General features: G+C 37.7%; 10 protein-coding genes and 3 long non-coding RNA genes across 23 annotated transcripts in view; 7 read left to right on the forward strand and 6 right to left on the reverse strand.

Annotated features, from left to right (window-relative positions):
* The window catches only part of LOC141901898 (dnaJ homolog subfamily A member 2-like), a 6,594-nt gene extending 3,317 nt beyond the window's left edge, over positions 1-3,277 (reverse strand). The window contains exons 1-7 of the mRNA XM_074789461.1: positions 3,180-3,277; positions 2,519-2,690; positions 2,324-2,438; positions 2,146-2,226; positions 1,651-1,784; positions 1,141-1,283; positions 618-816 (exon numbers count right to left, since the gene is read on the reverse strand). Of these exons, the coding sequence (XP_074645562.1) occupies positions 618-816; positions 1,141-1,283; positions 1,651-1,784; positions 2,146-2,226; positions 2,324-2,438; positions 2,519-2,690; positions 3,180-3,248 (913 nt within the window). The 5' untranslated portion in view covers positions 3,249-3,277. The remainder of the gene's footprint in view (positions 1-617; positions 817-1,140; positions 1,284-1,650; positions 1,785-2,145; positions 2,227-2,323; positions 2,439-2,518; positions 2,691-3,179) is intronic.
* A 454-nt stretch (positions 3,278-3,731) lies between these two features.
* Positions 3,732-8,571, reverse strand: LOC141901440 (putative arginine--tRNA ligase, mitochondrial). Of its 2 annotated transcripts, XM_074788665.1 has the most exons (17): positions 8,487-8,571; positions 7,776-7,898; positions 7,531-7,702; positions 6,946-7,216; positions 6,672-6,748; positions 6,492-6,594; positions 6,345-6,418; positions 5,985-6,091; positions 5,803-5,901; positions 5,668-5,728; positions 5,510-5,586; positions 5,302-5,432; positions 4,931-5,108; positions 4,445-4,540; positions 4,295-4,369; positions 3,944-4,007; positions 3,732-3,866 (listed from the first exon to the last, which is right to left on the reverse strand). In XM_074788665.1, the coding sequence occupies exons 2-17, from the start codon at positions 7,799-7,801 to the stop codon at positions 3,780-3,782; spliced, it is 1,698 nt and encodes a 565-aa protein (XP_074644766.1). In that variant the 5' UTR covers positions 7,802-7,898; positions 8,487-8,571; the 3' UTR covers positions 3,732-3,779. The 2 variants fall into 2 exon arrangements, with proteins under 2 accessions (XP_074644766.1, XP_074644764.1); XM_074788663.1 differs by lacking the exon at positions 8,487-8,571 and having other exon boundaries at positions 7,776-8,164.
* A 437-nt stretch (positions 8,572-9,008) lies between these two features.
* LOC141901439 (uncharacterized) lies at positions 9,009-13,780 on the forward strand. Its single transcript, XM_074788662.1, has 16 exons — positions 9,009-9,147; positions 9,414-9,588; positions 9,669-9,810; positions 9,888-9,988; positions 10,255-10,380; positions 10,465-10,658; positions 10,972-11,089; positions 11,171-11,277; positions 11,357-11,473; positions 11,554-11,977; positions 12,064-12,260; positions 12,550-12,663; positions 12,746-12,941; positions 13,204-13,383; positions 13,464-13,560; positions 13,643-13,780. Exons 2-16 carry the CDS (start codon positions 9,480-9,482, stop codon positions 13,743-13,745), a joined length of 2,325 nt encoding a protein of 774 aa, XP_074644763.1. The 5' UTR covers positions 9,009-9,147; positions 9,414-9,479; the 3' UTR covers positions 13,746-13,780.
* A 110-nt stretch (positions 13,781-13,890) lies between these two features.
* LOC141901441 (ras-related protein Rab-34-like) lies at positions 13,891-16,988 on the reverse strand. Its single transcript, XM_074788666.1, has 9 exons — positions 16,855-16,988; positions 16,645-16,736; positions 16,350-16,415; positions 15,775-15,876; positions 15,630-15,694; positions 15,004-15,131; positions 14,837-14,927; positions 14,556-14,675; positions 13,891-14,395 (listed from the first exon to the last, which is right to left on the reverse strand). Exons 1-9 carry the CDS (start codon positions 16,915-16,917, stop codon positions 14,316-14,318), a joined length of 807 nt encoding a protein of 268 aa, XP_074644767.1. The 5' UTR covers positions 16,918-16,988; the 3' UTR covers positions 13,891-14,315.
* Positions 16,989-17,058: 70 nt separating this feature from the next.
* Positions 17,059-20,313, forward strand: LOC141902798 (uncharacterized). Its single transcript, XR_012618944.1, has 3 exons — positions 17,059-17,183; positions 19,776-19,833; positions 19,907-20,313. It is a non-coding gene; the product is annotated as an uncharacterized LOC141902798 (long non-coding RNA).
* Positions 20,314-37,071: 16,758 nt separating this feature from the next.
* LOC141902914 (uncharacterized) lies at positions 37,072-40,087 on the forward strand. The gene is made up of 3 exons (XR_012618977.1): positions 37,072-37,155; positions 37,404-37,515; positions 39,861-40,087. It is a non-coding gene; the product is annotated as an uncharacterized LOC141902914 (long non-coding RNA).
* Positions 40,088-63,005: 22,918 nt separating this feature from the next.
* On the forward strand, positions 63,006-67,393 carry LOC141902264 (protein CBFA2T1-like). The gene is made up of 10 exons (XM_074789911.1): positions 63,006-63,087; positions 63,197-63,334; positions 63,455-63,681; positions 63,773-63,862; positions 64,006-64,187; positions 64,467-64,711; positions 65,017-65,084; positions 65,180-65,396; positions 65,774-65,964; positions 66,051-67,393. Exons 1-10 carry the CDS (start codon positions 63,006-63,008, stop codon positions 66,369-66,371), a joined length of 1,761 nt encoding a protein of 586 aa, XP_074646012.1. The 3' UTR covers positions 66,372-67,393.
* A 3,498-nt stretch (positions 67,394-70,891) lies between these two features.
* Positions 70,892-80,308, forward strand: LOC141902537 (ankyrin repeat domain-containing protein 27-like). 2 transcript variants are annotated; one of them, XM_074790313.1, is made up of 23 exons: positions 70,892-71,183; positions 71,642-71,755; positions 71,851-71,970; positions 72,100-72,159; positions 72,247-72,415; positions 72,503-72,597; positions 72,678-72,737; positions 73,179-73,235; positions 73,404-73,546; positions 74,312-74,521; positions 74,892-75,045; positions 75,451-75,736; positions 75,811-75,950; positions 76,186-76,278; positions 76,371-76,473; positions 76,559-76,728; positions 77,123-77,296; positions 77,441-77,566; positions 77,657-77,854; positions 78,331-78,450; positions 78,530-78,688; positions 78,772-78,901; positions 79,306-80,308. In XM_074790313.1, exons 2-23 carry the CDS (start codon positions 71,651-71,653, stop codon positions 80,004-80,006), a joined length of 3,573 nt encoding a protein of 1,190 aa, XP_074646414.1. In that variant the 5' UTR covers positions 70,892-71,183; positions 71,642-71,650; the 3' UTR covers positions 80,007-80,308. The 2 variants fall into 2 exon arrangements, with proteins under 2 accessions (XP_074646414.1, XP_074646412.1); XM_074790311.1 differs by having other exon boundaries at positions 70,892-71,162.
* Positions 80,309-80,423: 115 nt separating this feature from the next.
* On the reverse strand, positions 80,424-82,764 carry LOC141901860 (COMM domain-containing protein 7-like). Its single transcript, XM_074789384.1, has 9 exons — positions 82,648-82,764; positions 82,484-82,537; positions 82,284-82,386; positions 82,139-82,195; positions 82,018-82,055; positions 81,704-81,794; positions 81,569-81,618; positions 81,153-81,201; positions 80,424-80,689 (listed from the first exon to the last, which is right to left on the reverse strand). Exons 1-9 carry the CDS (start codon positions 82,729-82,731, stop codon positions 80,613-80,615), a joined length of 603 nt encoding a protein of 200 aa, XP_074645485.1. The 5' UTR covers positions 82,732-82,764; the 3' UTR covers positions 80,424-80,612.
* Positions 82,765-82,784: 20 nt separating this feature from the next.
* LOC141901861 (TOX high mobility group box family member 3-like) lies at positions 82,785-107,035 on the forward strand. Of its 8 annotated transcripts, XM_074789389.1 has the most exons (10): positions 82,785-82,859; positions 83,696-83,797; positions 97,893-97,955; positions 101,781-102,206; positions 103,339-103,439; positions 103,849-103,984; positions 104,189-104,269; positions 104,967-105,185; positions 105,594-105,745; positions 106,395-107,035. In XM_074789389.1, exons 2-10 carry the CDS (start codon positions 83,714-83,716, stop codon positions 106,459-106,461), a joined length of 1,329 nt encoding a protein of 442 aa, XP_074645490.1. In that variant the 5' UTR covers positions 82,785-82,859; positions 83,696-83,713; the 3' UTR covers positions 106,462-107,035. The 8 variants fall into 8 exon arrangements, with proteins under 8 accessions (XP_074645490.1, XP_074645492.1, XP_074645491.1 ...); XM_074789391.1 differs by lacking the exon at positions 97,893-97,955; XM_074789392.1 differs by lacking the exons at positions 82,785-82,859; positions 83,696-83,797 and adding an exon at positions 88,624-88,637.
* Positions 107,036-107,653: 618 nt separating this feature from the next.
* Positions 107,654-111,176, reverse strand: LOC141901986 (GPI alpha-1,4-mannosyltransferase I, catalytic subunit-like). Of its 2 annotated transcripts, none has more exons than XM_074789598.1 (5): positions 110,781-110,864; positions 109,770-110,299; positions 108,829-109,087; positions 108,011-108,112; positions 107,654-107,926 (listed from the first exon to the last, which is right to left on the reverse strand). In XM_074789598.1, exons 1-5 carry the CDS (start codon positions 110,859-110,861, stop codon positions 107,702-107,704), a joined length of 1,197 nt encoding a protein of 398 aa, XP_074645699.1. In that variant the 5' UTR covers positions 110,862-110,864; the 3' UTR covers positions 107,654-107,701. The 2 variants fall into 2 exon arrangements, with proteins under 2 accessions (XP_074645699.1, XP_074645698.1); XM_074789597.1 differs by lacking the exon at positions 110,781-110,864 and adding an exon at positions 110,931-111,176 and having other exon boundaries at positions 107,657-107,926.
* Positions 111,177-113,822: 2,646 nt separating this feature from the next.
* LOC141902004 (uncharacterized) lies at positions 113,823-118,072 on the forward strand. The gene is made up of 9 exons (XM_074789629.1): positions 113,823-114,130; positions 114,587-114,712; positions 114,792-114,943; positions 115,903-115,979; positions 116,055-116,131; positions 116,215-116,295; positions 116,385-116,478; positions 116,559-116,635; positions 117,156-118,072. Exons 1-9 carry the CDS (start codon positions 113,927-113,929, stop codon positions 117,291-117,293), a joined length of 1,026 nt encoding a protein of 341 aa, XP_074645730.1. The 5' UTR covers positions 113,823-113,926; the 3' UTR covers positions 117,294-118,072.
* Positions 118,073-119,619: 1,547 nt separating this feature from the next.
* On the reverse strand, positions 119,620-120,864 carry LOC141902749 (uncharacterized). Its single transcript, XR_012618936.1, has 4 exons — positions 120,602-120,864; positions 120,225-120,345; positions 120,031-120,134; positions 119,620-119,805 (listed from the first exon to the last, which is right to left on the reverse strand). It is a non-coding gene; the product is annotated as an uncharacterized LOC141902749 (long non-coding RNA).
* Between the last annotated feature and the right edge of the window lie 1,032 nt (positions 120,865-121,896).

Here is a 121,896-nt window from a genome sequence, read left to right on the forward strand (position 1 = left end):
ATTTTCAATAATTCGAAATTTTTTAAGAATCATGGCAGTTTTCAGAGGTTCCTTAGATGTGAAATCTTCATTAAGAATCAGTACATCATAAATATCCATCATTTTTCACCATGTGACCCACCCCCAGCCCAACATTAGATTGTAGTTGATAGATTTTAAAGAATTCTATCAATTTAAATATTTCACAAGAATCATGGCAGTTTTCAGAGGTTCCTTAGATGTAAATTCATCAGTTAGAATCAGTACATCAAAATTATCCATCATTTCTACCAATTGCCCCACCCCACTTCAGTTTTTATAACATAAATATTCATAAATTTTCAATAATTCGAAATTTTTTAAGAATCATGGCAGTTTTCAGAGGTTCCTTAGATGTGAAATCTTCATTAAGAATCAGTACATCAAAATTATCCATCTTTTTTCACCATGTGACCCACCCCCAGCCCAACATTAGATTGTAGATGATAGATTTTAAAGAATTCTATCAATTTAAAAGTTTTACAAGAATCATGGCAGTTTTCAGAGGTTCCTTAGATGTAAATTCATCAGTTAGAATCAGTACATCAAAATTATCCATCATTTCTACCATTTCTATCATCTCTATAAAGTGAACTAACCTGGTTCTATTACATCTCCTGGAGGTGATTTAATAACTAGATCTCGTCCGTCAAGATGTTTGATCACAAATTGGAATCCGCATAAAGCCTCGGTGAGACCTAGATTATATGTACATGAAAGATCGCAACCATTTCTTGTGTAAGTATCATTTTCTTTCTGTTGTAAAACGATGATTACGTCACCAGCTTCCATCCCAGGCTAGAAATATAACAAGTACATGATTTATTTACCGATCTGCAGGTAATCTGGAATCCCCTGGAAATTCATCAGGGTGGTCACTTATATTTGAATTGCTTTTTCCTTAAATTTTCCCTCACGTTGTTTCCCTGACTTGGTCTACTAAGAATCCAATCAATGAACGCAGCCAAATATGTGAAACATAGACCGAAACTAATTGATTTTACGCCATTCTAGCGATCTCAACATATATGACAGACTGCAAGAAAATTCTTTGATTTCCCTGAACCACACTAAGGAACATACAAGTGGTCGCTCGACTGATTGAGATGCGGTAGTATTTACCTGCTGATCACCCTCCCCGGGGAATGGTATCTTCTGTCCATCTCTCATTCCTTTGTCAACGTGAACCTCCAATATTTTTGTTTCCTGCGTAACTTTAGCTCCTTTGCATTCTTTGCATTTGTCTTTTTCGTTGATTACCTCTCCTACAAAACAGTGAATTATAGATCAGTCTATAGTGTGTGTGTGGGTACACAACACTAAACAGACTTCATTTCATGAAGATGATTGTGGATTTCTGGAAATTTTACAAATTTCACTTCATTACAATTAACTTTTTTCCATATATTTCACGTCAAGGAACGATTACATAAGCAGTTCACTGATCACAATCTGGACAGATTCAAATAAAATTTCTTAAACTTTTAACACAACATGAAATTCTGAGCTCTGTAGAATACGCCATAAAAAGGGGATCGAAATATTTATTAGACAGTTTTCTTGACATTTTTCACACATTTCCAAGTTTTTTTTTTCGAAATCCTTTTCATTCAGTGGAATGGAGATACTTACGTTCACCGTGACACTGAGAACAAACAGATTGCACCTGTTGAACTAAACCACCTCCTAACTGACGAAATGAAACTTTGATTCCACGACCGTTACAAGCTCTACACGAGTGATTAGACCCTGCTTTACCACCAATTCTACCAAACAAAAAAATAAACAACCGTTTTTATGATTTGCATTTAAAATGAACAATATCTTAATCTTATCCCAATGTTCTCTATTTAGAGGGGCAGCAACCAGTCATTCATTCAAACAGTTAAGAATGAAAATCCTTTCTGTGGCTTCTTTTTGTCTCCGATATCTATCAATATAACTCATTACTGTATAAAGCTATTGTCAGCGTAAATATTGATAGAATATTGACATCAACTCAAGGGGCATTAGATATTCTAACAGGTTGACTTTCAGAGGGGAAGGTGTTTAATTGAAAGGGCTGGCGAAACCTCTGGTGGAGACCACTGTAAAACAGTCAAAGCCAATTTGTAATACACAACTTACCCATTACACTTTTTACAAATAACAGTTTTCTTTAATTGTAACTTTGCAGTTTTTCCGTTATAAAGATCTTCTAGCGTGACCCTGTAATTCAGTATCACATTTAGTTAGTTACACAGTGCATCAGGCGCTGAGTTTTAACTGATGATAATCCACGACCTGTTGTGGAAATATTCTATACCTCAGAGGGTGATATGTATCTTCACCTTTACGTTGACGCGATCCACGCCTTCCACCTCCACCCATTCCACCGAAAAATCCACCGAATAAATCAAATATATCCGCACCAAATCCTCCTAAAAAAACAAACACAATTCGATTTAACAAGCCATTCATGAATAGGTATTCAACGTGTAAATTGTTTAAAATCACGTACCTGCTCCACCCCCTCCTGCTCTCTCTTTTAAACCTTCCATGCCATACATGTCATAAGTCTCACGTTTCTCGGGATTCGATAGGACCTCATATGCGAAGCTGATTTCCTTGAATTTTTCTCCGGCCGATGGGTTTTTATCGGGATGATATTCCTTTGCCAATTTGTAATAAGCCTGAAAGTTTAGAAAATCATGAAATAATAATCGATAAAAAACCAAATTGGTAAATATAGATCTCAACCAGTGGATATTATTGATGCCACAAACTCCAATGATATCCAATGACTCCTGTGGACATGGAATGCAGTGAGTGGCGTGAGCTTTTTTAATCCTGACCGCTGGGCTTAACCCTTTATTTCTCAGTTCATTTATAGTAGGTCACTTGATCTTGTCACACATATTCAATTTAAAATATTCCATCTTAAAAGTCAGTAAATTTTGCAAGAGCATGTGCTACGGTTATAAAATCTAAATGTGATACTAAAGTACAGGTTAATTGACATGAAGAATAGTCAGTTAAAAAATCGTTCAAAATTTCGGACACAGCATCGGTTTTCAGATGCAATTTCTGAATGAATGAACCGGTAAATATACAGGTATCCAACTCTAATTACACTAGATATATATAAACATTCGAAATAACGATTTAAGAAATAACTGAACCTTTTTAATTTCGCTGTCCGATGAATTTTTGGTCACGTTCAAAACGTCGTAAAGCCTTGTGTCGTCCATGATGATGAGAAATGAAAGAATGACGTCACGGACGATAACAACGACATCTAGTAACCAAAGCAAACATTAATCCCTTAATTCCTTATCCTCGCCTGCCATATGTTAAATCAATTTCACCTTTTTTCTTAGAATGACTAATTAGTACTTTATCGGTAAGATAAATGTGTTGTATTTGAATCAATAATGACCCGCTTCTACCACACAATCGGGTCGGTGCCAGACACCCCTACAAACGTAAATGTTTCTTTTCGGTCAGTTCTAAGACTCTGGCATGCGAGTAATAAGATAGTTCGCGCTTTCACCGCTACTGTTATATATAGGGGCAGCACCGGACGGTACACTAGAGATATCCACCAAAATTCATCTGCCAAATCTCAATATACCAATCTAATGACCATCGAATCGAATTTGAAATACCAATTGATCTGACTGAGCCGTAAAAACGCCTTTAAAAAGAACTGACAATAGATTTCATTTCATTACCTTTAATTATAAATCTTAATTAAACAAACAAATTATCATTTACAAACATCACATAGATTTCAATGGTTTCAATCCCAACAACTTCATTCCATTTGACAGAATAATTCTAGCACACACGAACAGAAATAAACGATCCTACAAACAGAAAATATAAAATCCATAATATTGATTTTTACAATCTTTCAAATGATTCTGTCCACATTCGTGCTTACCTCAGCAACAGTTTTAGGGGATCCTTTAACGGACAAACCATGTATTGCTGCATTTGATAAATGCCTAAAATCAATAGAAAATGGTTCAACAACTAAAGCATAGTTTTTTGTATCAAAAAGTTAAATATTTCAGAAAAATAGCATATTGAATAGTATATCTGGTTAAACATATCATAGTTTTATATATCTGTTTTATGTTCAATATACTATCATCCTATGTATTTGTCCAATGTTTCATATCTATAATTTGTAAAGTCTTTTTGAGATATTTTACATAACAGACTGTAAAAAGATATATCATAATCATAAATCATAATTATTATTATAATTATCAAATGCCATTGAACTTACACTAATTTGAATAAATAGGTGACAAGAGAATGAGCTTCTAATGTACTGTAACATTCATTGACTATTTCATCAAATCTGTAATGAAAATATAACAGTGATCAATTCAGATGCTTTCTGAGGATTTTTGATGTTTGTATCTGAATAATTTACTTTGCTAAATGTAAAGTCAATCTGATCGCTTCAGCTTCAGTCAAACTTTCTAATGCGCTACATAAATTCATTTCTATCCCGCAATTTTTCTCTATACTGAAAAAATAGAAAAGAGGAGTGAGTTTTGTAGAGGAGACGAGTTTAACCTGATGTCAAATCAATAAACAGGAAAACAGTTACTATTGTCTTGTGTAGGGAAACTCGAGTTTATGAGAAGTAGAAGTACAAGTTTTCACTACTAGTGTATTGAGTAGCTTCATTGGGTAGCTTTACTCATTTACCCGATGATGCTACTATGATAGTGAAGCTACTGATGAAGCTTCTCAATGCACTAATAACGAAAGCTCATCCTCAGATTTCTAATTGAGAAAAAGTTTAACTACCAAATACTAACTACCTGTCTTCATATTTACTAGAAAAATCAACGAATGAATATCGAGGGCATAAATAAGACTGAAAAACTGGATGGATATTTCAATAATTCACCTGTAAAGTCTAGCATGGTTATACTGTAATGAAACACCAGTATCTCCGCGATTATCTAACATTCGATCCCAGTCAAAATCGTAATCCCGATTTTTACGCTGTTTTAAATCCTGCACGATCACTGCACTCATACCCAGAATATCAGCCGTTTCTTCTACACTTTCAGCAGCTTTAGTACCTTAAAAATCAATATGACAACATCATAGATATTTGTGCTGGTATATATGAAATATTTGAGTGAAGATGCCTACAGTCTCCCCCATTGATTTGACAAGTTCAAACTAAGCAAATACAGATTGCCTCCGTCCTGAGAAACAACCTGGCATTTAGATTGCAGGGGTGGCTGTTTATTGGGGCTTGTCCATACATACTTTGTTTAGAAGACATAATTTTCAGCATTCTCAATTTTGCTTCATCTAAGATGTCAGATAGAAACACAACATTTCCCTGTCTGGTGCTCATACCCTGTACACGACCGAACCCTATGTGTAAATTATCACAGCTGAAATTGAATACAGTTACAGAATTTCAAATTTCAGGCCTCTCTATAGATTAACATTGAATGCATCAACAACCTACTTATTGATCCATTGGTGGCCGAGTTTTTGCAGGATTGCAACCATTTGTTTAAAATGGAGATTCTGCCCTTGTTCAACCTACAAAAAAAATTCAAACGACTCAAGTAGAATCTACCCCTTTTTTTTCTATAAACGAATTACTCAATAATAATTACTTACAACGTAATGAATTCTATTGAACTGGTATTTTCTATACCGGTCTAGAATAGCAGCCAAATCTCTGTAAGATATAACAGAAAATATTTTACCGCATAATATGTTTAAAACGACAGAATTGAAGTAAAACGCTCAAACCTTGTGATATACAGCGTGGATCCATCACTTTTCAGCAGATTAGCAGATACTGATTGACCACCGAATGATTCACTGAGATCAATGAATTTTATTCCTTTACTGAAAAATTCATCAAACAAATTATTTTTTCAGACAAAAATGAATGGAAGATCCCCGAGATGATTGGATGATGTGTGGTCTACCTGTTCGTACTTAGTATTCCAGCTAATTCAGCTTCATTTAAAACATCATGAGCCGATTTATAATACATAGATTCACCGTGATATTCATCGAAATGAATTCCTAATCTCTGAAATTACAACCATCTACAATAAACTCCTACTACAATAACTAGAATCAATTGGGACCAGTGATTTTTGTTCGACAAAGTGAGATAATGAAATGAATTCACATTCTGTTGTTCAATGGTTCTATAGGGTGGCCACTTTCATACAACCCTGTGGTTTTAAGATTTGTGTTCAAGTATGATAAACCGACTTAGAGTTAAGTGGAGTTGATTGTATGAATGTATTAACAAATCTTAGAGAAAGAGAAGCACAAACCTTGTATACAGCTGAATAACTATCAATACTTGAATCACGAAATAACTTCCATTCATCGTGAAGATCACCATCATCTGAATATATTATGAAGATTGATTGTAAAACTAAAAACAGAAAATATATCTTTCAAACCTGGTTTTTACTCACCAGTTTCCATGCGTGTTAAATGTTGAAGAGCTAGTTGACGAGTTTTAGAGACACCGGAATCTTTTTCTTCCGATTCCACATCTTTATTGACAGCGACATAAACCTTAAATTGACAATTGACAATTTAAAATCGCAGAAGTGGATGTAGTTGAAGTGGAGAAATCAGAAACATGTCCTTACTTCGAATAAGTGTTTCATTGCGTCAGATTTTAATCGATTGTGACATCCATATTTCTTAAACCCAACAGACAAAATACCTAGTATGATAATCAATAAGAATTAGATATATCAGGATATATCAGAATATTTCTAACACTTCAATATTTAAATAGAATCACTACAGTAGATTGTGTTTACCCCAGAGTTCAAATCCTCCGATTATCGCGTGCCGCACCCAGCTTAGACTAACGGTACCCCAGAATTTACTGGTCCCGATAGATCCGAGTCTACTCACCAAATTGAGTTCCCCAATCTCCAAGGTAATTAATTCGCGTTACATTGTTGTTTAAAGCTTCGTTGATATTGGCGACAAAGTTTCCAATGATTGTCGATCGGAGATGACCGGCGTGAAATGGTTTAGCTATATTCGGTGAACTGAATTCAACTATGACGTTTTCTGGAATCACTCTAGCAACGAGCTGTCCTCCATTCTTCTTATAAAATCGATGTAACTGACTGTTTAAACCGGCCCTACTATTCTCACTGATGATTTCTTTTAGCACCTTCTACAATAAGAAATGATTCATGAAATAAGATACTTATTGCTTAGATTGAAGATAAATCAGTCTTTGGGATGGAACTAGGATATCAAAAGGGGCTGGTTTCACTGCAATGAGAAGGGCAACCTTCCAAATCAAGCATCGTAGGTATGAAGCAGTATAAATGAGGGTGTAAGCAGTGTCAAGTCAAAATATCTCGCGATATATCCCAATCAACTTGTCTGGTTATCATCAGAGATTTTTGAAAGGTCACTCAGCCAATAAAGACAGGGTTCCTGGATCCACCATTGAGTTATGAAATGATAGTTTTGATGAAATACCTTAGTAAAATACTTGGAATCATATTTAATCGCGATCTCTTTCTTTCCGCGTATGAATTCTAAATCTTCATGATTTTCTGTAGCAGCAGCAGCAGGTGAAACGCTTGAGTCAATGTGAATTCCATTCTTTTTCATCACAGTCTCTGATATCTTCATATTTGGTTTATCAATGCTATAGAAATAAAAAGAGCATTGATTCATCTGCAAACAGTAATTCTCCGAAGTCTCATGATTTGTCGACTTACCATGATTTTTTAGATACATCATTCATTTGTATCGAACAGGCAACTTTATCCAAAAACTGGTCAGTAAATTCAGTGCGGCCTTTCTGATTGCAAACTGATAACAGTTTCTTCGCGACGTGTCTCCTGATTTGATATGCCATCTTATTCAATCAATTAATTTGGATTTGAGTTGATTTGTAATTTTGTGGAAATAAAATGCCGTATTTCACTATGTTCTAAAACTAGTTTAACCTGTAATCTTGTAAATACATTGTATTGATCGGATTATTAACTTTTCCAAATGGGGGATTTATCATTCATTCGCTCATTGGGATATTAGAGACACTTTTAGAGATGTTTTATTTCAATCAACCGGTCGAATCGATCAGTGCGCCATCTAGAATGCGGAAGTGATTTTAGGGAAAACCCAACTTCAATTCAAAGTCACCCGACTTTATTGTCAAGATTTCAATGTCACCTGTAAATGTGTTATTTAGCCCGATTTCGTCAATACGGTAAACGCACAACTCAAGTAGCAGTAAAATTATTACGTTATTAATGCTAATGTTTTATTTTTTCTTACTTAGAAATCTCTTAATTGTAACTACCGCTCGTTAAATCTGTGAATACCGATACTGAATAAATCAATCTTCATGATGGTCATCTCTTATAGGGACTGAAGACTATGGAACTGCATGTAAGCATTACAGAGACTCCAGATAGTTCACCTACCGATAATATCACTGATGACATCGCCTGGAGACAGTGGGGACCATATTTACCGGAACGTCAATGGGGCACTATTCGTGAACAGAAGTTTCAACCATTTACTGACGTGTAAGTGAAAGTGAAAGTCTCGTTGTTAGTATTTTATTTATTGTGTTATTATCTGATAGATGAAACATTGTGAAAATCTAACACAATGAATAAAAATATAGTCCGAAAAGATTTTAATTGAGCGATGAGTTTTTTCATTGGCTTAATCTGGGGCTATAGCAAAAGTTGGTAAAAGATAACCAGCGGATAGATACCACAGTACTCAAGAACTTTTAATTGTCACTATATCAACTATGCACTGGTTAACTCTAATCAACTTTTAATGCGCAACTAACCTCAGATTGTCATCTTCAGGAATACTCTATTTTACTCTCCAATCTTTTACTCTCACTCAATTGCTCATTCTCAATTTGGGAATTTTTATCATCTGTTGTTTATTGTTTGTAGTTGGACATCGTTTACATTTCATGACAGTAAACACAAAGTTTACGATTGGAGTGAAGATGGATTATTAGGAATATGTGATGAAGAAGGTTATTTATGCTTAGCTGTCGCATTGTGGAATGAAAGAGATCCGATATTAAAGGAAAGACTGTTCGGTCTTATTCCATATGAGGTACTGCATTACTGATTTTATCATATAACATATCCATATCGGTCCTAAGTGCAGTGCAGCAGGATCTCTTCAACTCACTGAGGAAAATTCAGAGCATTATTGTCAACAAGTGCAAGATTTCTTTTTTCCTGATTAAGGGATGACAGGGTTGTGAAACACCTTCGATTTAAAAGACTTAACTGCCTTGATGAGGGACCACCAGTTAGTAATGGTTACTCCAATTTTATAATGGAATCGCTGATCATTTTAATACGTTGTTATTTCAGGGAAATCATGGAGAAGATGTAAAAGAGAATTAGTATTACACGATTAATACACCTGATCATTCTTATATGAAATCGTTGTATAAATATCCGCAAACTGAATTCCCTTATAAACAACTCATCAAACACAATCAAAACAGAAGGAAAAACCAACCTGAATATGAGATAAATGATACAGGTAACAAATATTTCATTTTCTCTAAATGTTCTCCCAAGATTTTTACGCTGAGATGTTAAGTAAATATTGTATTTTTCTAGGTGTGTTTGATGAGAGTAAATATTGGGATATCGATGTAGAATTTGTGAAAGTGAAACCCAGACATATTCTATGCCGATACACCGTGCACAATAGAGGTTTAGATACAGAATCAATACATGTTTTACCTACGATCTGGTTCAGGTACGGAAACTGATATTCTAATGAACGAATGTTGATTAGATATAGAATTTTAGTTTATACAATCTCTATTATTTTAGAAACACTTGGAACTTTGAAAAGTCAAGTAAATCATTTGTGGAGAAACCTACATTGGAAAAGATTAGTGATCATGAAGTGAAAGCATCGCACGCCAAACTGGGTTAGTGTGACATGTAACTTCACTATGAATTACAGTTCCATCCACAGTTCTGGGCTGAATTTGATTCAAGATTTAAAACATAAATAATGAATGAATCCTTAAAGCTAACTCAGTACTCGATCCTGGACCCAGTTCCACAGTTCTGAGTTAAGATTTGACTCATTGAAAATGAAATGATTTTAACTTAGATTTAACTCTGACTCACAACTGTGGAACTCGATCCTGAAGAAATATCAGGGCTCATGTATTAATCTGTTTTTTTTTAGGTAGTTATACGTGGAAAGTTGATGCATATGACAGTAGTAATCCTGCACTAATATTCACTGAGAATGAATCTCGTCATGAAGATAATTTTCTATCCAAAGATGCTTTTCATGATTTTCTCATTAAAGGTCAGTAAATAACACTTCGAATTCATAGTTTTCTGTCTAATTCCCTTCTGATCTATTTGTGTTTTAATGTTTTGATATATTCAGGCGATGAAACGGCAGTATTATCGGACCAGGGAACGAAATGCGCCGCTCATTATAAACTGACATTAGATCCCGGTTCTAAAGCCGTCATTAATTATCAACTGTTTCATGAAGATGAAACTGAAGAGATTCCTTTCGCCGAATTTCAGCGAATATTTACCCAAAAAGAAGCGAATGCTGCTCAATTTTACAACCAGGTGCGACAGTTTTTACAATCAGGGTTCTTACAGATCAGGCAAATCAGGGAATTCTGACTCTGTTCTTGAAAATCAGATTGAAGTCAGGGAATTGGTGGAATTTTTGGTGTCTTGCTGATGACAAGTGGCACAAGGAACCTCTTGAGAAGAAACAGCCTCCACTGAGGATATCTCATAATTCTATCAAGATATTTTCGGTCTAGGGTCAAGAAAATATCAGGGTTTTTTGAATTCCCTGATCTGTAAGAACCCTGTTCAATGATGAATTGGACAGCAATTTATATATGTAGTTATATTTCTGTATTTTGTATAGAATTTACCGAGTGAAATGCCGTATCAAATGAAGAATGTATGTATTCAAGCTTATGCCGGATTATTATGGAATAAAATGTTTTATCATTATCCCGTGAAAGACTGGATGAATCACTCGGGTAGGTTTACTAGACACGTATGATGATACATTCATTGAATTTATGGGGGTGTTTTAATACGTGTCTTCATTTTGTTTTTAGAGACTAGAAATGAAAAAGTTCAGAAAACATTTGGAGTTAATTCTCGTTGGACACATCTGGAATGTTGCGATGTTTTATCTGTACCTGATAAGTGGGAATTTCCTTGGGTATGTCGGTGTCAGCGTGTCGATTTATTTTGTAATAATTAGTTTATTTTCTAACTAGGCGTTTTACAATCTCTTACAGTTTGCTGTATGGGATCTTGCTTTTCATATGATTCCAATGGCTGAAATTGATATCGATTTTGCCAAAAATCAACTGCTTTTATTTCTAAGTCATCGCTATCTGAGCATGGATGGTAAAGTAAGTATTCACTGTGTCTGCAATTTACTTACGTTTCGTTGAATTTCTGATTTAAATGATTTGTTTGTTTTCCTACGTAGCTTCCGGCATATGATATGAATCTAAGCGATCAGAATCCACCGGTACACGCCTGGGCTTGCTGGAATATCTATCAGAGAACCATAGATCGAGGAGAACCGGATGATGAATTTTTAGAGAAAGCTTTTCTCGGATTATTGCCGAATTATACGAACTGGGTCGGTCAGTCTATCGATAATAGTGGTCTTTACGCCGGTGGATTCCTAGGATTTGATAACATAAGCGCGGTTAACAGGTCTTCACCCGGTGTTCATAGAATCTATCAGGCTGATGGAACTGGATGGGTCGCTTTCTTTAGTATTCACATGTTGAAGATTGCATTGATATTGTGCAAGAAGAACCACAACTACGAGGAGTACGCAATCAAATTTCTCAAACATTTCTTTTCAATCAAGAATGCTATTAATGAATCGAGTGATATTTCTGGTAAGGAATCCATGATCGAGTAAAGTAAGTAAAGTAAGATTGAAATTATCTGAAAGATTCAGGAAATTTTGTTTGGCTTATTTCAGTCGGTTTATGGAATGAAGATGATCGGTTTTATTACGATAAAATACAGCGTCAATACGGAGACAATATTGAAACATTACGAGTGAGATCTTTAGTTGGAATTGTGCCGTTGTTTGCTCAATGCATTCTCTATAAAACTGATATAGAAGAATTTCCATGGCTTAAAGAAATACTTTCTGATAATTTCAGCAGCTGTGAGGTGAGTGTCATTCAGTGAAGAAAACCATTACAATAAACTCCACTCGTGTAAGATCTCTTTGGACCATGAAAATATGTAAATCTTGAGTGATATTCGAGACAGATGGTATATTAGATTGATTTAACGGATTGCAAAATATTTCAACAAACTATCAAATTACAAGGTTATCTCCGAGTTAAACGCCTATCTCTGAGATTCAATGGTTCTAGGCTGAGTTGATCAATCTGACCCGAGTGGAGTCTACTGTAATTAGAATACATTGTTTGAGATATTGTAAATTCCTATATAGGAAGAGTCGTTGTTGTTAAGTTTGGTGAATGAAGATAAATTAAGAAATATCCTGCGATATCTACTTGATGAAACAGAGTTTTTATCTCCGTATGGAATACGATCATTGTCCAAGGTATTTATTTATCCATCGTTTTATAAATGAGTTTTGATTCATGGTATCCACAGGTGAGTAAAGATATATGTATTTGTTTCAGTTTCATGATGATAATAGCTATATCCTGAAAGGTGCTGAATCATTGAGTCAATGGTTTAATTTGCTGTGGTGGCTGTTAGGGTTAACACCGCCTCATTCTCAAACTGGTCGCTCTGTTAAATATGCTGCTGGTAATGCAAGGTCTGATGATTGTTATGGAGGAAACAGTAACTGGAGAGGTCCAATCTGGATTTGTAGTAAGTTTACTATATCTTATTAGAAATGTAATTGAAAGGTTAAAAATGAAAATGAAATATTATACTGTAGTCAAATTTGTCATAGCTGGTGGTATGATCGTTATGTTGACAACTTATCTAAATGACAACTTACACTTAGTAAATTGAATTGGAAATAGAACTTCAGACTAAAAATCAAGAGATGACTTCCGTAATGAGATGAATTATCCAAATAATGAGTTAACCAAGTTTAACTGGTGAATATTTACTTGTCTTTTTGCAGTCAATTATCTGATCATTGAAACATTAGAAACGCTGTATCTTTACTACGGTGACACGATGAAATTAGAGTGTCCAGTTGGTTCGAATGTGTTCATGAATCTAGATGAAGTATCTCAGGAATTGATAAAACGAGTCACCAGTATATTTCTACTCGATCAGTCAGGTTTTCGCCCCTGTCACGGTCAGTATTTCCTGCTTCCTTCGATGAAATTGAGAGATTTTAGATGATTTTCACTTTGAAGTGATGTGTAATAATTTCAGGAACTGATTCGCTTTATGAAACCGATCCAACTTGGTCGAGTTTGTTATTGTTTCATGAATTTTTCAACGCTGAAACTGGTGAAGGACTCGGAGCTAGGTCAGTTCTGTTTCACGTATCAAAAGACGACTTATTACTCCCTTAGATCTTTAATTAACAATAATTTATTGAATTATTTCAGTCATCAGACTGGTTGGACTGCTCTGATTACTACGCTCATCAGAAAACTTGTTCAACATTGGACGAGCGATCCTGGAAAACCTGCCGATGAAATCAACAAATAGATTGTGATTGACATTCATTTTTTATCAAAATGAAACAAAATCCCGTTTACATAATTCAGAAATATGTAATTTTATATGAAACACTCATGGCTGGATTGTTAACTGGCAATTTTGTGGTGGTACAAGAAAATATTGTATATTTAATATATAAATCATTCAGAATGACAAAAATTACAGTTTTTGTAGTATAATGAATCTATCGTACAGTAGACTGTGTTTGCCTCGGATCTCGTGCGACCAATAGATTTTCTCTTAGACAGTGAGTAAATTCCGGGGCACCTGGAGTAGAGATAGGGTCTTATCATGTGAATTAGAGTTGGAAAATTGAAAACCTTACATCCTTGCGGGGCACGCGATAATCCAAGGCAGTGTGCAGTCTACACTGTATGTTGTTTCGTTTCAATCTCATTTGGTTATGGACGGAATATGGATATTTTTGTGTAAAGCTTTAGATGCAGATCTGGATTTGGTCTTTTCTTCACTGATTTACAGAATAAAAGGCCACGTACAAAGCACATTATGTATATAATCCACGCAGACTTGATCGAACAACTTTAGAAGGTTTATACACTATCCACAGTTTATGCAGCCAACTTTAGTCGGTTTACGTTGATCTCGCATGAATAAATCCTCATTTTGACGGTCGATTTCTAAAAACAGAAATAAGTAAAATCAGTATTGAGTATCTTTCTGAGGGTTGAACTGATCAATGATGATGGTACTCGTTGAGTATTTGGAGGGTTGGACTGATGATACTGAAAGTGATGGTACTCGTTGAGTATTTGTGTAACTGATTAAACCGGTACTCACTGACTAAATCTGCTCCAATAGTTCGACTCGGAGCATTCTCCGATCTCTCCAGCTCTCTTAAAACTGCCGATTCAAAAGTCAACGTCGCCAAACGAAAGAAAAAATCTTTCACGTACTCACCTAGAATTTAGAACGGATATTATCAACATACACCTTCAGGGACCATTCATGAATTACATACACTTTCATAGGAGAGACAGGTGAAGGTAATACTTGGAATTGTATACTCGGTGATGGCCCCCTTATTGAGTTTAAGGAAGATCAATGATTTCGAGACTTACTATCTTTAGAAGAACAAACCCACAGCTCTGCATTGAGTTGTTTACTGATCTCTTTAGCTCTTTCAATCGTTTCTTCAAATACTTGACCACACTATATAAAGACATGATGAACTGATCATGAATGAACATCGATTGAAATAACCGATGCGTGATTACTGTTTACTTACGACTAAATCTTTCTTTGTTCCAACCAGAAATTTAAGCGGGTCCGTTGTATTCTCACAAGCGTCGTTCATCCATTTTATAGAATTCTCCAGCGAGAATCGGTTATTCAGTTCAAATACAGACACTACAACTATATACAATATCGAACTCATTAACTCAGAAAAGAGTAAGCAGGGGCGGATCTACGGTCTGATTCGGGGTATATCATAATCATAAGGGCCGAGTACTGCGTAAGGAGGAGTTTATAATATAGTTTCTTTAGTTGGACAAAGATTGTCATTAATAATAATAATAATAATAAAATTTATATAGCGCGATAATTCCATGCGATAAAGCAAAGTTCAAATGCGCTCCCCCAGGGTAACATCAAGGTATGCATGGAATAGTTGAGTTTTGATCATGGATTTGAATTCATTCAGCGTCAAGTTGAGAACAGTGGGTGTAGAGATCATGGCGTTCCAGGTTTGCGGTGCTTGTCTCGAAAAAGCTCGATTAGCGAGGTTGAAGGAGGGTTCAACCAGTCTGAATCTTTCGGAGGATCGAAGAGAACGTGTTGGTTTGTAGTACTGAAATAGCTCGCTAATATAAAATGTCATGAAGTGCAGATTAGAGATATTTTTCTATATACCTTGAGCACCGCGATAATAAGAAGCAGCGATACATTTAAATCGTTCCTGTCCAGCAGTATCCCATCTGAAACCATGAATTTAAAGAGATAGATAAAACTGTGAGACTCGCGCATCCCTTCATGACGTTGTTGTTTTATTACTTACATTTGTAAATGAAAAGGAATCGTTAAAACACTGAATTTCTCAACTTCGAAATCGACACCAATCGTTGCTTTATAATCGCGATCGAATTTATCATGAATGAATCTGAAATATTTTAGCAAATAAATGACGTTAAAACAAATCTCAATCTTCTGTCCTGACCCCTCCTCATTCACATAATTCTCACTGCGTAGTGTGGATGATCAGATCTTGAAAGTGCACAGATAAAATGTCTGATGTTTGTAGTTCAATTATAATATTCTAATCAAAAATGGCTCCGATGAAATTCTGAACACATATGAAGAATGGATGATCAGATATTTGAAAAATGGCGATAAAATGTCTAATGTTCAACAGGGTCCAAGCTGAGAGGGTATGGGGTCCAAGCTGAGAAGGTATGGGGTCCAAGCTGAGAAGGTATAGGGTCCAAGCTGAGAAGGTATAGGGTCCAAGCTGAGAGGGTACAGGGTCCAAGCTGAGAAGGTATAGGGCCCAAGCTGAGAAGGTATAGGGTTGAGGTAGAGAGGGGGTGTGAGGAAAAGCCAATGTTATTAAGTCATACAATAAAGCATCTATACCTGTTTACAAGACTTGTTTTACCTACAGCTATATCACCAACTACGACTATCTTCGATATCTTCAATCTAAATTCAAAAATCAGATTTTCAGTTTTTCATGTCGAACTCACAAACAGGAAGAGAGATACTAGTGACTCAATGCTGCAGTTATTAAACAAAAAGGGTCCAGTTCTAAAGTTCATGAGTTAAAATTTTACTCTGAGTTAATAATTCATTGAAAATGAACTAACTTTAACTCACAGAGTTAAGTCTAACTCACAACTGTGGAACTGAGTCCTGGTTAAAGAACATTTACCCAACAGCACCAGTTTTATCTTGAGAACACGCAGAACGGACTTTCGGGTGAAAGTTTAATCGTGGATATGGAGTAGCATCGGAATAGAGTGGCTTTATAGAGAAAAACAAGACATCAGCAATATCACTGATCAGTCAATCAAATAGACTTTCTTACTTGATTTTATTTTGTTGCTGACCACAATCATTTGACACATGATAAAAGGGTTACCTGTGGATATTTTGAAATTATTCTATCGCTTGCAATAACAGAACTCATTAATTTTGAAGTCATATTTATATTTACGATATTATTAGAAATATGCAGCGGATCAACGACCTTGAGCGCGGATAGCGAACCGGACGTATACGGGCGACGAACCGGAATGAGTTACAGCGACGACGCAACAAAATAAACCACAGATTGTCACACTAGTCACGTGTTCGCCCCGGTTGGGTTGAGTGGGCGCGGGAGTCACGCTTGGCACGTGCCGGGACACAATGAGCCGCGTGACTGACTGACCCCGAGACCTTCATTGTATTGTCACTGATTGTTATCAGGTAAGAATAATGACAAAATCCCACAAACCAAATCCGCCGTTACAACAGTCAACACGCCGGGCACGGGTCGTAAAACACTAATTAATTACCTCCTCTGCAACCCAAGGAAAATAAGTGATATTAATTGTCATCATGCCAGCATCAAACAATGAATACATTTCACTCAGCTCAACAAACATTAATTAGTTCTTATTGAAACAAATATCTATTCTGATAATTAATTCTCATCTAACGCGACTCGGATAGTGTCACCTGTAGACTGTAGTCTATAGGTCACCTATAGTCTTTAGGGCTTAATGCAACCAGACACCAATAATGGGCCTTTACTAGGCTTAACCATGTGATAGTGATGGTCAGAGTGCTCGCAAGAAACCTGTTCAGATCCCTGACAATACCGGGTAACTTTTTTTACCCCTTGTCATCATATAGGGTGCTGTGTGTGTCAGGTACCTGTGCTAACAAATTTACTGTAAACTGTAATTTATTATTGATTTTAAGATAGTCATTAGTTAATCCAGCCCTAATGCTTACCTAATTTTAATAGAATTGAGTTCCAACTCAATTTCTCTTGAGTCTTTTTGTAAATTTTGTCGTATAAAATGTTTTATTTTGGTGCGGCACCAAAACTGAATTTGATCTCAACAGCTGACTGAATGGTCACCAGTTAAACGATGACCACACTGACCAGACAATCTTTGTCAATTGCTGTGACTTACTGGACCAGTGGTTAGGATATTGCACTGGCAAGTGATAGACCCAGGGGCCAGTTGCTCAGTCCAAAAGTGGTCTTAAGTTGTTAGATTGGCTATAGAACTAAGTTTGTCTTAGACTGGTCTCTGCCATGACCCAGGGGCCAGTTGCTCAGTCGTGACTTAAGTCCAAAAGTGGTCTTAAATCTTAAGACTGGCTTAAGTTGTTAGATTGGCTATAGAACTAAGTTGGTCTTAGACTGGTCTTATGCAACCGGCCCCAGGTTCCTGATGGCTATAGTTAGTCTTAAGGTTGTTGAATTTTTTGTTCTGTTTTTGCTATAAGAGCTCACTCCCTTCCTCTTAACGACGATGAGATGGTGTTTTTAAATGGTATATAGTTTATATATAACCGAGGAGCTGAATCCCTGCGCTGCAGTTTTCTCTTCTCTCTTTGATTTTCAACATGATGTTGGATGTTGATCAATGCTTTTATTCTACTGATGCGAAGTTGTTCTGATGTTTTTTCATTCATTGCTCACTCAATTTCCGCGACTGCCGCGCGTCTCTAAGTGCTGAGCATTGTGGAAACATAACCTTATGTTTATCGGATATTTGTGTGGTTTGTGAGAATAAGGCGGTCTTACGCAGCTGTAGTCGTCCTCGTCGATGGGCATCTCAGGTATCAAGAATCTTGCCATAAGATTTTTCAATAATTCGCCCATGTAGCAGACTCTAAATCTATTAATGAGGGAAAAACACTTTTTCAACAGATGTAAAAATGTCCATATCAATTTACAAACATGACACTGGATAGATTTATTAGGAATCTTCGTCCGGTGTTTAGTCGCGAGGCGATCGAACTTTGCTGGTTGATGGAAGACGCGATATTTGCGATAATGGCATAACATCGAGGGGGGGATAAAAAAATGATTTCTCCGTGCGCGCATGACTGATGAATTCGAAATCATGTATAAGAATATTCGACGGAAAGTAATAATACCGGTACTGGGAAACGGAATAAAAACTGCATAAAACAAATAATTAATTATTTATATAAAACGAGTTGTAGTGAATTTGAAATCCATGCTGAAGATTATTGTTTATAAAAGAGAATGACTGTCTCTGGTTCTCGTTGTTCTGTTAGTTTTATTAGTTTTGCGTGAGTTATAGTGAAATCTCTACGTCGTATTGAGTTACTAGTCTGCGGTGACAAGCATGCATTTATCTTGCAGAACTTTGAGGACACTTGATGAAATTTTTATCAGTGAACTTTTCCATCGTCGAGCAGCTGTACGCGAAATAATTATTGAATTCATCTCAATTAATGATCATCGGATATTAGTGCAATACCTCGCTAACTCACTCGCGTCCAGTTTCACTGAAATCATTCAAATAAGATTTTTCTTGATATAATATTTTATCAAAAGACCCCTGATAGCTTCCCTGATCATAACCTCGCACCCTCTTGAATGCTTACCCAAAAACATTCGTCATGAACCCGATTATTGAAAGACTCTAAAACAAAGTTTATCTAAGTGCCTTTGGATATCAAATCAGTGAAAATTGTCACTTTATAAATAGTATTTCATCATGTTGAAGAATTGTATAGAAAATTCTCGAATTCAGAAAGAAAAATGAAAATATTTCCTTCGATTAATGGTTTATATTTCGATGTTTCTGACTAAATCAGAAATAGTTGAGATTGCAACAAAACTATGAGATTCCAAGATTATGAGAAATTATGAGAACCTTTTCGGACTTTTTGGGATTTTGTTTATTATCGACTGATTAGTTTCTCTCCCCTCCACCAGGTATGAATTTCAGTATTATATACAGTCAGCTTATTTTTTGCCCAAACACCCGAAATAGTTAGAAATGAAAGTAAAAAGTTGTATTTCAGTGCGACCACACAACCGCCCGACGCTTCATTCGAGAAATTCATGGGAAATTCTGCGCTTGTAAGTGAATGTTTCCACTCTTGTTTTATTCATGATGTATTGGTGGTCCAATTAGTGCTATGAGAAATATTAGATTGATTGTGGCTGGAAGACGCTGGGCGTGAGAACAGAAGTTTCACAGAAAATCTGCGAGCTGTTTGTCTGCTAAACTTTGTCGTTGTATCAGATATAATATGGACAATTGATAAGCAGTTCGATACTGAAGATTTACACAGATATCTGAACACTAGCGCAGATGGTTTGTTTACCGGTTAATACAGTTTCAACATCTTGTATTTGCAGTTCAGTTTTACTAAGTGTAAGTCGTCATTTGTATAAATCATCACATTACTGAAAGTTGTCTAGTTTTACGTTCTGAATTTATATTTACAATTCATTTTACTAAGCGGAAAACATTATTTGGATAAGTCGTCACATTATTGAAGTAGTCTCTCGTATTTTTGAGTCCTGATTTGTATTTCTAATTCAATTTACTCAGCGTAAGTCGTATCAACTTAATGATCGTCCAAACAAATTTGAGATACATAAAATGAATTTCATCATCTGATGTAATATTTCAGTTGAGTTCAGTTTATTTCTCATGTTTTCCAATGATATTTAATTTTCAGTTTCTTTCTGTTATCGCTGCTGCTGCTGCTGCTGCTGCTGATGCGTTTGTGGTATTTTCTAGCAATGTGGACTTGATAATTAAACCAGTTACACCTGCCACAACACCTGTACATCTGTACACAGTGATTACATTGATTTTTTTCTACTAATCTCTCTGATAAATACATTGCAGTACTTGCCCCGGCAAACAGGTGATAAATAAATCCTAATCAGTTTTTTGTATGTCGTTTATTGCAGGACTATTTCCACTGTCCGCCTCACTCCCTTTCCTCACTCCCTCCCTCCCTCGCTCTTCCCTTCATCCCTCCCTTCTCATTCCCCTTTCTCTCTCCTGCCTCTCCCTCACTCGAGCTTACCACTCCATCAATCTCTCTTCTCTCCCTCCTCTCCGTCTCTCTCACTCTCCCTGGCCTTCTCACTCCCTCTCCTCACTTTCTCCCCTTCTCTCTCACTCTCCCTGGCCCTCACTCCCTCTCCTCTCCTCACTCTCTCCCTTTCTATCTCTCTGATCTGAGTTTTTCTTACAAATTCGATTTTGAACTGAATTGATTTTTCTCAGCAAATATTCTTATGCAACACGAGGATGCAGGCTGTAGGATGATGAAAGGAAGGAGGATAGGAGGAGGAGGAGAAGGCGATTAAATTTTTCGAAGTTACTGTGAGAATGGCCAGCTGTATTAGCCTATTGGTGTGAATGAGATTAGCAGTCCAGCTTCATGCTTGGTTACTCATCCGATCGGTTGTGTTAATATGAAGCAATGAGAACGTGACATGTGGGGGAATTTAACTGGAAATATTTAAACTATTTTAGCGGTTTGCTGCAGTGATACGTGATTGAGACACAATCCAGCACTCACTCACTCACTCGGTCTATTTTCAAGGAATGAAAAAGAACTCATGAAAAGTGATGTTGATTCCCACAAAAATGAGAAGCCAATTGAATAAATGTGACAATTAGGCTTCTGTCGTTTGTGTCCAGTTGCACAGTTAAGAATGGTCCAAAGTCAAAGTCGGCTGTGGTACTATATATGATCTCGTCAAAAATTTCGTACCACTGGACACTGGACATGATTTTCAGGCCTGGTTCTGTAGTTCTTAAAGTGGTCTTAGATCAACTGATATGAGCTTAGACTGGTCTCAAGTTATTAGATTAGTTATAGAACCAAAATGAGCTTAGACTGGTCTTAAGTTTTGAGATCATTTATAGAACCAAAATGAGCTTAGATTGGTCTCAAGTTGTTAGATTAGTTATAGAACCAAAATGAGCTTAAACTGGTCTCAAGTTGTTAGATTATTTATAGAACAAAAATGAGTTTAGACTGGTCTTAAGTTGTTAGATTGGTTATAGAACTAAAATGAGCTTAGACTGGTCTTAAGTTGTTGGATTGGTTATTGTACCAAAATGAACATAGACTGGTCTTAAATTGTTAGATTGGTTATAGAACCAAGATGAGCTTAGACTGGTCTTAAGTTGTTAGATTGGTTATAGAACGAATTGGTCTTCAGTGATGATTTTGGAGCCGTCCTCCAGAAGTTTGCACTCATTAATCAGACGCCGAATCAATGAATTCTATGAATTCAATGAATTTAATTATCGGTTCTCGTTGTAGAATTAAGATCCGTCGCTTTCAAACGAAAATAGACAGAAAAAAGTAATTATCACAAAAATGAAATTGTGCCTCGTAGAGGAGTTCTCGAGCTTATAGCAATGACTAAGCTTTAGCCTATGATCGGCGTGCATTTTCTAGATAAACAGTAAAACGTTAGTGAATTGTGGATCTGTAGTCGTCAGATAGCTGTTTGATTGTAGGTGAAATCACCTCAGATTAACGCAGCAGCCGCAGCCGCAGTCCGTCTCTCCGGTTATGGCTTCCTTCTTTCTCGTGTCTTGTCACCGATGGTTACAGTAAATCAAGCGCGACCTAATGACAGGTTTTGTCTTCTGCGATATGTTTTTTGAAAGACGTCATATTTTAAAAATGTTTTCCCCCTCGGAGCGGGATGTGTACAGTTTACAAGGGCGTATCTACGATCTTATGAAGGGGAGACCTGAAAATTGAACTGGGTACTTAATTTGAAAAGGGCAGATTTGGAAATGTGGCTTTTATGGACTTTTGGACTTACTTGAATTCATTTTTCATATTTCATTTTCTTTGCAAAAAAAATATCTTGACTTTTTTGGAAGGCAAGAATTATGATGAGGCGGACCAGTCCACCCGGTCCACCCCCTAATTCCACCCTTGGTATACAAGAAAGATACTTGTAGTGAAATATTAAGATCATGCCAATTATGGAAAAAGTATCGCACAATTTTAAAGTTTTTTCCTAGTTTTATTTCTGAAGATATTTTCAAACTATTGATCACCGGATAATAACGCTCGTAAGTCCTCGACGCATAAAACAGTAGTAAAACCGTAATTACCTAGGTGGCGCTGGTGTAGTCGTGTTAACTACGTGGTATAAGACGTTATAATGTTATTAGCTCGCATATGTTACCGTACTGATAACAGGCTTAGTAAAGTCAGGCTTACAATAAGAAGATTACGGCATCGTTCATAAATAAACCCATCTGTCTGTCTTAGCGAGAACCGGTCGCTCGAGAACCGTCCATTTTCTATAAGCTTCATATCGACAACTGACAAGATGATATTACGTGTTTTATGTCCACACTAAACAACAAGCGCCTGAAATTCAGAATTGTTTCATTTCAACCGAGAAATTGTCACCCCCTGAATCCACCCATTTTTATGTTCCATTTTTTTGTTAAACTGATAAATACCGTAGTAACAGTGAACTTTCAATCGTCGCTATATTTGAACTATCCACTGGTTAACTCCAACCATGGACATATAAACTAGTTTATACGACCACGATCTAACCAACTTTTGATCGAAAGCAGCCCCCGGGACTAGTATATAAATGACTGTATTTATTTCCAATGTTTACGGGTAACCGGCGGATAAACTGTTGTTACGATAAAATTTTTAATCGTCACTATATGTCAACTATCCCCTGGTAAAAACTCAGACCAACTTTTCAGCAATTGCAGGCCCAGTTCTGTGCTTAGAAGTTTACACCCAGTTCTATTAGACTCATGATAATTTCACAGTTTCCAGATGCTGCTGCCATCTTCAACTCGATACAGATATTACTGCATTGTGGTTCTCAATCAAAACCGTAACACCCTCTTAATCCCCTTCACCACTAAATATTAATTGCGATCAGAGAATTGTTTGTCGTGTCAAATACTTCCATGATATTTAATTTTCTTGGACATTTATTGGAAATATTCAATAATAATAATTCGTAAAGGTTACTCGGTGAAGAAACCTTAATCTGTTTGTTCTTATTAGAAATACTAGTTCATATGAAATACAATTAAAGAATTGTGAAGATACATGTATGTATGTGATATGAGAAAGTCAGTGAAGTGTAACTGGTTGACGTGTATTTTTCAGTGTTGTATTTTTGTGATAAGTTGTATCTTGTTGCGTCCAGCTCGGTTTAAGGTGAGACCGGGGACTGGGTGTGCGTTTTATCAGTCTATAGCACGAGCCGACTGGGGAACGCCGCGTAACGTTTACCATCGAAAACAATTAGTTTTTTCACTAGTAGTCGACCAATTTGCTGTGTCTGAGTCGGAGTGATACTGCGGTAGATTCATTGGTGTGAATCGCGGCTACAACCTCGGGGATACTGCTGGATCGTGTATGATTAGAGATCTAATATACCCGCTGCAACCATCCAGCATCACCCGGGATTTACATCCCATTAAGTTCATGTCATACACAGGTATTTTACGGAACTGATAACGCGACATTAGAATTATCACTCACCGTGTCACTGCCTTCATTCAAAAGTTCAACGTCTTTTTAGGTCGATTTTAAAACAAAAATTAAAACTGTTCGATATCTCGATTTCAGATATCTAAGTACGTACCCGTAATTAAAATCATTGTTGCTGATTTTTTCGTGAAATTTTATTCATAATTTATTCAGCTTTTTAGTTTAGTTTGTTTAGCTGACTACTTCAACGTGTATGTATTACATACAGCGTATGAATACAACTCCGCTACGTTGAAGTCATTGTCTCGAAAATAGTCGGTGATATTTTTGGGCGATGATTTTTTCGTTGAATTTATTCCAGTAATTTGTCAAGTTGCATGTGTGCGTATGATATGGATGTGTGACTGATAGAAACAGAAGCACCTGCCCCGCCTCGTAGGACTTTCTTCTATCACCTGGTACCAGCTTTCGAGCTTCCGTTTTCAATCACATTCCCGGACGAAACTACGAGATGTTTTAGAGGAAATAGAATATGAGTGTAATAATAATAAAGCAGCAAGTTTTCATGAAATAGATGTGGAATAACTGGTCTATTTAAGGGTATGAATTAGAATTTGATATACATAGCTGAATGGAACCTCAGTCGAACTAACTTCAGGAGAAATCTGTTCATTATAACTGATAGCTTAAAAGTTAGTTGAAGCATGGACTCTTTATTTTAGAGTCCATGGTTAAAGATAACCAGTAGATAGATTCCACAGTAACAATGAACTGTAAATTGTCACTATGTAAACTATCCACTTTTGAGCAACTGCAGCCCCTGAACATTATAATAATGATCCCTTGCTTTAAAGATGTTTACATTTTAAAAAAAATCATTCCTTTGGAGAAATGATTGATTCATATGAATATCAATTCCCTTTGTGGATCATTATCTGAATGTTCATTGCTTCATCAAACTCTTTAATTGACTTATTGGCATTCATTATTAGTTCAGTAATTCCCGATGATCCCAAATCACCCCCCCTCAGGCTGTGGTGCTGTGATACAAAACTGTGCAGTACTCGGTAAACTGAAGCTGGATTCACCCCTGATATATCGGAATAAAAAGTTGCTTAATTCATTCGCGATATCGTGCATGCCCTTATAAAGACACCTGCTGATGACTAGTGAGTGTCCTAGTGTACCCATACATCACACACATTCACCTGTCCGATGACGACCGATGCTGTCTATAAATGAATACATCAATCTATGTCAAACTGTGTGCGTGTTAAACTGTACGAGACATTCCATCAAATACTTCATTAGTTACGCCGATCAAATTCTAAATCCAGACTCATGAATTTACGAATCATTTTTTGATGTAAAGTTTCTTTAGAACGGAAGATATTGAAAATATTTTCAAAGTCACATTCACTGTGTGGATTGTGATCTAATTAGAGCAAAACTAATGCTTATATAACTAAAGCGCCCTTTTAAGTTCCTGTCATTATTTCGGAACCAATTCTACAATAATATCTGTCAGTGACATCTGCAATTACAACTGCAGTCTATATGACATTTCACCGAGCGTATTGGGCCTGATGCGGTCACCTGTCAGAGGCCGTAAAAAGTGCCCTGAATAGAATATCAAGGGCCCTTCTAAATATGGAACATAGTTGAAAATAGTTCCTAAATCTGACCCAAGTTGATTATGGATCCAGTTCTTCATTTTCTAGAAGTTTCTCTCCTTCTTTTTCTCGGTGATAATTAACTATATAGATGACATTCCGTCGGTGTATTCCCATCCGGAAATTACCGATATTGACGGAAAAGGGTTAATCCATCATTTTGGATGATTGAATGCAGCATCTTCCATTTATCCGTTGTATCATCAACTGCTGCTTCTCTGTAGATTAATCAAGATAGATTAATTCCAATGAAATCCCGGGTTTATGTTTAATCAGCTGTCTGATATTCACCATCACTATCAGTCTCAATCAGTCCACCTCGTATTATAAACCTTGACAACGGCGTTTCGATATTTTTTCCGTAGATTTTCAATTATTTCGTCTTCAATTGACTGAGACTCTCGACGAGCTGTCGTATCTATTTTCGTGAAGAGACTATAGCCGCGATCACACGTGCATTTTTGGCCCGGAACAACTGTTCACACGGGTGCCAAATGGGCCCGAGCCTGTTTGGCCCGACCAAAAACGTCGGACCAGGCCCGAGCACAAGACAAATGATTGCGTTTGAATTGCAACTGGCACCGGAAATGATCGGCTTTGTTTGAGCATTGTTTAGTATCGAGTGAATGGTTTGCGTGTGAACGCGCTCTCTAATAAGGCACGGGCCAAATTTGGCCCGAGCCTGATCGGCGCCAATTTGGCCCGGGTCAAATAGTCTCCGTGTGATCGCGGCTTATGTATCTCTAGAGTTCTCTGCGCCGGATGCGATGAACCTAAATTCAAAGAGTAATATCTCGTAATGTTGTTTGCGATATTACTCAGAAGGTCGTCCTCGTTTTTCAAACCGCGCACAACCTTTTTCTTATGACATTACTTCGCGTCGACCCTTTATACAATTCATGCGATGAATTCCCCTTTGGTCGCGTAGTATAAATGAGTCATTTGATTCATCCCAATCAAGATGCCGGCCGTCTTGCGCTGTTCCCTAGGGTCCACTGTATCAATCTTACAATCAGCCGGCTCTGATGGAATTATCGCGGACCAGCTGCGGATATGAGGACAATTCTCTCAACCAATCACATTGTATTCTCTAAGGATGCTGATTGTTAGCTAGGGCTGTTTATATATGTATGACACACCTGATCCCTGACTGTTCGCTCCAGTCAACTCTTCAAAACTCTTCTCCGTTTTAAATTTGGTGTCAACCTCGTGCGTTTAGTTGAGTCAGCGAGGAGGAGTACAACTCCTGCCCTTCTTGCCCTGGCTATGTATATATATATGTATATATATATATATGTATATGTTTATCAGCAGGGTAGTTCAAGATTGGAGCAGCATTCTGCTGCCCAAAACTTGGGCCTGTCAAAACTTGGGTGTATACGCTTATATGCACTTGAATGTCGCTCAAGTGCCTGGAAAATACATGAACCGGCACTGAGATGAAATGTTTAAATTTTCCAGTTTTCCATTCAGTTTTGGCATCGTCAATACATTTTGACTTCCTCTTTGTAGATACTTGCCATTTGCAACAGTATGGCCTTTTTATTACTTCGTCTTTCTGTCTAATTCAGCCCCAGGACCTCGTTTACGCAGTCTTGACTGAAGTCCAAAAGATGTCTTAAATCTAAAGACTGGTATTTAGTTGTTAGATTGACTATAGAATCGAGATGGTCTTAAATCCAAGCCTTCGCTATGTAACTGAACCCTGAGCCTGGGCCCAGTTGCACAGTCGTGACTTAAGTCTAAAAAAGGTCTTAAATCTTAAGATTGGTCTTGTTGATTGCCTATAGAACTAATTTGGTCTTAGACTGGTCTTAAGTCTAAGCCATGACTATGCAACTGGCTCCTGATAGCAATCCCTGAATTGAAGTGTTTTTTCAATGATTTCAGTATCTGTGTATGTGTGGTGTGTGGTGTGTGGTGTTGTGTGTGTATATATATAGAATAGTGAAGTGATGTTTAACAGTCGTAGCGCGAAAATCAAATTACATTCGTCGTCATCGAAGACGAGACGTGATTTGATTGGATTTAAAATTAATCAAAAGCTCGCTGGTTCTGGTTGTTTGATCTCTGAAATGTGACGTGCTGTTGTGAAGTAATGTAATTCTCAGATCTTCAAACATGAAAGATAACGGTAGCAGATGGCGCCGCCGAGGTCTCCGGTGATGAGAGTGAGAGAGAACTGATCCGATCTGCCGTTAATTCCGTGTAAGACGACGTCATTTCGGTTGATTGTGGAAATTACGCGAAAACGAGCCGCAGAAAGTCAACGCGTTCGTCGAGTTTATCGGCCCGAAGGAAAACCGTCTGAAGCGTTAATCCAATTTAGGGAGGAATTCGATGGAACGTTGCTCGGTATATGAACCGTCTCCCGCGTCAGTGTCAAATACTGATCACCAGAAACTTTACGACGAGCTTTATGAATAATATATAGAAATAACTGTTTTTCTCATGTATATTACCCCCAGTTTGTGTATAACAATTTATCGCTAAATTAGTCTCTTCGTTCTGTTACAATGACTCAAAACATCGAATAGAATATTGAGGAAACTTTTCAGACTTTTATTCCTAGGATGGGATTTTATATTATCATTAGTAGTGACCAGGATTTTAAAATGTGAAATAATATTCATATCCCTTAATGTTATTTTATTATCACTTTTGAACACTGAGTTGATATACGTAATTGATTAAGACTCTTAAACTTATCCAGCAAGTTCATGGATTTGAATTAAATGTGCTTAGTAATGATGACTTTACCTATATAGTTTAGGCCCGGGCCCTACAGTGTTATATATTGCCTACGCGCCTGAAACAAGCAGCATTATAAAGTCCTGTTTTTCAGAGATTGTTGAATATATAAATTGGTTGTAGGTAAAAATCTCAAAATCTTGAATGTTGGCAAGAATCCCCACTTGGCGATTTTTTCGAGAACATTTCAAAGCAAGATATTTCTCCAATTCTATTCATTTACAATAAAACTGGAGCTGATTATAGATTCTTAGATACTTTTGACAAATTACGGATTTTTACCGGTAACCGTATAAATGAAGTTTTAATAACTATAATAAGTTTTGAATCAAAATTTAGGATGTAAAAATTTGTTCTTCTGTTTCGATGACAAAACAAAAAAAAAGCTTTAGCTATGATAATGAATTGTTTTGTAGAATGAGGGTCGATTGATCCGTTACAGGTGCCAAGATAAACCCGTTCCACAGCTGCATTTATATAAATATATAATGGATCCTTAGAGCTGTTACTCGCACACGGACAATATAAATTTCAATTGTCACCGGAGACAGGTGCAATGGATTATTACAGCACTGCTAGTGCTGCAGATGTAATATACTTAAACTTTGAAATTTTCATGAGAAATGAATTTCACTAATTGAACCGACTCCAGTGGATCCACTTCCACAGTTGTGAGTTATTAGAGTTAACTCTGAACTCAGGATCCGCTTCCACAGTTGTGAGTTAACTCTGAGATAAACTCAGTTAATCTCCAAGATTTGAGAGTAATATTTAACCCATAACGGTTTGACTGGATCTAGTTATGTATTTCATGAGTTTGAAAACTTCGATGACCTTACAGCTAATGGTATCAGACAATAAGACTGAGTTTGACTTTGAATTAAACCCCAGAAATGAATCCAAGAGAGTGGTTTATTGATGCTCGAACTCTCTGAATGAATCACTATTTGTATAGTGTAAGGGTTCGAACGCTGAAGGACCCGGGTTCAAATTTCGGAAAGTGTTCAGGTTAATGGGGTCTTGGAATTTGCCTGAAAGATGTCAACTGCCCCTAAAATTCCTCAATTTACAGCTGGGTTTAGTTTCATGAAAAAATTGAAAGCTTAGAACAAGTTTGAATTGTCCAAATTGTTTGAATTGAAATCATAAACTAAAGCAAAAATTTGAGTTAAAACTTTTTCGTGGAACTGAATCGTGAATAGTTATTAGTTTAAGATGTTATTCGTAATATATATTAGAATTGAATTGAGATGAGATCTATATATATATATATATATATACATATACCACACACGTGTTTCCATTTCAGACAATAAGAATTTCACAATATATCGATGGTTTTTACTATGAAACAATAGTTCAAATAGAATGATTGTAAATTGGCTACAGATGTCGGTGGTCATCTGTTCTCAGTTCATTACCTCTCCCTGTCCTTCCTCTCACTCACTCCTCTCCCTGTCCTTCCTCTCACTCCTCTCAAGTCCCTCTCCCCTCTCCTCCTGGTTATTAGAAGATTCTGTTGCGTTTCATTTGTTTCCAATAATGGACACATGTTCCCCATGGGTAAAACATGTGTCACCAATTCAACATATGTAAACTTCGATTTTTATCAGTAACAACATGCATTTTGGTAAACATGATTTTGACTATACACGGACTGATTGCCTACGTACACATACATTAACGCGTACATTTAGCGTCTTAATTCATGCAGAAGATGATATTAACTTATCAAATATACACCTAACAACTGATATTCGTGACCCCGATGAGAAAATAGTTATCGCCGAATAGAAATTCCTAGTTGTCTCGTGAAGTTCCTGCGATACTGTTGAGGTAACCGATACACGCAGCGATATAGCGTAATCAATTATTGATATTTTTCTGAAACTATGTATCGCCTGATTGGGTCTGGGTCCCCTAGTGACATTTAATAAATAAATGGTCAGCTGTGGGCCAATTTGTATTGATTTTGAGAATATTTCCAGCTGTACAGCTGTCTAGCTATTATTGAATGTGGAAGTTAGATGGGGATCTTGTAGGCCATGTGTTCTGTCCCGCAGATGGTTTTAAGTATTAAATACGGCATCTGTTTCAATGTTTAAGTTTAATCAATTAATGAATAACAGTATGGACTGATATATGAAAATACATCTGATAGTTTACTATAGAATTATAGTCATTCTGAAGACACGAAGAGAATCTTGCAACGAATATTGTATTAAACTTGAATCATGTACAAAAATGAAAAACCAATATGGGTTAAAACGATATCTGGCATTTCTATCCCTGGTATTTACTGCCTCAGGCATGGCTGGCGCGCGCCAAATGCACTACCATATAGACTATATAAATTCTATCAATAAAACCAAGTGTTCAAGGGCATTGACTAATGTGTTGCGAGGGCCAGTTATACAAAATCTCACTTAAGTCCAAAAACTAATAAACGATCAGTTACTGGTTTTACCAGCAATCCACTTTTTATTGGTTTGAACCTTAGTGATGACGCGGGTTCTTTTTCCCTCCGGTCCGGAAACAGAAACCTTGAACCCGCTAATAATACTGTAAACAGAGCTCAGTGGGTTGAGGATGACCTAAGTGTTGCTGATAATGTCCTGAGTGGAGCTCAATGGATCGAGGGGTGTGTATGGCGCTCTGATGCGCTCTGATGTACCTACGAGCAATTATGTTCAGATAATTGCTCGTAGGATGTACAAAAAGAGAGAAATAGATGTCTCTTGGGATTCAATGGTATTAGATTTCAATGTATGGGTTTGATTTGTGGTTGGTTGAGTTATTTTCTAGTTTTTAGCAATGATCTCATTCTACGGAACATGTGCGCGTGACGTGTGTACATGTCGCACAAAGATTTCAATTATTCTTTAATGTAAATATACAAATATAGTTTGAATATTTTATGTTAAAAAACGTTATGTCGCGATTGTTACGGACTGTGATCAATCTGTTACCGAACTGATAGCACATGGTTACAAATGATAACTATTGTTGTTGTTTGACAATATGCTATAAAACAGCTGTTTCATTATTCTACCTTTTCTTACATAGAAATTGGATGTGAGTACAGATGTGGAAACCTAGATTATAATTTGGAATTCTCATTTATTGATATCTGATAAGCGATCATTTCCCTTACTATATGATATTCACGCGGAGCGGTGTCTCAGTCCTGTTACTATACAGTCCTGTATGCCGCCTCTGTCTGGGGGGTGAATATTGGTTATATGGCAGGTAATTTTGAGTGCTGCAGTTCTGCCCCGCCCAGGAAAGTTTTAGACACATTGCACTGCTAAGTGAATATTCCATGTACAAAAATAGAAAAGTAATTGGAATCACTGGTTTTGGCAGGAAAATCAGTGATGGAAAATGAAGTCTAGATATTCTCTGGAATTTTGCAAGGGGGGTGTCTGGGAGTTTGTTCGCACCCCTCCCCCTGGTTATGGGCCTACTATAAAGAATTATGAGTTTGAGATCAATAGCAGATAGAAACCAATTAACTACAAAACCTGGTGATGTTCTAACGAGAGTTTGAAACGTTTTTGTGGTCTGTTTTTAATTTTAAGGTTTTATGAATCATAATTTTGTTTCTAAATTTGTGCGTAGTTGGTTTTACTCATTTTATCACCACGTTTAGGTATTCAGACTATTCTACTATTAATAGCATTATATCTGTGTTGAAACTCCAAAACCAGATTTGAATTCACTAATCATTGATTTGAAAAGGCAGTTACAAATCATTATCCAACATAAATAAAACTCAAAATTCGTTTGTATCTATATAAATATAGTGAACTTGTGAACGATTGAAGTTGAAACGACTGAATTTGATAAAAGTAGAAATAAGCTGATGTTCGCAGCAGTTGCGGTCGTTTACTTAACGCCTAATGAATTGTATGAGAGCACCTGCTCCTCCTGTGAGCGTAGCCAATCAGGTTAGCCGATCCCCAGACACAAAGAGATAATTGTATTTGGTTAAAACTGGTGAAATTCTCAGCTGAACTCTGCGTGGAACGTTCCGCACCATCCACGTGGAATTGCGGGGAATATTCAATCCACGAGGAATCTCTGTAAATCAATGCTATTTGTCGCTATCGGCATTCATCTGTTCCCTGTTTGGGAACAGTTACTCCCGCCTTATACCCCAGTTACAGGGTTAACTATCATCCAGCCCACCCCATACCCCAGTTACTGGGTTAACTATCATCCAGCCCACCCCATACCCCAGTTACTGGGTTAACTATCACCCAGCCCACACCATACCCCAGTTACTGGGTTAACTATCACCCAGCCCATCCCATACCCCAGTTACTGGGTTAACTATCACCCAGCCCACCCCATACCCCAGTTACTGGGTTAACTATCATCCAGCCCACCCCATACCCCAGTTACTGGGTTAACTATCACCCAGCCCATCCCATACCCCAGTTACTGGGTTATCTATCACCCAGCCCATCCCATACCCCAGTTACTGGGTTAACTATCATCCAGCCCACCCCATACCCCAGTTACTGGGTTAACTATCACCCAGCCCATCCCATACCCCAGTTACTGGGTTAACTATCACCCAGTCCATCCCATAACCCAGTTACTGGGTTAACTATCAGCCCTGCAGCCTGCCCGAGTTACTGGATAAACTGTCCAGATAGACACAGAAAAAGTGCACAGAAGGGCGGTTAGCGGACCGATAAAAATTGTTCTATGTTATTATGCCCATGGAACCACATACTGTAAAGATTCAGAAAATATTTTTGAAGAAGATGAAGATCCTCTGAACCAATGCATCAGGTCATTAAAGTTATGTAGAAGTTATATTTAAGAGTGTTGATTTAATGATGTGTCTGAATATTTGACATGTATCAAATACACTCAAGTATCATTCACTTTTACCAAATATTGTATTTACATTCGCCTACTCACTCACTACACTCTGTTCCCGAGTCATTCAAACATCGGTATCAGTTACAGCGTCCGATGGATGTATTTGAATTGAGAGAAAAATTCTTTAAAACGATGATAAGATGTTAGTGAATGAGAATGGGTTAAAGCACGGAGGTATCTTCGGGCGGCGTTCGTCAGCTGTGTCCATCGCATTAATGTATTTGTATGAGTTTATACCAGCTAAACTAATAAACCCTGAACATTAATGAAATTACCTCACACATAATTGTTTTGATACTCGCAGGAAAATGAGTGGTGTCTATTAGTGTGTCATAAGCACCTGCGCTCAGCTCGCGCTGTGTGTTTGAGGTAACTGAAAATTAAGACACAGTTGTGTGTGTATGACAGCGCCGGTGTTGTCTGTTGATGCTAATAGGGACATACTGGACGTTTCGTAATTTCGTAATTGGTTGTCTCGTCCTACGGTTGCATTGTGGGTAGAGGTGTCAAGTACAGATCGGGTGGATTAATACGTGAAGTCAGATTGAAGTGACGTGTCGGTGTTAGTGTTCGTGACAGGGTAACTCGTCCCGTGTCCCTGCGAGTCAGAAATAGGCCGATGGTTTAATGAAGTTTCACCAACAGACGTCTTTCTCCTTTCAACGTGAATTTATCGTTTAATCAGAGTTTTTATAGACGACGACAATTCTGTCGAAGGCCTACAGGTGTATCCTTCAATATACCACCATCTGAACCAGGTCTTACCTATCTCAATGTTATTGAGAACTTATTCTCCTATGACAGAAAAAAATACCATTTTTAATTGTCAACATTTTGATATAAAGGGTCATTCTTGATGCAAATGTGGCATTCAAAACTTAACGGCAGTCTAAGAGAACCCTGGATCTACCAACCCAATTAGAGAACCCTGGATCTACCAAACTACTCGGAGAACCCTGGATCCACCAAACAATTTAGAGAACCCTGATCTACCAAACCACTTAGAGAACCCTGATCTACCAAACCACTTAGAGAACCATAACCCTATTTTTACTGAGGGGATTTTGACCGCTAACCAGATCCACCAAATAGGCAAAACCTGAACTTGTAAATCTGGGGTCGGTTGCTGAAAAGTTGGTTAAAAGATAACCAGCGAATGAATACCATAGTAACAATGAACTTTTAATTTTCACTATCTCAACTATTCACTGGTTAACTTTGACCCGAGTCAACTGCAGCCCCTGATGCCATGTTGTTTAACTTCATTCTGTAGTTCTCATAATTGTCATAGAGTGCACTACTGTAGTTTGTTATTATTAAAAACAATTAATTAGTGGCCTGAATAAAACTTGTTGAACACATGTTATTTATTATTCAAGTAATGTCAGACTTTTTCCCTTAGAATTCTTTTCTTCCCTGAATCAACATAACATTAGTTTGTTCATTATTTGTGTTCTTGTTTAATCACCTGGAATCAACGATCTATAGAAATCTCTTAGAAATTAGGATCATGGATGCAAGTTTGTTGTGGTGGAAAATTGTGGATCCAACCTGTACCAGCCGCCTATATCAGAGATAATGATACCGGGGGCAAGAACTCTAAGGATCTTACCAATAAGTTGCTGTCTTTAGGACCGGAATGATATCCTTTTGCCAGAATTTTGTGGACCCAGTTCTATAGAGTTTGTAAAGATTCAAATTGAGAAAAATTTCATAATAGTTTGAGATGATAGCTGTCTACCCTGTGACCCTTGGTGGCACTGTTGGGTGAATGTACATGTAGTAATATTTTTGTGTATATATATATATATATATATATATATATATATATATATATATATATATATATTTATATATATTAGATCTCTTATCGACAGCTGACAATCTTAACAAGGCATGATTATAAAAACAGCTGTGATTATCAAACTATCAGCTGTCTGATATTCTATACTGATATATCGATATCTCATTTTCATGTTGTATTATTATATATTTGCCGTTGCATATTTTATTAAAGTCGTCTCTTTGTTCCATCAATTCTTATTCATTTCTTTATTGAAGTATTGAAATTGTATCGTAATCAATGTAGTCTTGATTTATTATTTTTTTGTAAAGTGCTAAAATCCGGTTCCCATTTTCTGAGTTGTGATGAATGTTTTATATTTGTATAAATATTTTTTTTTCAAATAGCAATAAACTAAATAAATTTTGTTCCACAAATATGAGCTTCCTCTGAAAAGTCGTGTGCGAGCTGAGGTCATTCGGGATGAGGTCATTGATGGTTAGGATGAGGTCATTGAGGATGAGGTCGTTGGCGGTGAGGATGAGGTCCTTGAGGGTGAGGTTGTTGAGGATGAGTTTATTGAGGATGAGGTCGTTGAGGATGAGTTTATTGAGGATGAGGTTGTTGAGGATGAGGTTATTGAGGATGAGGTCGTTGAGGATGAGTTCATTGAGGATGAGGTTGTTTAGAGTTGGGTCATTGAGGATGAGGTTATTTAGGGTGAGGGTGATGATGAGGTCATTGACAGTAAGGATGAGGTCCTTGAGGATGAGGTCATTGAAGGTGAGGTTGTTGAGGAGGATGAGGTTATTATGGATGAGGTCGTTGAGGAAGATGAGGTCATTGAGGATGTCATAGAGGGTGAAGTTATTTAGGATGAGGTTATTGAGGGTGAGGTTATTTAGGATGAGGTTATTGAGGGTTAGGTTATTGAGGGTTAGGTTATTGAGGGTTAGGTTATTTAGGATGAGGTTATTGAGGGTTAGGTTATTGAGGGTTAGGTTATTGAGGGTTAGGTTATTGAGGGTTAGGTTATTGAGGGTTAGGTTATTGAGGGTTAGGTTATTGAGGGTTAGGTTATTGAGGGTTAGGTTATTGAGGGTTAGGTTATTGAGGGTTAGGTTATTGAGGGTTAGGTTATTTAGGAAGAGGTTATTGAGGGTTAGGTTATTGAGGGTTAGGTTATTGAGGGTTAGGTTATTGAGGGTTAGGTTATTGAGGGTTAGGTTATTGAGGGTTAGGTTATTGAGGGTTAGGTTATTGAGGGTTAGGTTATTGAGGGTTAGGTTATTGAGGGTTAGGTTATTGAGGGTTAGGTTATTGAGGGTTAGGTTATTTAGGATTAAGTCCTTGATGATGTAAAATGGGATATTGGCGTTTTATTGCATTACCGAAAATGTATTATTAAAAGTGGAGAATGAAAAATGAATTAAAAGTAATTAATTATACAAACAATAAATTTTAAACTGCTGACATCGCACTAAATATGAGTTCACTAAATATAAAAATACAAATAATAATCGATAGTTTCATTAAACCACGAGACAAAAAATTATCAAATCTATTCAACACGAGAAATAATTGAATATGTCATTATTTTCTATAGGCGACAATATGTGCATTTTATTGCGTGAAATAGTTGATCATAGTCGTCGTCGGCTGGTCCAGATGTTTTTACTCCAAACATGTACTGTGACAGAGTGAAGCATTATTGATTGCTGTCAGTATATAAACTCGGGCTACAGTACTGACGAGACAAGCTGGACAAATATGCTGCAATTTACCAGCTTCTTGTGCATATATCATTCGGATACCGCGATGTAAGGTAAGTTTTTTTTACTCTTTTCATATGAGCTATCTAGATTTTTGATGAATTCATTAACGACCGGTTGAAGTACAGGTGTGACCGCGATGAGTTCAAGTGTTAAGCCGTAATGACCCGACCTGGTTAATGTGCATCACAGATTAATGATAGAAATTGATCAGACATCGAAGTCAGTCGTAGTAAATCGGATATTTCGTTTATTCAATAAATGAAGCAGATATTATTTATTCGGATGTTTGTAATTGTAGATTGTTGTAACTGAAGCGACGATGTCAGAAAATCCAACAGAACAAACGTGTGCCATTAATTTGGCTTTAAAAATGCCTTACGAAATACAAGACAAAGAAAACTCAGAACCAGGTAAACACTCTATGATATTCTGGTGGTTGGTTTTTAGTTATTTGTTCATCGTTTTATTGTAGAAGGCAGCAGCAGCGGCAGCAGCAGCAGCAACTCGGTGTTGATACTTCTCCCTTGGTAGTTTGTTAGGCAGGTGCACCGTATTTTCAACTGTCACTTCAATGAAAGTTATTTATTAATTCATGACTTCAGGTTTTGCGAGTATCATTATAATCTGCTAATTGTCGCTGCACACCTGGGTTTTTTCCACACGCTTCAAATTTCAGGACAACTAAAACCAGTCGTTCAACGTCGGGAAAAAATCTCGAAAAAAACTCTCGTTTTCCGGTTAATGAGAAAATTTAAGCATTCGGGTTATATATAATTCTAAAGAGTTTTAGACTAATGCGGAACCGGGCTCATTATTAATTCTAAAACAATATGAACAAAAACTTATGAATATCTCTTCAGGAATATAGGTCTAATTATTTTACTATTAGATTAGAACCCGCAACAGGGAGCGCAAAACATCCTCGGTGTGAGTGATGACGTCATCCTCTATAACCCCTTACCCTCCCAGAAATTGTGATTGATAGATTTGGTTTTTAATCTCAATTTGTATATAGTGGGTTTTAAACTTATTATCTGTTCTCCGTGTCAGAGTGCACCAGGGCTACTCCCTACCATCATGAATAATCTTCCACCAACTTACTTACATTTAAACACAATATAATGTTAATTTGGACGACCGTCCAACTATATTTTAAGATCAAACCTCCTGTTTCGATCCTGGCAGGTTTAGTGGATTTGACACGATAAGTAAAAAATTGATTAAGAAAATCATTTTGGAATCATGAGCGGGAGGGCAACATTCCGAATGAGGAAAGAAAAAAAACTAACTGTATTTTTTGCCAGATTTTGTAAGATTTTCAAATAAGTTGGTATCATGAGGTAGCAAAAATAATGATATTTAGTAAGGTACACTGAAACCATTATTAACCATGGTCTCCTTTCACTCATTCACTATAAACAGGTGTTAAATAAACACGATATATTCTTCATACAATTTAATATCGCGTGAATCCATTTTTATTAAAATATTGATAGAAAAATGCTATTAATTTCTAAAACTGGCAACAATATGTGCAGCAGTATTCACACAGAGACCTGAGCAGCAGCGACCCTGGGTGTGAAATCAGCTGTGACCCTTTTTATCTAAACCTTGTCCAGATGTGAATTCACAAAAATGAATAATATTCCAATTTATCCAGTAATAACATTTGTGACTGTTACGAAGTGACCTAGTAACAATTTCGCTAATTAACTGTCATCAACGGTCGTTATGCGTGTATGAATATTTCGGGTGAATATAAATCAATTCAATAAAGATTTTCCTATTTATTATAGTTTAACAATTAGATCATTAATAACTGGACAATTCAGAAAACAGTATAAATCATATTCAATTCATCAATTCATTTGGATCTAAAGCTACCTAAAAATTAAGCGAACACTAAGAGAATTCCGAACCAGGTAAATGCTCAACGATAGTCTGGTTGAAATGATTCACCAAAATAAAAAACTGTCGGAAATAAAAAGCTCGCGAATATTTCATATCGAAGTCTAACAGTCTGTTTTGCATTGATCTCTTAAATTGTGCTATAAATATGAAACAAACATTTTAATGGAAACCATCGAAATGTTGGATTCATCGTAAACAGTAATTTGATGGGGAAATAGTCACATAAACATATTTATATTGATTTAAATTCATAAATATAGCTTTCTGAAGAGACCACTTAGAAACATATTCACCTCTTCATATAATATGCTGTATATAACCAGTTTGGTCTATGGTTAATGCCAAACTAGATATCTGACACTATGCTTCTCGGTCTACCTGAAATCCAGAAGAGAATATTTATTTTGGCTTATGGAGTGTCCCTTAAATCCCATATCCTTTCTATAACCCCTTTCCTGTTATCCTGCGTGTTCATGCAGATGGTTAGAAGTTAGAAGGCAACCTATGGCTCAAAAAACCACTCTGACTTTTATGATGGATTAATATTATTCGTGTTGGCCTGTATCGTTCCCAGCAGGTCGGTTTGTAAGGGATCCAACATTGAATCTAATATCTAATAAATAAGAATGACAATTTCCCTATTTCAAAAGAGGGACGCGAAACATTCCAAATAAGGAAAGAAAAACAAACAGTGATTTTTGCCGCGCGTTGCAGAAGACGTTTGAAATAAGTTGGTATTATGAGGTGTTCAGCTGTTGTCGATGGAAACCGAGATTATTTGGTTGAATGATCGTCTTGGGAACAGCTGCCGCTACATAACTTGTTTTCACATTCTTTATTTTAGCCGATTTGGACAAACTGCGTCAGCGAGGGAAAATCAATTGAAATCTGTTTAGGCCATCTTGTAACATATTTCACCATTCTCAATCCCGAGGGGTCGAAGTTCTTTGATGAAAAAATATCGTCGAATCTACGAAATCTAAACTAATACGACGAGAATCCGGATTGCGACGAGAATCCGGATTACGACGAGAATCCGGATTGCGACGAGAATCCGGATTGCGACGAGAATCCGGATTGCGTATAAAACGTTTTGTTTCCATATCTCTTCAGTTTACGTCGAGTGTGAAATAATAAAACAGATGGTCGGTTAGATTACGTTTTCACGTTTTTTCTAGTTTTAGCGAGATTAGTTTCTCCTCCTCATCGGGAGTCGAGTGAAAATACTGATTAACATTTAATTTAGTTAAGTACCCGGTGACCATCTGTTTTGTGTCGTCTTACAACCGGGACCGTGTCTTAAAACAATGACCGACTGCGCTGCGTGTATTACCCGGAGGTGAAGATTAGTGCAGCTTCATTTAAAACAATGTCACAAACAAAGACTTGTGTTCGTAGAAATTACATTTATCAGATTTCATTCGCCATGACACACACATTGTCCGTATCGCACATGAGGCATTGTGAAGATGTAGACTCTTGCAGACTTCAAATTTCAAATACTTCTGTCAAAATTATGTTTATGATTATGGATTCCTGAAGATGATGAATCGTGCTGCTATAGATTCGAATCTGAATATTTTGTCATTGATTCCGTAGATTCTAGATATAACCGCAACACTTGAATTAAGAGACTGAATCACTCATTATATTGTAAAGATTCGTTCGATTCACTATATTATGATATTTTAGAAGTATATGACCCAGATGTTGTGTAAATTAATTGCACGGAGAGTCTGATTCGTTTTGACTTGTATCTTGAATCTGATTAATTGACATCCCTCAACTAATCACGCGCGTGTCTCTAAGGTATCGTTGTTATAGTTCACATGCTGATCACTAGGGATGAATGACCCATCTGTGCTCCCAATTGACTTCCATCAATCTGTTTAGTTGTTTCTCCTGTCACTTCTCGGTGTTATAACAACCATTTCCCGTTACGCTGCTCGCAGGTACCTCATGCTGATTGCTGATACTCACAGACACCTTATACAGGTACCTCATACTCGCAGGTACCTCATTCTGGTACCTGATACTCGCAGGTACCTCATTGTGGTACCTTATACTCATATTCACCATACTCTTCATACGCGTACCTCATACAGGCACCTGATACTAACAGTCACCTCACATGTACCCTGCAGATAGTTTTTACAGGTACCTCATACCAAATTGTTAACTGAAAATACACCTGTGAATTAATTACAGGCTTGCAGTGAACCCTCTCCCCTCCTGCAGGTGGCCAGGTCAATGAGTTATTATCTTAACCGATAAGGACCACATCATACATAGGATGTTGGACCATTAGTGGATAGTTGTGGATGGTGGATAATTGAGGCCCTGGTGGATATTGGACAGCGAGATGGATAACTGATCATCATTCAAGTTTAAAATGAAATCAAATGAATTTTTGTGATAAGGAATTCATAATTTTTGCGGTTAGTTGAGTGATGATAATTGAGGATATAGTGGATGATTGAGGGTACAGTGGATTATTGAGGGTATAGTTGATGATTGAGGGTACAGTGGATGATTGAGGGTACAGTGGATGATTGAGGGTACAGTATATTATTGAGGGTATAGTGGATGATTGAGGGTACAGTGGATTATTGAGGGTACAGTGGATGATCGAGGGTACAGTGGATGATTGAGGGTACAGTGGATGATTGAGGGTACAGTGGATGATTGAGGTTTGACTATAAACATATCAAGTGTTGATTCTTATGGTTACACGTTACATTGATAGGTGGCAGCGCTATACGTTCAATGATAAGGATAAGTTTTTTTGGATTATCGTTTATCATACCAGATATCTACGGTCAAATACCGTCTGGTTTCTACCTGGAAAAATGTTATTTTTGGAACAAATACTCAGGGTAGATTAAAAAAACAACGTTTATAAGTGAGACTGGGGGTTCCTGTAATAAGTTGTCAGGTCCCCGGTGACGGACATAGCAACATAATCCGCTTTAATCCACTTTAGCGAATTAGATAATACAGTTATACACTTTACTCGCGGAATAAAAACATTCCGACAGTCGCAGAACATCTGTAGACAAATCTTCAGAACATGAGGCAGCGAGATAAGTGTGTTTTTTTGTTGCTATGCTTGAACTTCTAATTTTAAGATTGACGTCTAAACGTTTCACCGATTTCACCGTTTTTTGTGTTCAGTAAAAACCTCACAATTCACTCGCGAGGTTCTGTTGAATATATTCGAACCAGTTGTCTTCGCGTTTTCATATTATTCGAATGCTCGAATTTTTTTGGATAAAATCTGAAAGAAATTAGATAAGCAAATTGCTTACAGGATTCCTGAAATGCAAATTTGATAGTTTGTAAGGTATGGGTTTGATGTAGAGGGGGTACCCAGTGGTTAACTGGTGTAGCACAGGTGTATGACATACAGTTAGGTGTTAGAGAGATATAGTACAGCTGCAGATGCCGAACTGGCGCCGTAAAGACTGCAGACAATCTGGAAGAATGAAGAGTATTATAGACAGCTGGACCAAAACTTTCCTCTCCCCCTAAACACAGGTGTTAAATATCTAACCATCCTTTAAATATTTATTCTTTCATCTTTGGATGAATTATTAAAATGTGAAATTTGAGATTTAAATGCGGCCCGCGAGATCTCGAGATCTCGCGCTGGATGTTTTAAAGTCTGATACGACATTAAAACCTAGCTTTCTGTTTGAACTCATGGATAAAAACTGTATGGTTTTGTGGTTAGTTAGTCCTGCTATGTGGTCGGTCTGTAGGGTTAAAAGAGATATTGTATTGTAACCGAAAAGCTCTGAGTTTGTGTTGTAACAACAACGTAAAATGCCGCAATAACATAATGTAAAATGCCGCAATAACATAATGTAAAATGCCGCAATAACAATGAAATTTCCAAATGTCTCCTCGGACTCAATACTTCATTCAATGGTTTCAGCTTTATCCTAAAATATTCATCTTCGGGAATGTGAGAAGATGACAATTAGGAAGTCATCGAAGCATTGAATAAAATATGGCCTCAAAGAAACATTTCGGACTCTATTTTCTTATTGTGGTATTTTATGTAAGAAATTAAATCATATTGCTTCCGTAAGCCATTTAAATCTTTAGTTTTTTTTTTTGCGTTGCAGCTGGCATACTATCTATTTTGATTTCTTCTATAGATATCCCGCCCGATGTAGGAGATACTATTATAAAATGTACGACGGATTTTTTTTTCCTACCTCGAAATTGAAATCTACAGAACAAACAATCTGTTCCATACTAGATATAAATTTATTAACATAACAATGGTGAATAGATAAGCAGAATTTGTCCAAACCGTTGATTTTCAATCGAACTTTCTGTTTTTCTATGAGTGATTGTTTTCTTTCTTTTTTTTATATCGAATTGTATTTTGTCAATGTCATCGGCAAACCGAAGCCCATTTGTCGCAGCTGGTCGGAAATTTACTATTATTATTACAACCATACTAGGACATAATTACAATATATCTAATAATTCCTATTAAAATGAGTTTATGTACGATTGGTCTATTGTAGTGGTTTGAACAGCTGTAAGACTTCGGGCCTGACACCTGGTGTCACATCTATTAATAATCCCGAACGTTCATCCGCGATTATGTATCTTTATTATTAGATTATTTCTGTAAAATTCAATCCAACATTGAGGGCCGTGTTGTTATGGTAATTAGAAGGAAATTGCTCGATTTGAATAGGGTTTTTTTAGATCCCTAGAAAACAGGTGTCCTCGCCGAGGCCAATAAATATATGATTAAATTCTTAAGTTATAATCGATTTATCTTTGCTTCTACCATTAAATCGTAGATAGTTCGTACAGTTCAGTTTTTTTTAAACCCCGGATGACGTTCTCGGTTAAAATTTGACTCGTTATAACCAGAAGCGAATATTGAAGATTTTGTCACATCCCATAAGCTAGTGACTTTGATGTCCAAAAAGACAATATCAAGCGTACTCCCACACACTGAAATGAATCAATTTTCTTAGTTGACAAAATGAAAAAAAAGGTCATTCAAAATTTGATAGACTCATGCAAGTCTCAAAAGTCCCCCCCCCTGGATTTGCCCCAGATAACATTGAAAATGAACTTATCTTAACTCTGGAATCAAACGAGATATTGATCAGTATCTCGTTCCGCAGTTCTGGGATCAAATTTGACCCTATAGCGAAAACATCTGAAGCGAACGAATTAAGAACTTAGGATCGAGAAACTGCTGTTTCATTGATTGCGTAGAGAAATTGGTAAAAACGACGACCAATTTCATCAGTGAATTCATCAGTGACAAATATCATATCGATGTATAACACATGTTTACGGTGTTTTTAATTGATACTTTTGTTCCATTCGCGATAAATCATCGTAGATGTTAGTAACAGAAGGGACGAAGAGACGACGTCGCGTTGTATATAGAGTGAAAGAATATGATGACAAAAGCGCGAAGTAACGTAACAAGCTGCTGCGTCCACAGTCCGACGACCGACCGAGATGATAACTGACAGTTTATTGTTCCGATGTCTTTATCTATTTCACAGTTACCGGTTATCTCTAAATGCAGCTGGTCCCCGGACGACATTCTCTTCATAAGTTTTATATTTCGAAATATTGAATTGATTAAAGACATAAGTTAATAGTAATCACACATGTGCGTATAGTCAGTTATAATATGTATCAGGTGGTCGCGTTGACTATTGTCAGTACCAGCATTTTACAGAACACCGAATGCAATTTATAGTTGAACATTTTAGATGCGTATTAATACCGGATTGTTGTGGCATACGAATGATCCTTGATTTGACGCTCAATTCGGTGAATTTTGGAAATAGTTTTAATTTCTCGATGATAATTCTCAACTCTGACGATACTGAAATATATTATCACGATGCATTGAGGAAAAGATATTAGTGAGCATTTGAAGTTCACGATGTCAGGAATGACCTTTTAGTTATATGTTTTTTTGTAAATGTGACATTTAGAATAATGGAGCGATAAGGACCGGAAGCTAAGAGTAACCACTGTAAACTTGACTGAGCGTTTGAAGAATAGTTTGACGGATATAAGAATTACCAGAGGCCCAGGAATTTTGAATAGGAGGGAGGTGGGGCAAAAAATTGGAGACCTACACATAATTGGTACAAGAACGTGAGCGCTGTGGGCATGAGGTCCTTTAGAGGGTTTAGGGGCCCAAGCAAATTAGGAAAAAAATTGATAATTTTCTTAGCATCTAGCGTGATTCTAAATAGAACAACAGGGGTCAGTTGCTCAAAAGTTGCTTAGAGTTAACAAGTGGATAGTTTGCATAGTGACAATTAAAAGTTCATTGTTACTATGGTATTTATCCGCCGGTCATCTTTAACCAACTTTTGAGCAACTGACCCCAGAACTAAATAGAACAATCAAAGCTAACCAATTTGGGTCCTGCTTCTTGTCGGACATAATTTGTACTGTGTAATATGTCAAATTTTCACTGTTTGTGTCATATTCTTAAGCAATGTTTGTTGTCTTGCTAAAAATAGGGGCACCGGGGATGCTTAAACCCCTGGATTCACCCCTGATTAATAACAAGCTAAACTGTTCGCAATCTGTAAGTGGAATATCAGTCTCAGGTTGGAAATCTCTTACAGCGGCTGCTCTTTGAACTGAGGATCGTTACATTTGAATTCATATTCCTAGCTTTATGAATTCATCAACACTGAAATATGTACAGTGAATCGCGATGTTATTGTGTAGTTTATGCTGAAACTTTTCTTTGAAAAGAACAACAGAATTCAGGAAAAAAATGAACAACTGAAATGTATGATATTGAAATTGATTAGACGATGAAGAGTGGTTTCGGGGGGGATCAGTTTAGTTGCGCTGCTCACAGGATGAGATTGAAGCATTAGCGGTCGTTGTTAAATCGCGGAATTATCTGATTTTGAATTGACTGAAACTGAGAAACCTTTACAAATCCAATCGTATTAATGTATTAATCTACTTGAGAACAGATGCTCAAATTCCAGCGATGTCTCAACATGTAAATGATCTTCTCTCGATCCATTACGATCTATCCTTGAACATCTACTATTTCATGTTAGACGAATGGTTCCTTTAATGCAGAGGGCACCGATTTTTCTAACAAACTTTTCTTCTTGTATAAGAAAAAGCGTTTCCTATCAGTGTCAGTAGTTTTTCTCGAAGCAGCAGCAGCAGCAGCAGCAGCAGACGTCGTCAGTGGTGGTGGTGGTGGTGGTATAAGGGTAGCCAGGATTAATAGAATGCCAGCGAACAAACGAGCGCGACCAGTTTGGGAACATCGCCTCCTGCAGAATGTGTATGACACAGTGTAACACCAGCTCAAGACAGCCTTAATTCACAAGTGTAGAGAATGTGAAAGGTTTTTCATGTAACGGGACACCTGACAAAGTCTCAGATAGATGGACTCAAACATACTGTCAGTTCACATCACAATTAATACACATTCAACCATAAATAACTGTATTCAAACTATAGTTTACCACTTTGTATCGGTGGATGGTGGATGGGGGTTGATGTTTGGATAACTAAGGGGCGAGTAACAGAAGTAACATGTGTATCTAGAAACCGAGCATGTTTCTCATATTATACACCTCTCTCTCGGTGCAGTTCCCTGACAAATTAGAAAAACCTGTTTCAGCTACTTATCTCATTAAACTACACTTAGACATGATTACTGATACATAACCCACACCATTACCATAGGCCTACCACTGACTGACCACCATAACCATACCACTGACTGACCACCATACCACTGATACACCACCATAACCATACCACTGATACACCACCGTACCACTGACTGACCACCTTACCACTGACTGACCACCATAACCATACCACTGATACACCACCGTACCACTGATACACCACCATAACCATATCACTGATACACCACCATAACTATACCACTGATACACCACCGTACCACTGATACACCACCATAACCATATCACTGACTGACCACCATAACCATATCACTGACTGACCACCATAACCATATCACTGACTGACCACCATAACCATACAACTGTGACTGACCACCATACCACTGACAACTGACCTCAACAATACACTGACAGACCACCTTAGATTATAGTCAGCAAACCTATAAATCAAACTGAAAGGAAACTTTGGGCAAAAAATCAAATTGAGTGAAACACCGTAAAATATAATGTCTAATGTTCTATTACTGAAGTTCTGAAGAGAAGTTTCTGAGACGGGTAAAAAAACTTAGAGAGACACAAGTGATTACGAGATAGAGCTGGACCAGCAGGCTGTCAATAGAAAACCTGAATCAATACGAGCTGATACCAACGATTCTTGAGCCAACCTTCTGAACAAACTGTATCTGCCATTATTTGCCCGAATGCTTGCATTATTGCGTTGATTCAGCAGTATTCACCTTCAAAAATTACCATACAGCTGATACAATTGTAACAAGTATAAGTTTTCAAGCTGTGTAACTCTGCGATAGACCAGCTAGTAGTATACCTTACAGCGCGTTATTATATCTCCTAGTCTCAGAACTAGTCTCTTTCTTTGCCTGATTTTTCAGAATAAAGTTTCACTAACTAAAGTATTGAAATGAAACAGTCTTCGGAAGTTTAGTAGCCAGGGTTTGGTTTTGTCAGTATATCCCGGTGTCCTGAGGGAACTAGATTTGTTTTTCGAATTCTGAAATGATACCATCCCAAGAGGTTACAAAAAATTTCACCTAAACATGTTTTCAATTTGATTTTTGATTCTTTCCTGTGTTTTCTTGATAAGAAACTTAAATCAGTTGTAAACTGGGAGCAACACTAATTGTTGACATGGGCGGGATCTCATATCCTGAGACGATACTCTCTTGATTGTGTAAATTGAGCCTTTGAGAGAGGGAGGTGGTACCCTGGAGATAGTGGTAACCCCCCCCCCCCCCCACCCCATGAGATCAGTACAGCGCGTACTACGCAGTATCCATCTCTATTTTTACCTGATCTACTAGAAATTTGCTTAATTCACGTTTGTCGATTATATTTTTAGTCGTCGGTTTGTGAAATATTAATCAGTTTTGATGTAAAAACGTCGTGTGGTGGCAGCGCGTGGCGAGTGGCTACAGCGCCGCCGCTGACGACGCATATCGTACATATGGTTAGCTCCCACACGTTAATAACCAAAATTCAATAATATACTCGTGTATCCTGAGAAAATTCAACTCTACTGCAAGAGGTGCGCATTCCAAAAAAATATTCTCTTATTCACGCTATTACATTTCATAGAAAAAAAAAGAAATAGATTATTTGAACTCACTTCGGAGTTCGGAAACTTTTTATGTATGTCTATCCTGTAGATATGTTCTAGTATCACACTTTGCTGAACCCTGCAGGGATTTTTAAGGAATTTTTTTTTTGTTTTGCCATGTTTTGGGATCAATTAGAAATCGTCTAGCGTGTCCTCGGCTTAAACTTTTCATCTGTAAAATATGAAACTCAGTTTTCAGTCTAAACGCCTGAATACAAGTTTTAGAATACATGAATCTGAGGAGTTGTCATGATTTTAAGATTGAAAATGAAATGTATTTATCCAGAATTAAAATTAGTAATTAATACGCAATGTTTCAGACTCTAGAGACCATCACCAGGTCTGAAACATTGCATCGTAATTTTTGATCACGAGTCATGACAAATGAATTTCATTTTTAAAACTTTTTACATTTGAAAATAGTTTTAATCTCATCAAATTCCACAACTGTGTCTCAGAGCAGGTTCTACATCGCACAGCCGGTCCGCGCTAGTCCGTCTGCAGCCTCGGTGGTGCACATGCCTGGACGATTGATTTACATCAATTAGGTTATTACGAATCGCTGTTCACAAGTGCACAGTGATTAGTTCACTAATAAGCACCAATCTGTGGGTGTTTTTACTGTTAGAGAGAGGAAGAGAGGGACTACAACTACGATGGTTATATATTGACTATTTTAGAATGCACTTCGCTGGATGGAAATTTGTGCACCTGGCCAATTAATTACAATGTATAGGTAGTAATAGACATAATATAGAAAACCGATGGAAACTGAAACAGATGACAAATAATTAATCAGTCATCTCTCACACACACACAGAATCCTCTCATTCTCCCTCCCTACATCTCACTCCCTGTTCATTCTTGATTGTTCATGTCACAGTCTGAATAATCCTTAAATTAGTGATGTACTAATTAACTATCTACGGTTCTTAAGGATAGCTGTATTGCATCATCTTTTATAAGGCTCATCATGTCTAACCCCCTCGTAGCTCGGGGTGGGAGATTCGTTATACTCAATTAATTGTGAATCAGTCGTTAATCCCCCGAGTGTTAAGTTTGAAGCCTTTGGGTGCTCGTGCTTAACACTGGACACTCAACTTAGACACCGGGTACAACCAGGGATAGGTGTACATCGCCGGTCTACAACCAGGGGTAGGTGTACATCCCCGTGATACAACCAGGGGTAGGTGTACATCCCCGTGATACAACCTGGGTTAGGCGTACATCCCCTGGGTACAATCATGGGTAGGTGTACATCACCTTGGTACAATCAGGGATAAATGCACATCTGGGTATTACCGGGGATAGGTGCACATGCCCTGGGTACAGCCAGGGGTAGGTGCACATCTGCTCCTCGCACGAAATGGTACGAGACAACTGGAGTTCAAATCAAATTGAAATATAGATTTTTCTCGAAAAACATTAAATATTTCAGTAAGTTGTTGTTAGTATTTGATAGAACAGGTAAGATGGCACAGTTTACTATTATTCTCTCAGTCTGGGATACACAACATAAGGGTGTTTAATTGTTGATGGAATTATGCGGCTTTTGTTTGCCGGGTATGTGTACGATTCTTGTGAAGTTACCAGTTGTTCCATTCAACTAGGAATATTAAATCACCCTCGAGTCACATCAATGTTTCATTGCAATAGTATCTGTATCAGATATCGTGTTGCCTCCTGCAAGCGAAGTCTGAGGCCCTCTCACTCTTCATTTTACTCATTTCTGGTTACAATAAAATCCCTGCGCACTAAGAGTGAAATAGAGTCTGAAATGCTTCCTTGAGCTGTGATCATTTATGAGTTGTTTATATCTCTAAATTCTGTCACAATATTCTATTCCTGAAGATGACTATTAGGTGAGTTCAATGAAACTTTTTGGACTCTTTTTATTTTTAGTGTGCAGGGATTTTATATCATCGTTACAATGCAGACTCGGAGTGTTGTTTCATCAATGGTTTTCTGGTTAAATTTGATTTGTTTTTTTGTTTTCAAAGTTCAAGCCATTTTAGAATGAGTTATCGTTGATGAATTCGAGAAGATATTTGAGAAATTATAAACGGTTGATGGTCGTTTGGACCAGGTGTGAATTCACCCATGGGAATTTAACATGGAGCTCAGTGTCGATTCATCTTTAAAATCAATCGTTGTTTTCATTCTAAAACACGGGTCGGATCTGATTCAAACATGGGACTCATCTGATTCAAACACGTTGGTTTTACATCCCTTACAAACAGCCAGCATCTCTGAAAAACAGAAATATCAACTACCAAATTTATGATGATTCCTTCCATGATTGATTCATCAAAATTCATCTTATTTCTTAATTCTTTATCTTTTCTTCGTAGAATATTAATTTGTACATTGTTCCATAAATTATGTTTTAGGGTGTTTCACTGGACAGCGTTTGACTCAAAAAACCGGGAAATCCATTTGAACCTGGTCACTGCTACGATGATGTATGAGGTTCAAATGCAAAACCAGAGGGTTTTAGGAGGTCTTGTACCAGAAAATATGTTATGTTTGTCGCATTATGAAGATTTTAATTCGTCTTTTCTTATGTCGATTCAGTTGAAAATACTTGTGGAGTTTATAGCTTTCAAAGAATATCATCACAAATCAAATTTAAATCTTTACAGCTTTAGGTTTACAGTATGTAGACTGTTTTGAAGCCTAATAAGGTCTGGAACTGTAACTGTACTATTTTACCAGTTCTATTCTGTCTCTATTTATTAGTTGAATATGAATGTGATCAAGTTTTATCAGATAGGCCTATACACACAGTGTGTTTGGTTGGTTTGGCCTCGTTCAATTACTGGTAGTTATCTGTAACTGGCAGGGTAAGGGTGTCTGGACTGGACAGATGACATATTCAGGTGTTCCCATCTGATAAACACTGCGTCTCATCATCCCCAGCTTCCCCTCACACCCGCCCTGCCTGTCTGACTGACTGCAACCGTGGCGTGCCATTCATTCATAGAAAATGTGATATGAAAACATAATTTGTTTCCTTGAATTTTTGGATTTCATGAAGCATCATACTGAGGGTTAAGGGGTAACTGAAGGTTTGGCATATGTTTCGCATATCCCAGTAGGTGATGTCATTACATTGTTTTTACAGTAAATATGAAATAACAATCATATAAGTGGTCCAGATGGAATAGAATAACAAGTTAGGCATCTGTTTGTTAAGCGGCTTTGATCAAATGCCATTTAAAATTGTGGGAATTAGATCAACCAGTGGGTTCTGCAATAAAACTGCTGCTGCTGCTGCTGCTGGTGACCAGTTACAGTTAGTGGAACCGTGTAGTGTACATCGGTGTACAGGATGGTATTGGTAGAACCACAGTGGACTGTACACCCATGTGCAGCTCATCTAACATTCCTAACCGATCTGATACGGTTATGATTACCCTACGAATATCCGTTCTCACCAATATTGTTCAATATCATCTATAAATTACCTGCTAATAAATGTCAATCTGTAAACCATCAATGTTACAACGAAACATCGGCTTTTTCATTAATAATCACTTTTTAAATACTTCCTGAAAATTATTTACGATCCGTGAATGTGCTGCAATAACTGACGAACTCCATTCTTGTCCTGTCAGTCTGGGACCCATCCTGATCATTTTTATTTTGGGAGTAATAGAATTATGAAGGTTAGTTACGAGTAAAGACCGGTCTCCGAGTAAAGACAGGGTCTCCGTATAATTCTATAAATGCCATATGAAATTACAGTGATTTGTCTCATGATGATTCACAGACAAAGTCTGTTTCTGATCACCTAAAAAAAAAATCGACATTTCTGTGATGCCCGGTAACCATCACCAGCACCACCACCACCACCACGTGTGGCTGCGCCTTCACAGGGGTAAATATCTGAAATTATTGCTACGTGACTACGTTTTACTGAAACATTCGTTAAGATAATAGTTTGATATTTAGTAAAGGAAAGCGCTGGAGTGCGTAATGTTGTTTTATTTCTGTTCCGGTAATCTGTTGATAAATAGTACGCATTGCCATGGCAACTGTAACAACAATAGTTGGCTAAGTGGTAGAATTGTGTGTCGTTGTTTTTCACCTCTGGGTCTATTTTCTTAGTTCCAGTTTTACTGTGATTATCGTTGTTTGTCCAATATGAATAACAGTTTACTGTGTAAGTTCAGCTCCCTTAGCCCGGGCTCAGATACAGTTGTGATAATATTCTGATGAACATATGTTGTTTTTTTGGCTGGTATGTTCTGTGAATATATCTGTATTTCTGATCTGTTGGACTGATGTCTGATGTGTGGTAATATCAACATCTGTGGTTCATATCTGATTTGTGCTGCATGATTTAGTTCTCATCGAGCAATATGGCAACAAAATTCATCAGATATGCTGCTTCAAATGTGCTAAAAGTCTGCAGGTCGGAAGCTTCCCTTCTAAAAAAAACCCCTCCCGTTTTAATGCGATTTCTTTAGGCGAGGCAAATTGTCTTCTTCAATCTAATAAGAAAAAACCCCTCCAGTCTTAGTACTTTTTCCTTAGGCGAGGCACCCAAATTGTCTTATCAATCTAATAAAAAGTTAGATATTGGACATTCCATTAAGAATTTCTGGCGACGCATAATTTTAGTTGGAACGTAGGATAAAAAGCTGAAAAATGTCCCAATTTGTAAGATAGGAAAAAATGTCCCACCCTTACTTAGTAATTCAGTAAGTTTCATACCAAAATAATATCGCGCTGACAAACTTAAGTTACATTATACATCTTGATGATAAGTGATAAATTATACAGATTGATATAAATGTTGAACTGTGCAGATTAAACATTATTTTCCGTGAATAAGTTAAAGTTGTTCCACCTGTTTTTCTCTGCTCTTTGTTTGAAGTCTGATTCTAGTTTATTTAAAACGGTGAAATTATAAATTGTGCGTTTTTTTTCTACTCATTTACAAGTTCTGCGTAAAAGTAACGAAATATCTCTGAATCTCGCCGGTATTTTTCTCTCGTCACTTGAGTTGTGTTTATCGAGTCAAGGATCGAGTTATTGAAATAGAATCAACCACCGACTTTATGAATCTTTTGAAGATGATATACATATGGCGAATATATGCATAAACAAAATGGAATATTTTGGTATGAATGAAGTGTGTGGAATTTATGAAATATCTCGTAACATGAATAACACGCTCTGTCAGTCTGTGTCTGCGCTGAGCCATATTCATATCAAATATGACCAACTGATATAAATTGTAAGCACCTGTTCTCATGAGTGAAGAAGTATTCAGATCTGGAATCTGATATGTTGGATTCCTGTGATGTAATTATCATGTTGGACTAATTATTCACACTGACTGAGACATGTTTATGATGTTCCCATCACCTCAAAGATTCCCCGCCTCCATGTTTGGCTACAGCCTTCACACCTGTCTGGATCAGTTACAAATTATACCTCCAACACTTTCTACGCGGGTAAAAAACAAATTAGCCCGAGGTCTTTAGCCTCAACTCGTCTGGATACCTCGAATAGGATCGCAGACATTCAGTTCATTTAGTTTCTTAGATAACTTTCATTTTTCTATTGCATTTTGGACGAAAAACGAAAATTCATTGTCGGTAAAAATTGCTGACTCGAAATTTATCGACATTGTTGTGGGTAGGACCACGTGATAGAAATTAGTGAGTTCTGATTGGTATCTGTAAGGAACACAAGTCTGTTGCTCATCATGTTGGCGACTAGTTGCCTGGTATTTGCCTCCCATCTGTTAGATACAGATGGCCCGGCAAGCTGGCACCAGACAAGCTGTTGCTTATCTTGTACAGATGTTCTTCTCTAGGTGGGAGGGAAGCGAGTACTTGTCTGACGTAATAATCTGTCAAAAGTTTAAGTCAGTTATTAGGTATTAGTGTTAGGGATTGATTATTACAAATAGTTTGAACATGCTCGCGTTAATTGATGTTTAATAACTGTTGACTGTTGAACAATGGCTAAAAAATTGCTCACAATACGAATAATACTCTTCACAACTGAAACCCTGAATTATTTTACCAACTCTTCACAATCCCTGAAAAACTACTTCCCACAAACCATGAAAAACGATTTTTGAAATACAAAAAAAAAATACCTGAATAAAAAACTTTTGAAAACAAATTTGTATACGACATAATTTGCTAGGTAGATCTGGGTAGTTTCAAATCACAGTAGTTGGGTGGTTACCAACTTGAATGTCTGGACAACTGCAAAACATTTTTTTAAAAAGAAATAGTTGAAATAATGCAGATGTTCGAGGAATCTGTAGTGATTGTAGTTAGTGATGGTTGTTATGGTAGGCACATGTGGCTAGTTGAAGGGCGACATCGTGGCGCCAGTAATGTTTTTATTACTAATCACTATACATGTGCCATGTATACCACTGCTATTTATCAGACACCAGCTGCTCAGTACTGTTACTGATGTAACAACTCTTCAAAACATCATTCCTCTCCTCCCCCTCCTCCTCTTCAGCTTCTTGTCATAAAAGTGTTGTGTACCTCTATACTAGAGTCTGACCACACCAAACACCTACGCGCCACGGGGGGGGGGGGGGGTCCCGATTGTCCAAATTGTTCATTTCACTTTTTCTCTGACGCTGTTATCAAATTAAGTCAATATTGTTTTGGACATTGTTTTCTGACCGTTTATTTTCTCTCTCGTGTTTTGTTATTTCTCTATAAGAGATTGCTGTGGTCTGTAAATGGAAATCCGATGTAGGTTAATTAAACTATAGTAAAAGTTCCACGCGGGACAGAAGACGATTGTTTTATGTGGTGGGTGAGATTTATGAGTTGTTACTGGAGGTTTTGACAAGTGGCGTCAGTAGAACTGTTAGTCTGGTACGAGGAGGTGTTATCATAACACATACCCGGCTACAATTCAAACTACATGTCAGTCAAACTCTGACACACTCTCAACCCCTTTATTCTACAGATTTATTACCGGATTAGAATTAACCCTGCGAGATCTCTAATTATCAAACTGGGCGGGCTGGTCCTAAACAACCAGGGCACCGTTTCAAATTTCTTAGCTACTTACAAAACATTAATGATAAAGCTGTTTGTTCAATGAAATGGATCCCTAAACCTTGGAGTAGTCAAAAGATTACTCCAAGACTAAACCTAGCCTAGCCTAGCCCAGCCATTGGTAAGCAGAAGTCTTGAGTTAATGATAGGAAAATACAAAATGAAGACAGACAAAATGATTCGGTTTTTGGGCGAGAGTAAAGCGAGATTTATTGTACAATATTTTACAACTTGCCTGAACAAACGTGTGACGAATGAAACACTGAAGAAAAAATAAGAATCGATGAAATTGAGGTTTATGAGTTCGACAGTATCAAATGTTAATCATTACATGATGATGTATATATTTTTTTATATCTGTGTATGAGTCTAGAACGTTACAGCTGTTGTGGATGGACGGAAGGAAGGCAGTCTCTCTCTCTCTCCTCTCTAACTCGGGATGTGTTGGCACTCAACCAGTTCGAACCACACTGTTGAGAGTGCCACATCTTGTACATCTTTTATCTCTCGAAACCTTTCACAAAAATAAACTTTACACAATCGAATTCGACTTCTTTGATCTCACGAGGACGAAACTGGAGATTTAGAATTCTTCACTTTACGCGAAAGACACAATTGCGGATTTTTCATCAGAATTCGACCGATTTAGACGAACTGATCAGTTCATTGTTTGACAACATCACGTGGATTATTATTGTTAATATGATTATTTATTGTTGGATTATTCGTCGCGCGTAGATCAGTAGTTATAATAATGAATGGTTGGTTTGATTTGAACTGGAAGATATCAAAATGTTCCTTTCTTCACAAACAGTCAACGAACGGCGTTAGGTTTAAAGGTATGATTACATTAGATTTTTCTCATCGCTTGTTTTTCCGGCGCTCTCGCGAAACCGGCAGCTGAAAAAGTGTTCATTATTGCAAATTTCTATCAGTTTTAGTGAAACGAGAATTATGTGCTCAGGTGGCCGAGCTCTTTAGTCGTCATTACGTCTTTATGTAACTGCGTCTAACATATGGTGTCAGCATCTGTGACATAGGTCCAGCATCCGCTGCTCTTTATCGTCGCTGATGAAAGTGATGGACACCATGAATAATTCAATTCCCGAATGGAACGAGCTGCTAGCGAGCGGCGTTATAGCTGAAGTCTGAACGTACCGAGAAATTCAAATAAAATATTCAACACGGAAGATTCAGACGTTTATTCAATCGTATCGTGTTTGAATCCGCGTTTCTTTTTTCCATTACTTAATTAAGAATGTGCGGATAGCTCGGGTTATTCGTTAGATTTCATTAAATGCCGGCCGGACTGTCGCGCGCGCTAGCTCGCTTGTTCGTAAGGAACCATTCAAAGGACCATCGACATAAGTTCTTAGCAGCGGGGAACCCGGTTAGCGTAATCAAATTATTATAAACAAATTTGTGAAGATTATTGCTTACGCCAACAAAGGACACATCTGGTGGTGAAGTAAGATATTACAGTTTGCTGACACCAACAGAAGGCATCAAATTACATTATCTTTGATTATGCGTATTTGAAAGATGCATTTGCTTCGTCCTATTCGGGTTGAGTCAACATTTTGGTCGTAATGTCTTATGTAAATTATGGACTCTTAGAGAGAATCCAGTCGTTGAGTCTTAGAGACTAGAGTCCTATGTGCCAGTTTTCACAATTAATAGTTTGATACGTCCTGCAGAACACATATACATATATTCCAAAAAACAATACAATCTTTTGTTTGTTAATGCTATAAATAAGGTTAGATTTTGACTCTGGTTGAGTTGTCTCGTTAGAAATAAAATGAGTTAATTTGACAAATTACGATTATGAGATACAATCGTCCTTGCCAGCTGTAAAAACATTAAGTTGAGATTGAATTACCACAATTAATTCTCAAGAATTAATTACCACTAATTGTAACTCAGTGAGTTGATTCAAACTCAGGACTCAGTTCCACACAAATCAATGAAACCAAAACTGCGAAAATGAGTCCTGACTTTTTACCTCAAAGTAGACTATTAAGAGTTCAATGAATAGCGGATATAGAATAATGTGGACAATGAAACTAAAATCCACAGCATCCACTTGGTGAGAGGCTGAGGACTGTAAGAGAGACAGATGCCGACAGATTGATGGAGACATCCTTCTCTTCCTCTTCCATTCGCATTCCTCTAGACATACATCTGTCACCCTTGGTCGCCGTAGCAACGATCCCATCTGCAATAATATTTTGCGAACAAAGAAAAACATTTTATGGCGATTTCTCATGTTTTACGCTCAAGGATAACCGGGTCGTAGACTCTCCCTCAGAGTCTACCCTCATACAGTCACCCCTCAGTCTCCCCTCACACAGTCACCCCTCAGTCTGCCTCAAGGATAACCCGGTCATAGACTCTCCCTCAGAGTCTACCCTCATACAGTCAGTCCTCAGAGTCTCCCTTTAGAGTCACCCTTAGAATCTCCCCTCACAGTCTCCCCTCAGATATCGAATAAAAACCCACAGCAGATACGTAGAAAGGTTTATTTTCTAACAGTTTCGGGGTTATTTCTAGACCCCATAATGGGAGAAACTTAAAAATGTCTCCTCTCAGAGTCTCCTCTCAGAGTCTCCCGTCAGAGTCACCCCTCAGGCACACGAGGTCTCATCTCTGTTGAGTACGATCGGGTCAAAGCTCTCCCTCAGAATCTCCCCTAAGAGTCTTTAAATGTTTTGCTTACGAACTTTGAAATTTCGATATAAAACTGAAAACCTTTTTGATGACATTTAGAAAATAATTCAAGAGTAAAATCAGTAAAGATTGAACTCAGGAGAGTTTTTTTGTCATCAATGGATTTATGATATTTGTGGCTATTCACAATCAATAGAGAACTTTAACTGCGTTGTAATTTTGGCGAATGATTCGTCTTTGTTTTCACGCGTATGAATTATTTTGAAACATATTGTGAATATAATATATGACGTCTATACGCGGCATATGTACTGAGTGTTATATTCAAACTGATCATCGAGAGAGAGGAGGGCACAACAATATGTGACATGAAATTTGAATGATGCATCTGTTATAGCAGCTGCGACAGGAGCGATAGTTTCAGGCAGGGGGGACACAGACAGACACTGCTACGAATTATTCAAATAAAAGATGCCACCTGTGTCAGGATTTATCTCGATTCAGACCTGATTACATTGTGTCTAGTTTTCCTCTACGCGCTCGCTTTATTAGATCATCATCTGGCAAATTGTCATCGGATTTTTTTTTAAGTTAAACTAAATTTTTGTCGGGGGAAAAAAGGATTGAATTTCGAATTTTGCGAAAACTCCTCAAATATCTCGATAATCGCTTTTGTAGGATGAGTAAAGTTTGCCCTTACTTCCAAGTATATTTTTTCATTTCTTATATATATTAATTTAATGATGGCTTATTAGAGATAATGTGAAATTAAAGAGTTTTTACAGTTTGAACTGTATGGATGGTGTCGCTATTGTGGAGGTATCGTTAGCACGTCTCCGCGCCGCGCGGCAGAGAGAGAGTAACACAGCTGACACCAGGTGCTGGCTATGAGAGTAACTAGCTCTGCTCACTCAGTTGTGTGTGAATGCAGGTGGTGGATCTCAGCTAGCAGCTGTCCATCGAATTAGTCATTATCAGAAGAACCGCAGAGCAGTGAGGACTGACACACGGACGTGCTCTAGTTCCAGCAATCACGCACAGTGGATTTTTCAATCACGCGCGGCGCCGCGGAGAATCAGTCGTTATAATTTGTACTGTACCGGAATTAGGATTAATTACACGATATTACGAAACGAATCAAAACAATCATTCTCATCGATGGATTAGAACTGGACTGAAAAAGTTGACGAATAGAATATTCAACGGAAAATACAACAGTTAAAATTTACTGGTTTGAGCGAACGATGAGTGGACTTTAAATGATTTGAAATATACAATATTGTAGTGAACCGCAGTTCATTGTCGAACGCTTACAGATAGTGATGCTTACGATTAACTGTCAAATTCAAACTCTATCGGATTAAACTAAACAAAGTGATATATAATATTATATATATATATATTATATATAGGAATGAAAGTTTTCCTCATGTAGAAAATGACAGGTAAAATTATATTTTTTGATATTTCGAATGATATAAAGCAGCGTTTTATATCGAGTTCATATTCGATATAGTTGAAACGTTATGAATTATTTCAGACGAACAGATGTTTTTTTTTTTGTATATTCGAACAGTATGAAATAGTAGCGATAATTTTCACATCTGAATATTCAATATTATACGTTAGTTAAAGTGGTTTAGTCCTGATCCTGTTGCTAATTACTGACGGATTAACATCGCCTACGAATTCAATGATTTTATGATTTACTACATTGGATAAATTAGAGGTTATATGGAAAGACAGAGATCACTAAATGGGGTCAATGAGGTTTTTAAATGTATTTTAATACCTGAGTGTATTGTAGACTGGGATGCAAGTTTTTCCAGGGTAGTTTTGCATGGTAAACATAACTGAAACAGCTGTTTGAAGCCACCTGTTACTGTACCGAGCCATACCGCCAGCATACTGCTGTCAAGGGTAGATTGTTTATAAATTGTTAACCCGATATTCCCTTGAACTGGACACTTCAAAACAGCATCCGAATGATTAGACCTGGTTTAATGTGAACCCAGTAATTGATAGAAATGACCGGTATGTAAAATATGAATTTATTACACAACCCCGATTGAGGATAATTAGTTTCTGAAAGAATTTCATCTATTTCTCTCTCTTTCTCTTTCTATTCTATCCATATCTCTCTTTATTTGATTTAACAAGTAAATTCAGTAGACAGTTATTTTTGTAATCTGAGGCATTGATCTGGTGCGGAGTCTGAAAGCTTCCTCTTTGACTTATCTTAATCTCAGACATCTTGTCGACATAGCTACTCGATGAATTATATACAAATTATCACGATTAGATAAACCAATTACCTCTGTAAAAAATGCCTCATGGTTTTGATAGGCACTTGTAGTAGAAATTCCGATTCAAGTTTATAACATCAGAAATATTTCTTATTGGAATTAAACGATTGATCATTTCAACTATGCATTTCAAGTTTTTTTGAATTCCATACGTTCAATTCGCTATTTCTAGGGCAGATTTAAGTTTACCCCCTAGGGTTACCTAGCTATTGTGTTATATTTGACAAGCCACTTAACGAAGGCCTTTTGTTATCGAAAATACCTGTACATAAAGTCTTTATCCGACGAGCGATTCGGGGTCTGTCCCTGGTGTTCACAATATGCGCCTCTAAGCTCGATGAAAGATCTGTAAGTTTGTTTTCTACATGTTTTTTTAGAATGTTATTTGAATATATTTGAACTGTAGGTAATTTGTACTTAAGTGGCAGTTTGATAAGTGATAGTGGTTTATAGGCGCTATTTTCAAACGATCAAACGGTTTTGGGTTGAATAGAATTAAATGGTCTCCTAAACTAGGATTATAGCGATATTTACTTAGATTTTACTGGTAAAGAATTGAAGTTCGAGGAATACTTGAAGTTTAGAGGAAAACTGAAGCGCCGACACAATAGTTAATCTGGATTATAAAAGATTTATTATTAGATCTGATAATATTTGTATAAAACATTAGAACTAAGATGTTTGTTTTGAAATGAAATGTGAAAGTCCCCTCTATCTGTGTGTATGAATGGGAAGTGTAAGACGGTAGATAGGGCTATATGTGTATAAGGGGAAGGGTGGGAGGCTCTCATCGGGGTGTTAGTGAGAAGTATTGTGTAGATACCAACAATAACCTGACATTTGGTGATGAATGCAAGATATGACACAGCGAACACCTGGCCTCCATACAACCCTATCTCTACATCCAGCTGTTACCCACGACGGTTATGGCGGCTTTTTTTAAATGTTTGATTCTAGGCGATTGATTGGCTGATCGGTGCGGGTCGTTAAATGACATATGGTATGGAGTTCTCTGTGAAAACACGTGTCAAATATAGTCGTCTATAGTATTATATTTAATAGAACAACAATGAATGAAGACTCGACATTATTCTAATCCACGTGCGCTACTTCGGCGTATAAACATTACTCTTAGATCGATGTCTTTGTACCAGATACAAACGATTTTATCTTTTCTGGGAACGTTGAACGTGAGAAAATATCTCGAATCCTGAATTATGAGAAAATATCTCTCAATCTGTGGTTCTCAGGATCCGGATCCGCAGTTCTCAGGATCCAGATCCGCAGTTCTCAGGATCCTGATCCGCAGTTCTCAGGATCCTGATCGGCAGTTCTCAGGATCCAGATCCGCAGTTGTAAGAAAGAGATACAATCAGTTCATTTTCGATGAGTTTACACGTAACATCCATGGTAAATTCTAACCTCCGAACTGTATAGAATTGGGTTCAGATTAATACTCTCATCGCGTTAGTAACAGCACAGGGCATCAACCGGAACTGATGACTTCACACGAATCTCATCTCTGCCACCTTTAGTGAAAAGCCATTTACACAATGAACTTTGCTGCGTTAATCAGGAAGTATTTATTATCGCAGGTGTTCCATTTGAAAGTGATTAATCCGTCTAATTACATAGGAACTACAAATCAATTTGTCTAAGGGCTTGTATTATGTAATATTTCCCAATGGTCAGTATGGAAAATGAAAGTCATTGATACCTGTGGTTTAATTGTGGCCACCTGGGTCTATTGTAATCTTTGTCACACAGATAGCTATTGTGTTGTAGTTAGGGGTTGGGATGTAGGGGAAGGATATACAGTCTACCAGTTTATATTCAATAGTAATAAAACAGCTGCTTATGTTTAAAAAAAGAATTACTATGATATTATCACCTGTTTGAACGTGGGACTTCTGGTAATAACTCATTCAAATACAGCTGACTATTGAATATACTTATTGAAGTAACGGGTGCGACGAGATGCTGATGAAACCCCTAAGAGTCCGTAGATTATTCACCGATATAAAAACAAAATTCATAAATCAATACTGAAAAAACTCCTCCCGAAAAACACCTGATACTTGAAGCATTGTATAGAATTTTAAACGGTTCACAAATTGGATACAATTGTTTGTAGGTGTTGTTTTAATCCTGTAGTCTGACACCGGGCCTGTGGGTATAAAGATATCTATTGTGATGAGCGAGTGATCAGCGCACACAGAGACGTGTGTTTAATGATACTGCGTCAGATGAGGGTTGACTGTCGCTGTAAACTGGTTGTCAAGGAAAACTTGTGACAATATAAAACTAGCAAGATTTCTTAGTTTTAACATTTGCCCTGATTCTATTAGGTTTAGCTAAGTGTAATGCCCCTGGCTACAGTTCATTGTCATTCCCTTTCGGCATTGTGGGCTACTTCCTCCGTAGATTGTGGACATATTGGTTCCTGCCTGGAATATTGACAATGTGAAAGACGTTGTTTGTCTTGCACAGTGAAAGGGTCGTGTATGTTAGCTGCATGGTGTCTGTCTGTCAGTGGTGGCCTGTAGCAGATAGAACAAACCAACGTTCACATCCATTTGATCCATTAGCAAAAGTGCAAGGATTACATTTAGTTTAGAACAGAAAGAATTGCTAATAATTATAATGGATGATTTTGAGAATGCTTGTTTGATGCGTGACCTCTCACCCGATAGGTTTACTAGTTCTCCTATTATTCCATCAGTTTGTAAGTTTTACGACTTGTTTTATATGATTTCACTTTTCAGATATTTAGATTTTGACCTCGTTTTTCGACACTCGCTTAATATATTATTGAATGATTCGTATTTTTACAGATTGTCGTGATTCCATGATGCCCGATTCTCCCGATACTAATTCTGCTATTGTGACGTCTACGAATATATCGCCGATAACTTCCATTCCTCCTCCACCTCCTACCAGTCTTACTAGACCATTATCTACCTCATCAGCAGGTATGTGACATTAGTTCTTCGTGCTCTCACCGGTTTAAGCGTGGCAGCACTTACTGCGGTTCATATACGGTAATCATTGATTTCGAAGGATGAAATAAAAATGTATTTATTTGAATATAGGAATGAATGGAAACCATTCTCCTCGACACTCTCCTCGTAGTATGAACGGACGAACTCCGTCGCCACCCTCGATGGGTAACACTACATCTAGTCAACAACTTCCACCGGCGTGTGGAGCCCGTCAACTCAGTAAACTCAAACGATTTCTAACGACGTTAATGCAGTTCGGGTCGGATATTTCCCCGGAAATCGGCGAACGAGTCCGAACGCTCGTCTTAGGTTTAGTTGTAAGTATCAATGACTTTATCAACCGTTACGTTAAACTATTATCTTCATTCGGTGTCTTAGTGATGTTCGTGTGTTATTTCTATTTTGTAGAATTCCCATTTATCAATCGAAGAATTCCATGCCAAATTACAAGAAGCCACTAATTTTCCTTTGAGGCCTTTTGTGATACCATTTTTGAAGGTGAGAATTGTTCATGTTCTTGATGATGTTAATCTGTTTTCACTGAATATCTATAATAATTCTATTCACGTTCTTGATGTTGTTATTATCTATTTTTGCTGAATATCTAGAAATATTCTAACGCTGTTTTTCTGTAATTGCAGGCTAATTTACCATTGTTACAACGAGAATTGTTGCATTGCGCGCGTTTGGCAAAACAAACGCCTCAACAATACCTGGCACACAATGAACATATACTGTTTGAAACGACCGCGTCTCCGAACGAAGGACAAGATTTACAGGTCGATGTTAACGAAAACGGAAAACGACGAACTCCTGACGATCGGTAAGAATCTAGCATCTGTAGTGCCGGTAACTCACACCAGATGGTGCGCCTAGACAGCTGATTTTATATAAGTGGATTCCAAAAATTATCAAACAAGCATCAAAATATATAAAGGGTTGCATTCCCTCTCAATGCATATCTACAAGAAGCTGATTTGATTTTCATAGAAATTTAAGAGAAATTGTGATTCGTTCACCAAGAGTAAAATGGTGAACCTCACTCGCCACAGTAGCAATGCCGGTGACTGTTATTGAAATTGTTTTAAAATCTATATTACAGAAAAGAAGTTGATACACAGATAGACACGCTACACCCGGCGAAGCGCCACCACGCGATGAGCCCGGGAAGCAACGGAAGTCGAATCAGCCCGACGGGACCAATAAACCTGAACTACGGACCGATCCGATTGGAGGATTTATCGAGAGATCTTCGTGAGAGAGATCGATTGGAACGAGAACGATTGGAACGAGAAAGAATCGATCGATTGGAACGTGAACGACATTACAGCAATAACAGTTATTCCAGTAAGATTCATACATATCTCAAACATGTGATCCAAGGGGAGGGGGTACAGGCCAGGCTACGCAACCCCTATAAATGTTTAGAAATTTTACGGCAAAATTAAGCTGAAAAAGTTTAAATTCATAAGCTTTTTCTCTGTATTTCCAGAAATGAGTTTTTTTTTTGCATTAGCTTTCTTTGTGGGTGCCCTTTTAAATTGCCTTATTTTGTGACTGCAGACCTCCCTGAATCAGACCCTAGATTCATTCCCCCCCTGATGATTCAAACTGATTCAACAATTTACTTACCATGTATGAATTAATTACAGGTTACCATAGAGACACTCCGTTTGATCATATGGAAAGAATGGAAGACGAATGGAAACATGTTGACAATGTAAGTTTGTCAAAAGAAATCAATTGAACAGTCAAATGAATTAGATGAACACAAGATCATGAAATAATGAATTATTTTTTTTCTATTTTTGATAGATGTTGAATTGTATAGTGAACATGGTCGACAAAACCAAACGAGCGTTATCAGTTTTACAAGAGAGGTGTACTCGCGATAGAGAGGAACTGGCGATTTGGATGCGACGACATTCCGATAGTATCGATCACGATTTGAAGAAACGTACTCACGGCGGCGGTGAACTGATTTCATACCGTCAAACTGAAGATCGAGTGAATGAAGTTAAAAGACGAGCAGGTATGTAGTGTATCTTAACACAGTGAAACATTGCTGAACTCGTCTTAGTTGAAACCATTGTTATATCGATGACTGATACCAGTTCGTAAATACACTTAGTAAATTGCTATAAAAATACGAATTGGGACTAGAAAAATAGAGACGACTTCAGTATTGTGAAGTCTTATACAAATGGCAATTTACGTTTAAAAATTGAAAATTTTAAATTGAATTGGCAATATAAATTGGGACTAAAAAGATAAATATGACTTCAGTTATCGACATGGGCCTTAGAGAGTTTCGCTAATCCTATTAAACTATTGCTATATTATATCATGTTCTACAGATTATATTTTCTCCTATACATTCAGTAATGGTTTGCTCTGGTGATATTGCAGAAGATGCAGTAAACGAAGTCAAACGTCAAGCAGTTTCCGAACTTCAAAAAGCGGTTGCAGCTGCGGAGCAGAAAGCGAACGAACTAGTCGCGGCTGAAAAACAGAAAATGGAATGCACGATCGCTGATATCCGTAAACAAGCTCGTGAAGATATGTTATCAGCCATGAATCAACAAGAGGAATCAAGTGAGGTAAGAGAAAGTACTCGGCAGGATCTTTCTCGATTTACCCGTGCGTTACAGACTGAATATTGATTATGATGTGTTGGTATTTGTAGACATGTTGGAATTGTGGAAGAAAAGCGAGTGAGACTTGTAGCGGTTGTAACGTCGCGCGTTATTGCGGTTCGTATTGTCAACATAAAGACTGGGAAAATCACCACAGAGTGTGCGGACAACCGCAAACGACTCGCGGAGAACCGAGTTCAACAGCGCCATCTACGTCATCTACTACTACAACGTCGACTACGAAAACAATCGAAGCTTCGCCTTCGACGCCGCCCGTCGTATCTAGTCCGGTTCATTCGTCATCGGGTTCTCGTGCCAGTACGCCAAACGAAGTTACGACGAAAATTCCAGAAACCAGTGTCGTGCACTAGATTCACATTCGCGTCATCCAAGACTATTCACAAATCTTAAAAAATTAGTCATTTCTTTAAAACCTTCTTCTCAATCAGCTATGAATTGCGCTACTTGGAGGCGAGCTCTACGAGATGTAAGGTCACTGATAGGACAGTGTCGATATCTAATTGTGATCTTTTTGTTGATTCTGCTGTAGTGTTTGTGTTTATATCATCGAGTGTTCGCCGTAAATCGCCGTGAATGATTTATGAAGGCTGCAGGAAGGAGACAGGAACGAGCAACGACACAAAGCTCTCTAGAATATAACATTTCTGTGCAATATCTCATTTTAGAACTGTAAAAAACAACAGCGACGATTGCTGTTAACAGTTCGAGCACGAATAGAATTCATCGATTACAATGAATTTACTGTAATTAATGTATAACTAACTATCAGTGAATGTATAAGAAACAGGGTGAGATAGATAGAAATCTATGGAGAGAAAGTATTCATAGATCCTTCAATAGAATGAATATCTATGTTTTTGTTTTATCAGGGGCAGCATTTCTTAAAGTCTGTACATAAATGCTTCATCACGTGGTGTTTGGTTCGCCCTTAAATATAGAGTATTCGCGTACGTTCGGAAATCTCTTTCATATTTCTAGCCGCTCTATTTCTCTTCGAAGGTGTGTTGTTTTAAAGATTTATTTTTCTAATTTTATATATCCATGTATATCATCACGACGAGATAATGCACTTTGAAAGAAAGTATAATTGTTGTTGTTATTGTTATTTTTGGTGCATAAATTTCTGTGAAGTTCTACCAAACATCGCAGACATGAAGGGAATGAGAACGACTAGAGAACCACGTAGTCGTCAAATCAATATCTCAAGTCAAATCTTAACCGATCTTGATGTTAGATTAGCCATGGAATATGTGAGCATTGACCAGGGTTCCATCATGGACTCTATATTGATAATTCCATGGACATATTTTTGGAATTGAGATAAGTGATGTTTTTGCATAGATTCTAAGCTGGATGAAACAGATCTGAAATTTCCGTCGCATAGATAGAATTATTTTAATGAGTTGTAAATGATTGTAGACTGTTTGACAGTTTTAACCCGATTGAATCAAATTTTAATCAATTGAATACAATTAGAAAAACAACAAATCTCAAATCAGAATACAGTTGCTGCTTTAAAAAACGATAAAGCATTTAATTTATTGAAGTAATTAATAGTGTAATTATGAATTGGGTAAGATTGTTTATGAATGAAGGTGTGAATGTTTGGAAATGTGTAGTTTGTGTTGTGTATAAATTCTTTTGGTGCTTTTAACATATAGAGATGGTGATCTCTCTCTCTCTCTCTTTCTCATACAAATCAATCATAATTAAATTCTATGTGTAATTGAATAGTTACGTCATGTATCATGTTTATTCATTGTATCGGCTACAGATAGATCTATAAAAATTTGCTATAAAATAAGAACCAAGATAGAATTAACCCTTTCAGTGCGTCTACACCGCAATGCGGTGTATAAATCAGTGATAGATTTTGCTAGTACACCGCACTGCGGTGTATTAATGTAATTAGTAATTATCTCTCTTGAGAAATGGCAGCACCTGTCAAACATAGTGAAATACAACTAGCTAACGATACACTGCGCTGCGGTGTATTGATGTAATTAGTATTTAATTTATATCTCTCTTGAAAGATGGCAGCACCTATCAAACATAGTGAAATATTAGTAACTAACGATACACTGCGCCGCACTGTAGACGCACTATAGTGGTATTCCCGTTATTCAACACATTAGGGTGGAATTTTTCAAAATTTTCAAATTATCTCCAGCACTATAGGGTATTGATTAGTCAGCACTGAAAGGGTTAAGAAATTGATGAAGTTTATATTCGATAAGTGAATATCATGTGCTAAGGTGAATAGACATTATACGTGACAGACAATAGTGTCACCTGTGAATCATTGTAAATACATTATGGAATAAAGTGTAAAGAATTATTATCAAAAAGAATAACCTGAAATAATGGCAGTCCGAAGCAGAAGTTGAAGCATTGATTCGTATAATTCCATGACAATTAGAGTCAGTTTTACTTGGTGTGTAAATAGAAGTCTCAAGTCTGTATCTAAATTTCAATGCTTACGAAGGTTTTTATGTATAATTACTGATGACTGTTAGTGGTAATTGCTGTACATTTGTTTTAGGCTGTACAAAGTCTGTATGTTTAACTCTTGTCTGTATATGTAATGGTGATATTTTCAATATAAAAAGTGACTATAAATTTAAAACATATGTGTTATGATTTGATTGCGCTGTCAATGAGGAAGGCTGTATCACTTGCAAGTAGTTGGTCTCTGAAAGCTGGGAGTAGGGACATCTGGCCGTAGTTTTTTTTACCGGGGGGGGGGGGGGGGCTGAAGGGCCGAAATACTGTGAAGTAGGGGTTAAAATTGCTTGTCAGCTGGTGCTTCCCCTACATATTACATTAGCGGCGACCAGGTGAACTACCTCAACATAGACTGGTTACCGGTCTCTATCTTCAATCATAGACTGGTACCGGTCTCTATCTTCAATTAGATATACATGTATTCAATATATATGAATATATATTCAATATATCTATATTCAACCATATTGAATGGGACAGGCAACCAGTCTATACCGTGGCAATCTCGAATCCCTCCCTGGGGGAGGATGGGCAAAAATCCTTCACCTTTCAACTTCAAGTGAAGAGCTCTTGGTGATTTCAGCGTCTAAATCCAACAAACGATACATCAATGAAGCACAACATCTTATATTTTGTTCATAACCAGATTCATCAAATGAACGTATTCTGAGCTTAGGAGAGCAAAATTTGCAGGTCAGGGCCGCTGGCAGGGTCGAGCTATGGGTGATTTACTGTTAGGGTCGGGTCGGGATCATGGGTGATTTACTGCTGAATAGAGGATGTACAGGGGTGTCCCGGGTTTGAAAGCCAGTAATTACTGACACTGATTCAGAGTGGTCCTGATGTTGAATAGGGGATGTACAGGGGTGTCCCGGGTTCGAACCCAGTAATTACTGATAATGATTCAGAGTGGTCCAGACGCTGAATAAAGGATGTACCGTGGATTAGCGGATTTTTCATACACTAATGTGAATTAACTCTGGCAACCAAGAGTCTACTGCCAGAGTCAGTTCGTGTTAGTTTATGCAAATCCAAGCATAGTGAATCTTAAGAATCGGCAGAACATAGCATCACAACCACTGACTGGTGAACGAATTAAGTTCAGAGTAGCTAATTAACTAAACAAACAAAGAGTTTCTAACAATTATATTTACTCTCATACAACAATTATACGAAATGCCAGGTGTGCTCGAGGAATTATAACTTAAGTTCCTCAAACACGTGGACTGTATTTCAAAAACAGTCCAACCATGGGCGTATAAACTATAAACTAGAGTTTATACGTCCATGGTCCAAGCATAGACTCTAAAAGAGAAACGTCTATAGCACACAACCATGGACTCTAAACTGTGAGAGTGCATGGCTCCCGCACTAAAACCACGAGAGATAAACCTGGCCGAATACCCTGGAAAGCGTAAGATTTATTTCACCTATCTACCGTAGACCTTACATTACTTTTTTTTAGAATCATGATCAAGCTAACCATAACGGACGCGGCAGATAGAAATTAACTGATTACAAATTTCATTGATTGAAATGACCCGGCCGATCAAGAAAACAATGTATTATCATTAGCCTTTTAATGACTTAGATTATCCAAAATATAAGATTTCTAGCTTTTAATATCACATATGCTACATCATGGAAGGTATTTCAAGGTTTTATTCGCCAAAAACGTTTCCACTGCAACTGATTCATACAATTTGAATCAATAGGAAAATAACAAAATTACACACAGAATTGTAAACCTTGATCCATAAAACACCGACAATTAGGACTAGTCTGAATGTCTAAGACTATTTGACATTCATGAAGTCACTGGGCATAAGTGACACTTGGTTATTTCATGAAATATGAAGCATTCAATCATATCAACTATTCAAATGACAATGTAAGAGAGATTTTAGATATTCTGTTTATACAAAAAATAAACTGCATAACATATCTCCAACATATAAACATTAAAACTGGACATAAAACAAATTCACTCTCTCAAATAATCAATCTCTGATTTCGAAAAAATGTCTAGCGTGTGAGAATTACAAGTGGAAGGAAAAGGCTACTTCGTGTATTTCTAGTCAATGGAGCAAAGCCATTAGGTTGTATTGACAAGAATCTCCAACCCGGAGCGCTTCCCCGTTAGCGTCCAAACATTATGTAGACGGGTTACCGGTCTCTATCTTCGATATACACTGGTCGCCAGTATAACCTCAACAGGGCAGTATATTTACTGCGGCATGCGAGTAATAAGTTCACTAGTTTCGGATATTCTCGGAGCTATCCTTTGTTTACGCATGGTTGTTCAGCCCATCTATCGTCAGAATATGGAACTAACCCGGAAATGATATTTGTGTTTTCCCCAACATCGACATAGCGAATACGTAAATTCATACCTGATAAACGTGAATCATTTAATAGATTGATTGTCAACGGTCATCATCATAACGTAAGGCAGCCTGCAGCGTCGACCAGTCTTTCTCTCTGTTCATCTAATGACCGTGGTGCGTGGTGGTGGTGGACGTGGTCGTGGAATTCATTAGTTGTCACAGTCTGTCAACTGGTCGATGTCATAACCAGCAGCAGGTCAGCCTGGCAGGGGGACAGTCAGAAGTGAACAAGTGGGACGAAAAAGCGAGGTACGAGCAGTGACCATTCAGGTGCGAGTTGACCTATTCTCCTCACTTAGCTGATGGGACAGTCAGTAGAGTTACTTGTTTCACAACCTCCCTTGCCAGGGTTTGATTACCTCACACCAACATAATAAACCCTGGCAGCAAACCCATCATTGGTCTATTACATTGCCCAAGATTTCTTGCTAAGCAGCCACCAGTCAATGTATTAGGTATAAGTCAATCATATGCGTTGTTTTCACCGCCAGATTTGCTACGCATTTGATTGGTTAGATATTTAGACCAGTAGCCGCCTAGCGGCAACCTGTCCGACCAAGAAATCATGGGCAATGTAATAGACCAATGCAGGGTTTGCGGTTAGGGTTTGTGTTGGCATCAGAGCTTTGTGAGGGGCGGCAATCAAACCCTGTGAGTTTGAAACTACTGTGGATTATTGAGGCAAGAGGAGCTCATTCAATTGTAAATTTTATATTTATCAAATTTAGGAAGATGTCATGATGAATACGTATGACGAAGATATCACAGAAAATAAGTTCTTCATTACATTCCAAAATAAATATCCAGAACTTTGCGATGAGGTCACGAACAACAGATGGATCGTAAGTTTTATATCTGTGATAGTAAACTGAGTGAAATTCATTCAATAAATCTGGCCTTTGATTCAGTGAATTGTGATGATGGATTTGATTTTCAGATATGTGTTCCTCGTGGAAATAGCAACAGTAAATATGTATATACAGAAATTGACTTCAAGAATCACGTCCTAAAACCAGAATCTGAGGATTCACATAAATATACTACATTAAGTGACAAGGTATCTAATTAACTGTATGGTTCCCTCCACCTCTGTCTCTTATTAACTGTATGGTTCCCTCCATCTCTGTCTCTTCTCTTTCTTCTGATGTGTTGCCAAACAAAATGAGATTTTTAAATATATTTACAGGAAGTGATTATACAAGGTAGTACTATAACTACGAGTAATGGATTTCCTGACCTCAGAGTTGTAAGTGTTACGATTATCATAATCTGTCAGTTGACTGAGTTTAAGGATCTGTGGATAGGATTATTCATTTTCATCTTATACTTTAAGGTTCCCATTCTTTTCGATGAAACGTACTTCAACAAGAATGATGAAAGCTATAGGATTTTATGCGTTAACACGATGCTCGAAGGAGGACCAGCTGAAGTGGAATCCTCACCGGCTCAGATTACGCTACATAGCATGGATGATTGTACCGAACTACTTTGGGGACACACAGGTATCAATGAGATTATTCCGCTGTAGAACCGGCTCACTAAATTCTATTTTTCAATTTGATAATTAAGATCGTAATTTTGTCTTTTAGAAAATCGAAGGACGAAAAGAAGCCTTATTGAAATAATAGAATTATTCAATAAAAGCTATGATTGTTTACAAGGCGAGACACTTATTCATTACGTGGTAAGTTCATAGTGTTTATTTGTTTTTGCCGATATAAATGTTACATCAAATATGTTTTATTTGGTTTATTTTTTAAACAGGATGCCGCGAATGCATTGTTTACAAGAGCCATGCAAATTGTTTTAAAAGACTCATTTGTTGTGAGTACAGTTGTTTTCAGAATGTATCTATTTTCTAATAATAATAATATGTGTCTTAGGCCTATATAGCGCTAAATCCAGCCAGGCTGCTCAGAGCGCTTTTACATTTTTCGGTATTAATACCACGACCAATTTTTATACTCTAACATGTATCAGTCATCTCTCCCTGGGGAGAAGTAACACCGAGCTGCTAACAAACGCTCAGGAGTCATCTATCAGGCCAGGTATCCATTTACTCCTGGGTGGAGAGAGGCAATGAGGATAAGTGTCTTGCCTGAGGACACTACGGCTATGTACGGGGTTCAAACCCACGACGTGGCTTCCCAGGGCCGAACGCTCTAACCACTCGGCCACACCGCTCCAATCTATTATCTATTCTCCTTGTCTGAGTATTCTACTTCACGCTGATGTTGTTTATTCAATTCTTCGATTTAATTTCAGAAAAGAACTGCTCGACACAATAAGATGTATATGGATAATATAAAGATAGCGGTTGAGGTAAACATTTATTACTCGTATAGAGTGACCTTCATTTATAAAAACACATGATAAATAATAACCTGACCTGATTCAATAAATAATTGAAGTAAATGTTGACCTGAATCGACGTACGGTAGATACCATTGATTTAATCACTGAATGCATCAATATTTTCTCTAATTGTAGACGTTTGTTATGCATGGAATCTTTATGAAGGTTTTTGAGGGTATAACGTTATGTTTGGCGAATAAAGATGCTCAATTGAACAAAATCACTAGAAATTTAGCTCATCTTCAGCTTCGAGATTTAGGGGTTACCTCAGGTTTCAGGTACAGTAATCATTACAGTTACCAGTGTATTCACATTATCTGTATATACCATTAACCCTTTCAGTGCTGACTAATCAATATCCTATAGTGCTGGAGATAGTTTTAAATTTTTGACCACCCTAGTGTGTTGAATAACGGGAATACCACTATAGTGCGTCTACACTGCGGCGCGATATTTCGTTAGTTACTAATATTTCACTATGTTTGACAGGTGCTGCCATCTTTCAATAGAGATAAAAACTAATTACTTATTACATCAATACACCGCAGTGCGGTGTACTAGCAAAATCCATCGCCGATTCATACACCGTGCTGCGGTGTAGACGCACTGAAAGGGTTAATGATTTACTGAGATAAACAGTACTGAGATAGGAGGGGTCTGCAGTAATTGGGATATGAAAGTGATGGGAACGCTTCCTCAAAATTTGATATACCCAGGAATGACTGTAATCTGTTGGGACAAAAGGGTTGGCGCATGCACGCAAAATATGGAGGTCACATGGAGAGAGGTCCGGTTAAAGTAGCTTTTATCACTGGTTGAAGCGAAATTACGGTAACCATTGATACACAGACTTTTAACGCGAGGGACTGAATTAGTATCTGAAAGCACCCCAAGGTACTCGAGCTACAACCGGCCTGTCAGACCAGTCTCTACCATCACTGCGCCAACCTGCGCGTAACAGCGGAATAATCAGCCTGTTGATTGATTGAGGCTGTTTACCTGGATTATGACCCCGTATTTGAACTGATTGTTTTGAATTGTAGCGAAAACATTCCTCGAGCTCGTAAGGAATTAACGAGTTTATGTAGATACAGTACACCTATTGGTAAATTATACTGTATCAGACGTGTGATAATGGCGTTGATGCAAACTCCGCGAAGTTCGAAAAAATCAGGAAATTCACCGGTGATGACGACCGATGATTTATTACCGATGCTTGTATTTATGGTGATTAAATCAGAGATAGCTAACTGGTGAGTGATACCACAAAACTGCATTCCATTCATTACGTAATCAGTATTTTCTACCTGACCATATGGGCAAATCTCTAGAGGGGCTGTCCATAAAAGATGTCCAAAATCAAGGGAACGTGATTAAGTGAATGAAAATATTATTTTATACGACTGATGTCTTGAATTGCTTTTTTGTCCAATGGACACGGGGCGATGTAGATATTCTGTGGACTCGGGGGAGCAGGGTCAAAATTTAGCAATTTTTTATGGACACCTTTTTTGGACGGCCTCTTGTAAAACTTGCATATTTTGTATCAAATTGTAAAAGTTTGGTTGTATTGAGAATATACATGTTGTATAGTATCTGTATGAATTGTATTGTATATTGAAGGTACGCACATTTGACGTATATGAATCATTTTCGGTTTTCTAAATTGAACAACGACGATGAATTCGGATATTATTTAGCGTCTCTTGAAGCCGCTATTCAACACGTAACAAGCGGTAAATTAATCGACATCGTTCCTGGAGCTGTTAATCCACAGGTATTAAACAAAAAAACTGATTCAGTCACTGAATCATTCAGTCATTGATTAGTCGAGAAGATACGCAATATCTGTGTAAGATATGAGGGAAATCCCACAATAATTCAGCCACAAAAGATGTAAATTTCTAGAGAAAAAGGTTTTCATATTGGAGCAACATGCCTAATGATAGTTAATTGTCTTTAGTCCAAATGTTGCTCAAATATAAAAACACTTCTTTTTAAGAACTTTGATAATTTATTTCTTAAAATGCTTTACGTTAAGAACAATCACAAAGCTCTGTAAACTAGACACAATTAATACATATGAAATTAATTTACAGCTTAACATCTTTGGCTGAATTATTGTGCGATTTCTGTCATTTTCATTATCGTAACTAACATTATTGATTTGTTGTTTATACAGAGATTGACGGTTATACCTACGTTAAAATCAGATACGACTCAAACGGATCAGTTTGAAGTATCCGGAGAAGTGAGTTCGATCGACCGACTATTCCAGCAAATTAAAGACGGAAACGCGATCGCCGTGAAATCGCTGATCAGAAAAAACCGTGAAGAATCGGCTGAAGCTAAAGTGAAACTGTGTCACCCGTTGTGTTCGTGCGATCGTTGCGAAGAATTATTGTCTAAAAGTCGTTCAGATCTCGAGACGGTGACTGCATTTTCTAGAGATGATCGTGGATTTACAGGTAATGCTCAAATCGTGGAATCTTCATCGTCGCATTCATGAACTCGATATCATTTTGTGAAACTCTTTTTTCAGCTTTACACGTTTCGGCGTTATACGGACACGCTGATATAATAGAGATATTAGCTGAATCGGGAGGTGTAGTTAACGCTACTGATTACCACGGATCGACGCCTTTACACATCGCGTGCCAAAAAGGACATCAAAATGTTACGGTAAATAGTTAAATCATTTTGTACTGGTTTGTGTTGAGCTTAAGGCACCTATAGAACGCAAGAGAAGATGCCCCCAGAGCAATGGATAGATGATATCTGCTCCTGGGCAGGCGTCTGATGCCGAAAGATCAACTCGTCTGGTAGAGGATCAGCTTCAGTGGAGGCTGTTGATAAATGATGTTTTTCTTGTCCGCTGAATATGTTCTATTGTTTGATGATGTATTGTTTATTTTAGTTGATGTTACTCGATAAAAAAGCTCAAGTTAATGCAGCAGATAATGATGGTAATACATCATTACACTTGTGCACAGCTAATGGACACGAAGATGTAAGGCAAATTTAACTGATTTCATTAGATTTTTTAACACTCCGTATCTTACATTGATTATGTACATATTGCTGGTTTTGTTTATATTCTAGTGTTTAAAAGCTTTAGTCTACTATGATCGAGCTAGCTTAGACGTGAATGCTGCTAATGATTTTGGAGATACAGCTTTACACCTGGCCGCTAGGTGGGGTTACTGTAAGTAGTAAATTATTTCATCCGCGATGATATATTGATTTAACGAAATTTTCACTAAATCAAAATTCTAATATCTTATTTTCAGACAACATAGTTGAGATTTTATTAGAAAATGGAGCGTCAGTTGAAGCTAGGAATAGGAAGAAATTAACACCGATACAATGTGCTCATAATGTGAATGTATCACAGTTACTCATAAAAACTGCTAAAGCGACGACTATTGAAGATAAAGTTGAAGTCCAACCAACTCCGAAGGTACGAGATCCATTTATTGATTCAGTTTGACTGTAATTAAAATGAGTGAATATCAAAAATGTTTTAAACCTAGATTGTTTGAATGAACCGCGACCGAATTTCCCAATTATGCACTTTGATTCAATTCTGTTAACTCGACCGCCGACCACACAACTATATCAGTACTTAGATTCCCGATTTCACAATCAAACTGCCTGTTTCGCTCCCGGCAGGTGCTGTGGGTTTGTAAGGGACAACAATAAAATAATTGAACGAAATTTACCAACCAAATAAATAACAGGAACAATCCCTATTTTAAGATCAAAAGTTGAAACGAAACCGATTTTCAGTTGGGAACTGTTGAACTGGATCCTGTAAATTCAATATGATAGATGTTTTATTCTCTGATACGTAGGTAAATCACAGCGTACCGACGCCTATCTCTCCAGTTATTACTCCGACTACTCCGACGAAGAGACGCGTTTCATTAAGTTCTGCAGCTCGTTTGGAATCGGAGAAATTACGTTTTCCGCAGAGTCAAAAAATTCAGAAAATGTTAAGAGCAGTCGCAGACGGCGACGTGGAGATGGTAAATATTTCTGATCTGTTTTCATGGAATGGATGAGGACTGGGAATCACTTTGTATTTGAAAACCTGGATGAGGAATCAACCATTTATTACCTATCCCTGCCCCCTGAGTAAATACATGGCTCAATGAATTCTTATTTTGCAGGTGAAATTTCATCTCGGTTGGTTAGAGAACGGTGATAGCGATGATGCTGACGAAAATATTGATCTCAGTAAAAGAAAGTTGTGTCATCCGTTGTGTCAATGTGATAAATGCATTCCATTACAGAAGGTAGGATGAGATAATGAATTAAAACAGCAACTACCGTTTCAGCTGACTGTGTCAGTTTCAAACTGTTAATCGATCCTCGTGATATTTTAGATGACGACGTCAGTAGCTGGTTCATTGACCGTCGATACGTGTAACAATGATGGTTCAACGGCTCTTCATATCGCTAGTCGTCATGGTCACGATTTCCTCGTTTTACTATTGATTAAACGTGGGGCTAATGTAATTGCTAAAACTAAAAGTCAGGGATGTTCACCATTGCATTTTGCTTCGCAATATAACAAACCAAAGGTAAATATATATGTATTCATTTCAAATAAGTTCATTTTGTTTAACAGTTTACATCAATAACCTCTTCAAGGGTGGATTTAGGGACTGTTCCACCCCATCAAAATTTGAATGTGCCCTACAAAAATATGTTTCACTTGAAAAGTCAAATGAAGTGCCCATTCCAATTTCAAGGTCCACCCCTTCAAAGAATTCTAGATCAGCTCTTGCCCCTCACCCAGCCTGATACCAGGTTGTTTCTGTTAAATCTGCATTTTGACTCAGAACTAGTAAAAATGAATCCCAAATTGGTCAGTTGCTCAAAAGTTGGTTAAAGATAACTGAAGTCAGAGAGTCAACTATCCACTGGTTTACTCTATAACTCTAACTAACTGTTGAGTAACTGGCCCCTGGCCTATAGCCATACTCTCTATACCAACAAAATCGTAACTCACTGATCAGTGGTTGTCTGTAGTCGTTCGATGTGTTTTGTTCTGAAGGTGGTGAGACTGTTAATGAAGAGCGGTGCTAAAGTCAATGTAAAGGACAACAGAGGAAACACGCCGATGCATTTCGCTGCTATTAATAACTGTATAGATGTCGTAAAAAGACTGATACACGTAAGTTCAAATATTCCGACACGTGAGAAATGTCAGAAACGTGAAAATACAAAATGTTATTGTGTTTATTTTATTACAGTACGGAGGAACAGTTAATCAGGCTAATATGAAAGGTAACACCCCTCTTCATGAAGCTGCTCGCTGGAATTATTTTCATATGGTTGAACTTCTGGTGAAAGAAGGCGCGTCGGTGCAGTGTAGAAATAAACAACATCTGACGCCTATGCAGCTAGCCCAGGTCAGTCATTTCATTTCACTCGTAGAATATTAGTAGAGTTAAGCATAGATATTATTAACGAATAGACAATTTCTCTTTTACAGAATGATGAAATAGTAAATTTGTTGGATAACGCTTTGATCGAACAATCGAATACGGTGACTTCAAAAAATCAGATGTCAAGGTCTCCTATAAGTGTTAATTCAGCTGATAGTTCACCGGTCACAGGACGCGGTAAGATAACAATCTGGACCCATTCCACTGTTTATCACTCAAGATCAGACTCCATGGTTTGAACACCGAAACTAGAGGGCGGCCAAACTCTAAATAGTGTCATCAGTAACAAATTGAATTCTTTCTAGTAACATTTCATTGCAATATGATAGGAAATGTTCAAATTAATCAGAAATCAACAGTAAGACCCTCAGTAACATGCTTCATATTTCTGTATGCATCAAACAAATCAAATCAGTATTTCTTATAGAATTGTAACATGTGCTGAAAATCATGAACAGTTGTCAGCTCTGAAGCTAATATGAACTTGTCATTCTTAGATAACTCAGCAGAACCAGGTCCCACTTTAAGCTTTCCTCTTTAGACATTTTCAATGATAGAATATTTTTCTAATTTAATTGTAGTTGGCCTGACTAAAACGAAACGAATGAGTGTACGCGATCTGTTCGCTGCATTCGAAGATAAAGACTTGAAAAAACTGGAGACGTTGACGAAATCAGTTCGTAGTCATAGACGTGAAACGTTGAGACGTACATCGACTATCGATCGCAGCGCACCTCGTTTAGATTTATATTTCACTTCACCCGATTCATCAATGATTGAATCTACACGAGCTACTGATAGATTATCAACACCCGATGACGTTGATGTTGATGATGATCGGCCGGTGTTCTACGAAACTAAACAGCAAACTAGCGATACTAAAAACCCGACGGAAAATGAATGGCCCAAACTTCCGATGGTGAAAGAACAAGAATTACACGAGATTAATGAAGATATGGAGAGAATTCGATGCGATTCTAAACCGGACTCTGAACCGTATTTAGTTGTGCCGTACGATACTCCTAGTGATAGTAGTCATATATCTACTGAATATTACTCGAAACAACTAACGACGACTAGTCAACATTCATCACCGGATGGCATTACTAACTGTCAATCAGAACAAACTCCTCCTCTTCCCATTGCTACCGTTACTTATCATAAAGATTCGCGTAGTGAAAACGTTCATATCGAAACATCTCCCGAGAAAGAGAATGTTCACACAGATTGTTCAACACCGACTGATGACGATAAATTCTGTGATGTCGAGCAGAAAATGTGAGATTTATCTCGTTTTTGTGGCTTATCAAATGAGTTAAGTTACACTATGCAATTATAGTAGAATCACTCGCTGCAGTTAAATGAATGGCCTCAAATACATGTTATACAGTAATTTGAATCTCTCAAATTGATCGATGATAATCAATGATGTTTTATTTAATAATTATGAAAATGTTTTGTTGATGAATGATGTTTCGACTTTTTAATCATGAAATGTTAAGTGCTATAAAGAAATTCATTCGATTTATTTGTATATGTGAAGCCAAACATATGATGTTACAATTTTTCACCAAAAATAAATAATTTTATAAATGTCGCCGATTGAGTTAAACGTGTGTTACATTTCTATTTGTTCCAAATGACAAGTGTCCATGGGGATCAGTTCAGGCAATAACAAATTAACACTTATATGATTCGATTCATTATAGATATATTACTTTTATTCATTTGACATAATTTTACATATATATACATGTACAATGTACAGCAAGTTGATAGGGCTTAACAGTTTGTAGCACCAGCGTAAATATTTTGTTCGCAATTAAGAACCGCAATTCAGGTTTTCATGATTTTAAAGATGATAAGTTTGAGTTTTAGTGACGACCGCTCAACTGAAGAATTCAAGACTCGTTTTTGCTCTTTCCATTTCATGAAGGAATGAATAGAACTGAGGTAGCGATAATTCTGAAATAATCAAAACAAACTAAGGGTACAAGGACACCATGCCGACTTGGGGGAAATGCTTGACAAATTTCAATAATCGCTATAATCAAAGAGCATTCAGTGACCAACAGTTTTGCAATTTATTGTTGTGCAATACAATATGTCTAGGTATGGGCATCCTCACTTGCCAGGGTTTGGTTGCCACCGCCGACATAAACCCTGCCCTTCATTGGTCTATTACACCGCCCAAAATTTCTAGGGTCAACAGGTTGCTGCTCAGTGGCCACTAGTCTTATGTATTAAGCCAATCAGATGCGTTGTTTTTCACCGGCAGACTTGCTCTATCAGAACCACACACCTGATTGGCTAGATACTCAATGATTTATGAGGATGGATGGACGAAAAGTGAACGCAATAGCCAGCTGGGACTGACAAGACTGAAAAACAAGAAGACAAAACTGTTTATGACAAGTACACTACTTACCCATATGTACGTTTTCCATCTTATTTCCCTTATTTATGACCAATTTGAGCTAGAAATAGAGATAATAATTGTATAGAACTTGAATACAGAAGATTCCGTGATCGCCTCGGAGCTCGCAGGACTGAATTAATTCTGAATCTGAGGTATGCAAATTCTAGGTCAGTGATAGCAGGGATGGGTCCTGATCACGGTAAATCTAGATTATTAAGTGAAAATCCGAGGAAATCGACTCCTGGGCCCAGTTTCACGAAAAAGTTTAAGCCTAACGCGTTTAAGTTTGAATTGTCGTCCTCATTGAAAAATATGAAGTAACCAATGGCGATTATACCAAAAATTTGAGTTAAATTTTTTTGTGAAACTGAGTCGAGGGAAAAATAACTCGTTGAATAATCAAATTGTTGTCACAGAATTATTACCTGAATGAATGTATTACCAACTTTCTGTATTTCGCTGCTCGCTGCTGTCACTATAGAACAGTAATACATTCAAACAATCATCAGTGTTAGAAAAACAGAAGTTGATCGCTTAACGAATTATGAATCTAGTCTTACCTCCAAATTTCCATTCCATATCAACCAGTTGATTTACCATCAGTGTTTGACCGAGGACACTTTTAGATAGAGCCAGTAAATTCACTTTATACTGAAATACAGACAAATAATATAACAGGGTAACAGGGAAACCCTGTGTAACAGTATTCATAATAGAGCGGCCCGGTGGTTTAGGCATTCATTCAGATGATCTACATCAATAGGCTTGCACTGCTCTGTAATTCACCAGTCCCGCAAGATCTGAGGTAAGTTCAGTACTGTTGTTATATTTGATTAGATGAAAACACTAAACATTTTGTCAAATTGTGAATTACCTTTTCGGAGAAAAACATTGATTTGTCTTCAGATAAACCTAAAACAACAGAAAACAGTGATAGAATTGATTCAGCAGCCAGCCAGCAGGCCAAATAGACTTCTATCAGGACCAGATCATACCTAGATTTATCAAATCTTCCTTCAAATGTTCTGGATTCAAATTCATTTTCAGAGCAGCTAAAGAAAAAGAAATAATTGAATGCTTATTATAACAATTAGAGAATGTTTGAATATTGTGTCAAGATGAAAGGGCAGGTCTCCTAACCATTTGGAATGGAAAGTAATCCTTTAATTGTATTCTTTAACTTGTCAGCACTGATTCCATTCTTCTCTGCAAACCCTTCCAACTGGTTCAACAGTTTTGTCGTCTGAAACGAAAAAAAGATGACGTCTTATGAAGGAATTGATTGTTATCAGACCCCCCCTCTCACGACGGCGCCCGGCCACCAGGAGAATGAGACATACCTTACTCGGTTCATTCAAGAATTCAAATACAATGTCAGACAGTTCTTTGAATTGCTGAAAATATAAATGTGAATTTACAATCATTGGCATCAGTGGGACGGGGGGAGGGGTATTCCGCCTCCCCTGCCCCCACCAAGGCTTAAACACTCACTACTACTGCTTACCTCATGCTGAAATTTATTCAACGTGTTTATATCATTAAACAGCGAGTCTGAAGGAGTTTTCTCGCTGAAATGAAACGAAGCCATTTTCGCTGCGCAATAAAATTTACTTGATTTGAAGTGAACAGGAAGGAGTAAGATATTTAATTGAATTGGACTTTAACCATCACATTTTCTTTCTTCTCTCTATTTTATTATCGTTCCCACTGTTTAAAGTAAGTTCTTCTCAATATAGCGATAATTGTGATAATCTATGCTATTAATGCGAGGATGTGGTCGCGATATTTAATTCTCTAAAATCCTGTTTATTTAGAAAATTAATGAAATGTATGAATTATAGTTTTCAATTCAAGTCAAATCCATACTTTATTACACGCGGTATGAACTGTGTATTTGAGTTTATGGCCCCGGAAATCGTCATTGGGAATTTTTTTACAGTGGGACATTTTGATTATTAGTGAGACCCCATTTTCCCACCGGAAGCATAAAGCCCTCCTAGAATTAAGGGCGAAATTAAAAAAAAAATTCTTACTGCCCTAACCTTCATCCAAAAAGTTTTATCAACCCAGGCTTTCTAACCCTAGTTATATCAGGCCAGCTGGGATTTGAACCTGGGTCTCTCACTTGCCAGCCCACTGCCCTAACCACTAGACCATTGAATCATTCATTGGTCATAGAGTCTGGTCAGTGTCATGACTGGTGACCAGTCGGGTATGACTGGTCACAAGTCAGGTGCGGTGACTGTTCATTACGTCTAACAATATCCACTGTCATTCTTATCTGACCCGTTCTAATCTTTACGCCTCAATTATTCAGATTTAATCATAAGTTCTGTAATATGGTATTTTTAACATACACTTAGTCAACTATCAACCTGTTTAAATTGTAACAAACCCCTCTGAAACCATCTGATTATTTTAGTGTTTCAAATCTTCTGACCTGAAGCCTACACGAGCCTCTTATGATGTCTCTCTACTCTGAGCACTTCATCTTTCATTCCCGGAATTAAATTAGAATTGAGTAGTGAACGATTTTTCTTGTTCCACTTCAGATATGGATACATTAGTAGATGGCATCTAGAAGAAGAGATTATTTAAGAATCGACGATATACTTGAAGAAGTTTGTATAGACAGTGATAATAATATTGAATCGGTAAGTTTAAAACACTGAGCAGCATTTAACCACTAACAGTAAACACTATACGCTAGTCATTGAAATAATCAATATATAGTACTAGCAGGAGACTCGCTTTCGAAGAGGGGGAGAGGAGAGGAGGGGGATTGATGTTGAGACTCTACATTCACAGAGAATCTCCCAAAACTACCAATGGTATAGTTCATTAATCCCTTCACAGGGGGAGACATGGTAGCAATATGGCTGATGTTTCTATTTCATTTTGTTATGATTTTAATTAAATCTAATGCCTCCTTGTTATTATTTACATTTCAAACTATGCTAAAAACCTTCCAAACGTTATTTAGGACCAAGAAATTGTCACATTAGCATGAAACACTCCACCCAACAGTTCTAGTCACGCGGTAGCCATGCTAACAGTTCTAGTCACGTGGTAGCTGTGCTAACAGTTCTAGTCACGCGGTACCCGTACTAACAGTTCTAGTCACGCGGTAGCCATGCTAACAGTTCTAGTCACGCGGTAGCCATGCTAACAGTTCTAGTCACATGGTAGCCGTGCTAACAGTTCTAGTCACGTGGTACCCGTGCTAACAGTTCTAGTCATGCGGTAGCCGTGCTAACAGTTCTAGTCATGTGGTACCCGTGCTAACCGTTCTAGTCATGTGGTAGCCGTGCTAACAGTTCTAGTCATGTGGTAGCCGTGCTAACAGTTCTAGTCACGTGGTACCCGTGCTAGTTTGATTGTAGTCAACGCATACGTGATGTGATTGTTGCCAGTCTCTCTAAATCATTGAACGCTTACGTTTATCAAAACCTGTTTTGTTATGTACATTCTCTGGAATCATTGTCATCCTCACAACTCTATGAAGTATTTTTAGGAATGTATTGTTTTTCTGTGATTGCGAACTTTATGCGAACTGCGTGCGTTGAATCTGAATTAAGAGTTGAGCATCTTTAAAACGTATTGTGTAAGAAAGAAGCACTCACTCACTCATTCAATAAGTTTTGATATGAATAGAAATGAACTGGTCGTGAATGAGTTCAATATCTAAAAACTGCAGGTGGATCAGGTTTTACTCTTATTGTCCTCATTCTAAAACAGCTGTCGTTTATTTGGTATCTCGTTTGATACATTAGAAGTGCGCTTCAGGTTTATTGTTTGCGAAAAAAAACTGATTTTTGATCGAAGCTCATTGTTACAGAGTTTTATGTTCCGAGTAGTTATTTGAGACGCATTGATTTAAATCCGGACCCGGTTTCGCAAACAGGTTCAACTTATTTCTTCATTAAATCAGTTGAAGATTTTTGTTTTGTTTTTTTAAACATCTTACTTTATTTTCTAATGGAAAGCTCTATTACATCTACCGGTACATCACACCCCCTGGAGTCAGGAGGGGACTGAATAATTGTTACATGATAGGCTTAATAGCGATAAGAAACAGCTTGAATAAAAAGTTGTCAAGCTTCGTGTATTCAAGGTGCCTTACAACTTACGAATGAGAGGGAGAATTCTTACTGTTCTTGTTAAACGTGGCCTCAGTTGTTTGCAATAAATCATTACCTATAACATGTATCTTGATGATTATACAGGGTGCAATCTAAGCACTTGTCGGATTGCCCGGGACAAGTATATTCTCATCAGGGCAAGTAAGTTATCATTATCACTTGTCCCCCGAGCTAGTGCAATTTTATGTCACAAAGCTTTTTTTTCAAACCGATACAACAGATGATGGTGCCACCAATCGGACTGCCTGTGTAGGGCAAGTAGCTTTTGGAGGGGGCAAGCCAAATTTCAGATATGCTTGCCTCCCCCCCTCCCCCCCCCCGGGCAAGTGGCTTTCATTCCTTAGATAGGACCCTGCTATAGATGTAGATTCTGATGGAATAGTTTTGAGTTTATACTACGTCTCAACAACTATTGAAACTTTAATTACGGAGTTTCTGTTATAATACAAGTCGTACGCTCGAATATCATCTCCTCTTAATTGTCAATTCTGAAGGACGTCGATGAGTTCTGAGAACTTTAGAATTACATTATTCATAAGTACGAGCGATGACTAATTACATCTTTATAATGAACAACCTCGTTATATATTCAGGATATAAATTCATCTCTTTTCATTCTGAATTCATTTATTAAGAATAATTTCGTAATCGAATAATAGCAATTTATATTTTCGATTTAAGTAGAAAATCCCGCATTAAGTCCAGAAAAAGATGAAATGTTGTTGTAGAATAGCTCCGATGCACTCTGACATGGAGAATAGATTATTAGTTTAAAACCCACTATATGTAGCATTTTTGATAAATAAAATTCCCTTTTAATTTTTAAAAATTTTTTTATAGTGCGTTTTAAACTTGTAAGTGAATATATTGTAAAATCTGAAATGTTACGGATCATATTCGAAACTAACACGTGTTATTCTGTTTTCTGGACATATTGTCACATTTATTTCTACTAATTAGTTCATCTTGTCCAGAAATAGTGTCCTTTATCTCCGAGCGATTTATCATTTTCTATCCGTGTTTAGACAGAATGTTTTCATCATTTATAGATTCAGTCGCTTAACATAAAAGAATCCCTTATAGGATTTCTCATTCTTGAGAATAACAAATGTTGTCTTTGAATGATGTTGCATTTCATTGCTGTGAACGTTAGAGTCTTATAAATATTGTAATAAGATGATGCAGTGTTGTTTGTGAACAGTGTTTGTTGATCAGTTTTAATGCGTGATCTATTCTCGTATAGCCGAGGGGTTCGACGAGTTTGCATGAATCCCAATAGTCTTTCGAGTGCCTGGTCTCGTCAATCCAGGGTTTACAGGTTCGAACCCTGGTGGTGACAGAGTTTCTTGGTCGAAGGTTCTTCTCTGGTCTCTCCCCTATTGGGAAAAAGAAACAGCGAACCCGCTTATAAATGCCCTGCATGGCGCTAAGCGGGTTGAGGGTTAAAAAAAAAAACTGGTACGAAATCTACTTCAAAAAGGGACAGATTTTAGTAAAACACACTGAGCTCCTTGTTGAAAAAGGTACTGAATATTTACGTTTTGATCAGAGGGAAGTCATTCACATGCGATCAACCTGTTTGTGCCCTATTTTAATTGTCATCAGGGATCTTACAAATCAGGCGATTCCAGTTTTATCATCAGGGAATTTGAATTCTATTTGTGTCTTGTTATTGTTACTGGTGATGAGTGACACGAGGAATCCCTTGATAACAAACAGCCATCTCTAAGGATAATCTAATCCTGGAATTTGTGGTCAAGGATCTGGAAAAGTCAGAATTGTGGATTCACCGATCTGTTTGAACCTTTGTCTTATACTTGTGTCCTTTAGGTTAGGTTTGGACCTGCCTTTGCGAAATGCAAGCCACAGTTTTCTGTTGAGAGTTGTTCCTGTTATTTGGTGAATTATTGTATCATTATTAGGCCATCCCAAAATAATGGTCTGTTTGCCGTCACCCGACCGACCCGACTTCAAAGGTGCCGAGTGACAACTATTTTTCGGTATTCATTGAAATAGGATTTGTTTTTGATATTTTGTTTCCATATAAAAAAGGTGATAAATTTGTTTTTTCGCCTTAAAATTTTGCAAAAAAATATTTCTACCTACATACAGGAATCATCCTGTAAACTTGGTGTTTACGGCAAACAGACAATTATTTTGGGATGGCCTTATATACGGATTACTATGAGAGATTGAAATTGGTTTAATATTCATATGAAATCTCGTATTTTACTCGATGAAAGGAAATGAACGTCATTTATTCTGACATTATCCGATAAAACCTGATTTACGAGGCACAGATAGAATCGAGCGCATCAATCTCAGAGTGAGAGAAACAAACACTGAGATATAAATAATTTAATCAATTGTTACAACATGTTTATCAGAAATATCAAAGTAAAGCTTTGATTACATCGATATCGGATTGATTTCATTTACTGGTACTCGTTAAAAGTGTCTTAGCTCGAAGGTATTTTCAGATTTTATCATATTTATTTGGTTGTTTTATATGAGATACCGACGACTGGGGACAGGATAGAATTCTATTGGTTCATCGCTCTATACAGTGAGTGAGTGAGTGAGTGAGTGAGTGAGTGAGTGAGTGAGTGAGTGAGTGAATGAGTGTATCTCCTCCTCACCAGTAATACGATGCTTTCAATGAACTCATAATAAGCATTAATGATAGGAGAGAGAGAGAGCCGAGCAGCAGCAGCAGCAGCAGCAGCAGCAGCTTCAGTTCCACGCGCGCGAACGAATAATTCAAACGTTGAATGTTCTACGAGTTGAAGTCAGTTTCATCAATGGTTTAAACAATCGAAGTTCGATGATTTTTATAACGAGAGGAAACTCTTACGTAGGATTCAGTTATGATTCGCTCTGTTAGGATTCAGTAAGGATTCGCTGGATTCACTCAGTTTCGGATTCTATTCAGTAGTAGTTCATAGTTGTTTATTCCGATACTCATAAAACAAACAGTGATATATATATATATATATAGACGTACATGCGTGTGTTTTGATTGGTTAGTGAACTGTCGATTGGGAGGAGTTGTTATTGATTCAACTCATGTATCCACTTAAATTCATCACCTATAGCAACTAGCGCGAGCACGCGGGTCCGGATTCAGATTATAATCGTCCTCATTGAACACATTTATTATAGTTGGACTATAAAACAGTTTGAGAATATTTTAAACGTTCAAATAGTTGATAACTATAATACGATGATGGATGTTAGTAATAATTGGTACATCGGACAGATGGGGTCCGGGTACCATCACCATCTCCACCATCAGCACCAGCAGCAGCAGCAGCAACAGGATTATCATCCTTCTTATCAGTACTATAGAAAGGTAAGCTGTTCGATATTATTGTCGTGTATGATGAGGGAGGTTCCGGTGACTTCAATCTCTAAACGTCCCGTTAAAGCTGTCGTGTTTGTGTTGATAGTTCTTTCACTGTCAGAGACCATTCTTCTATAGCAGGATTCATACTCATCCTGAAAATCCTGGAAAAGTTATCGAAATTAGTATTTTTTTTTCCAAAGGCTTGGAAAAGTGTATTTGAAGCTATGAAAAAGCGGTCTAAAAATGATGGTCTTGATGATTATTTTCTCGTTGTTTCAATGCCGAAGACCTATCATTTGTTTTTGTTAACTTTCAATTCTGCCTAAGTTAATATTTAAGCTCATACCTCATTTAGTAGCTATGGAACATAACATATTTATCCTTGGCGAGGTCTTGTTGTTCTGTCTTAGCGAATAAGTGTTTGACTCACAACCGAGAGGTTGTCGGTTCGAATCCTAGTGAATCTATGCAATTGGACTCTGGGCACCGAGAATCATCGATATGATGAAGGAAGGGATCAGAATAAGAGAAAAGGTTATAGAAGACTGCGATCAGTACAAACCCTGTTCACCGGGACGACTGCGATCAGTACAAACCCTGTTCACCGGGACGACTGCGATCAGTACAAACCCTGTTCACCGGGACGACTGCGATCAGTACAAACCCTGTTCACCGGGAATACTGCGATCAGTACAAACCCTGTTCACCGGGAACACTGCGATCAGTACAAACCCTGTTCACCGGGAACACTGCGATCAGTACAAACCCTGTTCACCGGGAACACTGCGATCAGTACAAACCCTGTTCACCGGGAACACTGCGATCAGTACAAACCCTGTTCACCGGGAACACTGCGATCAGTACAAACCCTGTTCACCGGGAACACTGCGATCAGTATAAACCCTGTTCACCGGGAACACTGCGATCAGTACAAACCCTGTTCACCGGGAACACTGCGATCAGATCAGTACAAACCCTGTTCACCGGGAACACTGCGATCAGATCAGTACAAACCCTGTTCACCGGGAACACTGCGATCAGTATAAACCCTGTTCACCGGGAACACTGCGATCAGTACAAACCCTGTTCACCGGGAACACTGCGATCAGATCAGTACAAACCCTGTTCACCGGGAACACTGCGATCAGTATAAACCCTGTTCACTGTCGATACAAAAACATAACACTTTCAAAGGATGTTGAGTAACAGTGTTGCAGGTGTTATCTATGTCCAAAACAAGTCTTTAATCATGAGACTGGTCTTAACTTGTTAGATTGACCAATAGAACTTAGATGATCTTATATTTTGTCTTAAGTTGGAACTAAGTCTGTGACTGTGTGATGTTATATCTGAAATTTGACTTTGCAACTGGGTCCGAGGTACCAAAAGATAGTCCCTAGAGGATGTCCGCAACATTGTGGCATTATCATTTCTTAAACTTATAAATTTTGTATTTTTATATTGTGTTGGAATTATTGTAAAAACACAGAATTTGTATCGATGAAAATAATGTGTGAAAATCTACGACGACGAAAACGTTGTGTTTTGTGTTTAATTTTTTCATGTGATGCTCGTAATTTGCGTTATTTTTATTCAGATGGGTTTCTGCTGTCAGTGAAAGGTATAATTACCCTACATCATTAATACACTTATAATTAACCTTTTAACTGTAATTACTGCCTTCAATTCAACATTACCGGGTTAATTAGATAGAATTGGAGCAATGCTATGATTAGTGATAAAATTAGACTGGATTCGATCAGAGATATTGCGTGTTGATTGTTGCCCGGAGGGGTTTAGGACAGCTGTCATTCGCGTATCGTCAATATCTTATTATAACTCATTTAAGGCCATTAAGAGGCTTTTTCGAGTTATCGATATCAGTAGAAGAATCAGAGATCTGTAACTGCAGTTCGGTTTTGAAGTTACAGAGATTTACAACTTTTGATCATGAATCGCGCTGATGGTATCCATCGTGATGTGACGCGGTGTATTGTCATTATAATCTATTCAACCTCTTGGCATATTGCCAGTTAGAATAACATCGTGATGTCAAAGCGGACAAAAGGTTTTTTGTGCTGCGGGTCTCATATTTTTTCTGCTCTCGAGTTTTTGTTTTATATACATGTTCTGTTGATCTAAAATGAACTCATCTGATTTATGAGTTTTATGCCTCTTGTCACAGAAAACTCATTATAAGAATTGATTGTCTCTGACTCCGGCAATTTGACTTCAATTGCGTATTTGATTTTTCCTCAAATCTTAATGAGTAAAATAGCGTCTATTTGTTACAGTATTGACATTGATCTGTTTGTCTCGAGATCTCGACTATTAATCTCTCAATATCCTGAAATTTCTTGCATCTATAAATCAAGTTTATAATGTAATTACGCATTGATGTTTGGTGAGCCAATTTCACAAGAGATCAATCAATCTTTTGTTATCGTTAAAATGACAAGAATGTATGAATTATTCCGCAGAAGATTAATTCCATTTTTGTTGAATTGTTTTTGAACATTTAGTTCGTCTTTGTCAACTCTAGCGTATTCTAGATAATTTTTTGAAAGATGATTTTTACTCTTCGGTTGTTTGTAGACCAATCGTACCCCTTGTTAAAGGTTTGGTTTCATTGCACGGAAATTCAAAATAAAACTCACCCAGCGAGGAGACGTGAGGGTAAATTGATGAAGTCATCCCAGGGGGGCTTTGAGGGTTCTGGAATACCGTCAAGCTTTGTGTGTGTTCCTCGGAGATGCCCCTAAATCCATGGATTTGACATAAAGCGCCCTCATTTGGCATGATTTGGCGCAGTAAGTGCCCCTGAAAACCACAAGTTCGATGTGAAGAGCCTTTTTTTGCCGTGATTTGACATAGAAAGTGCCCTCCCCCATAATAGTGAGCGCCCTTATACAATTCGGAACCCCATCGAGATAGACCCCCTCCTGGATCAGATTATAACTGATAGATATTTGTTGATAGTTATTTTCGATACAATCTTTACGTCGGATTATTACCTCAGCTCTCACCATTAATTGTATAATGCAACATTTTTCACTAAATGCCCTTTTCCCCATTTATGGATACTGCTAGTAAACTCCATTACGGATCTCCCCCTCGTTGTCCATTAAGGAATTGCGAAAGCATTTGATGTATTATATTTGAATGTAGTTGTCAGATTTATGAAGATCAATGTCTGTTGTGTATGTAATGTCGGTTATTAATGATAATGTAAGCGTATTCAGAGTTCGGATCGTAGATCTGTCAGTTTACCAGAAATCTCATGATTTATCAGATATTTATTGAGTAGGAAACATGTGGTAAACCTGGTAACAATCCGACCGACCAACCGTCCGACCGACTGTCCGACAAAATGAATGTGAAGTTAAATTAGAGAGAGAGAGAGTTGTGTGCGATGAGTTCGGATGATGAATACTTTATGAATTATTGTGTAAGCATCGTTTATCAAGGGAACATTCGTCATTATGTGAGATTAGATATAAATTGTCATGTTGCCGATGCAGGTAATGGTTTAGATTTATTCGGTATCTGCTGCTGCTACTGCTGCTACTAGAGTACCTGTTATATAATACAAGATGTCTACGATGTAGCTGAGTCCTAAACACTGATAAGACTGTGTAGGTGCTGACACAGATTGACGATTGCACCTGAACTTATGATGTCATGAATCCAGGTCTACACGAAATTGTTTCTGAACTTATGATGTCATGAATCCAGGTCTACACGAAATTGTTTCTGAACTTATGATGTCATGAATCCAGGTCTACACGAAATTGTTTCTGAACTTATGATGTCATGAATCCAGGTCTACACGAAATTGTGTCTGAACTTATGATGTCATGAATCCAGGTCTACACGAAATTGTGTCTGAACTTATGATGTCATGAATCCAGGTCTACACGAAATTGTTTCTGAACTTATGATGTCATGAATCCAGGTCTACACGAAATTGTGTCTGAACTTATGATGTCATGAATCCAGGTCTACACGAAATTGTTTCTGAACTTATGATGTCATGAATCCAGGTCTACACGAAATTGTGTCTGAACTTATGATGTCATGAATCTAGGTCTACACGAAATTTTGTCTGAACTTATGATGTCATGAATCCAGGTCTACACGAAATTGTGTGTATTTTCATATTGTTTATATCAGGTGACCACCTCTGGTCAATAACAACATAACCCTAGGTTTGGCCTGGCTAGGGTTAGTAAACAACAGTAACCCTAGGTTTGGCCTGGCTAGGGTTAGTAAACAATAGTTATCCTAGGTTTGGCCTGGCTAGGCTTAGTAAACAACATAACCCTAGGTTTGGCCTGGCTAGGGTTAGTAAACAATAGTTATCCTAGGTTTGGCCTGGCTAGGGTTAGTAAACAATAGTTATCCTAGGTTTGGCCTGGCTAGGCTTAGTAAACAATAGTTATCCTAGGTTTGGCCTGTGAATTTGCATATAAGGTGACCAGCTGTAGACCAATCAGAATGCTATGGTTATTCAGCCCTTGCCACTTGGCCTGTTTATTTACTTCAGATGACCTATACATTTTGACTATAAGAATGATATTAATGACAAACAAACATGCAATTTGACAGCAGTATCGATGAAGCCTGCCTGCGCTGCACGCTGCTCGCTGGTCTCATGGTTGAATTCCTCTAGTCTAAGGGCTACTTATGATTAATGTTCTAATTACATTGTCCAATGTTGACTCACAGTCAACTGATTCTAATTGAATGAAAATTGGTCCACTCTACATCATCAATTACTTTAGATGTTTGTATAAACAAATTGGCATAAAACTGATGAATTCATTTCATTAGCGCGGAGAATTTAGTGTCAATAGTCGTAGTGTTTATTCAGGAACAGCAAGTACCGGTCCCTAGAGTTCACTACACATTACTAATATGATTACACTGTTTCCTGGATAAAGGAAATATTTGATAAAACATGTTTAAACTGATCTTCAGTTTCTACATATTCTCATCATATCATTCTCTGTCTTATTCTCATCTCTCCCTCTTTCCCACTCACTCTCTCTCCATCTCCAGTCTCTCCCTCACTCCCTCCCCTCACTAAATCTCTCTCCATCTCCCTCTCTCGCCATCTCCATCTCCCTCTCTCTCTCCCTCTCTCTCTCTCTCTCCTCTCCCTATCTTCCTCTCTCTCTCTCCCTTGGCTCTGGTTGCATGAATAAATTTAGTTTTAAAATTGGTTTTAATGCAGATATAGATGAAAGCTATGAATTTTATGACATTATCCTCGTGCACCGACTCTCAGGTTTGATTACAGCGTAATTATTCGCTATTGTGATGTCTGGTTGTTTGAAGTATTTCAGGCTTTGATCATCTCTGTAGCCTCCGGGAATTGCAGCTTATACACCATATATATATAAATACATCTTGAAAGTACTGAAAACAGTTTCACGTGATTTTACTCGAAACTTTCATGAAAACAGTATATTAAGTACTATGAATGTAAGTTTAGATTTTATTTGGAATTGTGAGGTTTCGTTACAGTAAGGTCATAATTTCTTAACAAAATCAGTTAAACCTGTTTTATGCCTGGCTAACAAATTGTCCTTTATTCATAAATTCTTGTTCAAATCCACCAGTGTCCAGTGCAGGGTTGTGACTAGTCATACAAATTACTACTAACTACTAATATGGCCTTTCACTGGTCTTTCACTGGATTTGTATTGAGTTGCCAAGAACCAACATAGTCTTAGGCTGGTCTCAGATCTAAGTGTCTATAACAGGGCTGTGATATTAATTCATTCTGGGCCGTTTATTTGTGTTTATCCCAGTGGTCATTATTCTATAGAATTGTTCAATAACACACGATCAATGATTGCATTCAAATACTAAATAAATAATTCATTAGAATTTCAACTCAGAGTGTTAAAATGGAAGTTGAATTCAGATCGATGTTTATAAGAAGAGGTTAATTAGTAATTGAAAACGTGGTTTGTTCTCGTAAGCTCGGGATGCAAATGAGATAAGAACTATTGAATAAAACCTGACGACTTCTAAACATCGATAACATTCTCATATTTATTTTCATTTTTCATTAATGAGAAAATCTGATCTATACAAATTGAAGAAACGGTGTCGGTTTGCGCGAAGGATCAGCGGTTCTCTATAAATTATTTGTTTTTATAATCGAGGTTTGATTCTTGTGTCGTGTTTACGAACAATAGAAGTCATAATTAGAAGCTTTATTTATCGCTGAATCGCGATGAAAATGTCAATGAATTTCTATGATTTAATTGTGAGTTTTTGTTACTCGTAACAAACGTTTGAATGAAGAAACTAAGATGACCGACGCGACGATGCGATGATTATATTCTTCATCGATATTTGATAGAGTTTCCACTTATTTAAATCACTGAGTCATCGACGATATTCTCATTCTCAATTACTGCAACGATTCACTAAGATTGTGATACTCTTCCTCGACCAGCTGAGCGCCACCGAGGACAGTTTCAGCGGGTTTAAGGTTTCCCCCCTCTACCCCGCTGAGCGCCACTGAGGACAGTTTTAGCAGGTTTAAGGTTTCCCCCTCTACCCCGCTGAGCACCACTGAGGACAGTTTTAGCAGGTTTAAGGTTTTCCCCCTCTACCCCGCTGAGCGCCACTGAGGACAGTTTTAGCAGGTTCAAGGTTTTCCCCCTCTACCCCGCTGAGCGCCACTGAGGACAGTTTTAGCAGGTTCAAGTTCAAGGTTTTCCCCCTCTACCCCGCTGAGCGCCACCAAGGACAGTTTCAGCAGGTTTAAGGTTTTCCCCCCTCTACCCCGCTGAGCGCCACTGAGGACAGTTTTAGCAGGTTTAAGGTTTCCCCCCTCTACCCCGCTGAGCGCCACTGAGGACAGTTTTAGCAGGTTTAAGGTTTCCCCCTCTACCCCACTGAGCGCCACTGAGGACAGTTTTAGCAGGTTTAAGGTTTCCCCCTCTACCCTGCTGAGCACCACTGAGGACAGTTTTAGCAGGTTTAAGGTTTTCCCCCTCTACCCCGCTGAGCACCACTGAGGACAGTTTTAGCAGGTTTAAGGTTTCCCCCCTCTACCCCGCTGAGCGCCACTGAGGACAGTTTTAGCAGGTTTAAGGTTTCCCCCTCTACCCCACTGAGCGCCACTGAGGACAGTTTTAGCAGGTTTAAGGTTTCCCCCCTCTACCCCACTGAGCGCCACTGAGGACAGTTTTAGCAGGTTTAAGGTTTCCCCCTCTACCCTGCTGAGCACCACTGAGGACAGTTTTAGCAGGTTCAAGGTTTTCCCCCTCTACCCCGCTGAGCACCACTGAGGACAGTTTTAGCGGGTTTAAGGTTTTCCCCCTCTACCCCGCTGAGCACCACTGAGGACAGTTTTAGCGGGTTTTAGGTTTTCCCCCTCTACCCCGCTGAGCGCCACTGAGGACAGTTTCAGCGGGTTTAAGGTTTCCCCCTCTACCCCGCTGAGCACCACTGAGGACAGTTTCAGCGGGTTTAAGGTTTCCCCCTCTACCCCGCTGAGCACCACTGAGGACAGTTTCAGCGGGTTTAAGGTTTCCCCCCTCTACCCCGTTGAGCACCACTGAGGACAGTTTCAGCAGGTCATCAACATTTTTGGGGCATTCCGGAATCTATAGGGGCGAGGTGGACCCGGTGGACTCCCCTCGAATCAGGGTTTGGATATAGACCAGAGAACTGCTGCCTCTGGGATCGGAGCCGATGAAGGACCTGTGACCGATCACTGGGCCACTACGTCAGCCTTGTGCATTGTTTATCTTCATTGAACACATGGTTTTAATCGAGTACCTGAATGTATCTCGTATTCAACGGATCAACTTATTATAACAGCACATGTTAATAGCATCATCGGTATCATTGTTACCGGTTTCGATTGTTTGTTTCAATTTTCAACAGTTCCATCGTGATAGGATACCTACCGACCGACCATCCACGGCTATCGCCATCGCCGTGATGAAAAAAAAGAAACTTTATGCTCTAATCTGCACATGGTGTATAAAGACTAACATTATAGTAAATCAACTTTTATAGCTCACGTTTACCCCTTAACGCCATATGTCTTCTGCATTGTATAAAAAATGCCATAAGTTTTTTGATTAGGATCTGTTCGGTGCAGCTATCTGTGTCTGTTTTACTCTAATGTTTGTTTAAGTTACGGTGTATCACACAATGATTTACTAAATTGACACAACTCATGATTATGCATCGTAATTATCCGACATTCGTTTGTTTGTGCGCTGTAAATTTTTCGATGAAAATGCAAAAAAGTCATGACAATTTAACGATATGAGGTTTAGTTATTGCATTATGAATGGTTCATTGTACGCGATGTACATTAACAATCAGTGAATTTATCTCGTGACTCCGCATCATTATCATTATGTTCATCGTAATTGATCTGAGCACCTGCATAGTACGAATACCAGCCGGTTTATACTACTGGGGCTTATGGGGTTTATAGTGTGGGGTTTGTGGGGTTTATAGTGTGGGGTTTGTGGGGTTTATAGTGTGGGGTTCATAGTGTGGGGTTTGTGGGGTTTATAGTGTGGGGTTAATAGTGTTAAGGTTTGTGGGATTTATAGTGTGGGGTTAATATTGTTGGGGTTTATAGTGTGGGGTTTATAGTGTGGGGTTTATAGTGTGGGGTTTGTGGTATTTGTAGTGTTGGAGTTTGTGGGGTTTACAGTGTGGGGTTTTTGGGGTTTATAGTGTGGGGTTTGTGGGGTTTATAGTGTGGGGTTTTGACTTGTATTTGTCTTGTTGCGATATGGATTTATAATTTGATTTATGATCATTTACCGCCGTTGTTCGAAATTGAAAACTTTCTAATTCCCGGGATTTATATCATTATACTAATTAGATTAAACCTTTAAATGCGAAACATGATTTATTGAAATATTATTGAGATGGATTTATGAATGTAAATCCTACAATCAATCAAATGGCTGTCTGGAATTTCCCTGTGGACAATGAAGTAAATGAATGCAGTAGTTTGTGATGCAGTTTGTATCATGTGTTTATATCATATGAATGACCCTCATGCGTCATGTATAAACAGCTCTTCTGAATTATGATATTTTCACGTTTTATCATATCATTTATTTTCTCACTTTTTCTCACGAAATGAATATTGATATATGTATTTAGTTTGTTTGCACCAGATCTCGAGCCGCACATTCTAAAACCCTTTAACCGAACATGCTTGAAGCTTGATGTAGTTTTCTTATTGTTATTTTTTTACAGGGTATTTTTAACGATTTGGGTCTTGAATCAAGTCGTAGAACATCATCTTTCATGGCTGGGGAGGTATGTACATACACTACGCGACACTAGAGAACGTTTATTTGCTAGTTGGATTTTCAACTCGAAAACTCAATTCACACATCCAACTATCAGATAAATGATTGCCTGATTTGGTTGAAGGTGTTGAGGATCGGGGCACTGTTTCACGTGTTATTATTATCTTTCTCTAATAAATGCACACTCGCCTGTTCTATATATTATGATTCATAGGATGTAATATACAGCAGAGAGTATCCTTGACTCGCTGCTGTCATTTACGCAGATGATCATTACTACAACCATTTCTGTTGATCTTTGACATTTTTGTCGCTTTAATCACCTCGTATAAGATCATACAACATCATAAATCTCCATTTACTTAAACATGAAAAATGCAGTTTTTGATAATTTTATGTGTAAAATCTCCTGTTTTGAGTCTTACGTCTCCATGCAGCTGCTGCTGCTGCTGCTGCTGCTGTTCACTGATTGATTTATTTTTATACAGAGCTTTGATGGAATTACATTTATTACAACACTTTTGATGTTGCTTAATTAACCGGTAAATGTCCATGACAATATGAAAGGAGATTGTTATTTCGTGGAAAAATTGGATCAATTTCAGCAAATTAATTTTTCCGTTTTTGCCTCGGTTTTGCCTCGGGGATTTTACCTGTTAATACACGATCGCAATAAACGAACCTTTTGTAGATGAAAAATTATGGATGAATTTTTCATCGTATTTCATTATTTTCACCGAGTTCGATCTTCATGCGATGATTTTTGTACGTTCTGTTAATTCGATTAAAAAGTTCTCGAATCGAAATCGAAACTCGAGGAAACTTTAGATAATATTTTAATGATATTTATCGAATGCTCCGAGAGTGAATATCGTCTCGGCCTTTGTTAATACGCAGATGTTCGAAACGCTCGTTGTCAGTAGCAACCAACTTAGATAATTCGCGATTAGCCAGATGTTCGGAATATAATGGGTTAATGGACGGATATTTTATGTATTCATTTTTTTTTCCCATTAATGAAAATGAAATATGAGAAATCGATAGGTAACAAAAATGTTGCTTTACTAAGCATAAGTTATGAATGTAGGAACTAAAGCGTGGAACCGAACTGAGAACCAATAGTCATTGAGCACATAGGAGTTAGTTGTCATCTTACACGCGTCGTCGTTTCGACGACGTATACCGTCGACCTTTTCTCATTCGCGGTTTTTCATATTCGACAAAAACAACAACGGAATTGTTGGAATTTGTAGCCGAACAGAAACCAACAACTGCTGCCGCTACGAAACACGATTCGTTTGTTGTATCATCTACAGATTTATAATAATTAGTTGTCTGTGGATGAAATGAGCGTTACAGCAGTCGTCTACTCTACTGTACGGATATACAGAATGTCAGTATTAATTGCTGATTGTTTTATGTATATTTGATCTCAGCGGATTCTAACGTACGTCGATGATGATTTGAAACTGAATGAATCTCGGATTCTTTTTCAACCGGGTGTTTAATCTGATGCATTGTTTAGAACTGCAAACGACTGTTCTGCGACTGTTCTGCTATTTACGCGTAAATGACTACTGTTCTGCGATTGATTATTAACGAAATTTATTTCAATAACAATTTGATTATTCGACATATGCCGATGACGAACGTGGTATATCTACGATACTCGTGATATATAATAACACTGTAATACACCGCGTATATGTGTTCTTGTACATAGCTGGATTAGATACGTTTTTAGAGCGAGCACGTATATAAAAACCGGTGTACTTATCTTCATATATTTAGTCTGACCTTGAATGTGTTTTCGAGAGGTTATCAGTAAGATCAATAATTATGGCCCCTCGTCGTAAAAGAAAACGAAAGATTGTCAAAAAACCTTCAACAGCCGCAGCAGCAGCAGCAGCTGCAGCAGTAGCAGGGGTGGATAGTACCAGTGGATACAGCACTGAGGCAGTGGATAGTACTTGTGGATATACTGCTGAGTTAGTGGATGGTACGGGTGGAAATACTGGTGGAAACAGTACTGAGACTGTGGATAGCACAGGTGGAAATACCACTGAGACATTGGATAGTACTGGTGGAAACAGTGCTGAGACAGTGGATAGTACATGTGGAAATACTACTGGGTTAGTGGATAGTGTTGGTAGAAACAGTGCTGAGATAGTGGCTAGTGCTGGTGGAAACAGCGCTGAGACAGTGGATAGTACTGGTGGAAACATTGCTGAGATAGTAGATAGTACTGGTGGAAACATTGCTGAGATAGTGGATAGTACTGGTGGAAATATTGTTGAGATAGTGGATAGTACTGGTGGAAACATTTCTGTACCTGGTGGAAATACTGAGACAGCGGATAGTGCTGGTGGAAATACCACTGAGACAGTGGATAATACTGGTGGAATTACCAATGAGACAGTGGATATAAGTGTGGAATCTAATGGTCCACATGATAAACCAGAGTTAGAGCAGTTTAGGCCGACGACCAGTACTGATAAAACTGATATATCTATTAACAATACACAACTGTATCATATCAACAATGAATACAGTGAATTAAACTTACGCAAACATTCCATGAATAACGAAACGATCTGCGAAATATCAGAATCTGCCGAAACACAAACGAAATTAACCGAATTTGAAAGTTCGGAAAGGAACTATCGCGCGAGGGACGAGGTCTGTTGTCGGAACGCGACTGATTCTAAAAATACCGATAACATACTTCAAAATCTTAACATCCTCGCGTTGAATGATTCAGGTTTAATTCCTGCGAGGAATACTGGATCAAACGACGATTCGAACTCGAACGAGATATTCATGCGTTCTACAAACTTAGATTTAGCCGATGGTAACATTAAATTACTGATATCTGTAATGAAAACATCAGAAGACGATTCATCTTCGTCGAATCATCATCAATCTATGGCGAGATGTAAAACTAATCCTGACAAAATAATCAACTCACAAAATGCGATTAATAAAACTGAAGTGAATTGTATCGAACGCGGAGATGATAAAATAGCCGTAGGCGAAACATTGAGTAAGAGCTATAATAAAATAAAGCAACATTTCCCTCAGGTAATTGATAATCATCGTGATGATACTTATCTCTTTTTATTGTTTGCAGTTTATAGGTTTTTTATACGTGTATAAAACAATCAAATCCATCATTGAAATTTTAGACGGCATTTTTTTAGTTCGTTCAGCGATGTGTGATAAGTGTATTTGAATATTGGTTGAAAACTAGGATTTTTATCATCGGGATTCATATTAACAACTCGCATTCATAAATCACATCAATTATGCTTAATGTCAGTTTGAAGTATATATTGTGTTTCTCAAGGAGATGTTTAGTTGAATTGATAGAACCTATTCCCGAGCTAGAGCTAATGAGCCATCCCCGAACTAGAGCTACCTGGGTGATAGCCATCCCCGAACTAGAGCTACCTGGGTGATAGCCATCCCCGAACTAGAGCTACCTGGAGTATAGCCATCCCCAAACTAGAGCTACCTGGGTTATAGCCACTGCGGACTAGAGCTACCCCAGTTAATATAGTCATCCCGGACTAAAGCTACCCCGGGTTATAGCCATCCCAGACTAAAGCTACCCGGGTTATAGCCATCCCGGACTAAAGCTACCCGGGTTATAGCCATCCCGGACTAAAGCTACCCGGGTTATAGCCATCCCGGACTAAAGCTACCCTGGTTATAGTCATCCCGGACTAAAGCTACCCGGGTTATAGCCATCCCGGACTAAAGCTAGCCCGGGATATAGTCCTCCATGTTTAAGTAGTTATAGTTATATATGTTTTATTTTGTATTGTTTCAGACGTTTCACGCACCAAGTTTCGGAGATGAAGAATTTCAGATTCCTCTCATTTTACCCGAAGACAATCTATCATCGTTTTCACAAGGTTCATCAGTTGCGCCCCCTGTGAGCGATTCGTCGAGTTACGCCGCGACATGTCAGATGTTGGATTCGTCGTCGTCGTCGTACTCGGAATCGCGCATGAATCACGACGATATTCAACCAAAATTTCCACCACAAAATATCGATATTCCGGATATAACGGAAACGAACTATAATCAGAATCAGAGCGTTACGAATACGGTCGGTACATCGACGTATTTACCGATGGACCAATCACTGAACTCGATACAGAACGTGACATCACCACCGGGTAGTAATCAAACATCACCCGTTAGAGCAGCAGAAAGTGGTAGCAGCGATAGTGATGACTTACCCTTATCACGGGTATGTATACCTCATATCATACCTTCAACCCCAACTCGATTCCACCCTCACTAGATTCCACCCTAGATTCCACCCCCACTCGATTCTATCCCCTGTTCTGCTATTCTGGATTCCAATTCACTAGGATCTAGAAAAATTTGATAAGGGGGCGCTCTTTGAGTAAAAAGAGATCTATAGTCACAGGAACCCACGAAGCAGGAGGTCTGGAATGTCCTCCTCCAGAAAATTTGGAAAAATAGATTCTTTTAGATGGCATTCAAAATAATTATTTTAAAAAAAATGAATTCTTTTCTTCCAAATCTTCTGGAGGATGACACCCCAGACCGCGATGTGGTTTTTCAACAACACTCAATTGAAAAAAGGGGGACACACGCCCTGCTGCGCCCCCTGGTTTCAAGGATAGATAAATCATTGAAGTGAACGCAGTGCAACCTCGTTATAACAAACTCAGATACAACTCTTCATCAGATATAACAGAAATAAGTAAAACAATTTCACTAATTTCATACTGGATATAACAAACTATCGGTTTTAACGAACAGATTTTCTGGTCTCATGTTGTTCGCTGTAACGAGGTTGCGCACTGTATAGATAGGAGTGATGGGCGTGAGTTTAATTTGATCGTTCAAACAATAATCAACTGAACAACTGAACCTGTATATGAACAGTACTTGTAGAAATTCAATATACACTAGTTACTGGTTCATGTTTTACTAAATCATCGAACAATAACATTTCAGATAAAAGACCTTCGTATCTTAGCAACCGTATTCGTTTATTGTCAGTTATAACAATGTAACTCGGTCACCGCTCGCGTTCGATACAATTATTAATTATCGGAGCGCTTGAATTTTTTGACATGAATATCAAATGGTTCGTTCGTAATAAACTCTTTTGTTGCGGAAACAATTCAAAATATCATTTGCCTCCGATAGAAATATCGATCGTGATAATAATAGTAATAATAATCATAATAATGAGTAGTGTTTGATATTTCATGTTTGATCACGATCTGTTCTATTCAACGGTTCGCACACGTATCTGAATGTAAAGTTCATGCGTAGATTAATAATTGAATAATTCTGTCAGATTCATGAATCATGAAGTTTTATTCATTTCGTTGTATTATTAGTTGGCGACTGGTTTGAAGAAAGCTCCGGCTGCAGTCGGCAGAAAACCGAAAGTTGCTCCGAAAAAACGAAAAAAGAAAAAGGATCCGAATGAACCTCAAAAGTAAATCTTCGAATTGATACCGACAACACCAGATGGCGCAACAAAACACTGGGTTACTCGTGGTGAAAATCAGTTCATTTTCAATGAAATTTGAACATTATTTTTTAGTTTCCAAATCTGGAAATTATCAAACGAGTCATCGGATTGATATACGATTCCCTTTCTCTCTCATTATATGGTATTGATTTCACTGAAAATTGATTTATTAATCAGAAAATTTGACTCGAAGTTTATTGAAATGTAGAAGAAATTGAAGCGCAGTAACCCAGTGCCACTAGCGACACCTGGGGGATTATCGCTGAATCCTCGCTTCCCTCAGTAGCCTTGCCGGTATCCCATTGATGAGAAGTTTGACGAGAAATTTGTCAAAATGAATAAAATCTGATTTAATTTTATGTATATATTTCAGACCGGTTTCCGCGTACGCGCTGTTCTTCAGAGACACACAGGCCGCGATTAAAGGTCAAAATCCGAACGCTACGTTCGGGGAAGTTTCTAAAATTGTAGCTTCAATGTGGGACAGTTTGGCCCCCGATAGTAAAGAGGTAATTCATCTATAGTCATATAACTTAGAATAACAATCCTATCACGATTAATGAAATATCTTATTTGTTTTGTAACAGTTTCTAAATCACATCAAATGTCACGATGTAAAATTCCGAAACTATTGTACCACATTTTTAATTTCATCAGTCTTCACGCTGTCATCTTATTTCTAAATTAAATCGTGTAATTTCATCGTATTTCAGAACTATAAGAGGAGAACTGAAACGGCTAAGAAAGAATATCTACAGAAATTGGCAGCTTATAGGGCAAGTTTAATCTCTAAGGTCAGTGACAATGTTCTGTGTTGTCACAGTGTCTGCATTTAAAACTCTATTACTGCTTGTGCTTGTGGTGGAAATGGGTTCTTTAAATTCTGATTCAATGTATCGGTTCATTCAACAGAAGTGTTGCCTTTACACGAAGCTGATTGTCTCTGATTATCAATTACAGTGATTCACATATGACTACTCGGTCCATTGTGTATAGCTCCTCATAGGGGCCGATCCACGGACCACCATCGAGGGTAGCACAACTTATGATAAAAAGGGCATTCTAAAATATTGAAAATCTGCTTTTTGGTGCAATTTCCAAGCGATTAAAGTCCTGACACAAAGTGCTTTCTAGCAAATTAACGACATCGAGATGTAGTTTCCAGGGGCGGGCGTAGGAAAACCCTGTTAGCCTAACCGTGGTTAGTGGCTTATCCGTGGTTAGGCTAACTAGATTGAAATAAGAGGCCGCACGAAGACAATAGGTACCTAACAGCGTTTTCCTGCGCCCGCCCCAGGCAATAAAGACAAAATCTTGAAGAATCATGTATTTTTGTTTGCAATTATCTACCTCGTCTTGTAAATGTGCCATTTTCTACTTTGGGAAAAAATGAAAAAAAAGGCACGAGATTTTCACGACGGTAGCACGTGCCACAGATCTGAATCCGCGCCTGCCTCTCGTTTAATGAGTTTGTATTTTCTGTTATTACAGCAGTCGCCTTTAGACGTATTAGAGAAACCAGCTGCGAAACCGGTTCAAATAACAAACACGTTGAGTACGAAGACTTATCCACTACGTAGCAGTCAACGAGCCGTTACTAATAATGATATGTCTCCAGTTCATTCTTCTTCATCTTCATCTCCTGCCCAGAGTTTATCACCTATTCATATGTCACCGACTCAACCTGAATTATCGCCTAAACTAAACAATGTAAGTTTTCAAGTTGCAAGGAATGGTATAACCGATATTTCTATACAAATCTATCTGATATTACTATATGAAATAGAACCTCGTAACAATGAACTTCAGGACACCAGAAAATCTGTTCACTAAAACCGATAGTTCTATACACGGTGGTACCTTGTTACAACGAACTTCAGTAGTCCAATAAATCTGTAGGTATTAACTGATATTACTATATGAAATAGAACCTCGTTACAACGAACTTCAGGACACCAGAAAATCTGTTCGTTATAACCGATATATAAAATACATAAAGAGAACTCTTTATGTATTTTTGCCGATATACATAACAAACGCAGTTAAAATCTATTCATTCTAATTGATAGTTAGTCGTGCCTGATCTTCCTAACGTTCTATTATGATTTATAATTTCAGGATTACCACGGAAATCACGTACACGACAGTCCCGATCATACCGGACGACCTCATAATTTATGTACACGTAATGGTTGTCAGAATATAGCAGTTGGTAATACAGGATGGGATAATGAATACTGTAGCAATGATTGTGTAGTTACGCATTGCAGGTGAGATATACTTTATTCACACCACACTAAACTCATTGTTTAAACAGGTGTAGGTCGACTTGTAATTGGTTGCAATGTGACACAATTGGTTACGAATGGCAACATAGGTTGACTGCAACGTGATCATCAGCAACAATGTGCAACTAGTCTCTCAGTTGCAAGAGTAGCTTCGCAAAAAGAATAACATGTAGTTATTTTGCAAGACCATGTAGATTGATGGATATTTGCGATCCACGCTGACAGTCACAGTGAATCACATTGCAACAAGTCTGTGGCAGTTACAAGACCGACCGACCCTCACCTTTAGTAGTCATTCTTAAAACATACACGAAACTTTGCTAATTTTTGCATACCGGGAAAGTGGCTAATTTTGTAGCTCTTTTTCCTTTGAATACCTGTACTTTATGAATAACCAGGGTGGCTACTTAATCTGGTAATCAAAGAAAAGTGTGGGAATTTTCTTTTCCTGGGCCATGGAAATTTGTTGAGATTGCCAGATCGAAGTCAAAGTTCTTGGATTCTGAGCAGATCTCGTCAGGGAAAACAAATCACATGTCAGGGAATAGCTGGGGAATTGTTCACCCTGAAGACCTGTTACATGATATTAAACACTGTGTATTTGATATAGTTTGCGTGTGGTTTATTACAGAGATGTATTTACTGCGTGGGTCGTATCCAGACAGCAGAGTACTAGTAACTACATGCAAGTCAGTTAGTTGTTGAGAGCAGTGAGATATAGATCAGTCCAGTCATCGTGAATCATGCGTCTTATATGAAATAAATTTGCTTTAAACGCGCGTAGAACAATGAAATATAAAAGCGATCATAAATATCTAAGTTTGAATGGTGTTTCAACTGTGTTAAACCTCACGCTTTTATTCTACTATTCGTATCTATCTCATTTTGTTCTTAAAATTTGTTACTTAATAATAATAATAATAATAATGATGCATTTTAACTGATGATACACTGAATACGCAGTGAACCTGTATTTGATACGGTATACGACGATGAAATGGATCCTGTCATATTACTGGTGTGATTATTGTCAACAGATGTTCGAACGTTTGAAATTACACTCGTAAAATCACTATAGGACCTGTATATTACTGACAGTATCTAATGAAGGCTTTAATTGAATATATATGAATCCTGTATAATAATAAATGTATCGACGATTCCTTTGTTATTATTCAATTTAAATGTACTGGAAACTGTGAGCGTTTTACGCTTCTCTTGTATAGTTGTCTTTCTTTCTGTATAAATCAAATAAACTATCATGTCTCAAGAGTTTCAGTGTTGTTGCGATTTCCTCAGTATTTCCTTGAATTTAGACATTACACAGATTCTTGACTCAGTTCGCGAGTATTTCGTTGAATTTAGAGACCTAACCCTAATTACTCGGTTTCCTGACTCCGTTCTCCCTACAATTAGAAAGGAATTTTTGGATTGACGGTTGGTGCCTTCAGATTTCATCCTCGGTTTTTGACATTCCATCTTTTGAGCCCAAGCGCGACCCACAGGTCAAGGTCAATGAATCCAGAGGATATGCATCGTAAGGACCTAGTCTCAGTTATCTACAAACAATCAATGTCAAAATGCTAGCGTGGCCCATCAATAGGTCGAGCTTTTGAAGATGGTTAGCCACCAGGAACCAGTCACTCAAAAGTTTATTAAAGATAACCAGTGGATAGTTGGCGTACACTGGTTACAATGAGTTGCGTAGCAGCGCCGCGGTGCGGAATAGTACGCCAACTCCTCATTAAAAATCATTGCTACTGCAGTATTTATACACTGGGTATCGTTAACCAACCTTTCAGCAACTGACCCAGGAATTTCAATTCTCTTACGATAAATAAACTTAAAACAATACCGGTACTGATTAATTATTTCTACGGATGAATTTTATTCGAAAATATACGAATCTATAAAATCTAAATTTGATATCAAAAATAATCAGTCGATATTTTGAAATAATTTACTGATACTTCGGCTTAAAACGCATGGTGAGATTTTCATTTGTTTACCATCAATAAACATTGATTTATGTTGATAATGTTGTAATAAATTCGATATTATCCAAATATTGATAAGAAAAAACATGATTCCAGCCAACCATATAAACATGAATGTGTTCATTCCTTTGAATTCGAGAAAATATGCAGGACACAACCAAACTCCCTACAAATAGAATAACATGACTATCATGAAAGAATTCATACTATGATTTACAGGATCTGTAATGAAATGATTTAGTATCTATACCTGACCAATAAACCACATCAGTAATAGATTCACAGCTTTCTTCCAGGTCATTGATAAGGATGGTAGTATAAGTGGTAACAAACACAAGTACCAGAGAAAATACTGAAAAATTCAAAACAAACATTTCACGTTTATTTATACGGTCAAAACACAAACATCAGGGGCCAGTTGCATAGTCGTCCTGGGGCCCGTTGCACAGTCGTCCTCGGGCCGGTTGCACAGTTGTCCTCGGGCCGGTTGCACAGTCGTCCTCGGGCCGGTTGCATAGTCATGACTTAGACTCGAGACCAGTCTAAGACCAACTTAGTTCTATAACCAATCAAACAACTTAAGACCACTGTTAAGATTTTAGACATTTGGACTTATGTCACGACTGTGCAACTGGCGCCAGGGGCTGGTTCCATAGTGATGATTTAGACTTCAGACCATCATAGTTCCATATCTATCAAATCTAAGCCCAGTCTTAAGATTTAAGACAAATTTTGGACTTAAGTCTGGACTATGGAACTCGCCCTAGGGCTGAGCTGCAAGTTATATAAACACTAACACTGGTCTTAGAATGACTATAGTAACCGAGATGGTCTTAAACAGGTTTAAAAATCTAATATATGACTACACAGACTAGGCCCAAGGGCCAGTTACATAGTCAGGGCTCAGACTTAAGACCAGTCTAAGAACATCAGTTTTATAGCCTATGTAACAATTTGAGACCAGTCCTAAGACCACTTCTGGTCTCAAGTCTTGTATATGGAATCGGCCCCAGGACTCAGTTCTGGGTTAAGTTCGATCTGAAGATAAGTTTCCAGCGTGTTATTTACCTGCGATGTACAAACTTTATTGAACGTAACAAAAACGATGGTGTGTAAAAACCAGCAGAACGACAAATCATCGTAGAACATCAATGAAATCGCGACTAACAGCAACAATTGAGGAATGAATACGACGAGCGAGAGCACGACTGAGTACGACGATTCAGCCGTCAGGTAAAACATGTAGAAATATACGGAGAAATTATGTCTGATGTCTCGTCTAGTGATGTGATACAAATACGCTTCATTCAAAAACTCTTCACCATACCTACAAAAAACAAACATAAATAGAACTCCCACTATTTACGCTTAACAACCGTCTCTTAAGAGAGTCTGAAACATTGTTTCTTATGTATTGATTTAGTAACCTTTCACAATTGTATATACAGTAAACCTCGTGCATATTTGGACATGGCTATCTTGCCGACCCGTGACTAATTAGATCTTCATAACATATTTTCTTACCCTTAACTCGGACCAATTTACTGATCCCAGTTTGTACCGTCCTCCCCCTGCAGGGATTCGAACCTGATGGCATCATTGAGAATGTCACAGCACGAAACCCTGCCACACTAGACCGAGTGCGCACAGTTACACGCGCAGCTTAGAAGATGTCATTGTTAACCAATCAGATATCCCGTTTTATTTTAGCCCGGGGTTTCCCATTTATAATACTTCCGTGAAATTTACCTCAGCGATTATCGTAACGAGCAATCTGATTGGTGCCGCAAGTTTTCGTGCGGCAAAGCTGCGCATATACCTGCACACCCAGTCTACTGTGGCAGGGGTTCGTGCCGTGGCTGAGTGTAGCGATGCCATCAGGTTCGAATCCCTGCCGAAGGAGGAGAGAATGAATCCCTGCCGAGGGAGGATGAGTTTGTCGGGGTTAGGCTAGGTTTACTGTAATGGGTTTTAATGAATCTTATCAAGAATTTCTATTTCATACTCACAAGATATATGAAATTCCAGTAAATGCGACGAACGTAATTCCGGCTGTAAATACAAATTTAAATCTCGTTCTATTCGGAAGCAGGATCGCTGTTAAACGATTCTCGGCGTTGTTCGCTCTCAGATAAACTCCGTCGCTCAATAACAGGTAGATCGGTAAAGCGTACGTAACCGGGTAGATCTTCATATGAACGGAAACGGCGTAGAAAACGGCGGCGATTGTTGTACGTCGTACGAGGAGACAGTAAAGAGTTAACAGAACGAGTAACGTCACGATAGACTCGGCGTTTCCCCGACTCGACACAGCGATCGGTAGAGGGTTATATATCCATATACAAGCACATATTAAACACACCGATTTACAATTCTTCAATCTTAATTCTAATATTTTATAGATTAAATATCCGCACGTAACGTCACACGTAATGAATAATAGTTTCCCCCACAGCGCACTGATATAGACATTCGGAGTTAGAATCAGCGCCAACAGCGGCGTGTATCGATACGTAGCTCTTTTATACGGAGATTCACCCTGAAAATAAATAAACAGTTTAGAAACTGGCCACAGGAGCCAGTTGCACATCTTAAGACTGGTCTTAAGTTGTTAGATTGGCTATAGAACTAAATTGGTAAGAGTAGACTGGTCCTAAGTCTAAGCCATGACAATGCAACCGGCCCCAGGAGCACGCCGATGGGCACAGGAAACAGTTTACTATCATCACAGTATCATCGAAATATCCTTCATATAGTCACTGATTGTCGGGGTTCTTTAAGATTACTGGTTACTAAAAGACATTCCACAAATTGATAATTTCACAATTGGATGTAATTAAACTGTTAGGCCTATATCAAAAGTGAGTGTCACTACTCATATTAAAAGGTGAAGTTTGTTAGTATTTCCTGACATTGTTGTGTGGAGCCAGCAGCCATTATCTTTTTATCCATTATCGAAAGTGTATACATTCAGAAGCTGGCATTTTTTTCTCCACAAAAAACCATCCAAAATAGATTACCCCAGGAACTATCTCAAGCCCATATCGGCGAGCACCTGTGAACTGACAGACAGCGAAACAACCACAAAACGCTTGTGACATTATTGAATTAATTGAATTGTTATTATGACCCACAGTACACCACAGTGATGACTGACATACAATACATACCTCAGTAATAAACTTAGCAGCATCAGAAAAAACGAAGTAATCAATGTCAGTGAATTTAACCGCCATCGTTCGATCCTGCCAGATTCCATACAATACAAACACTATTCTAATAGCGAATCCTGACAATAAATGCAACCAAATATTCATCATTTTACCACACATTTTGACATAAACAAGGAAGTAACTTTATTTCCGGGTTAGTGTCAGATTTCACCAGTCAATGGCAGCACTCTATTACTCGCTTGCCACAGCGGGAACGGAGAGATCGACGATTCAAGATAAGATATTAAGATAATCATAAATTACGTGACCCCAACCAAAACTTTTGCGTACATAGAGGTTTTACACAAATTAAATCATCATATAAAAGAAAAATGGATACAAACTTGAACAATATAAATATTGCGGGTGTGATACAACCATGTCATAGTCCATGGTTGGATAAGCACTTTTTGAGATGAGCAAGAGGACAGGCTCGGGCCCCCGGGTTGGGTTTGTGAAATATAGTAGCAAAAAATTTCTTCTACTGCAAGTTAATTCTAAAAAGAAAATGGAAAATGGAAAAGATTCATCACCCGCTGCCGGCGTCAGGTCCACTACTGAGTCCAGTCTCGCGGGCGGGACATGGACACACTCACTCTGAGCCGGGGTATGGCCTTATTAAAAAACGTCGCCGTATTCACGCCAAACTCGACTGATCGGTAGGCCTGGTTCACGCAAGCTCTCATACGGAGCGCCGCGAACCGGCCAATCTCAGGACTGGGGGGCTGGGTGACCCCAGTGCCCCCCGGATCCGCCCTGATTTGATACGATTTGATACGGTGCACTCACAATTTCTTTTCGAAAAGCTGATGAAATGGTCAAAACTAAAATAGAAACTGAAACTCATAGGGAATAAAATGCGGGGGCCGCAGTATTTTCTTTCAGCCGATTGGAACAAGTCGTCAAATTCGATCCTGTGTTGTGGAAATCTTATTTGATTAGAGTTACACGTGACTCAAATGAATGATCAGGAAAATCAAATCTGATGTGATACTAAGATAAATTCGCCTGTATCCATGCCTGTCGGCCCGGCTAAAAAAATTTAAGTAAAGACCGGTCAGTCTATGACAGAAGCAGCTTTGCCAACCAGTTTAACGTTTAATCAAATTGACAAAACAACATTGAAAAATATGGCCCTAGCAACGCCCCTAGCAACTGAACGCTACTCTATGACTGGATTCCTCAATCTTCAGATGTTTGGCGGTATCGATTTGTGGCGGCGTCCGGGTCTAAGTCACTGCTCCGTTTAAAAGGTTTATTTAATTCTGTGTTTATTATTTGATTGTAACCATTTAAATCGAACTCGGTTTCATGTTTTTGTCATTTCAGCAGGCTAATTAGGACCAGACGAACGATCAACTAACGCCCGAAGAGTGAGAATAGAATTAATAGATCTACTACAATGATATTATCTCATTCAGGTTTTACACGTCGTATCATGGACTCTTAAAACGTGGTTCGTATCGTATCGTATCGTATCGTATCGTATCGTTTTCGCAGTCATTGAAGAAGGCCTATTGGCCTATAAATTTGATTGCCTCGGTGTTTCGCTTAAGTTGCCAGGTATTGCCAGCACTTTGGTAATAGCGGAAAACATAACAACATCCGTGAATTCCGATAACATTCAGGTCCAAGTTAGTAGTGCTCGACCCGTAGTAGGAAATGCTTTTCTTGCCAGTGTTTATCGAGACGTAATTTGAAAGCATTTGTAGATGGAGCATTCACTATATCTTCCGTGAGCGAGTTCCAGTTGTTCACCACTCTGTGACGGAAGGAGTATTTCCTGATATCCTTCTTAGTTCTCTGTTTTTGGATCTTCAGAGAGTGTCCTCTTAGATTCACTCTTCGTTGATCTCGTGGCACTAAGGAGTCTCCAGCGCGGTAGTTGTTATGAACCAGATTGTAGACAGTTATCATATCTCCTCTTGCTCTTCGATAGCTCAACGATGGAAGCTTTAGTTGTTTTAGTCTTTCGTGGTATGGTAAATCGTACAGATGTGGTACTAATTTGGTTGCTCGTCGCTGAATTTTTTCGTAATTGTCTACATCTTTTAGTAGGTGTGGGTTGTATTGTTCGATCGACGCTAACATATATTTTCGTTGCGCCTGTAGTATATACGCGTTTTACTCGGGGCTTGTGACGATCGATGATTCGAATACTAATACGAATACTAATGTTTATTACACTCCAACCATTCCCTTGGTATATGGAGGAAAAACAGTATTTACAACTATTTACAGAAACAGGAAATAAAAGTATTTTCAAACATAACAAACGTTATTTACAACATAATATTTACATACTACCGGAGGATCTATATACATCTAGACCTAATTTGATACATTTAGCTAGAATTGGATTCATCAAGGTTGAAGGTATTTGAACTTCAGTAATTTTTACAGAATTCGGTAAGTAATTTACAGTCAAAAATGAAATGTAGTTCGTCGCCTAAACGTTACAGGTGGGGCATAATCTATCGGTTCTGGGTAGATGGAGATATGACAATTTGTTATACAAGAGATTTAAGACCCAATCCCGAACTGGAATAAACTGGTCTTTATACTGTCTGGTGCTGCCCCTATGTATTACGATAGCGGGAAAAACGTGAACTAACATATTACTCGCTTGCCAAAGTCCTCGAACGGCTGCACTGGATAAACTATTTACCGATTTGTACGAATACGAATACGAATACGAATACGAATACGAATACGAATATTTTATTACACTCCAACCATTCCCATGGTATATGAAAGAAAAAACAGTATTTACAATTATTTACAAAAACAGTAGATAAAAGCACTTTTGTGGCTCGACTCAGAGCGCCATCTCCTGCTGAAACGTGACACTAACCCGGAAATAAAATTACTTCCTTGTTTCTGTCAAACTAATATAAATTACGACACTTATTACTGATGTGTTTGTAATACTCAGAGAAGCGGGGGTCGGAGAAATGGATCGACCATTTACAGACTACGTTGAAGAGGCAAAAACCTGGCAAACAGAAAAAACACACTTCCATTTAAAATCGTCGGTTGCAAATGAAAATCGTTTATATTTTGAGAGTACCACCAGTAGTGGCAGTACTCAGCCTGCTGCTGCTGATGCTGGTGCGGTGACATTCTTTATAGATTGTCCTGATGGTTCAACATCGTGGGTAAGTCATGACATAAAGTACTGCATCGGTATTGGTGCATGCTGAACAGCAACCTCCCCTAAACAAATCGTGGGCGATGTAGGCCTATTTATTATTAGACCATGAAGGGTATGCAGCCATGGTTGGCATTGTAAATTTTATTGTTTGTTTTTCTCTCAACCTGTGTACATAGCCTGTCATGCTTTCTGTGAAATAAATTTGAACTTGAACTTGAACTGCATGAGCTGAGCAGAGGATTCCTGGCAAGCGAGGAGTGTGTACAGTCAGTGTTGGGAAGTCAGAAGAGAAGGCCCCGCTTAATCAGTTATATTTACTAAATTTAATCTCAAAGATATTCTTTATTCTACCTTTCAAATCCCCTCATGAGCCTTGAATGCTTATCCTCCTGCCTGCCGTCGATTTAGAGGATACCGCCACTGTGACTGACCGTAACAATTGATTGCATTCTATTTTTAGAATATCTGGAGCGATCAAGATCGAACTTTAGACGTTTTAAAGATGGAAATGTCGGATTTTTTACAATCTTCTCGTCCTAAAACTCTGACCGATATTTTAAACAAAGCTGATAAAGAATTGAAAACGGTAAGAAACTTCAGTAAACATTAACACTGAACATATACCATACAGTGCTGCCCTCTAGCTGTGTGTACTTGTATTTCAGTTACTGGGAGCTACGTGTATAGATTGTAAGAATAGGGAAGATGAAAGTGAAGATGAAGAAGAAGATTATGATGAGGACGATGATGATTTTGATAGTTATTATAACAGTGGTGATCTAGATGAACAAGATGATTCATTGAATGACCTCGATAAGTAAGCCATTCTAAAATCCCTTACTTTCTTGAATAGTTTTTTGAAATCTGCCCATGTCATACCCAGGTATATGATCAGAACAGGATACATGAGAGAAATCCCAAAAATTCAGCCAAACATGAAAAGTTATTGAGTAAAAGAGTAGATATTTTGAGCGACTTACTCTTAAAGAGCTTCTCATCTTTGGCTGAATCATTATGAGATTTCTCTCTTACATTCACCTTACACGGATAGTTTGTATTTTCTCAAATTATTATGAGTGGATACAGCGTATCCACTCTGAGTGGATACATTTATACTAATGGCCATAGTCTAAACAGAACTAAATACTTTATATTAACTGACACAATCTGATAGCAGCTTTCTAGAGTATACGTATGCCAATTAATGATTATGAAGTCACTCGATGTCTCATATACTACCTGTACTACTGATATATCGACGATACTCACTTGCAATATCTCACACTCACTTGCAATATCTCACACTACCTGTACTACTGATATATCGACGATACTCACTTGCAATATCTCACACTACCTGTACTAGATATATCGATAGTCACTCAATATCTCACACTACCTGTACTACTGATATATCGACGATAGTCACTCGATATCTCACACTACATGTACTACTGATATATCGATAGTCACTCGATATCTCATACTACCTGTACTACTGATATATCAATATTCACTCAATATCTCACACTACCTGTACTACTGATATATCGACGATAGTCACTCGATATCTCACACTACATGTACTACTGATATATCGATAGTCACTCGATATCTCATACTACCTGTACTACTGATATATCAATAGTCACTCAATATCTCACACTACCTGTACTACTGATATATCGATAGTCACTCGATATCTCATACTACCTGTACTACTTATATATTGATAGTCACTCGATATCTGTTGATATATTGATATTGATGTTGTAGAGATATTGAAGAATCTGCGGCTGATCAACAGTTTATTGGACAAGGCTCCAGCACTGCTGTACATAGATTATTAAAAGGTAAAATCATTTCATCTTCCAAAACTGAATATTATCATCTTCATATGTCTATTCTAAATCGGTGGCTTCTTTCAGATTATAAAGCGTTACAAAAGTCCGATGGTAAATTTGGAATTGAAGGATCTCCTCAGGGTAATAATCTCTATATTTGGGTAATTATCGTTATGTTGTGATTGAACACTTGATACGACGGTGAAGTATGAATTTTAATGCATTTGATGATGTTATTTTTCAGGATGTAAAGTTGACAGATTTTCCACTTGATTCTCAGCTTGGAAAAGATTTAGTAGAATATGCAAAGCGCCACAAAAGAGAAGTATATGATTTTATCTCTTGTTTGAACTTAATGAATTGAGAGTCACTTGCCAGCCTCCTGTTAGTCAGCTGTTTATATGTATTTTGTAGCCTGTGGTTTATATAGAAATGAAGTTTCCTAAAGAATACCCAATGTCTCCACCTTTTGTCCGAGTTATTAGACCGAGATTCAAGTTTCTTACCGGTAATTATTTCATCATACAAGTCATGATGTTAAACACAAGAGTGTGATCTGATAAAACTGTTTTAACTGGTTATTTTCAGGTCATGTAACAATAGGAGGCAGTATTTGCATGCAGATGTTAACCCGGTCTGGATGGAGTCCCGGGAATGATATCGAGGTTAGTTGACTTCAGATACTCTAACCAGACTTGGTGACGATCTACCCACATACCAGGGGCGGATCTACAGGGCGCATGCGTTACTTAGATTATAGTGTAGTTTCTGGAACTAAAAAGATTTAGTGATTGACAGCGGAGTAGCAACCAAATAATTATTGGTCAGACATAAAGCTAAATCATTGCCTAAGCGCTGTGCGCTTAGAGTTCGGAGCGTGCACCAATTGGCGGCCGAAGGAATTGATGAATTGATGAACGCGTAGAGGCGGGGGAAGAGTGTGAGAAGGGGGCGGTTAATGCAAATTTGAACGAATCAGAAGAACCATCTTGGTAATTATTAACCGCACCGGTAGCTACGCCGCTGATTGATCAAAAGTAGGTTGCAATATCTCGTTCTACACTAAAATCTGAACCCATCCACTATTTAGGATAGTACGGTCTGGATCGACCCCCGAGTAGCCTGCACTGCGTTCTAAGAGTAGATTGGGTCGTTTTGAGATGTTGTATATATGTATATTTGTAGAGTATATTGGTACAGATACGTTCAGAGATTATCAGCGATGGTAAAGCTCGTTTAGACTACAGCGTTGATCGTCCCTACGACGAGGCAGAGGCTAAACAAGCATTCGAAAGAATGTTACAGAGATACGACTGGAAATAAACTATAAATATCCCTGATGAAAACTACAGTAACCTTCGCGTCACTCCGACGAACTGAGACTGGGAAAACTGGTCCAAGGCAAGCGATACGAAAAATTACTTCAGAATGTAAGAAATATTTTGCTAGCCATGTCCGAGTGAGGCGAGGTTTACTGTATTAGAAAAACTGGGATATCATAAGAGAGCATTTATCAAGTGCATCTAGTAAGTACAAAGTCAGCAACTAACATAAATCTACACAAAGAAGGCATGAAATTGTAGTTAATGAACAGCTTCAAACTAGTTTATATCCAGTTCGATGTACAGCTACTGCCTGGTGCAGTATGTTTGTTCTCTTGCATTTTATCATTCATTTATTTGAATCATGTTTATCATTTAATATCCGTGTATAAAATCAGCTGAAACATTGTTCTATTAGTCATGATATTTGCTGGTCAAATTTGACAAACCGTGTATGATACATTTATGACTCATGTTTTACTTATTACTGCATCTACTTAGATTCCTAATTTCTTTTTGTTCAATTTCTTATCTATTACTATACAAGAATGTCTCAATATTATTTTTATGAAATCTAGAGTTTTAATTTTGTAAAGGGCCTACTGTACATGGGGAAAGGCCTGCCCAATTTCATTATTCCTTTTAATGAAACTGATCTCGTGGGTTGAATCTGGTCCTTCTGTCTCATTGAATTATTGATGATTAAAGAATCAAAGATATATTTGTATCTGTGTTTATTGTTGTTGTGTCTCGTCTTGAAGTTTCTTTGAAACTGCATAATAAAATTATGAAATTATTAGTTTTTATTGAATTTTTGAGTTCCTTTTAAGCACCCTATTGGTGCACAAGGATTTTACCACTCTGATCTTGTTTGCATTTTCCAAAAGATTCTAACATTAAAATGGACACACGTGTGGGATGTACGTAGGATAGGGATACTGAAACAGGGTAACTTGAGAAGACTTTTTTTGTTGACTTTAAGCAGCAAAGGTGAGTTTCATCGGTAGTCAAGTTAGGTTAGGTTAGTTTCCCCAAGTCTAGTTATGTTAGTGACTAGCGGTGAATGGTCGCGTTGGGCGCCTAGTTTGGATTCGTAGTTCTGTTGAGTTAACACCTAAACTAGGACACAGTTTCAACATGATATTGTGAGTTTAATCTTCCAACTTACCATAGTTAAACTTAGTCATCTGTTTGGAGAAAAAAAAATTTCGCAAGGAAAGAGTTAAAAGGGTTAAAAGGCCAACACTAGGGTTATTACGTTTATTTAACAGTTTATTTTAGGCTTACACTAGGGTTACTGTATTTATTCACAAGGCCAACACTAGGGTTACAACGTTTATTTAACAGGCCAATACTAGGGTTATTACGTTTATTCTGCAGGCCAACACTAGGGTTACTGCGTTTTTTCACCAGGCCAACACTAGGGTTACTACGTTTATCCAGCAGGAACCTGCCTTTTAGAGGCAACAGCAGAAATGTCAAACTTACCATAATTCTGATGAAACGGCGTGGAGAACTCGGCGCGCTGCTGTGAGAATGTAAAAATAGTACAGCGTTGCCCAATAAATAAGTGAATTTTCATTCTATGTAACTAGCACTGTTCATATATGTGAAATAATAAAATATTGTAGAAAAGAATTGTATTTATTCATCATTGGCTATGTACGGATTATTCAAAGACTATTACGGAAGTGGCTGAATAGCCACTTTGAATAACAATTTGGGAAACCAACAGTTCTGAATGAGTGAATAAACAAACGAACGAACAAAAATCTACTTCTATTTTGAATCATATATCATCACTTGCATCCCATACCGCATGATAAATGACGTCACCTCTATATACCCGTCATATGGAATACTGAACTTGACCGATTACTAGCACTGCCTTTTCAAAGTAATAACAATTTACTGTCACTGCCGTCCTCTTCTGCACTACTAGTTTTAAGTTCATCTTATTCATTGCCTATATCATTTTCCCCTTGGAATGAAACAAAAATGATAACTTATTTCTCCTAATCATCAGCCAGCTGGTCGTTTTAATAGCAGTTGATTTCTATATCTGCCGGGTCTATTACAGTCATGGGACCGTCTGGGTCAACTTTCAAGCTCAGCAGAAATAAACACGGAATCAATTTTGTATCCTAATATTTCAAAAAGTCCTTTAAGAAATCCTCATTGTGAAACTGGGCCCCAGCTTATCCGCTATAGATGAACTCTTCAACAAAATATAACGATTATAAACATTCATTTTATGGAGAATTGTATTTTATTAACGACATAATTAATACAATAATAGTGAATACTGTTTATGCATTTCGCTAGGATTATACTAAAGTTATAGCACCAAAATTAGAATTGACAAATTATGAAAAACATTGTGAATATATAATATGAATAGAAATAAACATGAATAATGAATATCATAATCATCATCGCAATCATCTCCATCCCCATATTAAATCCTGTTCATATTGATCATCTTAATCTTCCATTGGTTATTGCTGCTGTTGCTGTAAATAAAATTCACATTTAAAGAAAAAGTTACAAAATATTTCTATACTGTTTTGGAAAGGATCTTCTCTTTTGTACAGAGAGCTGCAGTCGACTCTTGGTGTCAGTAGATCTATTGGAGGTTTTTCACTATCATACGGACACTAATAAAACCAATCAGGAAACAAGTTCTTCAAACTTTAGGGCTGTGCCGGTTACTGACGAAATCAAGTTTATCGACTCACATGGTTTTTGATAATTTCCCGATATGATTGTTTTTAGTAGGCTAAGCGTGACTCGTGCTTACATCTTCAGTCGAACAGATCATCACCATCGTGGCGTTCATTGTCTATTACCAAAAATACATGAAGCATGTAATAGTAAGTATGCACAGGAAATAATGGCCCTTAAGCGTCTCGTTGCACTCGTAAAAACTTACTATTCGGCGTCTAGTGGCACTTCGTAGCCGACGCTTCCTCAGCTAAATTCTCTGCCATAAAACTTACTATTCTGCGTCTCGTTGCACTCCTCAACCTGAGTTTTATTGGCGTTCTTGCATTCTGTAAGAGAATTCAGGGATTTATGACAAAATTGCAGTCGTCGAATGATTTACACTAAAACTCATCCAGATATCCATGGTTAGTTATGGAACTTGATTGACTTAAACAAATTAGATATTTAACCCCCCCCCCCCCCCCCCGGTGGGGAGAAACAAAACCTAGGATAGTCCCAATTCCATCAGAATGTGTCAATGCGTTTATCCTTGGTTTAAATGTTTGAAGATGACCCAGCACCAAAGACCTATAAATATCTTACTTCATTCTAATGAAATGACCTGCTTGTGTTCATTTACCGGTGCTGGTGCTGGTTCTTCCGGAGCTTGTATGGCCGCTGGTTCCGGAGCTTGTACCGGTATGGCTTACCTTCGATATTTTTAAAGACACATCAGTGCCATTTATCCTGTGGGGATTTGCCTCTATGATGCTAATCCCCACAGCGGCTGATACCGTCACAAAACAGTACCTTAGTGATCTACAATGAAAATATACATTACTCAGGAGTTGTAGGAGTTACTGCAATATAGAAGTAAATGTCTTTGTATAAAAAGGAAACATCAAGTTTCCGATGGGTTTTAATGGATCAGTTAATCAGGTAAACAACTCAGCTGTGACGTGAAATACTCAGTGTTTATGATCTGAACTTCCCTTTATAATTCCTACCAACGTCTATATTACTTAATTATGAACATTAAACACATTTGAAATAAAGAAAAAATTATAAACTTACTGCTGCTTTCTGTTTTTAATAATGTACGCTTTTTATTTTTCCAAATGGTTTCCATGTTGTTTTTTTTATTTTTCTAGTATTTGAACTACCACGGAAGTAGAGTTTTGCCTCCATTTGTGGAGTAAAGATGAGAATTATAAAACACAGCATCCGTTTGATAAACAGGTTGAATATAAAATCATTCATTAACTATGAGATTGGTTCATTAATCAGCTAAACAACTCAACTGTCATGTGAAACACTCAGTGTTTATGATCTGAACTTCCCTTTTTTTATTACTTTATTATGAACAATAAGCACATTTGAAATAAAGAAAGATTATAAACTTACTGCCCCTTTTTGTTTTTAATAAAATAAATTTTTTTTATTTTCCCATACTTTTTTAATTGTGTGAGAATTTTTCTTCGGTTGGCTAAACCTCTGAAGTACAGATTCATCTGTGGAGTAAAGAAGAGAATTATAAAACACAGCATCCGTTTGATAAACAGGTTGAATATAAAATCATTCATTAACTATGAGATTGATACATTAATCAGCTAAACAACTCAACTGTCATGTGAAACACTCAGTGTTTATGATCTGAACTTCCCTTTATAATTCCTACCAACGCCTATATTACTTAATTATGAACATTAAACACATTTGAAATAAAGAAAAAAGATTATAAACTTACTGCCCCTTTTTGTTTTTGATGAAAAAAACTTATTTTTCCATACTTTTTTAATTTAGTTTGAATTTTTCTGTGGTTAGCTGTTCCTCTAAAGTACAGATTACAATTCATCTGTGGAGTAAAGAAGAGAATTATAAAACACAGCATCCGTTTG

This window comes from Tubulanus polymorphus, chromosome 3 (genome assembly GCF_964204645.1).
Source record: "Tubulanus polymorphus chromosome 3, tnTubPoly1.2, whole genome shotgun sequence".
NCBI classification, from domain to species: Eukaryota; Metazoa; Nemertea; class Palaeonemertea; order Tubulaniformes; family Tubulanidae; genus Tubulanus; species Tubulanus polymorphus.

What these genes read in the sequence shown, in the direction of transcription:
- LOC141901440 (XM_074788663.1), bottom strand. Translation starts at nt 7,915, where the DNA reads ATGGCATATCAAATCAGGAGACACGTCGCGAAGAAACTGTTATCAGTT. An exon ending in TTTAACACGCATGGAAACTG is followed by an intron (nt 6,419 to 6,491) that starts GTGAGTAAAAAC and finishes TAATATATTCAG; the next exon opens with ATGATGGTGATCTTCACGAT. An exon ending in TCCACGCTGTATATCACAAG is followed by an intron (nt 5,729 to 5,802) that starts GTTTGAGCGTTT and finishes TATATCTTACAG; the next exon opens with AGATTTGGCTGCTATTCTAG.
- LOC141901439 (XM_074788662.1), top strand. Translation starts at nt 9,480, where the DNA reads ATGAAATCGTTGTATAAATATCCGCAAACTGAATTCCCTTATAAACAA. An exon ending in AGACTGGATGAATCACTCGG is followed by an intron (nt 11,090 to 11,170) that starts GTAGGTTTACTA and finishes TTTTGTTTTTAG; the next exon opens with AGACTAGAAATGAAAAAGTT. An exon ending in ATCTGAGCATGGATGGTAAA is followed by an intron (nt 11,474 to 11,553) that starts GTAAGTATTCAC and finishes TTTCCTACGTAG; the next exon opens with CTTCCGGCATATGATATGAA.
- LOC141901441 (XM_074788666.1), bottom strand. Translation starts at nt 16,917, where the DNA reads ATGACTTCAAAATTAATGAGTTCTGTTATTGCAAGCGATAGAATAATT. An exon ending in AAAACAAGTCTTGTAAACAG is followed by an intron (nt 15,877 to 16,349) that starts GTATAGATGCTT and finishes AAAATATTTCAG; the next exon opens with ATTCATTCATGATAAATTCG. An exon ending in GGTTTGTTCTTCTAAAGATA is followed by an intron (nt 14,676 to 14,836) that starts GTAAGTCTCGAA and finishes TCTAAATTCTAG; the next exon opens with GTGAGTACGTGAAAGATTTT.
- LOC141902264 (XM_074789911.1), top strand. Translation starts at nt 63,006, where the DNA reads ATGGATGATTTTGAGAATGCTTGTTTGATGCGTGACCTCTCACCCGAT. An exon ending in CGCTCGTCTTAGGTTTAGTT is followed by an intron (nt 63,682 to 63,772) that starts GTAAGTATCAAT and finishes TCTATTTTGTAG; the next exon opens with AATTCCCATTTATCAATCGA. An exon ending in TGAAGTTAAAAGACGAGCAG is followed by an intron (nt 65,397 to 65,773) that starts GTATGTAGTGTA and finishes GTGATATTGCAG; the next exon opens with AAGATGCAGTAAACGAAGTC.
- LOC141902537 (XM_074790313.1), top strand. Translation starts at nt 71,651, where the DNA reads ATGATGAATACGTATGACGAAGATATCACAGAAAATAAGTTCTTCATT. An exon ending in CTGGAGCTGTTAATCCACAG is followed by an intron (nt 75,046 to 75,450) that starts GTATTAAACAAA and finishes TTGTTTATACAG; the next exon opens with AGATTGACGGTTATACCTAC. An exon ending in CAGACGGCGACGTGGAGATG is followed by an intron (nt 77,297 to 77,440) that starts GTAAATATTTCT and finishes CTTATTTTGCAG; the next exon opens with GTGAAATTTCATCTCGGTTG.
- LOC141901860 (XM_074789384.1), bottom strand. Translation starts at nt 82,731, where the DNA reads ATGGCTTCGTTTCATTTCAGCGAGAAAACTCCTTCAGACTCGCTGTTT. An exon ending in ATTACTTTCCATTCCAAATG is followed by an intron (nt 82,196 to 82,283) that starts GTTAGGAGACCT and finishes CTTTTTCTTTAG; the next exon opens with CTGCTCTGAAAATGAATTTG. An exon ending in TTGGTAATACATTCATTCAG is followed by an intron (nt 81,202 to 81,568) that starts GTAATAATTCTG and finishes CTCTATTTCTAG; the next exon opens with CTCAAATTGGTCATAAATAA.
- LOC141901861 (XM_074789385.1), top strand. Translation starts at nt 99,788, where the DNA reads ATGGCCCCTCGTCGTAAAAGAAAACGAAAGATTGTCAAAAAACCTTCA. An exon ending in GGGCAAGTTTAATCTCTAAG is followed by an intron (nt 104,270 to 104,966) that starts GTCAGTGACAAT and finishes CTGTTATTACAG; the next exon opens with CAGTCGCCTTTAGACGTATT. An exon ending in TGTGTAGTTACGCATTGCAG is followed by an intron (nt 105,746 to 106,394) that starts GTGAGATATACT and finishes GGTTTATTACAG; the next exon opens with AGATGTATTTACTGCGTGGG.
- LOC141901986 (XM_074789597.1), bottom strand. Translation starts at nt 111,092, where the DNA reads ATGTGTGGTAAAATGATGAATATTTGGTTGCATTTATTGTCAGGATTC. An exon ending in CTGCTAAGTTTATTACTGAG is followed by an intron (nt 110,300 to 110,930) that starts GTATGTATTGTA and finishes ATTTATTTTCAG; the next exon opens with GGTGAATCTCCGTATAAAAG. An exon ending in ATAAAGTTTGTACATCGCAG is followed by an intron (nt 108,113 to 108,828) that starts GTAAATAACACG and finishes TGAATTTTTCAG; the next exon opens with TATTTTCTCTGGTACTTGTG.
- LOC141902004 (XM_074789629.1), top strand. Translation starts at nt 113,927, where the DNA reads ATGGATCGACCATTTACAGACTACGTTGAAGAGGCAAAAACCTGGCAA. An exon ending in CTGATAAAGAATTGAAAACG is followed by an intron (nt 114,713 to 114,791) that starts GTAAGAAACTTC and finishes CTTGTATTTCAG; the next exon opens with TTACTGGGAGCTACGTGTAT. An exon ending in TCATTGAATGACCTCGATAA is followed by an intron (nt 114,944 to 115,902) that starts GTAAGCCATTCT and finishes TTGATGTTGTAG; the next exon opens with AGATATTGAAGAATCTGCGG.